This window comes from Marmota flaviventris, chromosome 15 (genome assembly GCF_047511675.1).
Source record: "Marmota flaviventris isolate mMarFla1 chromosome 15, mMarFla1.hap1, whole genome shotgun sequence".
NCBI lineage: Eukaryota > Metazoa > Chordata > Mammalia > Rodentia > Sciuridae > Marmota > Marmota flaviventris.
Genome location: NC_092512.1, coordinates 45381078 through 45525256, shown reverse-complemented (window position 1 = coordinate 45525256; position 144179 = coordinate 45381078). Strand labels below are relative to the sequence as shown.

At 35.4% G+C, this 144179-nt stretch overlaps 3 protein-coding genes and 2 pseudogenes across 8 annotated transcripts; 4 read left to right on the top strand and 1 right to left on the bottom strand.

Moving 5' to 3' along the window:
• Nucleotides 1-24222: 24222 nt before the first annotated feature.
• On the top strand, nt 24223-47440 carry Osgin2 (oxidative stress induced growth inhibitor family member 2). Its single transcript, XM_027952853.2, has 6 exons — nt 24223-24342; nt 30801-30955; nt 34761-34897; nt 35386-35577; nt 42805-42896; nt 45423-47440. Exons 1-6 carry the CDS (start codon nt 24299-24301, stop codon nt 46453-46455), a joined length of 1653 nt encoding a protein of 550 aa, XP_027808654.1. The 5' UTR covers nt 24223-24298; the 3' UTR covers nt 46456-47440.
• A 12009-nt stretch (nt 47441-59449) lies between these two features.
• Nbn (nibrin) lies at nt 59450-95898 on the bottom strand. Of its 6 annotated transcripts, none has more exons than XM_071602251.1 (16): nt 95821-95885; nt 91302-91435; nt 89290-89438; nt 88702-88861; nt 86321-86424; nt 83837-83954; nt 83092-83285; nt 77240-77337; nt 75173-75302; nt 72995-73270; nt 71352-71802; nt 68246-68314; nt 67138-67293; nt 66228-66341; nt 60813-60862; nt 59450-59629 (listed from the first exon to the last, which is right to left on the bottom strand). In XM_071602251.1, the coding sequence occupies exons 1-16, from the start codon at nt 95879-95881 to the stop codon at nt 59599-59601; spliced, it is 2295 nt and encodes a 764-aa protein (XP_071458352.1). In that variant the 5' UTR covers nt 95882-95885; the 3' UTR covers nt 59450-59598. The 6 variants fall into 6 exon arrangements, with proteins under 6 accessions (XP_071458352.1, XP_071458353.1, XP_027804364.2 ...); XM_071602252.1 differs by having other exon boundaries at nt 68252-68314; nt 95821-95884; XM_027948563.2 differs by lacking the exon at nt 95821-95885 and adding an exon at nt 94438-94607.
• On the top strand, nt 64390-64566 carry LOC114106427 (U2 spliceosomal RNA; annotated as a pseudogene).
• LOC114103030 (large ribosomal subunit protein P1 pseudogene) lies at nt 94831-98206 on the top strand (annotated as a pseudogene).
• A 914-nt stretch (nt 98207-99120) lies between these two features.
• On the top strand, nt 99121-139422 carry Decr1 (2,4-dienoyl-CoA reductase 1). Its single transcript, XM_027948586.2, has 10 exons — nt 99121-99229; nt 112923-113125; nt 114583-114640; nt 114766-114852; nt 115797-115944; nt 131440-131539; nt 136402-136474; nt 138509-138655; nt 139077-139139; nt 139250-139422. The coding sequence occupies exons 1-10, from the start codon at nt 99161-99163 to the stop codon at nt 139307-139309; spliced, it is 1008 nt and encodes a 335-aa protein (XP_027804387.2). The 5' UTR covers nt 99121-99160; the 3' UTR covers nt 139310-139422.
• The last annotated feature ends 4757 nt before the right edge of the window (nt 139423-144179 follow it).

Here is a 144179-nt window from a genome sequence, read left to right as displayed (position 1 = left end):
ATTTTCAATTACGTTACATTAATAGGGTAGGATATAGCTTAAAAATAGTGTTCTTGCCTAGCATGTATAATGCCCTAGATTCAATACCATAAAAAAAGTAACATAAAAGTGTGAAGAGAGAGTAGAACAAAAATGAAAAAGACAGGAATTAGGTAATAGATATTATCCTTAATAGTTTGTTCATTTGTATATAAATATCTTTTTAGTATAGAAATTTAAAAATACATGCAAAAGAGCTGAGGTTGTGGTTCAGTGGTAGAGCACTTGCCTCAAATGTGTGGAGCACTGGATTTGATCCTCAGCACCACATAAATAAATAAAACACAAATATTGTGTCCATCGACAACTAAAGTTTTGTGAAAAAAAATAAATGCAAAAATAAAATGATATGGTAAAACTTCATCACCTGGCTTCAACAATTACTAATATTTTGCTCATCTTATTTAATCTATTTCATCACACTCTTTTCTGGGTGAAGTTTTTAAATCAAGTATTAGATATCTTTTCATAGTAAATGATATATTTGCAAAGTGGGTGAGGGTGAGTATCAATTTACTAATTGTACTTAAAGTTAATTAGAAACATTGCAAGAGAACACTAGGAAAGTTTATTTTTAAATATTAATAATGACTATAGGGCTGGGGCTGTGGCTCAGTGGTAGAGCACTTGTCTAGCATGTGTGAGGTACTGGGTTTGATTCTCAGCACTACATAAAAATAAGTTAATAAAATAAAGGTCCATCAACATCTAAAAAAAAATAATAATAATGACTATATGCCTGCAATCACTATTGATTATAAGATGTACATTTCTCAAAAAAGTAAGTACAACACCTATTCTTTTTTCCTTTTAAAAGGTTTGGTTTTAAAAGAATACTACTTTATAAAATATACATTTTATTTTATGTAAGTATAAATTATAATGAATAAAAATATGATATTTTACCTCTATATGGCTTATGGCATCATTACAGTTAACTTTCGTCAGTTAAAAATGGATGAAATAATTAAATGTAAGACCTAGAATTATGAAATTACTAGTAGGAAATATGAGGAAAATGTTTTAGGTCATTGGAATGGAATTCCAACAGGCAAGGGTTTTTTGGTTAAGATAACAAGAAACACAGGTAACAAAAGCAAAAATGGACAAACAGGATTATATCAAAATATAAAGCTTCTTCACAGCAAAGGAAATAATGAACAGAGTGAAAAGATAGCCTACCAAAAGTTTTTCATAATTTTAGCGTAAACTTATTAGGTAGCAAAATCCAACTAAGATGATGTTATTTATGGTTTTTATTTATTTCACTTCATATAAATATGTATCCATTTTGTTGAAAAAACTTCTTGTTTTAAAAATATTAATATGTTTGATTAGAGGATGCTGCCTCAGATCCTGATGGAATATCACTTGAATGACAAAAAGCAGATGTTTCAAAAAACCTTATGGAATAAATATGACCTCAAGAAAAATCACAGTCTGCATTTTTAATTTAATCTATTTTTCACTGATACATAAAACAAAAAATTATACATATTAATGGGGTACCATGTGATGTTTCAACACATGAATATATTGTGTCATGTTGAAACTCATTTAAATATTTCTAACTCCTCAAACACTTATCATTTCTTTCTGGTGAAAACTTTCAAAATATTTCAAAATATTGTCTCAAATGACAGGATTCTATTTTCAGCTGAATAGTATTCTACTGTGTATATGTATCACATTTTCTTTATCCATTCATCAATTGATGGACACTTAGGTTTTTGGCTATTGTGAATAGTGCTAGAATAAACATGGTAGTGCAGATATCTCTTTGACATACTGACTTAATTTCCTTTGCTTATATACCAGTAGTAGGATGGCTGGATTATATATATTAATCCTATTTTTAACTCTTACGTATCTTTCATATTGTTTTCCATAATGGCTAAACTAATTTCCATTCCTATTATTAACATTTAAGATTTCCCTTTCCTCTACATTCTCACCAGGATTTGTTCACTTTTGTCTTTTTGATAAACAGGCATTCTAATTGCACTGTGGTGATATCTCATCTTGGTTTTGATTTGCATTTTCCTAATGATTAGTGTTGTGAACTCTTTTCATATACCTTGTTGGCCATTTGCATGTCTTTATTTTCATGTCTTTATTTAATAAATGTCTATTTCTTAAATAGTTTTTTACTTTTTTGCTATCAAGTTCTTTGTGTATTCTGGATATTAAACTCTTGCCAGCTGTGTAATTTGGAAACATTACCTCCATTTGTCCATTTTTGCTTTTGTTATCTGTGTTTCTTGTTGTCTTAACCAAAAAATCCTTGCCTGTTGGAATTCCATTCCAATGACCTAAAACATTTTCCTCATATTTCCTACTAGTAATTTCATAATTCTAGGTCTTACATTTAATTATTTCATCCATTTTGAGTTCACTTTTTAACTGGCAAAAGATAGGATTCTAGTTTTATTCTTCTGCATGTGGATATCTAATTTTCCAGACATTCTGTACTTTTTAACCCATATATTACATTACTTACTTTGCAGTTGGTGGTCTACTCTTAATAAGATGGAATGTAATATAAAGCAAATATGCATATTTACATGGCTAACGACCACAGATGCAGCAAAAACTATATTTATACTTAAAAAATACTGGAGTTTTTAAATAGAACGGAGCTAACACTTGACAAGTTCTTTTTTGTAACCCTTTGGAATTAAACTGTTTTCTCCAAAATAGAACCAAATACTAAAAGCTTGCATTTATTATTAGGCACACTTATGTCTGAAAATAACACATGATTGATGAAATAACTAAACAAGATCCACAATGGAAATTTTAATCACCTAGATTACTTCCCCAGCTCTCCCTCACTCGTATCCAATATATCCCCAAGCCTTTAAAGTAATCTTCATTGCAAATAATATAAATGGTATATTTATAGGTAAAACAAACAATAAAAAAATACTTTGTCTTTTAAGAAAAAAATGGATTTTTCTACAGGAATTTTCCAAAACAGAAGCAGTATGTCTTCCTCAGATTTTGGCTCATGCAAACATTCTATTTAGACAATCTAAAAACATCTCAAATGTTCAATGTAACATCTAACAAGCTAAGAGAACCAAAACCATTGTGTATGTCAAAAATACAGAAGTAAACATGTAAATAACAGAGGAATCATTTCAAACTTATTTCACAATCAATATAATGTTAAAAATAGCAAAAATTAAAGAATATTTATGCTTGAAGATTGGATTTATGCTTTTTCTTAGATGTTTAAAAAATCACTTCTAGGTTTTTTTTTTTTTTTTTTTTTTTTTTTTTTTTTTTTTTTAGAGTGAGAAGGTAGAAGCTTTATTAAAGGACAGTAGAAAAGACTTCTCCAGGGAGGAAGAAGGGGACCCAAGAGGTAGAATCCATGGAAGGGGGAAGTCTTCCCTCTTTTATAGCTAAGGTCTACTTTCAGCTTTCCCGCATTCCTGTCACATTCCTGTCCTTTGTTCTGTTATCTTGCTGTGATGGAATGTAGGTGGGAAGGCCCAAAGGGTGGGGAACAGGTGGAGTAATCTGGGCAGGAAGGGCTTTTGGATTAGCATCTCCATGTTTGCTGGGAGCTGCTTCATTAACATTTCCTTGGGATGGGCTCCATTTTCATCTTATTAGATCCAATTTACCTAACTACACTAACTACCTATCTTTAAATCTGACTTCATTCCCCGCTCTAATTTTGGGAACTCCTTACTGCTGTAAGGAAAGGGGGCGATGACCGTTCTGGCTTCTTCGAACTGAATGGGGGTGGTGATGAGCTAGCAGTTTCCCTTTTAAAAATCAGGTCTATCCAGTGGTCCATGACAGAAGTCCAATTGAGAAGTAACAGGCTAGAGGGCCATTTGAGTGATGGGCGGTCTTGGTGTAGATCTCAGTGGAGAACAGCCAATCTGTTACCACTGTTTACCAGTGACTGATGAGTCCTTGCTTCCCCAATGCTGAAGTATAACACCAGAGAAGCATGCTGAGGCAGGTTTAGAGTGAGAAGTTAGAAGCTTTATAAAAGGACAGTAGAAAAGACTTCTCCAGGGAGGAAGAAGGGGACCCAAGAGGTGGAATCACTTCTAGGTCTTAATAAGAATTATATAAATGATTGGGTTATATTCATCAAAATATTTAAAATTTAGAAAATCTCATCATCAGAATGTTAATCAAAAGTCTTAAATTTTATGACTTCTGATTGGCAGGAAGTTTGGTTATTATTTTTATTATAATCGATCTCCTATCCCTGAACTGTGGCAATAACTGAATAGGCATGTGTAATAGTTTTCTGCCACTATGATAAAATACTTGACACAGGATACCTATGATGTTTGTCCTGGCTCATGTTTCTGAAGGTTCAAGTCCAAGTTCAGGCAGCACCATTAGTTTGGGCTACTGGTGAGGGCAGCTCATCATAGTAGGAGCACATGTCAGATCAAGTGATCACACCTCAAGTCAAGAAAAAGAGAGAAGACTGAGTTTTCACAATCCCCTTCAAGGGCATGCCCCCATGACCTAAGGACCTCCCACTAGGCCCAACCTCTTAAAGATACAAAGTATCTCTCAGCACTGTCACCCTGGGGATCAAGCCTTCACATATGGACCTTTGGGGAATACTCAATACCAATCATAGCGGCATGAGAATAGAGGGAGGGAAAATAACATTTTTCTCTTGTTTGTATAGCCTAATTTCTGACTAAATTTCATGGGTTTTTTTCCCTATTATTCGCATGAATACTTTTTATTGGGCTATACTTTCTCTATCCCTACTCCACGGTGGTAACTCTGTGCCTTCCTTACTCTCACCATTTGTACCTTTCTTACTCTCACCACCTATCAACATCTTCCCACTATTTAGTCCTAATCCATGATAAATAAGGGACCATGGCAGTCAAAGGTGTCAGAGCAGATATAGTAGCAGCCACTGACTTAAAAACAACAACAACAACAGCCACGGCAGTATATGCCTATAATCCCATTGATTGGGTAGGCTGAAGCAGGAGGATCACAAGTTCAAGACCAGACTGGCCAACTTAGTGAGACCCTTAGTGAGTCTCAAAAAGGGCTGGAGTTGTAACTCAGTGTAAAACACCCCTGGGTTCAATCACTAGTACCAAAAAACATCAAACAAACAACAACAAAAAAATCAGAGAAGCATACCATAGACCAAATAAGTCAACTGAAGACATAAACAACTTTCTCTGGACTGTTTCAACACCTTCCATCACCTTTCTTTTAGATTTACATGAGTAGGAACCAAGCAGTAAGAGACGCACAGCTCAGTGCTCACCTCTCTAGTCCTGTCCAAAAATATATATTCTAAAGAAGGCTGCAAAGGAAATCCGCATGAGGAGTTCTATTAGTAGCAAGAGGAAGTACTGATATGTCTTCCTTAAACATGCTCTCATAACTGCTAGAACTTTATGCTTAAAACAATGAAAAATCGTATCTTGCAGCGTTATATATGTTTTATCATTTCCGACATTCAACAACATTCTAAGGTTAGTGAATCAAGAGAAGGAAAACAGAGACGGATATCTGTGACTTACCCAACCATATATGACTAGGAAGGACTAGAACTGAGGTTTTCAGAGTACAGAGGTTTAGCATGTGGACTGGAAATGCTGATTCTGAAGATTGAAATCTTGATTTCACCATTTCTGAGCCTCGTGATCTTGGTAAACGATTTACCCTCCCTGCGGCTGTACACTGAGCTACATAATCAGCCCTCAGTTTCCATGGGAGATAAGTTCCTGGACCCCTCCAGACACGAAATTCACAGATGTTCCATTCCCACATATAAAATGACATATATTAGCACATAACCTATTCAATCCTCCTTTATATTTTGAATCATCTCTAGATTATTTATAATACACACATAAATACTATGAAAATAGCTATTATATTGTATGGTGTAGGGAATAATGAGAAGAAAAAAGTTCATACATGTTCAATACAGATGCAACCATCATAGGCCTACCTACATATTTTTTATCTTTATTATCTCAGATTTTCTGAGGTCATACCTTGTGCTATGGTTCAGGTATGATATGTCCCCCAAAGATTTTATACTGGAAGGTTGGTACCCAATTTACATTATTGAGAGATGGTGGAAACTTTAGAGTTTGGGCCTGAGAGGAGGTATGAAATGATGGGAACATCACTCTCAGAAGGGATTAATGCTAAAATCATGGGAGTGGGTTGGGTCTTATGGGTCTATACAGGTGCTTGGAGAGTGGGGTGTTGTAAATTGGGACCATCCTATGTTTGGCCCCTCCTGTATGCCTTGCCTGCTGCTGCTCTCACATGCACTACCACTGTGTGGGGTCATCCACTGTTATTATGACAAACCATGAGAACTGAGACACCTTCCCATTCCCCTTGCATAGCAATGTACTCTCCCTTTTCAAAGCTATATTTTATATTTTCCTCTATTGCCTGGATGAAACTTGAGAATGGGTCCTACTCTGCCTCAATTATGTCCAATGACTGATTACTATAATTAGAAATGAACTTTATAAAAAATTCCTTGGTATTATGAAGCTTACATGAGTTAATTTGTATAATACTCTTAGGAGTATCTGACAAGCATCCTATAAGTGTTATTTATTATTATGTGCCCTCTTCCTTATTCTCACCTACTGGCCCCTTAGAATCTGAATCTTTGCTTACAAATGCTTTCACCAAATTAACATAATATCTAAGGGATGGGATCACTTAGATGTGGTTCCATTGGCCTAACTTCCAAATTATCCCAGGTCTCATGAAAGATTCATTTAAGAGGGGAATCTTTGGAGAGAATCTCAGATTTGCAATTTCTAGGCTAGGCAGTGGGACATTAGAGCTATTTGGAAGTGGCTATGTGTTCTTGGTGCAAACCTAGTCCCTGTCCTGGGGGTAGACCCCTCCTCTAATCTCCATGGGGAATAAAGAGGACTTGCTGAGGTCTTTGAGAAAACAGAGTTGTGAGCCTTCTCTTCACTCCCACTTTCCATCCTACCCAGCCCTTTGTGTTCCCATTACAAACCACATTTCTAAATTTTCATTTGGAGCCTTTCTTTTCTTCTTTTTTTTTGGGGGGGCGGGTGGCTGGGGTACTGGGGATTGAACTCAGGGCCACTCAAATTTCACTGAGCCATATCTTGTTGGGAGCTGCCACATAGGAACGAGCACTCCTTAGCCTTGAGCAACGAGAACGTGGAGATATGGCAAGCCAGCCGTGTGCTGTGTGTGTGAACTATGAGCACTGGGCACACAAAGTGGACCGAACCAACGTTGCCCTCTTTTTGGGTGGGCAACATATGTGTCTTTTCACTGGCTCTGCCTATGATCCCAAACAGCACATGAGATAGGCGTGGCCTTCCCAGATGTCAGTCAACCTGTTGACAGCAAGATATCATGAAGCTAGTCTCAACCCCCTGAAACCTGAGTCCTTGCCTCATTTGAATGACTTCTCCCTAATAAAAGGATTCAGCACGTGTTCCTTGTTCTCTTTTCTTGGCCTGCCTTGCCCCTTTGTGAGAGCTGCAGCTGAGGAGCAGTCACTGAATCCAAAGAAAAGGTACTTTCTGTGTCTGTGTCTTTATTTATTCCCCCAAATTCACTTAGAGTGACCCTGACCAATTTAGTCTTGTGACAACGAGACAACATCCCCAGCCCTATTTTGTATTTTATTTAGAGATAGGGTCTCACTGAGTTGCTTAGCACCTTGCTGTGGCTGTGGCTGGCTTTAAACTCACAATCCTCCTGTCTCATCCTGCTGAGAAGCTGGGATTCCAAGCATGCACCACCGCAACTGGCCTGGAGCCTTTATTTATATAGCCACTAAGCCCTGTCTTATTATGCAATTATGAGGTCTATATTTCCAAAAATAAAAAGAAAATGAAGTTTTAAAATATTTTCCTTGAATTTTTTTTTTTTTCCAGCTGGTGTTTCTATATCTACTTTCAAATCAGATTAGTTTTTTTTTTTTTTTTTAATATATCCTCTGCAGCAAGTAAGACAACATTGCATCCTCTAGTTCTTTAATTCATTTCAATATTGTTTGATTCCAGATAAGGAACTTGCTTTTCTGGTAAGGAAACACTGACCTTATGTGAACTCCCTACTTGCAGCAGTGACCAGCATGATGTCTGGTGGAATCTGTGGAAGGGTGGCACCCGTTAGAACTCAGCATGGTTTGTTTTTCCCTCTTTCTTTTGAAGAACTTTCTGTGAGTCCATGGCCATATTTGGAGAGAAGGAACAGAGCTGTAATAGAGATAGGGCCATGACCTTCCAGCTTTCTCCACAGAAAACTGGATTTGATACAAAAAGACCTCAATGCTGAGCCAACCCAAACTTGCTCTTCACTGAGGATAAAAATGCATGCAAAGGAGTGCAGAAAGGATTTTCTCTGGTTTAAACATTTGAGTTGCTAAATTCTATTTTTTTTTTTTTTTGCCTAAATGTTTAACAGGAAGGAATACAGTTAAATATTCTAAGAAAAATACAGTGTATTATTAGGAAACTATTAAAGTACTTTGAAAGGATATTTAATGAAAGTAGGATTTTAAAAGTGTGTATGTAGGTATTCACATATCTATCTGTATTTATGAAGGTACACATGTTTATTATAGAAAACAATGCATAAAATATTAATTATGGTTATGCATAGTGGTAGGATTCTCATGACTCATTTTCAAGACTTAAAGGAAAAACAGTGGAATGAAGCTGACCTAACTTTCCAAAGTACATATATGAATATACTGCATATATGAATATATCTCTTAAGTATATCTGCAAGACATTAATTTTGCAAAAAAAAAAAAAAAATGTAAATAGATCAGTAGAGTAAAAGAAAGAACAAGAGGAGGGAGGAGGGGATTGGTGAGGGTAAGTACTGGAGACTTAATTGGAGCATGCATTTATAATTATGTCAAAATGAATCCTAGGGGGGCACGGTGGTGCACGCCTGTAATCCCAGCAGCTCTGGAGGCTGAGACAGGAGGATCATGAGTTCAGAGCCAGCCTCAGTCACAGCAAGGTGCTAAGCAATTCAGTGAGACCCTGTCTCTAAATTAAAAAAAAAAAAAAAAATACTCTATCTCTGAATAAAATACAAAATAGGGCTGGGGATGTGGCTGTGTCAAATCTGAGATGCTTGTTAAGAGTCTTTTTGTTGCAGGGAGTACCAGGGATTGAACTCAGGGGCACTTGACAGCTAAGCCTCATCCCCAGCCGTGTTTGTATTTTTTTATTTAGAGACTGGGTCTCACTGAGTTGCTTAATGTCTTGCTTTTTCTGAGTCTGGCTTTGAACTCACGATTCCCCTGCCTCAGCTTCCTGAGCCACTGGGATTCTAGGTATGTGCTACCATGCCTGGCAAGAATCTTTCAAAGTCTTATTTTCATCAAATTGTCCTTATTTTTCTATAAGTTTCTGCCTCTTCTGTTGCTGCTATGTTGTATGGTGCATAAAAGTTTATATATGTTGTATCTTCAACAACAACAAAAAGAGTTAGTATTATGGTTTACAAACTATTATACTCTATTGCACCAGTGAATACTAAGTGGAATTAGTTCAATGGACCCTTATATAATAGAGGATTGCTTTCTGATACAGAATTTGTTCTAGAATCTAAAAGTAAAAAACAAACAAAAAAAAATCAAAAAACTTAAGCAACTTAACAAGAAAATAATAAAATAATACATTTTGTTCACTAAAGAAGATATACAAATTGTAAATGAACAAAAGATGCTCAACAGTGTTAACTGCTCATGAAAAGCTAATAAAGTCACCATAAGAAGACACTACATATATCATCAGAGGTTTAAAACTACAAAGACAGCTGTGGGTTGTGGCACACACCTGTAATACTAGTGGCTCCGTAGGCTTAGGCAGGAGGATTGTGAGTTCAAAGGCAGCTTCAGCAAATTAGCAAGGCCCTAAGCAACTTAGTGAGACCCTATCTTGAAATAAAACATAAAAAAGGGCTGGTAATGTTGCTCAGTGGTTAAGCACCTTTGGGTTCAATCCTAGGTACCAAAACAAACAAACAAACAAAGAAGGAGAAAATTTAAAAAGCTAATAACCACCAAGTGTTGGTGAAGATACTGAGCAACCAAAGCACACATGCATTTCTAGCTGGAATACAAAATGATACAGCCACTTTGTAAAAGAGTTGATAAGTTTCTTATAAAGGTGTTTTAGTCAGTTTTTTCATGGCTGTGACTAAAGGGCTTGATGAGAACCCGAAGAGGAGGAAAAGTTTACTTGGGGGCTCATGGTTTCAAAGTTCTCAATCTATACACAGCAGACTCCATTCCTTGGGGTTCAAGGTGAGGCAGAACAACATGGTGGAAGAATGTGGTAGAGGAAAGTGGTGCACATGACCATCAGGAAGCAGAGAGAGAGATTTTCACTTGCCAGATACAAATATATTCTCCAAAGCTACGCCCCCAGTGCCCTACCTTCTCCAGTCATGCCCCACCTGCCTTCAATTAATACTCAATTAATCCCATAATTCACTGACTAGGTGCTCATAACCTAATCACTTCTCCTCTCAACCTTGCATTGTCTCACACATTAGCTTTTAGGAGACACCTCACATCCAAACCATAATAAAAAGTAAGCTTACGCTTGCCTTTATACTCCTAGGTATTTTCCCAAATGAAATGAAAATATATCTATAGAAAGACCTGCATGAAAATGTCTAGAGCAGTTTTATTTTTTTAATTTATATTCATGATAGTCCCAAACTGGAAACAACTCAATGTCTGCTGACTGGTAAGTAGGTTATGGTAGTTCATATAATTCTACTCAGCCATAAAAGGGAGGACATTACAAAAAAGACAATGACTAGTGCAAAAGTTCAAGACAAGAATTAGCTTGGTGTACTAATGTAAATATTAGAATTTGGGGGTCACTTGGAGGTTTTCTGAAGGGATAATCAGCTATTAAAATAAACTCCATACCTTGTATGCTATGCTGACTTAAGTGTTAGATTCTAGGTGATTCCAACTTCTACAACTGGATTTAGATTGAATAAGACAACAGGCAGGTACTGAGATAAAATAGAGAATACCTGTTCACAAGTGCATGAACTGACATTGTCAAGGTACCCTAACTTGTGCAGGTAGACTAGGGAGTCAGACAGGGATGTGAACAATGGCATCCATTATATTTTCTAGAAGGTGTGATTTAAACATATAGGATTTAAATAAGTATACTTTTTCAACTAACCAAAGACTACTGAGGACAAAAGAACATGATATTTTCTTCTGTCAATAAGATAAATAAAGTTTTAAATCATTTTCTCCAGATTTGGCTCCAAAGATGAAGCCAAGAAATTTAACACATAAAGGAATTACAGACTTTATAGATCAGCTTTCAATTTAAGAAAGTAAAGTTGGATGCAGTGGTATATGCCTATAATCCCAGCAGCTAGGGAGGCTAAGGCAGGAAGACAGGATTCCAAATTTGAGGGCAGCCAGGGCAAGATCCTCAGCAACTTAGTGAGACTCTGTTTCAAATTAAAAAATAAAAGGACTGAGGATATAGTTCTGTGGTAGAGCACCCTGGAGTTCAATCCACAGTAAAAACAAACAAACAACAACAACAACAACAAAAAAAAACATTCAACAACAACAAAACAAAATAAAAAGCTTAGTTGAATAAAGCCAACCAGGATGCATTGACCACAGGAGTAACCCAGATGGAAATATAAAATAGGAAGAAACTGGATCATAGCTAGTAGGGAAAATTTGAAGCCCAGGAAGGAAGGCAGTCACTAGAACTGTTTACAGAAAGTCAGTTACAATAATGGAGGTTTATTGCCAAGTTCTATAATTTCACCAAGTCTCCCCTTGGCAGTCCTGAGTGCCCTGCCTGGGCCCGCAGCATCCAAAGAGATAACCAGAGGACCATGTTGCAAGGAAAGGATCTATATCCAAAAGAAATAAGCACAAATAGGGAACTGAAGAGTAGGTGTTAGGACAAGGAATCAGCCCCAATAGGTTATAACTCCTTGTGTGAAAGCTTATAACCCACTTAGAATCACTGAATTTGTGGCTCTGCCATGTATGTCTAAATTCAGCACATGCATAGACTCTGTCTGATTTGTTCAGCTTGTCCATCTTGTGACCCAATTCTGGTAACTGGGCTTTTATTACAAGCCAAAACTCTAGTGCCCACTTTGACTTAATTCAGATTTAAAAATAGGCCTACTTTGTTCCAAATGTCAATGTCACTTCCAGTTAGTTTTCTGAGTACTTCAGCCTACTGGAAGCCTTCTTAGTTTTTGCTAGTCCCACTTTAATGGGATAGAATCCTGACTTTGAGCAACAAGTAATTAGATGTAAATGCTACTGCCAAGATAGTTTTACTAGCTGTAATATGCCAAATAATAATAAAATATTGAGTAATGTGCATATCAGTAGTGAATTTAAGTGAAAAGGTACTAGTTAGATTCTTTTGAAAAGAAAAAAAAAATGTTATTCTACTTTACCCTAGAAATGATGAACATTCAGAAACCACATATTAGAAAAGGTTTATTCAACTATTTCAAGATGATTAAAAAAAAGAAAAATAATCTCTGTTTACCATCTTTGTATCCATGATACAAGTAAATGTAATTATAAAAAGGAAAGTAATTAATAAGCCCAACTAGAATTCACAATGAAAAAGATTATAAAGATTTTTATATATTAAATTCATAAATTTGGATTTATATATCAGCACAAGCTGGTATTAGAAGGATCCCTTCTTACCAACACAAACACATAAATCAAACATAACAATGTATAATTTGGATACAGTGTCAAGTTAGAAATTGACAGGAAAGTTTCCAGACTGTAGAAATAAAAAAGGAATGGAAAACGTAAGGAATGGAAAAAGTGGGGCTGTGATTAGTGAGCAGAAACAGAAGTTAAAATAGCTTAAGGTGACCATACATGGGCTTGTTTACCCAGGACAGGTTTGCTTTGTGCCTACTATTTCAAAGTAATTAATACTAATGTGCACTTTCAATTTCCAAAGTGCCCTGATTTCAATGATAAATTATAAGTTGAGATGCTTGATAAACACCTGCAAGGAGTATCCTGGCCAAAAGTCCTAACTGTAAGTTCCCTGCATACAAGCAGAAGTCATGGGGGTAACTATTCTATAAAAGGAAATAGTTAAGGATTGGCTCTGCCTAGGAAACTGCCAGAAAGCTCATCCTCTGTCTAGATTCTTAAATGGGGAAAAAAATAAAACACCCACAGGAAGCCAGCCCCTTTACCTGTGGGTTCTTGTGTGGAATCCAAATTCCCCTGTTGGCTGGCACAAATGATCCTGAACTAACATTTCTATTAGAGCTGGTCCAGATAAGGCAAAACCCACTCAGTCTAAGTAAGGCCAATGTGAAATTGCCCTATGGTTAAGATTCTATACAGCCCACACACCAAAGTCAACCTCCCACTGGACATGAATTTATAGCCAGAGATTACAATCTGTTTGAGGATGTGAATCGCTGTGAGAAAGGATGAGCAGAACCAACAAATAGGAGAATTTGTTACCAAAGACAAGAAAAACTGATACAATCTAGTTGTAAAGGTGCTTTGAAATAAATATTTATAAGGAAGAAAAGATTATAAATCATAATGAAAGAACAAAGCAGTATTTTAAATAAGAGCTAACAGATTTATAAAATAGCCAAACAAACCTACTGCAAGCAAAATATATACAATACACATAAGATAATGGGAAAAAAACAGTGGATAGAGCTTAAATTTCTTTTCTTTCATTAGTTTTATTTAAGTCTTTGTTATGTCATATTATTAACTGTGGAAATTAACTCTTGAATACAAAGGATTTTTAAACAGGAAAGAAGGTTAATTCTTCCCCTCTGAAATTGTACATGAAAGGCTAGATGGGTTTTTCATGCTTTTCTGGAAATTCATTTCAAACTAATTTTAAGCTTTGGATGTCACACTAAATTTCTAAAATATTTAACATAAGTTTTCATTGATTTCTACTGTGGTGCATAAATTAGCATAAAAATGCATAAAATAAGCATTCCTTGGCAATCCCACAAAAGGATTCCCTTATTAAACATTCTAGAAACAGAATGTAACAGGCAATTAGATTATCAAACAAAGAATTACTTTAATTATGTCATGACTGGTACATATTCTAAAACAAAATTTAAGAAATAACTATTCACAGTTATGATTAAAGGTATCACTTGTGGGATTTATAAATATCTGTTTTTGGATGGAGAACAAGAAAGAGTATATAGCTATTCTAGTCATTTAAATATTTGGTAATACCACTATTACCTAAATGTAAGTTATCTTATTATAAAATAGTTCTACAATTTGAAATGTCTTAAAATGTCAAGTAAACGATTTTTTTTAAATCATGTAAACATATCAAGAATAAATTGCAGTGCTGGAAATTCAAGACTCTTTCCAAATAACCTTAACTCTGGTGCATTTGATATTGCAGTGCTTTCTTTTGATATAGGAAATAAATGCAGAATAGCAGTGGCTGTTCAAAAAGTCACTTATTTGTTAAGTCACCTCTGAACTCCAAGACTGGAAGCAATTTAACAATTAATATGTATAATTCATGTACAAAAGAATTGCTATGTCATAAAATCCTTTTTGTTGATTTGGGAGATTAGTTAAACTAAAACAGAATAAAGTTAAAAACAAAATAACACAATACAGGAAAAAAAATCAGTGCTCTCATAAAATAATATTCATTAGTGGTATAAATTTAAATTCTGAATTTTCTGCACTGAAATGTTGCAAATGCATCCCTTTCCAAAATTACTTTGCCATACATCTTAACATTTTTTCCTGGTTTAATGGGCAGATACCAGTACAAAGGATGGTTAAGTAGAAAAGATATCTAAAATTGTATTTATTCTAAGTCTTGTTTTACAGATAAATGGATTAAGGGAAGGTAATGTGCTTTGCAAGATGCAGATTGGATATGCTTATAAAGCACCAACCAAGTAGCAATATTTAAATCAAATAAACTTTGCTCCATCAAGACAAAGAACTAAAATCATCCATTTCTCTAGTCAATAATCTCAATAAAGGCACAGTTACTATCATATCATTATTCAAATAGAATCTCATTGTGGCACTAAATTAGCCCTTAATTGGAATAAAATCTAATAGGAATATATCCATATAAATTAATAAATCTAATTGATTAAATATTTCCCACACTAATATTTTTCTGAAATATTAAAAAGGCTAATTATATGAAAGACATTAAAATGTTACTATATTCTTATGAACATAAAAGGCTGAATATGCCAATGGACAATAGCCAGACCATATATAAAATAAGAACTCTGACCAACAACCTACAACAACCCATCAGGAAACCAAACCTCTCCCCTACAATAAGCAGCCTAGAAAGCCAGCCTGATACATGTCAGACTTGCAGAAAGTAAGATTACTATCTCTAGTGACAATCCAGGAATCATAACAATAACTTCTGTAATGAGAAACTAAACAGTAACTTCTGTAACTTATTGTTACAGAAGGACTTGATTAGAAACTGACAGTTCCCCTAATTTTTGTTCCCACTTCCAACTTAGATCCAACTAGAGAAAACCAGTAACCAACTATATAACCCATTAACCAATCCTGCTTCTAATGAGCTTGTCAACAACTTCCCCATACCAATAACCTCCACTTACAGAACACCTGAACCTTTCCCACTCTTTGTTTGCCTTTGAGTATCTGTCAAAACGCAATTTGCAAGAGCTGACTCCCTTGCAAATAGGTCCAAATAAATAGCTTTTGTTTTTCTCAATAAGTCCAATGTCTTTACTTATTTCTACAACCCATGCAACAGAAAGTGATGCTATGATTAGTATTTCATAAAAAGCTGATAGTAGGGCTGGGGATGTGGCTCAAGCAGTAGCGTGCTCGCCTGGCATGCGTGCGGCCCGGGTTCAATCCTCAGCACCACATACAAACAAAGATGTTGTGTCCGCCGAAAACTAAAAAATAAATATTAAACATTTTCTCTCTCTCTCTTTTAAAAAAAAGCTGATAGTAAAAAATTATTAAGCCCTTATCATGGACCATGAACTGTACTAAATGTTTTTACACGGATTATGTAATTCAATTTCACAATAAATATAATAATGCTTACTGAAATTGATGGCATTATTGCATTCATTTTACAGATGAAACATCTGAGGCTAAGAGATGTTGAATAACTTGTTGATACTTTGGTAATAAGTAGCTAAGAATGTCTTAAAATAAATACAATCTGATGCCAAAGAGGTAACTCTTAATCACTATACCTAATTCAACTTGGAATATGAAGATATGTATGTTTAACTTTCCTAAGAAAATATAAAATTAACACTTCATTTTATTTCAAGCTCACAGTTGGTAATAAAATACTGCATAATAGAAGAGGAAAAGAATTTAGAATTCATTTATCCTTTCCTTTATAGATTATATAAATAAGGTTCAGAGTAGTGAAATAACTTACCAAATATTATATATCTAGTTAACAGACAAAATCAAAGCCTCAGTCTTCTGCTGGCTGTTCCAGATGCCCAGCAGCTTCACTAGGAGACAAATTTGCCTGGGGAGATTTAGAACTCCACAAAGATTTTATATAACAATGTAATGCTAGCACGTTCCAAACACATATTATATAACATGGCTAAACACATCTCTTTTATAATGAGCTAAATGTTAATGAAAAGGCCACTGTAGTTCAGCAAATATCTATTTGAGTGTTCAGTAGTTTTAGATACATTAGCTTCCCTAGTGAACAAAATGTAAAAAAAACCCATCTTATTGGTTTGTATTCTAGCGGGCGTGAACAAACTAATAAAAATAAGCAAGTTATATGTTAGAAGGTGCTAAGTGCTTATGATAAAATTGGGCAAAGTAAGTTAGATTGGAAGTAACATTTCAAAACAGAGTGCAGTCAAAACTTTTCAACAGGTGATCAAGGTCAGCCTCATTCTAAAGGTGACCCATTTATATAGTGGGTACTCCAAGTAGGGGAAGCAGGTAGTACATAAACCCCAAGGAAGAGAATTTGCTTGGCACGTTTGGAGAACATGTTGGAAAGGTAGAAAAACTCAAGAATACCAACAGGTGAGATAAGAACACAAATTAGGGTATGGGTGTGCAGGGAGACTTTTGACTATTGAATTAACTTTATTAATGAAATAAAAGCTATATATTTTATGTTTATGCCATTACTATGTATTATAACACTAAAGAAGTGATTGTAGTTTTTTTCTCAGTTTTTAAACAATATTACAATTGTCAGAAGGAAAATGTTTGACAAAGTGTTTTGACACTTCAATTTGTTTTGCTAATTCAATCAATTGTGCAGAAATTGCATGTAGATTGCATATTAATGATTTGAGAGCTTGTTTGGAGGTTCTAGCAGGGGAGCATAGCTATTTGTACACCCATGATCAAAGAACAGTCCTCATCTATCCAGGAAGGTCATCCTCTTTGACCCAGCCCGCAGCTTCAGGAGGGATTTACGTAGAGCAGTGAGCAAGAAAGGAGACACCCGGCTAGCCAGCCAGATCAGCCAAATCAACCCTGGAGATCAATGGGGTGACAAAAGTCACAGCTAGATTGCCTTCACATCCTTATGATTTGAATCATGGGCCTGAGGTCCTTCCCTTAGAGACTTCTTAATCTATTTGGTAGTGGTGGGAGTCGGGAGAGGAGGAGGTTGCTAGACAAGTGCTCCCTACTATTGTGCTACTCCTCAGCCTAGCATTTATGTTTTTTTTTTCATGTTGATTATGTTGACTTTCAAAAAATTTTTAATAGTTGGTCTTTTTAGTTATACATGACAATAGAATCTATTTTGCTATGTATTTATGTAAACTTGAGATATATCTTATTCTAATTAGGATCCCAGTCTTGTGGATGTACATGATGGTGAAATTCACTGTGGTGTATTCTTACATGCACACAGGAAAGTTGTCAGATTCATTCTACTGTCTTTCCCATTCCCATCTCTCCTCCTTTCCCTTCACTCCCCTTTATCTAATCCACTGAACTATTTTCCCCTCCGCCCTCATTGTGTGTTAGCATCCACATATCAGAGAGAACATTCAACCTTTGGTTTTTGGGATTGGCTTATTTCACTTAGCATGATAATTTTTAGATGTATCCATTTACCAGTGAATGTCATAATTTCATTCTTTTTTTTTAGCCTAGCAATATTCCATTGTATATGTACATCACAATTTCTTTACCTATTCATCTGTTGATGGGCATCTAGGTTGGTTGCATAGCTTAGTTCTTGTGAAATGTGCTCCTATAAAAACATTGATGTGGCTGCATCATTGCAATATGGTGATTTTAACTCCTTTGGGTATATACCAAGGAGTGGGATAACTTGGTCAAATGGTGGTTCCATTCCTAGTTTTTTGAAGAATCTCCATACTGCTTTCCAGAGTGGCTGCATTAATTTGCCATCCCAATAATATATGAGTGCACCTCATGCACTCATGCATTGATGCTTTTTTAAAAAGCTTCCTGGTGATTCTAATATTCAGTCCTGGTTGAAAACCACTATGTGAAAAAGAGATTTTTGTTTTATTATTCCTGCTTTCAAGTAATCTGCTTAATGTGCTCCTCATTGTTGCTCCTGTACTGTCATTATCTGGAACGCCAAAACCAGAAATTCCCTCTGCAAAATTCTGGGACCTCTGCCACCCATTCCTGGGTACAAAAAAGATAGGACAGGCCACATTTCTCCTTTACTGCACCTTTGTGAGTTCCCCACACCAATAAACAAGACTTTGTTTTTGTGTGTTTGCATCCACATATCAGAGGACTGCAAACTTTGTGTTAGAGAATAAAAATGGAAGAGGAATAATGAGAACAAAGGATAGCAACCAGTTGGCATCAATTGCCTAATAAACAATTTTAAAAATAAAGTTATCTAATATTCAACTTGAAATTTGGCATTGTTATGATAGAAATATCCTGTATCTCCAAATATTCAGCAAAGTCCATTTGAAATATTTATATGTGCCTGATATACACATTTTTATATGAATGAACAAATTCAAGTGAGCTCAATGCAAAAAGCAGCAGGTCCCCAACCAATCTTATTTATACCCTTGGAATTGTTTTCAAGAAACAATCACATCTCACTGGTTTTAGTTCCCTCCTATCTTTCAAAATATGCTTATAATACTATTTCTCAATTAGTCAATGTTAGATCTTGCATACCCAGTTCTTGTCATTATAAGGTTTTAATTACATTAGATCACCCCAAAATTTCCCTACCTACATGCAATACCTAATAAATTATGTCACTATTTTTCTCACTGATTATATTTGTGATTTTGAACAAATTTTGATTATATTTGATACTTAAACACATATTTCTGATTTCAACTATAAGCAGTATCTCTTCACTGTGTCAGTTAAGATTTTTTTTATTCCATAACCTTTCTTTCTTTTGTTCTCTTTTATGTTAACATACTTAACATTTACAACCTGTTCTGTAACCATAGTTAAGTGATTCTTTGTCTACAGGTGGACTGTAAATTTGAAAATCAGTAAACAATGTTTATATTTCGTCTATGTAAACATTATTCACTGCCCAGGCAAATGGTATTCTACGATTATATTTTATTTGGTTGTTTTTGTCACACAACCAACCCCACTAGATTTCAAATTGCCATTTTTAAAATCTTTTTAATATAACTTTATTTTATTTATTTATTTATTTTTATGTGGTGCTGAGGATCAAATATAGTGCCTCACACATGCTAGGCAAATGCTTCAGTGAGCTACAACTTCAGTCCTCAAATCGCCTTTTTACTTTTGTCTCAAGTCTCTTTCCACACCATTGTTAGAATAGGTTCTTCCAATATTTCCAGGATATTATCAAGTCTAAAAGTTCCTTTGTTTTTTCCCTTGTGCATAAATATGTATATATGTGTGTGTGTGTGTGTATGCATACACATGTTTATTTTTCTTTTTCCTGCTCAGTACTCAGTAGGTTTTCTACATCTGCAGACTCATGTCTCCTTTTAGTTCTAAAACTTTTTTCTTGTTAATAACTTTCATCCAACCACTTTCTCTAATCTCACTTTCTGGAACTTCTGACACTAAAAATCTAAATTCTTATGACTTATCTCTTATCATATGTACTCTTTCTCTACTTCTCCTTACCTTGTAGGATGCAAACAGTGCCTACCAATTGACCTTATAAACAATGAGATAGAAAAATCTCATAACTAATATTTTTTCCTTCCATTTAGTTCAAGGCTTACCCAACTTTGGCCCTACTGGTTTTATTGGGTGAGTGTTATCTGATTTGTGTGTTGCTCCTATCAATATCAAGATCTGTTCTCAGTGTTGAGTATACAACATTGAACAAAGAAAAAAATTTCCTGACCTCCTGAACTCACTTTGTAGGACAGGGAGGCAGTGAAGGGAGAGCGAGGAACAAGAGACAAGTGAACAAGAAATGAAAGATGGAAACCATGCAGAGATACATACAAGAGTTTATTTGTTGGAGCTGACAAACAAAGGCTATCTCTCTATAGGAGAGAGAGGCAAAACAGGCTTGAATTCTGGGATTTTTATAGGGTAGACTCAGGAATCAGAGTAGGTGGGTCCTAATTAAAGCAGTTAAGGGTTGGGTTGGTATGAGGGTGGTGAGCTTTTCTCAGGCCCTTGGGTGGGAAAGTGAAACTTTTTCCTTAAAATGATGGCTGTCACTTAAGATGGCTATCCAGATGCTAAGCAAGGACCTTATAGGCAGATTTTTTTTTAAAAAAGATTAAAATATTACACATCAGGTATATTTCTGGAATCAGAGGCTGTAGCAAAATTTTCTGATTTGGCAGGCAGCTTTTTATTCACAGACAACAGCTCCCTTGGTGACTGCTCTTGCTTGTGACAGGGAATTTTTCCGAGTTCTACCTGTTTCTAGTCTTCCTCTAAGTCTGCAAAATATTTAATACCTGTATTCTTAAATTAGCCAGAGTGAATTTTATGAATTGTTTTCTGCAACTCAACATGACTGCTACAATATTCACAAAAATAAAATTTTTTTTTAGTAGGATGCCACCTTGGTATTTTTCTCTCTGTCCCCTGAGATCAAACTCTAGGAGCAAACATCATCTTAAAGTCCCAAACATAGCTCCTGTCCCCAACTTTGTACTTACTCAGGGAAGCACTCTTATTATTTGCCATCTATATGGAACATTGAATTGATGAGAATTCCAAGCCAGCAGCTGAACAGAGGTAGTTAGTGTAAAAACAATTATATCAACAGGCCTGAGGATAAAAAATCTGAAAGGCATCCGAGGTTCTCAGAATTTCAAGTTTAATAAAGGAGTAACTGTTTCTCTACAATGTTTTCTAGAACCACCCGAATCTTACACTATCAATTTACCTTTTCTGGCATGGCCCACTGACTGATTTGCAGAGATTATGAACTGCAACCAGTTTATTTTGAATAGTTTACATTAAAAGTTTTGGTTTGCTTCTAGAAAATACAAATACCTACTGTCTTAGTCATCTTGGGCTTCCATAATAAAATACCAAAGACTAGGTGGCTTAAACAATAGAAATTTGTTTTCTTACAGCTGTGAAGACTAGGAAGTCCAAGATTAGGTGGCCAGGGAATTCAATTCCTGGTGAAGGCGCTCTGCTCAGCTTGCCCCTTTATCCTCTTTTTGAAGGAGAAGCTCTATCTTCTTATAAGGCACCAGTCATAACCCATTAGGGCTCCACCTGTATAGCTTCATTTAACTTTTATTATCCCCTTTTAGGCCCTGGCTCCAAATACAGTAACATTAGTGGTTGGGCTTCAATTAAAAAATTTGGGGGACACAATTCAGTCCACAGCATATACTTTTCAGAATTTTTCTTTTAGGAAATGTAAAAATACTTTGCAATATTACAAATAATACTGAAAAATAACATTTATTTGGCAACCAATAGGAGCCAGGCACTGTGATTCTCATAAATGTTCTATCATTACAACTGATGATGTAAGTTCCATTATCTTCATTTTACAAATGAGGATATGCTCTGAGATGCTAACATCACTTGCCCAAATCACACAGCTAAGATAGTGAAGATTCCAGTATAGGATCTTCTTGGTCACTACACTATAATTTAATGTATATATCAGCAAGATTGTTTGGTAAGGAGTTTACAACCAAGTGACACTGTGGACCCAGAACTACCATTCAATCAATCTAATTGATTGTGGTCATAGAGTACATTGAGTTCCTCAAATGCAAGTGATAGAGTTTTGGATTACCTACTGATTTGTACTCTCACCAACAGTATCTGATTCTATTTCCCCACTACTTCACCAAGCATGGGTTTTATGCTTAAATAACATTTCACCCACAATTTCAATTCAAAAATATGAAAATTTGGATATGCCTCATTTGCCCTAATAAAAATCCTCTACACAGTCATTGTGGCCTGGTTTCACCACAAGCTGTTATCAAGTGTAAACCATCACAGCAAGTTCACAAGGTTAAATATAAACCAGATTAAGCCCCAAAACTGACATACCTACTTTTTATTTATTGTGAAAATACTGCAAGAAAACTAAAAATGAAAACAAAGCCATGAAGGAAAAATGTATATAATAAAACAGTGTACGATCTGATTGGCATAGCTGTCAAGAATTTAGGGACTTTTAAAAGGATAATGGTGTAAATATTAAACTTCATGCTTCACTCTTAGAACCAACATTAAACTGAACATGTCACATTTGTCAGTAGTTGAAAGAAGAGAAAAAGAGAACTTTTAATATTGGCAAACCTACTCTTTGATTGTATAAACCTGTTGGCAAGTTGAATCCTACAGTTCTCTTTAAGCACCACAAAACCTAAAATAACTGCAAACTGCAAGTCTGGTCAAGGATAATATCCAGGAAAATCCGAAAACTTGTTTTAAAAACTATATTTAAAAACACAAACACGCTGGGCTCTTGGGCACTTGCCTCTAATCCCAGCAACTAGGAAGCCTGAGCCAGGAGGAGTCCAAACTGGAGGCCAACCTCGGCAATTTAACAAGACCCTGTGTCAAAATGTAAAATACAAAGGAATGCAGCTTAGTGGCAAAGCTAGTGAGTTTTGCATTTCAGCGGCTCAAACCCCGGGGGTTAGAGGGAGTGGGTACGAAACACAAATATTGATATTTTAATTCCCCCAAATAATCGGGGCTTTTCTGGAGGCGGGATAGAATGCATTTCTGTTCAGTACAGTATGCAATCAATTCCTTCCAGTTGTCCACTGCCAGCCTCTCACCCCGCGCCTTTTAATTTTGACAAACACCAAATAGGGACACTCACTATTACGAATTACCTTTACCTCCAAATCGCATCACAGTCACCTAGAGGGACTCCAACACGCACCCGGTCCGTCCCATTTCCCCACACTGACTCGGTAGGTCTGTACTGCTCACACTTGCGCGTGTCTGAGAGCCACTTACTGAAAGAAGGGAGGCTGACCCCTTCCAGGAAGGTGGACTTTAAAAATTGCAACCTTTGGGGATGTGGCCCGGCACCAGTGGTGTGAGTACGCCCCAGGTGACTGTGATGCTGTGTCGGACGGCAGTACCCAGGAGCTCCGGGAGTCTGCATTACGGCCAGCGCGAGCAAATGCGCTAAGGTTGCGCCGGGGCGGGGAGCTCGGGCTTTCCCCCACCTCGGCAGGGTGGCGAAGGCCGCGCGGGACGCGGGGACCTCCTCAGGGCCGGGTTAGCAGCGCCTCCTTTTCCGCTCCGGCCTCAGACCCCTGGGAGCCCCCAGGCTGCGTACCGGGCGCAGGCCGAGGTTCAAGAAGGGCCTCGCCGCCGCCGCGCGGTGGGCCCGCCGAGTTCGGCAGGCGCCAGCACAGCCTCCGCTCCATCAGGCCCGGCCCCTCCGTCGCCGCGGCTCCACCAATCGCGGGCCTCGCCCGCCGCCGCCGCACCTGTGAGGAGGAGCCCGCGCGCCTCGGCGCTGTCGTCGCAGCGTCCCCGCCTCGCTCCGCCCCCACCGCGGCGCCCGAGATCACCCGCCGCCGGCGCTCGCCTCCCCGCTGGCAAGGAGCGGAAACCGCCACCGGAGGCGGACTCGGCGAGACTGAGCCCGGGCAGCCGCGGCAACGGCGAGGCGCGGGGCGGGGGCGCCCGGCGGACACCGCGACCCCGAGCAAGCGGGCGCCCCGAGCGGGCAGCCCCGCCGGGGGTGGCGGCGGCAGCGGCCGTGGTGGCCGCGCTTGGGCGCCCCTCGCGCAGCGCTCCATGCCGGTGTGGTGCTGCCGCTGCTCCCTGGCCGGTCATTTCAGGTGACTTCTCCGGGGACGGGAAGGGAGCCGGCTTGGGTGGAGCGCGGCGGGGGCCTAGGTGGGCCGAGCCGAGCGAGCGGGGAGGACCGGCAGCGCTGCGTTCGGCCGCCGCTGGGGTCCCGCCGCGTCGCGATCCCGCCTCGTCCGTCCTGCCGACGGGCTCTCTGCTCGCCCTCCTTCCCTCGCCCAGGACCGCGGGGGTCACGGGATGGACTGCGAGACCGGCTAGGCCCGGGATGGGTCGGTTACGGCGGGCTGAGACTTCCAAGTCGTGCCAAGTTGTAGCGACGGATTCCCGCGAAGGGCCTCCTTAAAAAAAAAAAAAAAAAAAAAAAAAAATGTTACTTCTTATTATTTTTTTTTTCTGATAACATAAGTTACTGGGTTGACCGAAGGTAGGAAACTAGGTTTAGCGTCGTGATCTGGTTACGAATAGGTTCTGACTTAAGATGTTGCTTATGATAAGTCAGTTTCTAGATATAGAGTAGAAATTTGAAAAAGTGTCACAGTTTTATACTCAGTGATGGGGAAAGTTTTTAAGGGGTGAGAAAGATAATACATTTAAAAAATAAAAGTGGGTGTGTTTTCTATGTCTAGCACAGTTAATCAGAACTTCAATTGCAAGGGAGAAGACCAAAGACACTAGAAATGGTTTTAACCCAGGGGTGAAATTTACACGTTTGAATGCTCCAGAATGATGATGCGTAACACTTATTTTTTGGGGGGTAAGCTATGAAACTCTAATCAAGAGTTATAATTGGGGTTCATAGGATATAGGTGGTCTATGAACTTGGACCGAAAATATATTATTTTCACAAAATTAGCATTTCCTTCAGTTAGGAGTATAAGTAACAAACCAAAGTAGTAATTATGATTGACATCAATGTAAATCACAAATATTTCCCTATCACATTAGTTGCAGATATCTAGAAATACTGTTTATGCTTAATGTTTCTTCAGAATTACAGTAATTACTGTACATCAATGAATTGTTCTTTAATGCACATTTACTTGTATGTCACGAGTTTTTTTTTTTTTTAATACATTTTTTAGTTGTAGATGTACACAATACCTTTATTTTATTTTTTTATGTGGGGCTTAGGTTCGAACCCAGTGCCTTACACATGCTAGACAAGTGCTCTACCACTGGGCCACAGCCCCAACCGCATGAGTTTTTTTTTTTTTTTTTAAATAACTATTTTAATGTTTTCCTTGTAAGTCCTATTAATGCTATTATTCCGAGAAGAGGTCCTGAGGCTTTACCAAATTACGAAAGGGATGTAAGGCACAGAGAAAGTTCAGGACTCCTGTTGTACTAGCAATAAGCTAGGCTTGCACAGTGAGTTTTATGTGAGTCTTCAAATTCTGGATATTAAAAAATCAATAAAAAAATAAAAAAGTATGTAATAGATTGCTTTTGTAACTTCAAGACAAATTGTCGTCTACTTAACAAACAGGGTTTTGAGAGTATCAGACACATTTTGGAGAGTTGGAGAGTTTTAGAGAACTGGTTCCCTAATGAAAACTTGTTAAATTTAAACCCCTGAGAAACTAACATCATTTTGAGAAAATACTATCCCAAAGCCTTTTGACAACCTTTTGTATACAGCTGAATTCTTCAGGTGCCTGGTTGGGATTTATATCCTTTCCTCAAATACTAGGCAGTAAATACCATCTGCTTATCTTTGTGCACTGAAATTTTGAATAGGGGCTAAAAACAAAAAGCATGGGGCTACATTTTGGTCTTTAAGAGAAAGGACAACAAGCCTGCAAGCTTTCTGCCTCTAAAAAAGAAAAAAGGTCACCTAAAAAATTTTTTAGGAATGTTTCTCATTTACTAATGCTATCTTTGTGCAGATTCATTAGAAACACATTTTATACAGATTGTGACAAACTACGTTTGGGGATTTGTCTAATATTTGAATTGATATGTTTAGTGAGAACTGTCTATTAACCTAGTACTTCCTATTCTGGCAGATGACAATTGTGACTGCCTTTGTGACTTTAAAACTTCTTTTCATGTGTTAGTATTGATTTGGTAAAATTTAGAATTGTGCTTCCAAAGATTATAAAAATTGAGGTATTAAAGCATTTCATTTTAATTACTTAAAGAGATATTGCTACAATGTGGGAAAAGTCTTTTTGTTATCTAGATATTTTGCTTACACTATCCTTTTAAATTTGTTTTGAAACTTGGGAAAGTAATGTTTCAAAAACCAAAAAATGGGAAGCTTCTAAAGTCCTCTTAGTTATCTTCTTTGATACTGAATGTTTTGGTAACTGTTGTTGTTTACTGTTGTTCTTTACTGTTTTCTAAATTCGATTACATATTTTTCAGTTTAACTGATGCCCCAAATAGAGGAAAAGTAGATTTTTATTACTCAAAGTAAATTCTGGTCTTTTTTTTTTTTTTTGTACTTGGGATTGAACCTAGGGGCACTTAACCAGTAAGCTGCATCCCCAGCCCTTGTTTATATTTTATTTAGAGACAGGGTCTCGCTAGTTGTTTACAGCCTTGCTGGGTTGCTGTGACTGGCTTTGAACTTGTGATCCTCCTTCCGCAGACTTTGTGTGCCTGGCCCACGAATTCTGGTCTTAAATAAAGTTTTCATAAAGTTGGAAAATCTAAGTAGAAATTAACATTGTTCATAGTATATGCATATACTGTAAAACATGTACAGCAATACTAAATTTATAATGTAGTGTTTGATTATTTTTAGAAAGAATGCTACTAATTGGCTTTTGTTTCATTGTTGCTGTATGTAAACTCATTTAACCATAGTTTAATTTTATTTTCCTGTTGACTCAGGATTTTTCATGTCTCTATGAAACCACTATTTTGAAAGCTATCTTTTATTTTTGAGCTTTTGAAAGCTATCTTTTTTTCTTGATTAACACTATTGAGTTATCAAATACCATGCAAGTTTATTACAAATAGTTGCCACACAGATAGATTACACCAGTGATAATAAGAAATCAAAACAAATTATTTATACTGTGTAAATTTAGGCAAGCTAATATATAGAAAACTTAAATAACATGAAACTTTGGCTCTTGTTAAGGGACCTGAGACAATGGGAAAAGAATATTATCTTCAATGAATTTCAGGGCAGCTGGATATCTACACACAAAAAAGGATGAAGTTAGGGGCTGGGGCTGGGGCTCAGTGGTAGAGCGCTTGCCTAGCACGTGCGAGGCGATGGGTTCGATCCCTAGCACCACATAAAAATAAATAAATAAAATAAAGGTATTGTGTCAATTACAACTAAAAACATATTTTAAAAAAGATAGTTATATGTGTCTTACCCTATGAACAAAAATTAAAGTGGACAAAAGGCCTATTAGTAAGAACTACAATTATAAAATTCTTAAAATGTAGGAATAAATATTTGTAACTAGATCAGGCGGCGGTTTCTTAGATATGCCACCAAAAGCATGGCAACCAAAAAATAAATTTGATTTGGTCAAAAATTTAAATTTATTCATTCAGAGGACATCATCAAGAAAGTAAAAGGGCAGGTCACAGAATCGGAGAAAATGTTTCCAAACTATCTGAAAAGGGACATTTGTCCAGAATATATAAAAAACATTTTTTTAACAAAAAAACAGTTAAAAACAGGCAAAGGCTGGGTGCCGTGGTGCATACCTGTAATCCTAGCGGCATAGGAGCCTGAGGCAGGAGTATAGCAAGTTCAGAGCCAGCCTCAGCAAAAGTGAGGCACTAAGCAACTCAGTGAAACCCTCTCCAAATAAAATACAAATAGGGCGAGGGATATGGCTCAGTGGCTGAGTGCCCCTGAGTTCAATCCCTAATCCCCCCAAAACAAAAACAAAAAATGGGCAAAGGGTTTGAATAGATACTTTAATGAAAATATTCAAATGGAAAATAAGCACCTGAAAATATGCTTAACTTTAGTCACTAAGGAATATAAATCCTAAAGGCAGCTGCTCTGGAGGCTGAGGGAGTGTTTTAAGTTTAAGGCCTATCTGGATAAAATAGCAAGACCCAATATTAAAAAATAAACAAAATTTGCAGTTGAGATGCCACTTCATACACACTAGGATAGTTAACTAAAAGACTTAATAGTGCTGGCAAGGATGAGGCAGTTCCTCCAGATGTTAATATAGATAGAGTAAATGGCCAAATTATTGCTGTATATTCTCTGGGAATATTCCTTAGAGAAATGAAAACTTGTCAATACAAAACCTTCAGTGAGTGTTCATCGCAGCATTATTTATAATAGCAGAAAAGTGGAAAAAACCTGTGTGTTCAACAAATGATAACAAACAAAATGTAACATATCCATGTATAACATATCCATTGAATATTATTCAGTCTTCAAAAGAAATTTAAGTACTCATACATGCTCTAACATGAGTGAATCTTGGAAATGTGGTAAGTGAAAGAAGCTAGACACAAAAGGCAACATGTTTTGTGAGTGGTCACATTCATATGAGATGTCCAGAATGGGCAAATTTAGTAATTCAGAAAATAGTTTAGTGCTTGCTAGTGGCTGGACAAAGGGGAAAATGAGGATTATTGCTAATGAATGTACTATGTTAGGGGGATGATGGTTGCAAAACCTTGTCAATATATTGGAAACCATCAAATTGTATACCCTAAGGGTGAATTTTATGTATGAATTATAATTCATTGAAAGTCTTTTAAAATTTCTTTCTAGAGTTTCTTCTGTTTGCCTTAATGTAAGGCTTGATCAAGTAACCTATTGTCTTATGTTTTTGAGCTTTTGAAAGCTATCTTTTTTTTTCTTGATTAACAGAAGCCCACCAGAGGGCATTTTATTTCTGATTGTCTTAAGCTCTTGATTTACTTTTCTAAATAAACTGATTGAGAGGACAAGTTCAGTGAAATGAAATATAGTTGCTTATAATAGTCTATATATAGAATTTATAGATGAATAAAATTCTAAGGCTTGCCAGAAAAATAATTGCTTAAGACAGCTCGACTTAGAATATTAAATGCCCCCTAAAAATGAGTCCTGTAGAAACTGAGTTCTACTGTACCTTTAGGTGAAAGTAATTTGTAGTTTTTCATGAGTTATGGTTTATCCTGTTAGCATTTGAATATTACTTATTAATTTCACAACATTTATTTGTAGACTTAAAGTTATTATTTTCCAGGTTATATATAGAGAGAGAAGCATCAGTGTTTGGGGTAGGGATGTCTGGGAGATTAAGGGAGAAGTCTGCATTTCCTTAGAATTGTGATCATTACAACAATAATGTTTATTCGGCCTGGGTAGCCAAAATGACTTTGGTCAGAAGCCTCCAACAGGAGCTGGACTTGTCCTTTGCACACACTTTGGAGAAGTATCAGGAACAGACCAAAGTAGAAAATACTCAGGTTTAGTGTAAACTCTAAGAAGCAGAAGCAAGCAAGACAGCAGATACATCTGGATCTGATCAGAGGCAGTAGTTAGAATGCTCTTGAAAGGGATGGATTGATCATAAAAGATACTTCCTTCCAGGGATAGTGTCCTTGCAGTGTGAGGAGGGGCTTTCTTTAGTTGCCAGTCCAGAAGGTTATCTATTTTGGCAATGTAAGATGAGTCCAGATATTTAGGGGTAGACATTACTTTCTTTGGTTTAAGAAAGCTCTCATAGTATTTTGAGAACTCTGCCCCATCTGAAGGTAGATTGGGACCTCTGAGGGATACACAGAAGCAGACTTTGCTGCCTCCATCTAATTCTTTTCATTTGCCAACATCTTCTGGGATCAGTGAGTTGACCCTTAGTCTTGTGAAATAGCTGATCCATCTGTCATTTGTCATTCGGGGAATACTAAGAAACATATCTACTCATGGGTCTCAATACTTCCAGACATGATGACTATTGCTGACTGTATGAATATGGAAAATAATTTAGGAATTCTATTTCAAAGTAATCCACAAAATAGTATAGCATTAACCATGTTCAGGGAATACTCCATTTATTGTGTGAACATGCCACAGTGCTAAAACTAGTTTCTAGAGAGGCAATTGGGAAATAAAGATTAGAGATCAACATTAAAATCATTCCTTATTTTTATATTGATAATAAAAGTGTATAAACCTCTTTTACCGAATACCCAATTTGTAATATTTAACTACAGTAACTTTTCCTTAAAACATTTATGACTGTATATTTTAATGCATTTGCCTTTTAGTTAATGAGAAAAAGTAGAGAAACTAGTCATCATAGAAGATCTCAGAATTATAAAATCTCTAATATTGTATCTTTGATCATTAAAGACAGCTTCTTGAAAAAGCTTGCCTACAAGATACACAGCTACTTAGAACTTCTGGCCTTCAAAGTAGGATAGGTTGACATACAGCTAAACTACTAATTTCAAAGCATTGTGAAACTATTTAAGTATTTTATGGCTTAAAATATGAGTAAAAAGTGACTTTTATGTCAAAGCTATATTGACTGACACTCTCTCTCTCTCTCTTTTAAAGAAATTATAGTGACACTGAAACTGAAGGAGAGATTTTTAATTCCTTAGTGCAATATTTTGGTGATAATCTGGGGCAAAAAGTTAAAGCGATGCCATTAGTTGAAGAAACTTCTTTACTCGAAGATTCGTCAGTGACTTTGCCTGTGGTAATAATAGGTATGTTGTTTCATTTTGTTGTTAAAAATTTTTACTGCCCTTACTACTTTAATAAATCTGCAGTAAGGCAGTGCAAGTTCTTAGGATTATATTAAAAAGTAGTCTTATTTCAAAATGGCTAGTACAGAGAAGTTTTAGTGTCCTCAACACAAAGAAATGATATATGTGTATGGTGATAGATAATGTCAGTTACCCTGAGTTGATCAGTAGACATTTTATACGTGTGTTGAAATGCCGGAGTACCTCCATTAATATGTACAGTTAAACTATGTGTGAATTAGAAATAATTTTTAAAAATAGTTTTTAAGGAGAATCTGTGGAAAAGATAATAAAGGAATTAGTTCTAATTTAAAAAGTATTCTGAAGTTGTTTTATGTGTTAAAAAAACTAATAATCAAATCTTTGGAGGAAGTAATCTGATGTTAGTGGCTATGTTAGAATTTAATACATTTCACTGGAGACCTGATAATAAGAATTCTATTAACTGTATAGTAGTGTCATGGTAGTGATAATAACCAATATTAGAGGTCTGAAGTGAGCATTCAGTGTATATTATTAGATTATACCTTATAACCTTATTGCCCTCTAATGTTGGCAGGGGACACACATATAGGGAGAGACTCAAACAGTGATTTATACAAGTTAGTAACCCAATTTGTAATATTAATCCTTAATTGGCAACATTGTAGTACGCTGTTATGATATTTATAATTCCCTTAACCATGACATTACTGTTGTATATCCTTTGTACCTTAATTGAGAGTTAGTAGGAAGGGAATTAAAGCTGTGTTCTCTGATTAACATGTGGAGATACTGGGAAGTTAGGGAGGGAGATGGGCAGGAGAGCAAGATTGTTCTTCTATACTAGATTCTCCTCTAGGAAATAGATGACAGTATTTCCTATCCAAGATAGATCTCAGGGGCCATATCCTGTGTCTGACTTTTTCCCCTTTTATATCCAATCTCGATTTTTCATCCAGGATGACAAGGAACCGTATCTTTCAGAAAACTACCTTTATCTGCATCTGTCTACCCTATTCCTCCCAAAACAATCTATTCCTATTTGTCTTATCTAACCTATGAGTTGCTTACCCTAATGTACATAGTTCCATTACTATTTGGAGTAGCAATACCTGAGCATAGGTAAAGAGCTGATTTCCTTAATATATGTAAGGTTTTTATGTTCCTATTATAACAACTTACCACAAACATGGGGCTTTAAACAATATAAATATATTATCTTATTGTTTACTAGGTCAGAAGTTCAGAGCTGATCTTACTTGGCTAAAATTAAGGTGTCAGCAGGGCTATGTTAACTTTTTGAAGGCTGCAAGGAAGAATCGTCTCCTTGCCTTTTCCAGTTTCTAAAGGCTGGTCATATTACTTGCTTTTAAGCTCCCTCCTGCCTCTTCAAAGCCAGTAATGTTTGCTTCAATGCTGGGCAGCCTGATTCTCTGTTTTTAAGGACTCAGGATGATTGTATTGGGCCTACCTATATGATCCAGGCTACTCTCCATCACAAGGTCCTTAATTAAAAATAGTTTTGTTTTTTTGTTTTGTTTTTTTGGTGGTGGTGATGGGGATTGAACCCAGGGCTTTGTGCATGACAGGCAAGCACTATACCAACTGGGCTATATCCCCAGCCCCCAAAATGTATTCTTTTGCTAAGATAACATTAGAAAGTTTTGGGAGTTAGTACTGAGACATCTTTGGGATGAGGTTGCATTCTCCCTATTACACTGTATTTCTCTGAATTGCCTTTTTGTATTCTTTGCCTATTTACTTTTGAGTGTTGTACCTCTTTCTTTCAAGGAATTTAGTAACTTCTGCTGGTTGGCTATTTTAATTAATAGACTTTTTTATTAGGGCATTTTTCAGTTATAAAAAAATTGAGCAGAAAATAAAGGGAATTCTCATATTCTCCTCTCTCTGCCTCATTTTCTCCTGTTATTAAAATTAGCATCTTGTATTGGTGTGATATGATCGCTATAATTGAGGAATCAATTTTGGTACATTATTATTAACTAAAATGTTTAATCTACATGAGAGTTCACTCTGATAAGTAGTTCCATGGGTTTAGCAGAATGTATAATGTTATGTATCTACCATTACAGTATTTATAGAATAGTTTCACTGCCCTAAAAATCTATACTCCACTTATTTATACCTTTCCTTCAACCCCCAATTACTAGAAAACATTGATCTTTCCATAGTCTTCCAGTTTTACCTTCTCTAAAATGTATATAGTTAGAATTGTAGAGTTTTTAGCCTTTTCAGACTGGATTCTTTCACTTAACAATATATATTTATGGTTCCTTGTCTTCTGATCTTAGAGGGGAAGTATCTAGTTTCTTACTATGATGTCAGCTAAGGTTTTTTTGTTTGTTTATTTTGTTTGTGGTACTGAGGATTGAAACCAGGGCCTCATGCATGTTAGGCAAGTGCTGTACAACAACAGCTATATCCCTTTTTATTTTTTATTTTAAGATGGAGTCTCACTAAGTTAATCAGACTGTCTACAAATTTATGATCCTCCTGCCTTGTGGCCTTTGTGTATTAGGACTGCAGACATGTGCCACCACACCCAGTTTGTAGCTTTATTATAGATGATGTTTATCATGTTGAGAAAATTCTCTTTCTGTTTTTTTTTTAATTATGAACAAATGTTTGATTTTTTCAAATGCTACTCTTGCTTGTGTCGATTAGCATGTGATTTTTATTTTTATTTTGTCTCTGATTCAAGGAAATTAGCTTTTTGACTTCTGTTTGTCACTTATTTTTAATTTTTATCAAGTCAAATGGTTTATTTTTCTGTCTTTTGGGTTTTCTGTCATGCTTAAAGCTTTTCCATGCTAGCATTGTATGTAGAAATATTACCTTTTTCTAGTATTTTTATGGTTTTACTCTTTTTGCTTATGTCTTTAAGCATATTTTATTTGAATAAATGGACAAAAAATGATTTTTTTTTGTGATGGCTAGCAATTTTCTCTGTTGGATTAAAGTTTTGATAGAGATTCAAAATAGAAGTGGCAACCTAGGCTAACAGAGCTACATGAATGGAAGTAGTTCAGTGGGGTTCATCAAGAAAACCAATTTGGCTTTAATTAAAATATACATACCTATAGGAAGGCATTATTAATTGCTGATAATGGAAAGATGGTTGTGACCAGAATGTGGAAACACTGAATAGTCAGGAATAAGCAATATTGGTTTTAGAATAGAGGGATAACATAATGAGGACTATGTGTTACCAAACTTATGTGGATGCAATATGTCAAATGGAGTAGGTAAATCTCAAGAAGGAGAAACAGAAGACAGAAGTGATAATAGCAAAGACAACTGATGGAATATAGATGGAAAATAGGTTTAGAATCAGAATTTGATTAATTCAGGATTTTGCTAGTACCATATTGGAGATGGGTGATGGAATTTAAAGCAAAGAGCATCTACATGAAGGGACTCCTGTTTGCTTTTGAATACATCATGTTTGTTACTAGTAGGTCAGTCAGGTGGAGTGAGGAAGTAGCATATGGAAATGTGGGATGTATCTGGGGGGAAGAAGTTCATCTAGAGAACTAATTTTGAGAATTAGTAGCATAAAGAACTGAAACTTTCAGTAGATGAGATTCCCAAAAGAAAATAGAGAGAAGCAAAGATCAGAATCTTTGAGACATCTTGTTTTGTGAGACAACTTTAAGAGATTAGAGAAGAAAGAATAAGTGAGGGAGAAGAGCCATCTTTGAAGTAGGAGGAAAGCCAAGTGACAAGAGTATTAATACACCTCTTTCTACCTTTTTCAAAATAGGAAATGGACCCTCAGGAATATGCCTTTCTTATATGTTATCAGGCTATAGACCATATTTATCATCAGAAACAATACACCCAAATACAATTTTACATAGTAAATTAGAAGAAGCAAGACATCTTTCCATTGTTGATCAGGTATTGTTTATTATGTCAATTTTTAAATTTTTTATGCTGATACAAAATTAGTTTTATTTATATAAGCATTGTTTCTCAGTTAAAAATTCTTCATTCTAAATAAAACTTTGTTATTTTGTTTTAAATTCATAAGTGTATTCTGTGAAGTTATATCTATTTATGTCTATCTATTTTATGGAATTTATTAAAGCATAATTTCCCAAATTGTGTTCTAGTGGAATTTTAATAGTTGCTGTATGCTCACATAAGTTTGAAAATGCTGCTTTTTACATACAAAAGCCATCTTCAACTTTTCCAGTGTAAGGATCTGGTTAGCTTTGTGGAAACCTAAATTTTACCTGTATTATTTGACCAAAGAATCCATTAAGATCTCAAGGAACATCAGTATTCTATAACTCACTATCTGGGAAATGCTTAAGAGTAATGGCTTTTACTATAATTATCATGGTCATGACTTTTTTCAGACTCTGCCCTTTTTTTCCATTCAGGACTTAGAATACTTGTCTGAAGGCCTTGAGGGCCGATCATCCAATCCAGTTGCAGTACTTTTTGACACACTTCTTCATCCAGATGCTGACTTTGGGTATGATTATCCATCCATTTTGCATTGGAAATTAGAGCAACATCATTATATCCCTCACTTAGTTCTTGGTAAAGGTCCACCTGGTGGGGCTTGGCATGTGAGTATATTGTTTTTAGCCTTTTCATGTACACGCATTATTATTTGTTGTCCTGATGAAATCAATTTGATTCAAGCATTATGATGATAATACTGTTGTATATGTTTACTGCATTTTTATCTGAGAAGAATTTTAATGCTCCTCAGTTTGGTTAAATATCAGTTAATTGCCTATAGCAGTTAAGGCCAAATTTTTATTATTAATACAATCTTAGAACTAGCATTTTTCTATAGTATCTTACAAGAATTATAAAGAAAACATTTCAGAAATGTTTTACATAGCAAAACTTATTCATTCGTTTATTTTCAAGTTAACAACATCTCAACATCTTATTTCAAAACCAATATTTATTATTTCCAGACATTTTCAAGATAAAAATGAAAAAATGTATTAAGAGAAACAAGTTGTATTAGTTTGTTCAGCTGCTATAACAAAAACTGGGTGGCTTGAACAACAGGTATTTATAGCTCACATTTTTGGAAGCTGCATAGTCCAAATTTAAGGTGCTGGTTAATTTGGATCCTGGTAAGGGTTGTCTTCTTGGCTTTCAGGCACTTTCAGGCAGCCACCTACATTTTCACTGTGTCCTCACATGTACAGAGAGCAGTTGTTTCTTATAAAGCCATTAATTCTATTTAGAGGGACCTACCTTCATGACCTCAACTAAATATCATTAATCCCCAAAGGCCCCCTCTCTATATGACATCACATGGAAGATTAGGACTTCACCATAAGAATTTGTGGTAGGGGAACAATTTAGTCCATAGCAGAGGTTAAACAAGAGAACCAATAAATTGAAGATTCATCCAGTATATTTCATTAGGTAGGGGGCCAATTATTCTTCATTCTTATATCCCTAGTTAACACTATGTCTAGAATTGTCAAAATGTAATGAATGGTCATATGTTATACAAATAAATGTTAAATAATTTAGTTTGGCTGGGCGTGGTGGTGCACACCTGTAATCCCGGTGGCTTGGAGGCTGAGACAGGAGAATCGTGAGTTCAAAGCCAGCCTCAGCAAAAGCAAGGTGCTAAGCAACTCAGTAAGACCCTGTTTCTAAATAAAATACAAAATAGGGCTGGGGATGTGGCTATTACAGCAGCTGCCCTTGAGTTTAATCCCTGGTTTTTACCAAAAAAATTAAAATAAAAAATAATTTAGTTTGTTGTTATGAAATACAGATTTAAGAGAACTTCAGCATGTTAAATAATCAAATATTTAACACAGATTTCAATTGGCTATTCCTATTAGTACAATGTTACACATCTAAAAAGTGGTTTACATTTGTTAAGTGACTATGTCAGGGTATTGATATATTCCTATATAATATACATGACTAATAACTTTTAAAATCTTAATTCTTTTTTATAGTATTATGTAGAAACTGCCAAACTATCTGTACCTTTTCGTTTAAGATTTTTGTTTATTTTTAACATTAACTTTATTTAAGAATAGTTGATTTACAATGAGCTGCATTTATTTAGTGTATAATTTGATGATCTGTAACAAATGTCTATAACTGTGAAGCCGCCAATACAAGATATGAAAAAATTCTGTTACTTGCAAAGCTGTGTTTATATTTGCTCTATGAATAGTACTGTCTTCCTTTTTTATGTAATTGGTATTAGGGATTGAACCCAGCCTTTAGACAAGCTAAGCATATACTCTACCACTGAGCTCTACCCTGACCTGCTGAGAAGAATGCTTAATGAAACTTTATTTCTTGAAAAAGCCATAATGTTTTATGTGGGGAAGGGTATTTAGATTGCCTTCTCTAAATTCCTGAGGTTTTATTGTATACTTAACTTTTTCTGCTTAAAAAAACTGTGCAGGGAATAATTGATCTCTTTTTACTTCATTTCTTTTACTTTCATGTAGAAAAGTTAAAGTCTGGATAAACCATCATTTCTAAAAGCGTATTTGAGTCAGAGGTAAAGTTTGAAACATACCTAAAAATTCCTTATCTTTTCTTCAGGAATATGTTAACTAGAATATCGATATAAATAACTGGGATTCAAGCTGGATACATTTGTCAAGGATACTTCTAATGAGGATTTCTGACTTTCCCAGGCATAATTATTTTTTCCCATCTGTCCATTCCATACCTTAATCTTAATCTTTCAGGGCTTACCTATTGTACTGTTGATGTGTTTGTGCTACTTTCCCTCTGCAGTGTGTTCCACACATCCTCGCTAGCCTTAGACATCTACCCTCTCTCATTCTTATCTCCATTTTGTGATCTGGTTTCTTACCACTCTCTTCTCTTCCAAGCTTTATAAACTGTGTCCTCTAGAACCTCAGTGATAAACCCTATATTCTTAACTATTTGAGTTATATGGTCCTCCTCCTCCCTTTCTTGAAAACTTGCTTTTTCCTATAGATACCTTTCCTATTGCAGCCCTCTGAAGTGAAGCCTGTTCATTCTCCCACTGCCTCATGTTTTATCATTTTTCTGGTGAGGTTGGAGTTCTCTTTACTTCTCATTGCTTTCTTGTAAATTCCCACGTTCCTTTGAACAGGTCATCTTCTAGCTCCTTTACCTTTCCAAACTATATCCATTAATTACTCAGTTTGTGACATCTGGCTCATGGTCTTTAATTATTATTTCTGAAATTTTATCATCACATTGAATGACTTTACTCTACATACAGGATGCAGAACCAGCACCTTAACCTCATAGTCCCTTCACTCCTCATTGCCAACAGTTTTTTCTATATTAGTTCCAGCAGCTCCACTATGGATCTTATCTCTTTCATAATCACTCAATTTGTGAAACCAGTCCTCAAACATCTTATTTTCTGAACACAATTTCTGTTCTTACAGCCACATCACTCAGTTACTTGCTCTGAACCTCAGAAACAGAGTGGTCCAGCCCTGATCTTCACCTTCTTACCCAGCTTAGGTTCTACAGTCTACTGATTTAACTATTTTCCTTAGTTAACTTCCTTGGCCCATTGTGCTTCAGTTAGATGGGTTTAGCAAAAAGGCAGTTCATCTAACTGTATTTAATCTAAGCTGTTAAACCCCCTGGGGAAAAAAAAATCCTACAACTCTGAAAAGTATTGTCTAGCCTCATTTGGGCCCTAAACACCTTTTGGTAGCATTTGGTGTTTCCCTGCAAAAGTTACTAAGTTCTTTTCAAACCCCTGTCTTTTGAGTTCTCTTTTATGCTTAGATGTGCTCTTGGTTCTTGTTTTACAGAGAAAATAGAATCAGTGTCGAACCTCCACAGTTTCATAGTTTACCCTACATACTTACTTGTATTCATGCTTACTCTTTGTTTTTTTGTCCCTGTTATAAGGGAAGATGTATCACTTCTCCTGTCTAAGGGGCACCTATAGCTATATCTGGACCCTTGTCGCCTTAAGGACAGTTTTTGATCTCCTCTATCTTCTTATACCATTAGTTCTATGCCAGCTTTTATTGGACAGTATATAAATGTACTAAAATTATTTCTGTCTTAAAAAAAAATTAGGTGTTAGCTTGTCTTATCCTTTCCTTTAACACATCTTGAAATGATTACCTGCACATACCATCTTCCATGCCTTTGCCTCCTGCTCCTTAGCTCCCTGACTGTAGCTTCTGTTTCTGGTTTTCCATTGGAACTATTCTTTCTGAAGGTCAATAATTTCCTTTTTTGCTTAACTTGATCTTCTCAAAATTTCCTGACATCTTGTTTTAGCCAGCCTTTTCACTACAATGACCAAAAGACCTGACAAGAACAATTAAAGGAGGATAGCTTATTTGAGGGCTCATGGTTTCAGTGGTCTCAATCCATAGACAGCTGGCTCTATTCCTCAAGACATGAGATGAGGCAGAACATCATGGTGGAGGGGGCTGGGGATGTGGCTCAAGCGGTAGCGCGCTCACCTGGCATGCGTGTGGCCCGGGTTCGATCCTCAGCACCACATACAAACAAAGATGTTGTGTCCGCCAAAAACTAAAAAATAAATATTAAAAAATTCTCTCTCTCTCTCAAAAAAAAAAAAAAAAAAACACTACTAAAAAAAAAATCATGGTGGAGGAGTGTAGCGGGAAACAGAAGCTGGAAGCATGGCACCAGGAAGCAGAGAGAGTACATTTCCCTCATGGACAAAATATGTCTTTCCCTCAAAGACATGCTCCCATCGACCCAATCTTCTTCAGCCACACATTACCTGCCTTCAGTCATCACTCAGTTAATCCCTATTGGGAATAATGCTCAGGTTAATGCTTTCATAACCCAATCATTTTGCCTCTAAACTTTCTTGCATTGTCTCACACATGAGCTTTTGGGGAATACTTCCCATCCAGACCATAACAGATCTATTGCATTTGACAGTTAAATCTAATATCTTTCTTAAATTTTCTGAACCTTTAGTCTCCTTGATGTTCTTTCTCTTTGGTACTCCTTTTCAGTTACTTTTGTGGACTCTTGTTCTTTAAAACTGTGCTTCTGTGACCTCTATCCCAACCAAGCCAAGGTCTTCTTATCATACTCTCTAGGTTATTTCATCTAGTCTAACGACTTGCATATGGATGCTGCTTGATTCTTAAATAAAAATCTCTAACCTATATTATTCTTTCTCCTACATCTAAGTTCTAACCCCCTTTTTTTAATTCCAGAGGTGTCCTGAAACTCAGCATTCCTAAAATTAATTATCTTAATCATCTAATTTCTTTAATTTACTTATGATTAAATGACATAGTCCTGTAGTTACTGAAGCCAGAAACCTGGGAGTCTTCCTTAATGTCTCTTCAACTGCCACTTCAAATTTATCACAAAATCTTTTCCATTCTTTCTTTTCTTTTTGGGTGCTGGGCATTCAACCCATCATCTCTTGTATGTTAAGTATATACTATACACTTAGCTGCACCCCCAGCCCTAACATTCTTTATCTCAGAGACATATTTTGAGTCTGCCTATCATAATTGTAATTTTGCAAATACTGGCTATCATTATCTTTTGCCCAAGTTATTGCAAAATTCTTTCTAAATGCCTTTTCTACTCAGCTTGTCTTTTTCAATTTTTTTCTTAATACCAAAGACAGAGTTGTCTTACTAAAACACAATCTGAGATGTTATGCCATGGATAAAGCCATTAATTTCTCCCCCTTTGTCAAATGTATAGTATACAAACTTCCTGATATATTTTACCATATTCCATGTGATTTAACTCCTATTTAGCTTTTTTGTCTTATTCCCCACACTCTCATTCCATGCTTTGACATTTTCATGTTGCAGAATCCAATGTTCAGTCTCTGTGATGCAGTAGTGTTCACAGGACTCAGAAAATGATTTACTCATGCTTACAGTTTATTGCATGAGTGGATATAGATTAGCATAGCAATGGGAAAAAGCTCATGGGGCGAAGTCAAGGAGAAACTAAGAGTATGCTTCTAGTAGAAACACATAGGGATGTGCTAAATCTCCCAACAGAACAGTGTGTGGCAACACATGTAGAGTTGCCAACAAGGGAAACTCACTCATGCTTGATGTCTAGGGATTTTTTATGGACCAGCAGTCATATAGGCCAGCAGTGCCTGTGTGTCTGACCTCAGCCATCAGACCTCTGCCTCCAGCGCAAACACTGGTATTGACTGTAAATCGTATCGTTAGGATAATTTTACATGGCCACACTGGTAGAACATGGCCAAGGCCTCAGGCATGAAAAAAACAAAAACAATACTTGAGGGGCTCAGAGTAATCTCTTAGGAGGGAGTAGACAAGGCCCTGTCCAGAAGACAAGCCTTTCTTAATATATTAAGGGTTGGAATAACCCAAGCCTGCTAAATTTTATTTTTAGAAAGCTACTTAAGTTCTTTCTCATTAAGCTGTTACATTAATTTTTATTTTGCCTGGAATATTCTCCTTCTAATTGTGCACTCCTAGAAGCCCATTTGTATGTATCCTTAAAGAAATAAAATACTTTACATATGTTCCTATATTGTACTTGTATCTGGTTTGCTCCCATATTACACTACAGTCTCTGTGAGAACAGACATTCATGCCTTATAGGTTGCATAGAACAAACAAACAAACAAACACTGATTGGTAGAAAAGTGAGATCAGAGAACTAGGTCTCTCAACAATGCTACCTCTTAACCTCTTGAAGGTTGAGTTCTGCACGAGGCAATTATGGCTCCAGAAAATCTCTGATTCAGTAAAATTTTAACAGTTCCTTTTAATGATGATTCATTTTCTTGATTCTGAACCTATTATCAAAGCCAGTTTGCCTCAAATCATGTGCATCTTGCTGCATTCTCTACCCGTAGTGGTGATCTGTATGCTGTCTCAGATAATGCACCATAGGCTTTGCACATGGTAAGTTAAAAAAATATAATATAGGCCCCACTCCCAGTTCTCGGCCTTATAAAAACAGGGTAAGAAGAATAATGATGTCTAAAACAGTGGGATGAAAGAGATTATTGGTTATTGGGATAAATGTTTTGACCCTTGGACATTTATTCCTTTGTATCAAGGAGAGCAGAAGTAAGTAGGTCCAGGAGCTTGAAGTGCTTACCTCTTTGATGACAGCATTAACTCCAGCAGTGAGTTTGTTTCTCAGGAAACCACTGCTTATTTTTCTATTTGTAGTAAAAGATGTTGCTATATCCAAACCAATCTAGACTTCAGAATTAAAATTGATGGAGGGTAGAAAAGTAGTTTTCTAATTTTTAAAAGGCTGTAAATGAGGTCTGGGCTCAGTGTAGAATGTTTGTCTGGCATATGGAGGCCCTAGGTTTGATCTATAGTACTGCCAAAACAAAAAAACTGTAAATAATGTTAAAATGGAAAAATATCTTAAGTTTTAGAAATTATTGAATATTTTTCTTTTTGTTAAAAACAGTGGAAATAGTGACTTGTAACAGGTACATCTAAATTAACGTATCCATCATATGCCAAAGCTATCAACGTTAATAAGTACACATGATTATCATATCAATTATAAGCTAAAGCTATCAATGTTGTGTAGACATTGAAGAATCCTCTAAATATGTTTATGATTGTATAACTGTATAAAAGAAGATATATAAATGGATAATACCAAATGATGAAAATATGTAAAAGCTTATTGGAATAAAATTTTGGAGGCAATTTATACAAACATTTATGAGTACATTGAGGACAACATGTCTAGAGTCTTAATTATTATAAATGGAATTTTTAGCTTTTATAAAAATCCATGATATGTTTAATTGTGTTTTTTTTTTTTTTTTAACTACTACTTTTTAATTTTAACAGAATATGGAAGGCTCCATGTTGACAATCAGCTTTGGGAACTGGATGGAGCTTCCTGGACTTAAATTTAAAGATTGGATATCTAGCAAACGAAGGTAATGATCAAACTATTTTAAAATTCTTTGTTGTAAAATGAAAAAGACTGGAAAAATTTCACAATATTTGTGATCCTGTCCTGGATGAAGAATATAAATATACATGTTTTTCAGATGAAAATATATCCTGAAGCAGTAATTATGAGCTAGTTTCCTTTTAGAGATGTTATAAAACTAAGCAATAAGAAAGTGTTTATAGATTTTTTTTAAAGTTTGTTAATCATGAATTTCTTTCCTGTTAAATCACTGTTTGGTTACTTTCTCAGCTACCCACATATCATTTTCTATACTTTCTACCACTCATTTTTATGAGTGGATATATAACTTCATTTATTTATATCTTGTGTATATACCCAAAGTGTTTGATTTTCAGGGTAAAGAGTGTATATTGTATGATTGACTATGTAGAATGATGGAATAATTCAGAATTTGGGATATGGTTGGCTACTTGGGCATGAAAGTAAGTCTTTAATTAAGAAAATATGAAAGTAGGAATAACAGAAAAAATATCATTTTGGAAGAATATAAATTTGTTTTATTTTGAGGGAAAGAATCCAAAAGTGAAAAAGGAAAAATATGGAAACACTATTGTTTTCACAGATGATAGGTATTAAATTAGAGAGGAATTACCAATAAAGAGAATCTATTCCACTTTGACTATTAATGGAAATAAGTTAAAGCAGGAAGTTATTTAACCTTTGTTAGAATAGGGATGTGACATTTGAGTATCTCCCTGATAGATAAGAATCATTTAATCCATATGTTTTCTTTCATTTGAAATTTAAGATGATCAGATTTAGAGCATGAGTAATTGAGATTAAACCTTTAAATTTAAAAAAATTTAAATGAAAACCTTAAAGTTTCATTTTTAGGCTTTTTAAGATGGAATTATATATGGGTTTCAAACAAAGTTACAAAATCAGGCAGGTTATACCAAGTTCCCTATTTTTTAAAGTAAACAAGCCAAATTGCTCAGTACATTCTTCCTTTGTAAAACAAGTAAGAGAAGGAGCTTTATGATTTTTTTTAACAGAAGCATTTATCTTTTTATATTGTGCATATTGTATCTTGAATATTATGTGAAAATTAGTCTTGTGATAAATATTAGCTTTAGCTCTGCTCTTAGTTTCATGTCTCTTAAAAGATTGGCAGGGCTTGAGTCCTTCCCTTTTTTCTTTTTGGGTACTGGAGATTGAACTTAGGGGCATTCAATTGAGCCACATCTCCAGCCCAAATTTGTATTTTTATTTAGAGACAGGATCTCACTGAGTTGCTTAGTGCCTCATCTTTGCTGAGGCTAGCTTTAAACTCGATATCCTCCTGCCTCAGCCTCCCAAACTGCTGGGATTATGGGTGTGTGACACTGCACCCTACTTGACTTTAACTTCTAATGTAGTGGTCTCAGGCAAATAACTTCAAGTAGTTGTGAATTTCCTATTCTGCAAAGAATAGAAATAATAGGAGATAATAATAGTAACCATTTCATGGGTTTTCTGTAAATGTTAAGATTTAATGTATTCTAAATAAATTATAGTATACTTTAAAAAATTTTTATGAACTTCCGCTTACAAGTAATAGTGCATTATGTTTAATAATTTGGTTTGTTTTTACTGCTACCTATCTCTAATTTGGGCATGGTTGTTGGGAATATTACTGACCATATGTTTTACAAGCCAAGTGAAAAATGAAAGATGTACTAGTGTACATCTTTCATGAAGAACAGTTTATACTTTGAGTTCTCTTTCCGAGGAGGAAAACACATTGAGCAAAATATAATATCTTACTTGCTTAGATGTAAAATTATTTTGTACAGCAGAAGACAGATGAATTATTTTTGGTCTTTTAGAAAACTGTAACTTAGAAAAAAAAAAAGTCAGATTGGACCTGGTGCCACGTGCCTGTAATCTCAGCATTGCAGGAGACAGAGGCAGGAAGATCACCAGTCAAAGCTAGCCGGAGCAGTTTAGCAAGGCCCTGTCTCAGAATAAAAAATAAATAGGCTGGGATGTGGCTCAATGGCTAAGCACCCCTGAGTTTAATACCTGGTACCTTAAAAAAAATAAAAAATCATGGCAGGATGGTATTATATAAATCTTTCAAGAAGCATAGATGTTATAGTTAGAACTGTAATTTCTTAGTGATTATAATCTATGTAATTCAGTTAACAGTTACACATTATAATTGAGATATAAAATAGTCTAATTTTCAGATATCCACATTTTAATTCCTTCATTTACTTAATAAAAGTTTATCAAACAACTTAATTTGAGCTGACACTATGAATGGCGCTGGAGGAACAAAGATGAATTAATGTCCCTGCCCTTGTGTCTTCTTTTGTTGATAAAACTTATTCATTAAAAGTTTTTAATTAAAAACAAAAACAGGCTTTCCTTATAAAGCTTTAGGATAAGTTTTAGCTAAGACAGTCCAGAATAACTAAAAAGATATAAATACTTACTAGAGAAATAATAAATGTGGCAACTTAAGAACTCTCTTCATAGGATATTTTTTCTTTTCTTTTTTTAGGAATCTAAAAGGGGATCGAGTTATGCCAGAGGAAATAGCTCGCTACTATAAACATTATGTAAAAGTCATGGGTCTTCAGAAGAATTTCAGAGAGAATACTTATATAACCTCTGTATCAAGACTCTACAGAGATCAGGATGAAAATGATAGTCAAGACTCAGATATTTCAACAAAGCATTTACAGACAGAGAAGTCAAAATTTATCAAGAGAAACTGGGAAATCAGAGGTTATCAGCGAATAGCAGATGGTTCTCATGTTCCCTTTTGCCTCTTTGCTGAGAATGTAGCTCTAGCAACTGGAACTTTGGATTCTCCAGCTCATCTCGAAATTGAAGGGGAAGATTTTCCTTTCGTGTTTCATTCAATGCCTGAATTTGGAGCTGCTATAAGTAAAGGAAAGTTACATGGCAAAGTGGATCCAGTGTTAATTGTAGGTTCTGGGCTTACTGCAGCTGACGCAGTACTGTGTGCTTACAACAATAATATCCCCGTGATCCATGTTTTCCGCAGACGAGTAACTGATCCAAGCTTAATTTTCAAGCAGCTTCCCAAAAAGCTTTATCCTGAATATCATAAAGTCTATCATATGATGTGTACTCAGATATATTCTGCTGACTCAAATCTTTTGTCTGATTATACCAGTTTTCCTGAGCACCATGTGCTTTCCTTTAAGTCGGACATGAAATGCATTCTTCAAAGCATCTCTGGATTGAAGAAAATATTTAAGCTGTCTGCAGCAGTGGTATTGATAGGGTCTCATCCTAATCTTTCTTTCCTAAAGGAACAAGGATGTTACCTAGGCCATAATTCAAGCCAGCCAATCACATGTAAGGGTAATCCTGTGGAAATAGATGCATATACCTATGAATGTGTTAAAGAAGCCAACCTTTTTGCATTAGGCCCTTTGGTCGGAGACAATTTTGTTCGATTTTTAAAGGGAGGGGCATTGGGTGTTACACGCTGTTTAGCTACAAGACAGAAGAAAAAACAGCATTTGATTGTTGAAAGAGGAGGAGAAGATGGGGTAGCTTAAAACAAGTTTACAAAGAATTTAAATGGACAGTTTACTATTAAAGATTTTTAATAGTGGTTTTTCAGTGTACTGGCCTGAATTTTCTGGACTTGAATTAACTGGAGGAGAGCCTCAAGCTATAGTAACTTCATTTTTTATAACTACCACAACTTGGCTTACTGATTTATATTGTAATGTATCGGAGATGTCAGACAAATAGAAACACTGCCAACTTCGTAAACTTCAAGGTTAACTAAAACATTCTTTTCTTCCAAGACTTATTTTTTTGTGATCATTTTGGGTTATTTATTTGATTGCAAAATATTACAGCCTGGAGTCCATAAAACCACACACTAGTTAGGCCAGACATTGTCCTAGTGAGGGCATATTTGGGCACCTTGCTGCTCCAAGGGTGGTCCAAGGATCAGCAGCATCAGCTTTATCTGTTGCTTGTTAGAAATGTACTGTTGGGCCCCACAGTATACTTGCTTAATCAGAAATCAAGACATTGGTATGCTTATTAAAGGTTGAGAACACTGGCCTAAGTGAAAATGGGGATATAAAATATGTATAGTAGGGCAGGGTAGGGGGAGGAGGCATTTTCAACTCAGGTTTTATTTATTTTGAAATTGTCAGTTTTATAAATAATTTATTACCAAATATGATGGTCTTTTAAAAATATTTTTATTATTGAATCCTTGATAGGTACTTCATTTTCTTAACTTCTCATAATTTAAACATTCCAATAATATTAGTAAGCACCTTGACATACAAGAACCCGCTGTGACATTTTTCAGGTTTATTCTCTACTTATAATCATCGTAACATCTAATTAACCTGATTTATAATTCAATAAATTGTGGATGGAACTACTTATCTTTGTGTGAACATTGAGTAACTAATTTCTGTCACTGAAACTAAGATATTTGGATATGGTAAGAACTTCCTAAAATTGTAATACCATTTGGTTATTGTCAGGATCATTAAAGGTTAATTTAGAAAATGATTATTTTTTATTCCTAAGATGATTATTACTTTGACATCTCTTATAGTGTTTGTTCATTGGGTTTATCTGCTGTAGTAATCCTGATCTATATTTTTTGTGCACATGTCTGCATTTCCATACATTGCCAGAATTTCTAATGTTAGTTTTTTGAAGTTCTTCTTGAAAAATTAAATTTTTTAGCCTTTTTTTTTTTGGTACAATTATTTCATCTGGAATGTGATCATTGAATTTCAGTTTCTTAGAATTAAAAATAATGCACTAATGTGTTCATATTTTTCTTTAATTTTTTTTAGTTGTTGATGGACTTGTATTTTATTCATTTATTTATATGTGGTGCTGAGAATCGAACCCAGTGCCTCACAAATGTGAGGCAAGTGCTCTCCCACTGAGCCACAACCCCAGTCCCCTTTTTCTGTTCATTTTATTGCAGTGCTATGTGCTTAGTTTACAGGATCATAATTTACCTTAAATGATTCAGAATATATTCACTTCTTCCAATTGATTGCTTCAGATGAATTCTTAGACTCTTGGTAATTGTCAAGTTTAACTTTATTTTTATAACTGTAATCCAGTTTTAGTTCAGTATTTTGATGGTAACTTTTTTCAAACTAATTTCACTCTTTATTGAAATAGTGTAACATCTTATGACAGCACGTGATTGAAAGTACTGTTGTGTTTGCTTGTTTTTGTTCTCTGAATGAGTTGGACTGGATAAATTTAAATGACTGTTATAAAGATGGTTTCTAGGGAAGGATGAGACCTGTAGACATCTCCTTACATCTCAGAAGGCTGCTTTAACTGAACCAATGGCATTTTTGTAACGAGAGTATTCCTTTTCTAAAAAAGGATTCAGGGAAAGTAAAGCTTCAGTGAAGCCCTAAGTAAACCTGTTGGGTAACTTCATCTCTGACAATCTCCAATTTCCCACCTCTCCCTCAATCCTAGCTGTCCTGTGCAACATATAACGTGTAAATCTTTTTTCTGATGTATTATACTGCTCTATTTTTAAACTTCATTGAATCTTTTAAATATTCACTTTTTTTTTTTTTTAATTAGAGGTGGACACAATATCTTTATTTTATTTCTATGTGTGTTGAGGATCAAAGCCAGTGTCTCACATGGGGTAGGTGAGCACTCTACCTCTGAGCCACAACCATAGCCCCTAAACTTCATTAAATTCTTTTCCATAATTCCAGATCTCCTTACATTTCAACATCAGCCAGGTATTAAAGGAAAAGAAAATTACTAAATACTCGAATAGACTTGGAATGATGTGAAGATGTTGTCTTTCCAAGTGCATCTTGGTATATGGCAAACAGTCCATAGTTGTTGAAAGAATGTAATGCACAATCTATTGAGGATTTTTAAAAAATGTATAAAATGATAAAAGTCAGATTTAGTTACAGCTTTCAGTGTCTTGGGTATGTGAACTCATCCAACTGTACTTTTTTTCAGAATCCAAGTTTTATCATGTAATATGTTTCCATGGCATCAAATTTTAATTAGCAGATTTTTTAAAAACAAAGGTATTTTAAAGTATGTAAACAATAGGAAGTGGTGAAAAATTCAAAATAAACCCTATTATTAAATAAAAGCAAGTTCTGTTAAGTTTCACTTTCAGAAACTGGAACCCAGAATGAAATGAAATAAGACTGAATTTAAATGTCATTTTTATCATCTAATGTTTTTACAGGACTGCTTATTGCATAAAGCTGTTTTGACCACATCAGATCAAATAGTCTTTAAAAAACTCCATTCTGTACATTCTTGGTGGGGGTAATGATCCTGGTCCTGAAGGTGAGCCTGAAGAGAGGATGTGGAAGAAGGATAAAACATCCTACTGATCCTGAATTAGCTCTCCACCCAGGTTATTCAAGAACAATGGTGTCTTTGAGGAAAAAAGCAGGGCAAATAGACACAGAATAAACCAAAAAAGAGAAGGAAAAATAACCTTCAATTTTAAAATTAGAACTAACAAAAGTACTTCCTGATTCCATTTATGGAATAATGATAGTCAACTATGAAAGTCTAATACATATAAAGCAGTATTTACAACATAGCGATTCAGGACCGATTCTTATGAGAAATGAGATTTTTTTTCCCCTTTAATTATCATGACCCTCTGCCTGTGGGCACTTTGCAAACTAAAACACAAAGTAAAATGTGTGCAATTTGCTGAGCAGAGTACTGACTGGAGAGGAGAAAGCTACACAGAGAAGCTCCAGAAATTAACAGTGATTTCCTTACGTCTGGTTCAGTACTACATAAACTGAGTGCAGAGTGGGAAACATGGAGACTGGGAGCACTCTTAAGCCAGGAAGGACCACATGGAGATTCTGGAGGTATGTGGTTCTGGAAGACAGGAGTGCTGACCAGCCAAGGGAGACAGACTTTGCTGGACTCCCCCTGCCCCACAAGGCATTCAACTGAAAATGCTAAAAAGCCATGTTTTGAGGATAGGGTTACTGTAACCTCGCCTAAAACTTAAGCCTCAACAAGATTTAGCAGATCTGACAATACATTAGCTACCTGCCAGCACAAAACATTCTTTAAAGGAAGATAAAATCCAGACTCTGAACATAGGGTCCACAATATCCAACATACAGTAAAATTATTAGGTGTGCAAACAAAAATAGGACAATCAACCAGGAGAAAAATTAAGCAATCAAAACAAACCTAGAGTTGATAGAGATGTTGGAAATAGCAGATAGGTCCTTTAAAAGTTGATATAAATATTAGAAAAGATTGATAGTTACTGGAATCTCAAATTTTTTAAAATGAAATTTTACAACTGAAAAAATTCTGAGCATAATGTAAAGGACAATGCAAGAGATGATGTACATTAATGGCAGAGGTTAAAATCAATACTGAAGTACAGAGGTAAAAGGATTGAAAAACAATTAGCAGACAATGACTTAAGGGATAATCTCAGTGATCTAATGTTGAAATTCAGAGAGAAGATGAGAGATGAGTATCAAGAAACACTCTATCTATAATGTTTTAAAGTGCAGAGGTAAGAGCAGCACAAAACTAACATTGTATATCCAGTGAAAATGTCCTTCCAAAGATGAAATAAAGACATACTTAAAACTGAGAAAATGTGATACCAAGATGCCTGCTAACAACCTAGATGCCCTTCAATAGATGAATGGATAAAAAAAAAAAAAATGTGGCATTTATACACAATGGAGTATTACTCTGCACTAAAAAATGACAATGATGGAATTTGCAGGGAAATGGATGGCATTAGAGCAGATTATGCTAAGTGAAGCTAGCTAATCCCTAAAAAACAAATGCTAAATGTCTTCTTTTGATATAAGGAGAACAACTAAGAACAGAGCAGGGAGGAAGAGTATGAGAAGAAGATTAACATTAAACAGGACGAGAGGTGGGAGGGAAAGGGAGAGAGAAGGGAAATTGCATGGCAATGGAAGGAGACCCTCATTGTTATACAAAATTACATATAAGAGGAAGTGAGGGGAAAGGGAAAAAAAACAAGGGGGAGAAAAGAATTACAGTAGATGGGGTAGAGAGAGAAGAGGGGAGGGGAGAGGGGACAGTAGAGGATAGGAAAGGCAGCAGAATACAACAGACACTAGTATGGCAATATGTAAAACAGTGGATGTGTAACTGATGTGATTCTGCAATCTGTATACGGGGTAAAAATGGGAGTTCATAACCCACTTGAATCAAATGTATGAAATATGATATATCAAGAACTATGTAATGTTTGTACAACCAATAATAAAAATAAAAAAATTTAAAAAAAAGAAATGTTAAAGGAAGTACTTCACATTGAAGGTTCCTTATACCTAGTGAAACATTTATGTGAAAGGAAAGAGGAGTGCCAGAAATGGTAAATAGAAGTTTTTTGAATTATTTAAAATCTAATTGTTAAAAAGGAAAATGTTTAAACAGTTTAATAGATTTAAGAATTGAAGATTTAGGATATATAGAAGTAAGATATCTGACAATGACAGAAAAAATTATAGGAAGTATACTTTATAAGGTATATACAGTATACATGAAGTGGTAGTTGATGATAAACTGTAATAAGAATGCATATCCTTATAGCAACTACTGAAAAAAGACAACTAAAAGGTCAACAGAGAAGATAAAATGGAATACTAAAAAGAAAGCAGAAAGGAAAAAAGAAAAACAGTCTAACAGTACAAAGAGAGAACAAGTGTGATAACAGACTCCAGCCGTACCATAACAATAATTACAATGGATATACGTGGGTTAAGCTTCATCAATTTAAAGGCAAAGATCAGACTGAATAAAAAGGTCTCACTTAATTGCTTAGGGCCTTGCTAATTTGCTGACATTGGTTTTGAACTTGGCAATCCTCCTGCCTTAGCCTCCCCTGTCACTGGGGATTACAGGCCTGTGCCTCTAATCTGAATATAAACTTTCAACAATATGGAAGTAACAAGAGACTCATGTTAAAGAAACCAATCCTTCACAGGTAAAAGGATGGGGAAAGACACCATGCAAACAGTAATAAAGACTTCAAGAGAAGTGTTACTAGAGATAGGTGTTTCATAACAAAAGGTTTATCTGACTTGTATATGTAGCTTATTACTGATTTTTAAGATATATACGCAAAACAAAACAATAAACTAAGAAGAAAAACTGATAAAATCCACAATCACGGAAGATGTTATTATTCCTAAGTAATAATAATAAAATCAGAAAAGATATAAGATTTCCAAAGCATTATCAACCACTGACCTGACATTTTTAGAACACCTACTTCCTAAGTTGTAGAATACACATAGAATATTCACTAACACAGAAAAATTTTATGCTTCTCACAAACAAATTTCAAAAGATTAAAAACTTACTGAATATAATCTTTGACTACAGTGGAATTTAATTTAGGAATAATAACATAAAATACCAATTAACTTACATTTTTTGATGGATGCGAAAATGTGTAAGCTACATGTGTGAATGAGAAAATCAGGGAAATTAGGACATTGTAAACTGAATATCAACAACAAAAAGTACAAATTTGTCACATTCAGCTAGAACAGTGATAAGTGAAATTCATAGTTCTAATACAGATGATTAGAAGATAAGTTTAAAATCGATGATCTCCAGGAGCTAGAAAAATCAGTACTTGAGGGCTGAGGCTGTGTGGCAGAGCACTTGCCTAGCATGAGTGAGGCACTGGGTTTGATCCTTAGCACTGCATACAAAAAATAAATAAAATAAAGGCATGCTGTCCATCTACCACTACAAAAATAAATAAATAAACAAACAAATAAATAAATAAATAAAATCAGCACATGAAACCCAAAGTAGAAGAAAGGAAATAATATGAATGAAATAAAACAAAACAACAATGAAATATTTTTTTGAAAAACCCTAGCTAGACTGGGAAAAAAAAACCCACAAAGCTCTGATAACAAAAAAGAAAAAGGAGATAAAATTAGATATTAAACAGACATGAAAATTTCAACAGGAATATTATGAATAACTATGCCCATAAATTTGATAACTTAAAGAATGAATAAGGCCCTTGAAAGACACAAATTGCCAAAAGAAATGGAAAATCTGAGGAACTAAGATTAGAATAACATGTTTAACATTGTTCTGATGGTTGTAACCAATGCAATAAGGTGAGAAAATGAAAAGGCAAAATAATTGTAAAGGAAGATGTGAAGCTTTCTTTACTGATTACATAATTGTGTGTGTAAAAATCTTGAGGAATATGAAAAAAAAAACTAAAATAAAGGTAAATTAGCAACTTCACAAACTACAAATTCAATATGCAAACTGGCATGGTATAGGCATCAAAATAGATATGTAGACTAATGGTACAGAAAACACTGAGACAAACCCATATCAATACAGTTATGTCATACTAGACAAAGGTGCTAAAAACATACATTGGAGAAAAGGTAGCCTCTTCAACAAATGGTGCTGGGAAAACTGGAAATCCATATACAGCAAAATGAAATTAAACCCCTATCTCTCACCATGTACAAAACTCTATTCAAAGTGGATCAAAGACCAGGAATTTGACCAGAGACCCTATGCCTAATAGAAGAAAAAGCAGGCCCAAATCTTCATCATGTCAGATTAGGCCTTGACTTTATTAACAAGATCTTAAAGCGCAAGAAATAAAATAAAGAATCAATGAATGGGATGGATTCAAACTAAAATCTTCTTAGCAAAAGAAACAATCAATGAGGCAAACAGAGAACCATATTGGGAGCAAATTTTTACCACCTTCATATCAGAGCACTAATCTCTAGGATGTATAAAGAATTTTAAAAACATAACACCAAAAACAAAACAAAACAAAACAAAAACTCCAAACCACCCAATCAATAAATGGGCTATGGAACTGAACAGACACTTCTCAGAAGATGATATACAATCAATTAACAAATATATGAAAAAATGTTCAGCATCTCTAGCAATTAGAGAAATGCAAATCAAAACTACTCTTAAGATTTCATCTCCAATCAGAATGGCAGTTATTAAGAATATAAACAATAAGTGTTGGCAAGGATGTGGGGAAAAAGGCACACTCATACATTGCTGGTGGGACTATAAATTGGTACAACCAGTCTGGAAAGCTGTATGAAGAGTCCTTGGAAAATGTGGAATGGAACCATTGTTTAACCCAGCTATCCCATTCCTTAGTTTCTGCCCAAAGGACGTAAAAACAGCATACTACAGTGATGCAGCCACATCAATGTTTATAGCAGCTCAGTGCACAATAGCTAAACTACGGAAATAATCTACATGCCCTTCAGTAGATGAATGGATAAAGAAACTGGTATGTATACACAATGGAACATTACTCAGCATTAAAAGAGAATAAAATCATGGCAGTTGTAGGTAAATGGATAGAGTTGGAAAATATCATGTTAAGTGAAGTAAGCCAATCCCCAAAAACCAAAGGCTGAATGTTTTCTCTGATATGTGGATGCTGGTCCATAACAGGGCTGGGGGTGGTGCATGGGAGGAATAGAGGAACTTTAGATGGGGCAAGGGAGAGGAAGGGGAAGGGAGGAGGGATGGAGGTAGGAAAGATGGTAAAATGAGAAGGACATTATTACCTTAAGTACATGTATGAAGACACAAATGGTGTGACTCTACTTTGTATACAATCAGAGACATGAAAAATTGTGCTGTATATGTGTACTATGAATTGAAATGCATTCTGCTGTCATATATAACAAATTAGAATAAATTTAAAATAAAAATAAAGAAAATTGAGAAGTTAAAAACAAACAACAACAAAAAAAACCTTAACACCTCCCAAAAAAACCAAACAACCCAATCAATAAATGGACTAAGGAACTGATCAGACACTTCTCAGAAGAAGATATTCAATCAATCAACAAATTTATGGAAAAATGTTCAACTTCTCTAGTAACTAGAGAAATGCAAATCAAAACTACATTGAGATTTCATCTCACTCCAGTCAGAATGACAATTATCAGGAATACAAATAACAGTAAATATTGGTGAGGATGTGGGGGGAAAGGCACCCCCATATAATGCTTGGTGGGACTGCAAATTGGTGCAACTACTATGGAAAGAAGTATGAAGATTTCCCAGAAAACTTGGAATGGAACCATTCTTGACCCAGTCATCCCACTCCTAGATTTATACACAAAGTATTTAAAATCAGCACCCTACAGTGACACAGCCACATCAAGGTTTACAGCAGCTGAACCCACATAGCCAAACTATGGAACCAACCTAGGAGTCCTTCAACAGATGAATGAATAAAGAAAATGTGGTATATATACACAATGGAATATTAGCCTTAAAGAAGAATGAAATTATGGCATTTGCTAGTATATGAATGGAACTGGAGACTATTATGCTAATTGAAATAAGCCAATCCCCCAAATCCTAAATCTTGGCCACAGCCTGCTTGGGGAGGGAGTAGGTAATTGTCACAGGTGAGGGCTGGTTGAAAATAAAAGCTTGAAATAAACAGGGCTGGGGGTGTGGATCAGTGGTAGAGCATTCGCCTAGCACGTGTGAGGCACTGGGTTCGATCCTCAGCACCACATAAAGATAAATAAAGTCCATCAACAACTAAAATAATATTTAAAAAAGAATAAATAAAGGGCTGGGGTTGTAGCTCAGTGGTAGAGCATTTGCCTAGCATGTGTGAGGTATTGGGTTCAATCCTCAGTACCACATAAAAATAAATAAACCAATAAATAAAGTTATTGTGTCCATTTACAACTAAAAATAAATAAACAAACAAAAAACCAAAAGACAAATGTTTTCTCTGATATGAGAATGCTATTTTACAAAGAGGAAGGGACTAGGGAGAATAGTTACTTTATTTACTTTTTAAAAATTTATTTATTCATTCTAGTTAGGTATATATGACAGCAGAATGTATTTTGATTCATTGTACACAATTGTAGCACAACTTTTTATTTCTCTGTACAGGATGTAGCATCCCACCGTATGTGCAGTCATACATGTACCTAGGGTAACAATGCCCATCTCATTCCACCATCTTTCCTCCCTCCCCTTTACCCAAAGTTCCTCCATTCCCGACCCACACCACTGCATTATGGATCAGCATCCACTTATCAGAGAAAATATTCAGCCTATGGTTTTTTGGGATTGGCTCACTTCACTTGGCATAATATTCTCCAACTCCATCCATCTACCTTCGAATGCAATAATTTTATTCTCTTTTAATGCTAAGTAATATTCCACTGTGTATATGTAACACAGTTTCTTTATCCATTCATCTAAGAATAGTTACTTTAGGTAGAGGGGTGTGAAGGGAGGGGTGGGGGTAGGAGGGTAAGGTTAGTAGAATGACTCAGATATTAATTACCCTATGTACATATAAAACCATATGACTTGTGGGATTTTATATTATGTATACCAGGAGAATGAGAAGTTATATTCCATTATATATGATGTATCAAAGTGCATTCTACTGTCATGTATAACTAATTAAAACAAATATAAAAAATAAAAAAAAAACACCAAAAACTAATAACCCAATCAATAAATGGGCTAAGGAACTGAACAGACACTTCACAGATGAAGAAATTCAATCGATCAACAAATATATGAAAGAATGTTCAACATGTTGTGTTAAGAATGCTTTATTTATAGTGAAACACCAAAGGGATTCAGTGAGAAGCTTCTTTAGGAAAACAGGGTGAAATGGGGAAAACAAGTTGTTTGGGGCTTGGCAGGTTATGCCCATCTCTTGGCGACTTCATTTGAACCTAGGGCTATGAGCTAAGGCAGGGCGCCAGCATGATCTGGGCTTTCTCAAACTGGGGAATTTCACCCAGGAGTTCCCAGAAAAGCAAACTCCCTGCCTTATGATGGCTCAAACAAACCCATAATTCATATACAGCTTCCAATGTGAATGCTAACTCATAATAGGCAGGCGGGAGGGAGGAGTGGAGATTCACCAGATTGGACGGTGGGAGGGGGGTGGGAGGGGGGAGAGAAGGGGAGAAGGGAAGAGGAATGGGAATGGGAAAGACAGTAGACTGAATCATACATGACTTTCCTATGTTCGTATATGATGAATACACGACCAGTTTAACTCCATATCATGTACAACCAGAAAAATGGAAAGTTAATACTCCATGTAATGATATGTCAAAATACATTCTACTGTCATGTATAACAAAAAAGAATAAAAAATTAAACAAAAAATCCAATTAAAGTGTTCACAATATCCTAGTCTATTTCAACAATTTTTTAATTGATCATTATGCCTATAGTAGAAATTGTAGGTTGGCTCACCCCATTCCATTCTCTAGGAAGGCCAAGAAAGCTTATAAACTATGTGACTGACTCCCTTGCAGCTACAAGAGTTCTACCTGCAAATAGTCTGAACTTGCAAAAATAGGTTAATTAGGTTCTGGCAAATAGAGGGAAGGTGAAACCAGTTTCTTGTCCCTTTTGCTATTTCTAATTATAAGGGAAGTCATGGCAGTAGCATTGTTCCATTCCTCTTTCTCCAGAAAACTGATTAGTAGTATTGATTCTTAACTGGAGTTTCCTTCTCTCTAAATCATAGGTACATGGAGGTATTGTTGAACTTGGAACTCCATTGAGGCCTCAGAGGTAACAATTACTTACATAGGTCTGTTCAAAAATTTTCTGGGAATTTTAAATGAAGACCCTGACTAGAACCTGCTCCAAGTCTAACCATTTTAAACTTCTAACTCCTTATAATCTTTTCCTGACTAAGATAGTGATTAGTTTCTTCAGTTAGTATTCAGTGTAGAAATGTCTGTGTCTTCCATTTCCTCATACAGCTTATGTAAAATTAGCACACCTATTTTGAAATTCCTGTTTGGAAAGTGTCAACAACTCCCCCACTTTCTATGGAATAAAATCCACACCTCTTATCCTGATGTTTAAATTCTCTCAACTTGCTAAGAAAGCTGATGCTTCCTTTTAAAGAAGTGCTGTTCCACTAGTTTGGGAGGCTAGCCTGGATAGTGCCAGATCAAGAAGCAATTCAATTCTACAGTTCAAAGCAGTAAAATACCTCCAACACATTTACATACCAGCTATCATCATCTTTAAAGGGAAGTGGTCTGATTCAATACTTTTATTCTTATAAATTTTGAGTCATCTGTTTGACAAAAAAGGCAAAAGCATTCAAAAAGGAAGTTATACAGAGCCTTGAGAAGACATTATCCAGGTCCCAATTTGCTTCAGTCTCTTAAGGAATTTGGGTCATGATCCTAATTCAGATAATCAGATGTAGATTTCCAGCGTGACCAACTACAAAGCCTCAGCTAAAGAATCAGGAAGAAGTCTGGGGGGGAAATATAATCCTGAATAGTAAGTAAGCTGTGCCCTGAGAAGAGGGTGTGCCACTGGCATGAAGCCTGCTGGGGAATGGTAATTGTCAGATTGTGGCCAAAGACAGGTCACTTCCTCCCTGCCATTGGGAAGCTAACCTGATCCTTAGCACCTAAATCCTTAGGGTAGAATTGGGGCTGGTCACAGTTCCCATTCATCTAACGAAGAAAAGTGGTGCATTATCCCTCTCCTTCTTTCTCCTAAAACACATAAAAGAGTTAGAAAAAAGGAGTTCCCAACAAAGCCAGGGGGAAAATTACATACCCCAGTTAAGCAAGTCTGTGACTCAAGTTGTTCAGGGCAGAACCATATTATAAAGATGGAACAGTGCAAAACAGTGGGAAACACGTCCATCCACTTAAAAAACTTAAAAGAGTTTTAACAACAGACCATCAGTTCCAAATACAGACCCTTAATTATTAATCTTTGAGTTCTTTCAGTGTTGTGGAGGGCAGTGCTTTGCATGTTTAATAATGCTTCCTAAAACAAAGAATTTGAAAGTACAATGAAAGGTGAGAATAAAACAAAGACCTATGATGTTTATAAACTATCTCCATTAAAAAAGAGTATATTCTCAGAGCAGGTCAAAGGGTATCATGGACAAACACTTAAATGTGGTGACTTCTTTTGACTGCATATGAACACTGAATCTTTCATAAGATCTCGCTACTATATGTACTAACTTATGCTATAGTTTCACATCTTATACTCTTAACCTAAAAAAAGGTAATATTAATAGGGTGACAAAACTTGCATGAACCAGGAGGCCTTCAGTCAGTATAAAAGAAAAAATTATAAAATTACATTGATATGCTTAAGATCTTCAAATACATTAGGTGAAGAGCAAGGTGCAACACTGTGTAATGCTATCATCTGTATAGGAATGAACAAAAATGATAATCATAGGAATTTGAACAGAAATTAAAAATCTGGAAAGACTCACAAGAAATGAGTATCATGGATTTTTTCTGTAATAGCTAGATGGGTAGTAAAAGGGACACTGTCCTTTACCCTTATGTACTTTTAAGATTTTGGACTATGTTTATATTAACCATTGAATAAAAAGTAAACATTTTAAAAATAGAAAAAAATTTATCATGAGAATGAAATGACAAAAGCATGAAAACAGAACAAACTATATTCATTACCACACACAGCAAATGGAGTTTTGGGCACTTTATTTAATAAATTTAGGACATGGAGTACTTGGGACTTAAATCTCTGCTATACACCATTGAGGCATCCCTGTTAGCATGAAGTAAATGCTTGTTAGGAAATCTGTTTCCACAGCTTCCCTTTAAAGTTTTCAATTATCTTCTCCTTTTTACATTAGGATTATATCTGCAAAACAAGAAATGGTGTTCATTTAGATAAGTGATCCCATTTTCTTTTGCCTTTAAAGTTAAAGGGATTTCCAACTACAGCCACACTTTTGACAAATTAGATGAAAAGGGTAATTTTTGTCCTCCGAATCAGAAAACAAACACATTTTCATTTGTTTTTTTCTCTTGATATTGCTTTGATGAATATTTAGTAAAAGACAAGTATCACCAATAACAAAAAATTGTGTAAAGCATTACAATAATTAAGGAAATATTAAAAATCTAGTATAGCATCAAAATAGGTCCCACATCTGCCTTTCCTCAAATTAAAGTGCATCATTCACACAAAAGAGCATAATTAACCTAAATATAATTACTTTTTTTTTTTTTAACAAAGTTTTCTCCTATAGCCATTAAGTAAATACACCTGGGAAACCAGATAGTCTCATTTGATTACTTATGAAAAATCAGTATTGTTTGTCAACATTTTTATCAGCCATTTATAATGTCAAATGTGAAATTAGAGAATCATAAAATTGGCTGCAAAATACTTAAAAATATAGTATTTAAGTAAGTTTGGGAAAATGTTACTCTCTGTTAGCCAGCAGGTACCATCTATATAGTATTTTATTAGTTATTGAGAGGCAATTATTATAAGGTTTGTTGGGCCTCCACAAATGGTGAAAATGTGTTAAATCAGATTATATTATAATCACCCATTTTACCTCTCCTAAAGCCTCTCACAAAAACTTGCTTTGAAATCTTAATCCAGCCTATGGCCATATCACCCTGAACTCAAATGATCTCCTCTGAAATCCTAATCCAGTCTTTGTTTTTATTTATGTGCCAATTAAAACTAAACATGTGGTTTGGCATTTACTTCTAAATTCAAACCCATTCATTCATAATTCCTCTCAGAGCTTAAGCAAGTCACAATTCACCCAGTAGAAACTTCATTTTGCCTAAATGCCCCATACAATTTTTTTCTGTATCTTATTATATAACTTAATCAACCCCAAACCTTGATGGTATATCCAGTAAACATAATTAAGAGGTGAAAATAATAAAAAGAAATATATATGTAAAATAATATTCTTTAGGTGAGGGACTAAGAAGAAACAGATTTTTAACCTCTGTGAGCAAAACTAATTTTTTATACACATCTCTCAAAGGTATATAAGAAAGGTGAATCAATAATTTACCTAAAGAGATCATCAGCCAGAGAGTCTTCTTTTGCTTGTTGTTTTTGTACCTGTCAAAGTTAACAGAATTTCAAACATTTGCTTAGTAGTGAACTTAATGAATTATTATATTTACAGGTTTTTAAATTTTTTTTTTAGTTATACATGGACACAATATCTTTATTTTGTTTATTTATTTTTATGTGGTACTGAGGATCAATCCCAGTGCCTCACATGTGCCAGGCAAGAGCTATGCCACTAAGCCACAACCCTAGCTCTGTTAACAGGTTTTGGTAAGCTGTCTTTATGATTTCCACATCTGAGATATTATAAATCTTGCCTCTTCAACATCTCTCCCATTCAACAGTTCCTATTTTCACTTCATGCTAAGATTATTATTGCAAAATTGCTAATTAAACAACTTTCTCCAGCCAACTGCTCTGAAAGGCAACCAACATAGATTGCTAGCTTGCTGAACTTTTAAATGTTCATTCCAGCAGAATTCTTTTACTTAATGAAAATTCAGTGCTCTGGGATGGAAGTGGAGAATATTTTGCTAAGTGAAATGAGCCAATCCCAAAGAACCAAAGGCTGAATGTTTTCTCTGATATGCAGATGGTAATTCACAATAAGGGGCGGTGGAATTTTGGACTAGACAGAGAGGAGTGAAGGGAGGGGAGGGGGCATGGGGATAGGGAATGACAATAGAATGAATCAGATATTATTATCCTATGGGCCTATATGGTTATATGACCTGTATAACATTATGTACAACCAGACAAATGAGAAGTTATACTCCACTTATGTATGAAGTGTTAAAAGACATTCTACTGTCATGTATAACTAATTATAACAAATTTAAAAAATATTTTTAAAAAGGGTGGTGGTGGCTGGTGATGTGGCTCAGTGGTATTCCTGTGTTCAATCCCTACCTAATCCTGTGAGAAGGGAAAAAAGTAGTAGTGGGGCAAACTTAGGGAAGTAAGATACAATATGATATTTATGTATATATGAAGTAGACACACAGCAGAAGAAAACTTGCTTTACAGAGTAAATCCTCCCCAGGTGCTTTCGCTCTAGCAAAAAAAGAAAATCAATGGTATAAATGCTAGAACACAGAAGCACCTCTAATTCCTAATGAAATTCTCCCAATTCCTCCCCCATGCCCAAACCAACCAACCAAACAAAACCCAACTGCAGTAATGAATTGAGTACAATCCTACACCACGTACTAAAAAATACAGCTATGTAAAGAACCAAAAGATTTTCATGCACCTCATTACCAGTGCTGTCCCAACCTATTAAAAAGGGCTATAGAACTGGCCATACCTGAAAATTCTTGCCAAGGTACCAAATTTGGGGAAAAGGTAGCCTGAGAAGGGAAAACACTGCTGGCAGTCTGTTAGAAAGGGTCTACTGTCACAGGAGGTGAAGAAGTAGAACAGATAATGATCAAAGGCATAAGTTCCAGGATTCTTGATAAGTGAGATGACCAACCTAAAACGCTTGGTTATTCTCTTTTGGGATAGAATGCACTCCCAATACAGGCTATTTAATTCAAATCTCAGAAGAGAGCTAGCCTAGCTTTTCAATAAAAGCAGCACACAACTCGGGTTGAGTCCTTCCTTTTTCTGACTCAGTGTTTCCAGGTAACAGAAACTATGTGGGACATGCAATGTGCTTTTGATTATTTCACTGATAGGCACCAGGGCAATTCTGTTGGGTAAGGGTATGCTAGGAGGGTTATGAATAATTTTGATTACACTCAATTTTTGCCTTACCCACTGGCTTTAGAATGTAATACCCAAATAAAACCGTACAAGATGCTTTGCTTAGCAAAGAGAATGTCTGTTTAAAACATTTCATTTTGAACAACTAAAGATGAAAGAAAATAATAAAGCTACTTCACATAATAAAGAGAACCAAAAAAAAAAAAAAAAAAAAGAGAGAGAGAGATATGGGAACAGAAAATGCAAAAGATAGGTTAAAAACCCAGTCTGTAAGAAATAATAATCCAAAACAATAATAATAAAATTAATAATATTAAAAGCAATAAAATACGAACAAAAAATTAGATGACCAAAAAGAAACAATGAAAAGGGAAATGTGAAGTAAACAAACTGAGGACCATAATAACATCCTTTAATAAATGAAGCAAAAATAGTTAATACTATTTCCACAGTTACAAATACTTTATATAGTTCAAGTTTCCCTGATGGAAAATTATTAGAATCAGAAGTGTTTCAGATTGGGGATTTTTTTTTAAATTTCAGGATATCTGTATATACAAAATGAGATTTTCATGGGGCTAGAATGCATGTCTAAACATGAAATTCATTTGTTTTAATATTTCATATAAATCTGACACATAGACTGAAGGTAATTTTATAAAATATTTGAAATAATTTTGAGCATGAAACAAAATTTCATGGTACAGAATCTTCCATGCGTAGTACCATGACAGCCCTCAAAAAGTTTCAGATTTTGGAGTATTCTAGAATTTGGGTTAGGGATGGTCCACTCATCATATCTTTAACATTTAATCCTTACAAGCCTATGAAATAGAGGTACTATTATTATTTTCATTCTATACAGGAGAAAAAAAGTATAAAGTTAAGTAATCTGTTCAATGTCACACAGATGATAAAGAACAGAATAGATACAACTGAAAACTGAAATCTGAATTTTGTGGAGGGGTACCAGGAATTGAACTCAGGGGTGCTTAACTACTGAGCCACATCCCTAGTTTTTTTTTTTTTTTGTATTTTATTTTGAGGCAAGATCTCATTGAGTTGCTTAGGGCCTCGCTAAGTTGCTGAGGCTGGCTTTGAATTCATGATTCTTCTGCCTCAGCCTCCTGACCTGTTGGGATTACAGGCACGTGCTAATGGGCCTGGCTTGAAATCTGAATTTTTGACACGTCAAGGAGGTTAAGAACCACTATGAATATGTGTGAAGAAACAGATGTGGTGGGCAAAGATGATTCAATAAAAGGATTGCTATTCCTTAAATGCAGCCAGCTCAGCAAATAATAGGACTGCCATAAAGTGAGGGAGAGGAGGTGTGGTAAGTTCAAATAATGTCCTTACTCTTCACAGTAGGGAGACAACCAATAGTATGTAAAATTAAAATATATATTTAAAACCCAAACTCATTCTAGTCTCACAGTGTTTTTCAAATATTCCCCTTTAGTTTCAGAGGTATCTCAGGAAATAAAATGTCTTGGAGGAAAGAAACATTTACACCAACTCAGCAATACTTTGAATTTAACTTGCTTCTATGGATCTCTCCTTCCTGTTACCAGTATGTCTCTGTCTTCCACTCTTCCTCAATAAAGAGATACTTGGAATGTTATTCACTTAAAGCTTAAAGAGTTAATTCCTGAGCTTTAGGTTTTAATTTCTTCACTCTTTTGTATACTGCTATAATTCTTAAGAATGCACAGCTATAAAATAATAAAGCTAATTATTATTTCAAAAGAGAAGAGTGGATATGACTTCCATTCTTTAATTTTTGACAATAAATCTTGTGAGTGACCTTCCTAATATCTTTACTTTTATGAGAAACCTTCCTAACCCTTATATAAAATAACTTCAGTATTTCTTGGCCTTTGTCTAAAATGAATGTAATATCTGTTCTGGTTAGTCGAATATGTGATATGTCTTCTAGAGGACATCATATTAAATGGATTTTTGAAAACAGGAGATGGAAAAGGAGATATCTCTGTCACATAGTGACCTGGTACTGCAATACTTCCAGGGATGGTATAGCCCTCTTCCACCAAAAAAAAAAAAAAAAAATCCCTGATTTAAAAAATGTGTTTTTAAAAATGAATCACTAAAGGTACACTATGCCCACAATAAAGCAAGAAAAGGAACCCTGACAGTTAACAAGTACTAGAGTCAGCTTTTGCCCTCATCTGTAAACCATGAAAAATTTGATCTCATTTGATATCTGCATGGGGTGTGAGTGACATGAAAGATAACCTAAGGGACTTTACAGATCCCAGTACTATAGGGAGAAAGAGAAATCATAGGAGATGGTAAAAAACTTGCCTATTTTGACTTTGGCACTTGGTGAAAGAAAGAATGAAAATCTCACTTAAAGTATTTTTTTTAATAACACGTTTATTTTATTTATTTATTTTTAACCCACGGCCTCATGCATGCTAGATGCGCACTCTACCGCTGAGCCACAACCCTAACCCTCACTTGAAGTTTATAATGACAAGTCGGCTGTCACTTGTTCTACTGTAAATATATACAAACACTTGAGTGACCTAAAACAATCACAAGAAGAGATTTTAACTTAAAAGTTAGGACTAGGGATGTAGCTTAGCATAGAGTGCTTGCCTAGCACGCAGGATATCCTGAGTTTGATCCCCAGCACTCCAAAAAAAAAAAAAAAAAAAGTGTGTGTGTTGGGGGGGGGGGGGCGGGTCTGGAAGACATAAGCATTATCTTAGTCCTAAATCTGAATTTAGGATTCAGAAAATCCTACAGATTACATTTTGAGGAAAATGATCTGTTCATATACAAAGATCACAAAGGATATACTCAGAAATAAAATACCCTATGAGCAAAAAAACAGATCAACAAACACTTTGGTATCATTAGGCAAACACATCAGCAGGGAATAAGATTTAGAAAAGAAAGAAACATAGTTCTAATAATGAAAAAAATGAAATAGACTGAATTTAAAACTCAATGAATGGGTGCAATACTAACCAGAGCTAAAGACAAAAATAGTAAACAGGAAGAAAATCTGAATAAATTATCAAAATATTATCCAGAGAAACAAACAGAGAAAGACAGTGAGAAAATTTAACTTATTTCAAATTAAAGTTCTAGAAAGAGATATGGATAAAGGAAAGGGTAATGTTCAAGAAAATAATGAGAAAATTGCAGAACTGTTGAAACACAATTTCTAGATATAAAAAGGACATTTCATTTATATATTACATCATTGATATATATAATTTTCCATATGAATATATGGCCAACCTTTTAATTATTATTCTTTAGTTTCCTTTAAGATTTTTGTGACTTAAGTCTTTTATCCCCCTTTACATTATATTTTCATCTGTTTAAGTCCTACTTTTTTTAAGCAATAAAAATAAATCTAGGGGCTGGAGTTGTAGCTCTGTGGTAGAGGGCTTGCATAGCACATGTGAGGCACTGGGTTCAATCCTTAGCACCACATAAAAATAAATAAAGGCACTGTTTCCATATACAACTAAAAAAATTATATAAAAATAAATACAGAATTCCCTTAAGGAAATGTCACAGATTAATATTAATACCCTGTATTCTAGAAATACATTTTTGAATGACCTTAGGTCACTTAAGTTTGGTTTTAAGAAGAATCTGCTCTAAGAAAACCGCAAAGGACTTGAAATGCAAGTCAAAAAGTTTTGAGGCCTTATTTTGTACAAACCTCCATTTCCTGCTTAAGCCACTCTTCTAATTCTGTATTCTTTCGAGCATGGTGAGCTATCAGATCTGATCCTCCAATGATGTGTGGAAGCTTTCCTGCTCCAGGAAATATGACCTGTTAATAATAGCAGTGAGGTTAAACATGTTAGTAAATTAAGATGACTATAAAAAAAAGATTAAAAAGCAAAAATTACACAATTTTCAAAGATGTTAAGCTCCTACAAATGAGACAAAGGAAACTGTTATTGGACTCATCTGCTTTTACCTGTTTTTTTTCTCTAGTTATTTCTCTACCATATCAAGATTTAGACATATCACTGGAATTTATGTATTTAAAAGTTTTAGTTTGTAGTTTTTATTTACAAATGGCCTTAGGTTATCATCTAGCAATTGAAGCAACCAAAGTGAACACACACTATAATTTAAAGCACTGTATTTTGTTTCAAAGATTTCAAGGTTTACACCCTTTCTAACACTGATTAAAATTTTAAGTCTTTTCAAAACTTTTCAGTTTATAGTTCCTTATCAGGGCATTTTGGAGATGGAAACAATTTATACTTTCAGTTGACATTTTAGTTGTTGAAAAACAAAGGGGTAAAAAAAAAAATCCTATGTAAACTTCATATCAAGTACACTGATATTATTGTACTTTAGGAAATAAGTAATAAATCCTTAGTATTTATGGGACATGCCAGGTAAATAGCAACCTATAAAGAATTCAGTCTTGATAAAATCTTTGTCATTTTAGGTGTTCTATATATTATTAGTTTAGTCCTTCTTATTTTTTTTTAAAGTGGGAGAAACCAGCATCATTTTTCAACATACTGTTTTTATTACTATTTAATGCCACTGGTATTTCTAAAAACATTTCAAACATTGCCCTCTTGTGACACAGTTAAAGAAACACCTACCTTCTTGAATTTCTTGAAATTCTTTATTTGACCATAATCATAATTTACCACACATGGATCTCTGCAAGTGGAATTATTAACCACCAATGATCTAAATTCAGTCAGTAACACCTTTCTTGGAAGCATCTCACTATTGTCCTGAAGGTCATCACTGTTCTTAAATGGGGTTAAAATGGATAAATTAGAAGAAATCAGAAGGAAAAAGAAAATTATTTGTTATTTGGGTATATACAGAAAAAAGTTAAAATACTTGAAAAACAAAACAGTAAGAAGGGTTTATTTCTTGTACCTGAATTTTGTATTTGAAATCAAAACACCTATTTCAAAACCAGAAAATGATTCTATAACTTTGAAAATATTCTATATGTTCTCATCTATAAACTGTTGAAGTCTCAATAGTTTGTTATTTTTTTATATCTCAAAAAAATTAATCATTAATTCTGAATATAATACCTTATTAAATGAGGTGTTTTTTTTTATTCTAGGTCAATAGTTACTAAATCTGAAGATTTTTCCTGTTATCATTCAATTGTTCAGTGGTCAGCATTGTTAGAGCTGCTGAAGGCTAACCATCTTAATTCTTTTAATTGCTGAACTATATAATTCATATGAAAGTTGCCACCATGTCTAAGATAGTCACAAACAGGAAGAAAAGAAAAACGGGAAAAGCCAGAAGAAAAGGATCATCTGATAGTGATAGAATATAAGAAGGACCTCAATTAAATAAAAATGCCCTAATTTTTTTGGAATTTATAAATATTATATTTATAAATCTGTTATTGAACTTGATATAACAACAACCCCTCTAGAAAAGCATTAACCTCATCTTACAAACAAAGGACCTGAGGTTCATAAATGTGAAAATGGCTTGTGCAAGGTCACTTATCTCTGCAGTAGAGAAGAGAATTACACCCAGGCTTTTCTTTGCACTACACTATATCATGATTATAGTATGATTTATCCATTTCCAGAGGAGGCACAATCATGAAATAGTCCAGAATTTAAAATTCAAAGCAATTTAATCCTAAGAATATAACTAATAAGATTGATGATCCTTGTAAGTCAAATTTTCATGAAAATTACATCAAATATAAAACAATTTCCTTACAGATACCTCTTCTTTAGTTGACCATAGTGATTCTTTGAGCTCACATTTCTTCCCCATTTTGTTTTCTTGCTAAAAATTAAAATAAAAAATAGTGTTCACAGAAGTTATTAATAAAATTTCTAAAAACTTTGAGATATTCATACTGACCCAGCCATATGACCTTCAAGTATATTTCCTAAATTATGAGATAAAAATAAAAATAAATGTAAGGATATTTTAGTATGAATATTGAAGCAAAGAACTGGAAGGTATCAAAATTCATATAAATTATGTACATTGAGAATAGTCAACAATAGGAACATAATATAAATTAATAAAACTGCATTAACAGTTGATTCAAACTATACAAAATACCAACATATTTTATGGTTGTCTGTGGATGGTAGGATAACCAACAAATCATTTCCTTTTATTGATGAGCTTTCATAAATTCAAATTAATTCTTAAAATGATAAAAAAGAAAAAATTAAAAATAACTTCCCATTGAGTAAGGTTGGTTAACGGCATTAATGTTAATTTCCTGGTGTGATACTATACTGTAGTTGGTTAAGCTGTCCAAATAATTAGGGAAAATGGGATGAGGTTATATGGGATCTCTTTATATCATTACTTAAAACTGCAAATGAATTAGCAATTAAATAAAGAGTTTTTAAAAATAACTTACACCAAAAGCAAAAACAGTTTTGTACCTAGATTTTTATTAAAATAAATTTAGTGCTGGAATGTGATGATTTAACTTTTAATATGTCCTAAAGTGTGTTATCATCAAATATCTATTTGTTCTCCAAAGTTCTTGTACTATATTTTTCATTTAGAATGTCATGAATTTTGAAACAGTAAAATAAGATAAAAGAAATTATGTTGTAGGATCATAAGCAAAATAGAATAATCATGTTGCCTGATATTATATATCATATAAACCTTACATAGTAAATGAAAGTTCTTTTCTGGTCCAGAAAAGACTGTTTAGTGGTACCCATGTCAAGAGTGCATAGTGCTTTGTTCTTTTCTTTCTCTGTCTGTGCTCTAATGACTAATGCCTGGGGTGGGTAACAATAGCTCTGGGACAATGTGCAGTCAATAGTGAAACATCCATTAGTGGTCAGACAGGATGGAGCAAAGAATTCTGTGATTAACTAAAACCACAACCATTTCCACACAGATCTGTGTGCAGTGTGATCCGGGGACCAATTTGGCACAAAATTTAAGGAAAAGGAAATTTAAGGAAAAGGAAAACAAGTCCCCCTCCCCCTCCCCCCGTCCCCCCCCCCAAAAAAAAAAAGACTAAAAAAAGAAAATATCAAAGAAAATCAGAAATAAACACAGGAGGAAAGGTTCTGTAAGGAAAAGTAGTTTACAAAGATGTGGTCAAAATAATATAAATAGGATCTTTCTTAAGACTAAATGTTTATAATATTAAGCAACCTCATTAAGTAGATGAGTTCCAGGATTGTAAAAGGTTGTGACCCTTGTCTTCTTTGCCCATTATATATTTTTAACAGTGACCAGGATGTTTGCAGTGTGATTAAGAGGGAAGGGGAAGAACGTTGCTCTTGTGGGACAGGACTGGTAATTTCAACAGTGGATTGTTATAAAGCAAGGCTGAGCCTCAATTCTTGTCTCTCCCACATCAACCTATCTACATTTCTACTTTTCTACCATGTTATGACACGGGACTAAGCTCTTACCAGATGTAGTTATTCAACCTTGGACATCTAACCTCTGAAACCATAAGCTAAATAAGCTTCTTTCATTTATAAATTACTCACTCAAGAATTCTACTATAGTCAGGGAAAATGAACTAAAACACCCAGAAGGTAAACTTGATGTCTGGAAAGTAGAATGTCAGAGCCAAAAGACAAACAGCTAGGAAAGGAGTTTGATTATCTACTTCTGGGCTTCTTATATAAGTAAAACAAACACAAACAACCTCCCCCTCCCCCAAAATAACCCTATCTTATTTAAGCCACTAATTTTAGAATTTTAAAAAATATCAAAAGAAATCTCAATTAGTGGGGCTGGTGTTGTGGCTCAGTGGTAGAGTGCTTGCCTAGTTCACATGAGGACCTGGGTTCCATCCTCAGCATTACATAAAGATAGATAAAATAAAGGTATTGTGTCCATCTACAACTTGAAAAAAAAAGAATAAAAAAAAATAATTCTCAGGATTTTAGCTCAGTGGTAGAGTGATTGCTTAGCATGTGTGAAGCACTGGATTTGATTCTCAGCACTGCATATAAATAAATAAATAAATAAATGTCCATCAACAACAACAATATATATATATATATATATATATATATATATATATATATATATATATATATTTTTTTTTTTTTTTTTTTTAAAGAATTCTCAATTAACACAAGAAGGAAATTTTTTTTTCTGGGCCGGAAGTCAGATGTACTGAATCAGGATCTGTAAGATTTTTGGTCTGGGAATCATATTTTTAAAAAGCTTACCAGGTGACTCTAATGCACTTAGTCCGCAAAAGGACATTTAGAATTCACATTTTGGTTTCATCAGTTCTGTGTTCTGATCTAATGAGTTAATCAGTACAGATAGTTGGTCAACTTACTGATACACGAAATAGAAAATAATATGAAGAGCTTTCTTAGCTAAAGTAAGATAAATTACCAACATTCATGAAAACTAGAAAAGCACATTAAAGAACAAAATTTATAACAAACATCCTAGTGATGTCATACATGTTTTAATCTAAAAATTTACTTAGTAGATAAAGTGCTCTGTTCTACTAACTTTCTTCTACTTTCTGTGCTGCTTATTCTTTTAAAACATCCACTAACTTACCAGCATGGCTGAAAATCTTTTATAACAGTATAGCCTAATTTGGAAGTCTACCAAAACAATCATGTATAATAGTTTTATTTGTTTTTATTTATTTTATCCTGCTGCATAGCCACTGTATTTTTACACTTATCTTACTGAACAGCAAATTCTTACACTTCATACTGGGTGTTCAAAACATTAATTTCTTTTTCAAGTAGACACAATAGCTGCTCATACTGTTAATACAAAATCTAGAGTTGTTTTTAATATTCTAAGTTACTATTGGCAATAGCTTTCATTTAAAAATGTTACTTACAGATATTTTGCTGCTTTCTGGTATTGTTTCATTATTAAAATTATTATTTGTTTCTATATCCATCCTTAACTTCTTTCTTATATTGAACTCTTCCTCTTGTTTTTCAACTTTTACTTCACTTTCTAACTCTGGTTTCATGCTCTTGAATAACTGTTTTGATATTTCATCTTCTATGGCCAAATCATCAATTTCTTTTCTTTTTTTAATTGATCTAAGGTTTTCTGTAGAAAGAGATTTATCAGAAGAATTTTTCACACTGGATTCTAAATCTTCATCATCTGTAAATAAGTTATTTGATTTTTTGTCCACAAGCTCATTCTGAGATAGATTCTCCGCCTCATTTTTCCATAGTGAGAGTGTAGCAGGTTGTGTTTGTTCTAAAAGAGAACAAGACATTTCTATTCTTGCTGATTTGGATGAAGACATTTCTTGATTTTCTTCATCTCTTTCCCTTAGATTTAAAAAAAAAAAAAAAGAGAACAAAACCAAAAGATTAACACAGCTACATAATTTTTCAAATTTGGCACTATTCACCACTCACTCCATTTAATTCACAATGTAATCCTGATTTTATTAACAATATCACTAGAAATCAACAAATAAGCATTTGAAAATAGTACCAAATTCACATACATTCTGTTTTGATAGGAATTACAGGCCCTATAAATTATCCACCCTAAAGCAATGGAGAATTCTATCTTCTTTGCTGAAGAAGAGTCAGATGTTATATCAAAGTGAAAGAAAAGGGAGATAAATGCACAAAGGACCTACTGCCAGGAGATCACAGCTTAATTTTATAATGTAGGGAACTTGTGGGCAGGGAAAAATTAAATTGGGTATATATTCCTATGAGTTAATGGGAGGTGTATTCAAAATAATAAACAAGAGTGGCTAAATCTAGAACATGGCATAAACTGTATACTGCATATACTATGTGAATCTATCACTGAGAGTATTCTATACAATACTATATTACTCACTCAATAAATACTGAAAACTTTGTGCATGCAAACTGTATTGAAGTCCACAGAAGACACAGACTTGAGTATCTACTATCTAGAAGCTTAATGAATTTATAGTGTATTAAAGAGTTAAAGGTGATGTACTATTAACAGTAATGTCAGGATACTGGGCACACAGATTATTCAAGAGGTTTTTGTAGTAACTTAGGTGATCAGAGTTTGAAGGAGGGAGCTGACAACACAAACAGATGGCAAGGGAAGGACTGATAAGCCACTGAAAATAAGGATCAACAATATTCATTTGGGAAGACAGAGGAGAAATACCAAAGATTATATAATAAGGTAAAATTTTATTTACCTTGTGAGAGAGATTATCAAGGGAAAAAAAGCAAAAAAGGTGATTTTGGAATGCAGGTGTGGGTAAACTCTTCTTCAAAAGAAGTGCAGCAAACAAAACAGCAGATAAGCTAAGGTACAGAAGAAGAAAGATGAAGAAGAATCTGTTTAATGGTCTTAATAAAGGAAGAAATTAGGGCACTTCTCAGAGCGAAGGAGCTAGGGGGCCAGAGCTTTCCAAAGGAGCACACTAGAGCATAACAGACTCAAATACTCTACTACAGTAATATAAAAAATGCTAATTTTTTTCAGAGGCACAAGAAAAAAATGTTATTAAAAATATACCTTTTTTTGGCACATGGTTGAAAGTAGTTTTTGATGGAGTTTGTCTGCTGCTGTTGAGAAGACCAATCTCTACTTTTATTTACACCTAGGAATTTGGTTGGTGAAAGCTGATAGTTTGGGACTTTTGTCCTAACCAAAGTATTTAATACTATATTGTTATTATTGGAGCTTGTTTTGGAAGGTTCCTGTACAGTGAATGTTTCTTGTGAAAGCATTCTGACTTCTTGTTCCATCTTGGAGATACTTATTTCTTTTGGCCTTTCATTCAAAAACATACTGTGGAAAAACAAAAGAACAGAAGGTAAAGTTCATAGCAACTTTTATGTAGAAACAAAGATCTTTAAATAGTTCTACTGTAATATAACTTTATAAGATTATATTTAGATAATAATTTGGGCAATATATTATCCCAAGAAAACAGCTCCTCTGTCATCTAAGTGCCTTGAAAAAGATTGGTATCTTACTCTTCTTCATCCCCTATAACACATATATAGAGGCATATTCTACCAAAACGACTGTCAAGTAAACAAGGAATATCAACCTAGTATCCTATTATAAATGAAACTAGGTGATAATACCAGGTGATTTTTATTTTGTTGACAAATTTTTTTTAGTATTTTTATGTAAAAGTACCTTCATAAAAACTGGAAAATTATAATAAACTCCTATTATTCCTATTATTATAGTGTCACATATAATAGGGTATTTAGATCACTTTAGATGAACTGATATGATTCTATCCAACCTTTAAAAAGTTAAATCTGGACAGAATATAAAACATGAGGGTAGTAAAAACTAAAATAAATATGATCTAATATAGTGATATCATTAAGTACATTAATATAAATACTTCAATATGGAATATTTGAAATACACCATTGTAAATGAAAAATAGTATAGAATACAAAATAGCTAATCCCATCCATTAAAAAACAAAACCAAACCTACAATCCCTCTTCAAATAACCACTGACATGGACAAATATTAATAACTTCATGGACAAATATTAACTATTCAGATAGTTAGCAGACCCTATCAAGTATCTAAAAAATTAAAAGTAATATTTAACTATACAAAATCATAATACAAGACAGATATACACATGGTACCATCTCCATCTTTTTAGGGGATACATTCCAAGACATTTCTATAAATGCATGAAACCAATGGTAGTACCAAACTATATAAACATTTTTCCTATACATATACAACTAAGATAATTTACTTTATAAATTAGATAAAGAGACTAAAAACTAGTAATATAATTTATGACAGCAGACTCTGATAAAAGTTACACAAATAGAGTGTCTCTCAAAATACTGTACTCAGCTTTCTTGTGATGTGAGATGAATAATGTTTATGTGATGAGATGAAGTAAAAGATGAATAATGTAGGCATTGTGATGAAGAGTGAGGATACTATGTAAGGATTACTTAGACAGAAGTACTGCAATACCAAGACAGTCAGTTTGATAACCATTATGATTACCAGTGACCAACAAACAGATGGGTAGCATATTGAGTGTGAATTTCCTAAACAAAGGGATGATTCACATCCTGGGTAGAATGGTAAAAGATTTCATCATGCTATTCAGATACAAATATAATTTAAAACTTGCGAATTATTTATTTCAGGAGTTTTCCATTTAATATATTTGGACCACAGTTTACCACAAGTAACTAAAACTGCAGCAAGTGAAACTGCAGATAGGTGGAGACTACCAAGTTTCAAACTTACTTCACCAGTTATAAATGAAGTACTATAATTCTTTTAGTTTTCCATGCATGTTTGTAAGGTATGAAACAAATTATCCTATGACAGGAATTAACAAATTACAGCCCATAGGCCAAATCAGGTCTGTTATTTCTTTTTGTAAATGAAGTTTTATTGGAACACAGTCACATTCAATTATATGCTGGCTGTCTCTGACTACTTTCATGCTACAATGGCAGAGTTAAATAGTTATAATAGAAGCCAGTGGCCCACACTGCCATATTACTGCTGGTCCTTTACAGAAAATTTGTTGATTCCTGTCCTACGGTATGATTTTTCCTGGCATCTCATACTCCCAGACTTTAACTCCTAAGAGATGACTTGCTAAAGATATTGACTTGACTTCTTGAATATTCTATTAACTTATTCATAAAATAGCAATAATTTTTAACAAAGAAGCTTTACCATGTATCTGCTTGCTCTGATTCTGTGTCAGCTACATATGCTGTAGTATTCACTGAAGCCACTGGCATTAGTTTTTTATTGACTGACAAACCTTGTGAAAGGCTGGGTCCCGGAGTCGTCGTCTTTAATCCTATAAATCATAAAAGTGGAAAGAAAAATATCACAACTACTAGACACGAGATGGACATTTGATCATTTAAAATTGTTAAAACTGTGCCATGCTGAGAGGATTAATTAGGTAATATTGCACCTGGTTGTCTCTAGTCAGTGCTCCCAATCATCTCACACTATCATTTCTCCAAACTTCAAACATGAAAACACAAGCGCTTTGTACTGCAGTGTAATAATGTCTTAACAGGTTTGACCTAAGAGTCAATTTGAATTAATTACTTGCTATATGACCACTGGCTAATTTCTTAAACTCTCTGTACATTAGTTCCCTCATCTATAAAATACATATGATATCCTCTTTCTTCACAGGATTATTTTGCAAATTAAACTGTAGCAATGTATATAAAATGCTAACTTTGGTATCTGCACCTCAAAAGACAGCAGTTATTATTACTACTAATAATTATTAATGACCTACACACCTAATTAATTCCTGGTCATTAGGCCCTAAATGGTTCACTTCTTCCAAAATGTAGCTTAACACATTCCTTATCCATTTAAATTAAGATTGTCGAACACTCAGAAGGTACATGGCCCAACTGCATAGGTGCCATTGGATGGACTACAGTGTAAATGATACTCCTGCCCCCAGGTAGCAAATAATGATATGATACTGTTCTCTAACTTGTCTATTAGCCAAAGTCCAATAACTCTTCATGAAATAAATATAGAAAGAAACCAGAAAGCAAATAAATGTGCACAAGAATCAGACTGAATGCTTTGGTAGCTAGGCAAAGAAGAGGCAGTGATTAGAGAGAAAAAATGAAAATATTTCTAAGGTAAAAAAGCAAGAAAACAATAGAGGAATGATCTTTATAATGGCAGTATCAATTTATTTATAAAAAAGAGATAAAAGGCAGAGGAATATACACTCATCCTTAATTATCCACAGATGATTGGCTCTAGCACTTACTCTCGACTCACCCCCACCCATGTATACTAAAATCCAAAATACTCAAGTCTTATATAAAATGGTATAGTACTGCATAAAACCTATACACAACTTCCTGTATACTATAAATTAACTTCTGAGGGCTGTGGCTGTGGCTCAGTGGTAGAGCGCTCGCTTAGCACGTGTGAAGTACTGGGTTCAATCCTCAGTACCACATAAAAATAAATCAATAAAATATTGATTTTAAAGTATTGTGTCCAACTACAACTAAAAAAATATTTTAAAAAGTATGTACATGTTCAGTATAGATAAAATATTTTTGTTTCCCAAATATTTTTGACTGAAGAATTTTTGTTAGAATTCTCAAATGTACAACCTGGGTAAACAGAGGGCTGAATATAATAAAGGAATAACAATGATCATCTCTGAGTAACTCCACAATAGCCACAATAGCTTTCTACTGATAACCTTACTTCTATTTTGGACCCCTGTAATCCATTCTCCACACCAGAGTGATCTGTTCCTTCTGTGTGGGATTCTATGCCAGATTCACACATAATTGCCTTTTCTCATCAATCAGGCTGCATGAAGCTCAAATGTCACATCTTCAGTGAGATCTTCTCTGACTACCTCTCTAAAACCTGTTTCCAGTCACTATCACATCACCTTGTTTTGCCTTCCTCTTTATACATGGCCCTATCTGGAATCATGTGTATGTGTTTTTCTGCTTGTTCACTATTTGAATCTTGACCTTTAGAGTAAAAAGTTCACAGGAATAGTGCTGTTCTTTACTTTATTCACAACTAGAATCTTCAACATCTTAGAACAGTGATTAATACACAGCAGAAATACTTATTGAATGAAAACAAATGAATACACTGTTGAGTTTTAAAGGAAAGTGAATACAGTCATACCTGGCAGGTATAACTCTAAAGTACATATAATCTATCATCAATGTACATAATAATGTTGCTAAGAAACCAATAAGATAATGCTTTACTTACCTGTATTGGGTTGGCCCCGAGGATCACAGTAATTTTCTGTAGTCATGAAAATAACTGCCAATCCAATTTCTGCTTCAGGAATAGGTCTAAGACCTTGCCTATTAGAAAAAAAAAATAGTTTAAGCATAACAATATATTAAAACAACTTTTATTGAAATGGTGTCAAACTGAATCAAATTTTTTATCCTCCCAAAGTCATATCAGAATTTTATGGTATGAACAGACTCTGAAAATACATAGGGCACTAGCTTAATCACTGGGAAACATTATCAGGGCAGGTCCATCACCTGTTAGTAACTCAGTTAATTTCGCTTGTAAACTAAGGAGCTAGGGGAAAGAATACATATCTTAATAGTTCTAAAATTCAATAATTTTCAGAATAAAAAGAGTAATACACAGATGAAATAACATGAACATTTTTTTAAAGAGAGAGAGAGAGAGAATTTTTTTTAATATTTTAATATTTATTTTTTAGTTTTCAGCAGACACAACATCTTTGTTTGTATGTGGTGCTGAGGATCAAACCTGGGCCGCACGCATGCCAGGCGAGTGCGCTACTGTTTGAGCCACATCCCCAGCCCACAACATGAACTTTTAAAAACAAATTTATGATTACTATGATTCTAAGATAAAACTTAATAGAGAAGAAGAAGAGGAGGAGGGAGAGAAGCACAAATAACTATGTGTAAGTTACATCTATACATGTGTATAAGTTTAATAAGTTAAGTCATTTTACCAAATTTATATATATTAAGATATCTTAATAAAGGAATCTTCTGACGAATTTATTTTCTTTTGTTCTGTAATATGAATGACTGATTTTATAAAACAAGGAATATTCAATCAAATTTTTAAAAAATATTTCTTTTTAGTTGTAGGTGGACACAATACCTTTATTTTATTTCTTTATATGTGGAGCTAAGGATCGAACCCAGAACCTTACACATGCTAGGCGAGCACTCTAACGGCTGAGCCATAACCCAGCCCTATTCAATAAAATTTTAAAATAATTTTTAAAATTTAAAAATTTTTAAAACTGTACCTAAAATTTTAACAAAAAGCTACATAATGTCTTTTAATACTCATTGTAAAGACATTTTATATGGTTGTATTAGTCTAAAATACTTAACATGTTTTTTGTGTGTACCGATTCAATTATATGTGCAATCATAACAATACTACACTAAAAAAACCAAGATTTTTAAAAAGCATCATAGCCTGGCTGGGCATGGTGGTGCACTCCTGTAATCCCAGTGGCTTCGAAGGCTGAGGCAGAAGGATTCAAGCCAGCTTCAGCAACAACAAGGTGCTAAGCAACTCAGTGAGACCTTGTCTCTAGATAAAATACAAAATAGAGCTGGGGATATGGCTCAGAAGTTGAATGCCCCTGAGTTCAATCCCCAGCAACCCTTCCCCACAAAAAAGCACCATAGCCTGGAGCAGTGGCACACACCTATAGTCTTAGCAACATGGGAGGCTAAGGCAGGAGGATACCAAGTTGAAGGCTACCCAAAGCAACTTAGCAAGAGTCTGTTTCAAAACAAAAATAAAAAGGACTAGGGATGTAGCTCAGTGGTAAAGGTTCCCTAGGTTCAATCCTCTGTACCAAAAATAAATAAATGAATAAATTAAAAAATTTCAAATCAAAATACTAGTAAAAACATATAGATATATTTTTGATCTATGAATAGATGTTATGAACAAAACAAAAAGAGTGCTGACAATAAAAGGATATTAATTTTTACTATATTAAAATTAGATGTCTTTTCTTTTTATCCCACTGCAAAAGGTAAGTTATAAAGTGGTAACAGATTTTGCAATGCACATAAGTGAAAAAAAGAAATATAACATCAAGAAAATAGAAAAACTTGCTATAAATCAAAAAGCACACACACATGGAAACCTGTATATGTTAACTGAAGCTTTATTGTAACAATAACTATGCACAAGGCAAACTTCCTTCAATGGTGAATGATTCAAACTATGGTATTCACACCATGGAATATTACTCAGCAATAAACAAGTATGAACTATTGATACAACCTATTAATCTGAGGATTTTTGCTGAGTGAAAAAAAGCCAATCCCAAAAGATTACATGCTCTTGGTTTTCATTTAAATACATTTTATTTAAAAGACATTTTATTTATTTAAAAGTGTTATACAAGGCCCTGGGTTGGATCCTCAGCACCACATAAAAATAAATAAATATAATAAAGATATTGTGTCCAACTACAATTAAAAAAGTAAATATTAAAAAAAAAAAAAAAAAAAAAAGACAAAGTGTTAGAAACAAGCCAGGCACTGTGGTGCATGCCTATAATTCCAGAGCCTCGGGAGGCTAAGGAAGGAGGATTGCAAGTTCAAAGCCAGTCTCAGTAAAAGTGAAGCACTAAGCAATTCAGACTCTGTTTCTAAATAATATATAAAAAATAGGACTGGGGATGTGGCTCAGCAGTCGAGTGCCCGAGTTAATCCCTGGTAAACCCCTGCCCTGCCGTCGAAAAAAAAATGTTAGAAACAAAATAAATAAGTGGTGGGCATGGTTTCAGGATGAGGAATGAATAGTGGGAAAGGAGATTTGGAGGTGGATATAGTCATAAAAAGACAATATGAGGGATCTTGTGGTGATGGAACTATTTTGTATGCTGACCCTGGTGATGAATATAGACATACATATGATAAAATTATATAACTAAATATACACACACCAATGACTAAAACTGAGGAAAATAAAAATAGGAAAATATAAACTTAGTATAAAGAATATTGGGTAAATTTGTAGTAAAAAGAAGAACACAGGGCTGGGAGTATAGGTCAATGGTAGAGTGCTTGCCTAGCATTTTCAAAGCCCTAAACTTCACCTTCTGCACAAGAAGAAAAGGGAAGGAAAAAAACATGATTGACAGAAAACTGGACAAGAGACATAAACAGGTATTTCACAAAGCAAGAAAAACAAATGTTCTATAAATGTGTGAAGAATTAAGTATCACTGGTGATCAGAAAAACACAAATCAAAACCACAGTAAGCAATGATTATAAATCCATTCACCTGGTAAAAATGAAAACATGACATTACCAAGTATTGAGGTACTGGGGTGTGAATTAGAACAAGATATATTCCATGCTAATATAATTATGTGAAAATGAATTGAACTGTCCTGCATAACTAAAAAAAAACTATTTAAAAAAGCCACAATAAAACTATACATTAAAAAAAAATGATATGCATCTAGAAGGATCTCTTCTATTGTGGGTAGGAATGTAAAATGAAAAACAAAGTTCAGCATTCATATAATCCTGCAATTCTAGTCCTAGAAATGTGCATGGGCACATTGTATGTACACATAACACAGACATTTTTTTGGTATTAAGGACTGAACTCAGGGATGCTTAACCACTGAGTCACATCCTCAGCTCTTTTTTATTTTGAGACAGGGTCTTGCAAAGTTGCTCAGTGCCCTGCTAGGTTGCTGAGACTGATCTCAAACTTGTGATCCTTCTACCTCTGCCTCTAGAGTCACTAGGATTACAGACAGGAATGGGCCACCATATCTGTTGGCTAGAAATATTTTTTAAAATTTTATTCATTTGTTCTAATCAGTTATACATGAAAGTAGAATGCTATTCAATTCATTATAAACAAATGTAGCACAATTTTTCATTTCTCTGGTTGTGCACAAAGTAGGGTCATATCATTCGTGAAGTAATACATGAACCTAGGGTATTTAAAGATGCCCATCTCATTCCACCATCTTTCCTATTCCCATATCCCGTTCCCTTTGCCCAATCAAAAGTTCCTTCACTTATCCCATGCCCCCCCCCGCCCCGCCGCATTATAAGATTAGCATCCAACTAACAGAGAAAACTAGAAATATTTCTAAAAGGAAATCTTGGGTCTATGGTAATGGCTAAGTGGCAGAGTGCTTGTCTAGCATGTAATGTAAAATTCCTGGGTTTGACCCTCAGTTCCATGTAAAAAAATAAGCTAATAAAACAAAATTAAAAAAAAAAAGAATCTGTACCAGTACCAATAGGGAAGGTACAAAAAATGATAACAGTGTTTAAAATTTTAAAAATCTGGAAACAAGGTTTCAAAACCAGATAACAAATCTGGGGGCTGAATAAATGAACTAATATATGCACAAAGTGAAACATATTCTACAATAGAAACAAATAATTTACAACATGTATCACAATACTTACAACATAACATTGAAATGAGAGAAAAAAAAAACAAAGATTACATGTAGCACAATAACCATTTTATAAAGTTAAATATAAGAGACATATACAAATCCATATTAGGAATACATTAAAAAAAACTATAAAACTACACAAAAGCAAGCAGGTAAATTGAGTGTGGTGGTATATGCCTGTAATCCTAGTAATTTAGGAGGCTAAGGCAGGAGGATTGTAAGTCTGAAGGCAGCTTAACAATTTAGCAAGACTTTCTCAAAATAAAAAAAAACTAAAAAGTGCCCCTAGGCCAGAACCCTAATAACATGCACACATACACCCACTCCCAAAAAGTACAAGCAGATAAATGAAGATCCCAGGATTCAGAATGATCAACTATCTAGCATGTATTATAAGTGGCAGATTTTAAAATACTTATTGCAGTATTAAAAGTAACTAATTATATAATTATTAAATCAAAAGATTTTATACTGTGTATGATTTGATGATGACAATGTATCATTTATAAATTCATCCAATTTTGTGCAAGCCTAGGAAACAGATGAGGGAAGGAGATGATAAAAAAAAAAAAAAAATAACTAGTAACAGGCAGAGTTCCCAAATTTAATCTAAGGTTCTCAAAAAATACAGTACATTTTTGTTGTAGTAGTAGATTGGTGTAACTTTGTTACAAAATCTACTTTTACAGTAGTTAATACATCTTCAATAAGTAAAATACTTACAGGACAGATGACTAAATTTTAACTTTTTATTTAGAAAAAAGCCAATTCCCATAATCAGAAGGACTTCTGGGAAAGGAAACATGTGTCTTTTGGAGAAAGCTGGCTGTGGACTTTCCATTTTGGGACTCAACTACTTTTTGCTGGTGAAAAGAAATTTAATCAACAGACTGCCAAGTCTGGTATTTCTATTAGTTTTTGGCTTCAACAATGCTAATATTATGATTAATAAAGAGTTTAAGGAAGTCAAGTGTGGTAGTGCACACTTGTAATTCCACTTCATTGGGAGGCTGAGGTCAGCGTATCAAAAGTCTAAGGCTAGCCTGGGCAACTTGGTGAGATCCTGTCTCAAAATAAAAAATAAACAGGGTTGGAGATGTGGCCGAATAGTGGAGTTAGGTTCAGTTCTCAATACCACAAAAGAAAAAAAAGTGTATGGAAACAAACACTTGATTGTAGCTCTTTTATATTCTCCTTCCCCACTATAAACACCATTCTAAGGTATGTGACATTTTCCACCTACTTACCCATAAGAACTCATATAAGATGGATAGAAATTTTATATGCATTTTAATTGGTAATAAACATCAAGGGGCAAATACATTTCAGCTCCAATTTCAGAAAAAAAATCACTTTCTGAATGTTCACTTTGCAACATATTCTACAGAAAAACTTAATATTACTTTATTAATTTAAAGAGAAGTTTCTACAAATTGTATAGTAAAAAAAGGCAAACAATCTTGAGATCAAGTTGTTATGTACACAGATATTCTATTTCTAGCATATCAAGTCACAATCAGTTCTTATGTATATTACAGGTTACATCCTTTATAATAATTCTTCTATCTGTTAAAATGAAGCACAATAAGGAAAATTACATATAAAATCTCCTCCCTGCATTTTTTCTCTTAACTAATGAAGAATAATTCTGTACCTTTGGAGCACATCCATAATTGAATGGACCCATTTTTTCTGAGAATCAGGAATTAAGATCTGTGTATTCGTTATTCCTATATCAACAACACAAATTTCAGGAGCTGAAAAGAAACTATCTTCTTCTTCATTTTCTTCTGTTATCAACCTAGCTTCTCCACCTCCAAAAATGACTGCTGAACTTAATTTCTTATGCTAAAAATGAAAAGAAACATTTAAAAAAGTGATGTAACATTCGTAGTTCCTTTTTTTTTAGTACATTCTTAATATGTAAGAATTTGATTGGAGATGTGAAGTAGAATTTGTTCTACTTGCTGAATAGGCAACTTGAGGTTCCACTTTGGGAAAATTCTTGGTTCAGCAGGTGTCTCTGCAGCCCTCTTAATAATTCCCTTGCCTGTACTTCATCACATTTACCACACAGTCTAACTTACCTGCATAATTCTCTACAACATAAACTCTTGGAATCTCCATTTTGGTACACAGAAGACATTCCATGGATGTTTACCAACTGAACAAGTTAAGATATAAGTTTTCTGTCCTCTCCAGTTTATTTATATAAGCTTAACTGGTAATAAGAAATACTGTAATCATACACAGGATTACCTGGTAGGTTCTGGTGCCTGGGCAGTTTTTTATTGTACTTCACAAAGCTACACTAAGCTCCCAAATGAAATGCTATTAATAACTATCATGAAAAGTATTAACGAGCCCTACTCTGTAATGTTTTCTTTGGGAAACGTTACCTGTTTGGCATTTAGAAATATAAATGTTTTCCCTTTGAAGATTTGTTTTCTCTCCTGTCGTTCTGATAGATCAATATTTTTACTTCCAATAGTTGGTTCATCAATAGGTGGGTAAAAACTGTAAAAATAATTAAAGAATACTTTATATACCACTCTGTATGTTTACTATTAAATTAGTAAATGATGTGACTATTTGATAGTAGAAAGACTCAATTTCATTAATACTATCTTAGTATTTAATAAAACAATTAAGAGTTCTATCTGGCACAAAATGACAAAACTCATCTAAATCCCTTTTTAAAAAATATGGTGAAAGGTGCCACATATTACAGCAGAATTGTCTTTATTTTCTCAAAATAAAAATAATCCAAGGTAGATAATCATAACAAGATATAAATTAAATATATATGATTCAAACAGATTACATGAATTACAAAAGGTTGAAAGTTTTGTGGCAGATCTCCTCCTATCCAAGTTCTACAAGGAAAACAAAGAAGGCACATAACAGTAGTTCGTTGCAAAAGTGAGGAACAATGACCTTGAGAAATTATGCTTTTTATAACTAGTTATAAGCAAGCCTGCTCTTTGCCCCAAGAGGGAGACATTATTTCATTTCTCAAGGTTTCTCACTATAAACATAACTGAGAAGTGGACTGTGTAAAGGGATGTCAGGGATTTATATTCTTGGCATATCTAAGAAGTTGGGGATGAATGCAAGAGACCCATGGAAAATGGGTCCACAGTGTTAACCCATTGATGTCCTAATAGTATCTTCCAAAAACAATACTTTTTTGAAATAAGGTAATATATTAAGCACTCCGTAAAAAATTAAAAGCAAGTCCTTTTCTAAGGAGTAATGTCCATATGTTCAGACATATAGAATATTTTAATAAATGTCCCTTGTTAGAATACAGATGATTAAAGTTAAATACTCCTTTTAAACAGAATCTTTTAAAAATGACTTCATCTACACTAGCATCGCGAGGATGGTTTATGAAATGAATTATCACAAATCATGTTAGGCACATGAAACTGCAACTGCTTTTTGATGATAGTGCAAAGATACAGATATAGCTGAACTAAACAGGACTGCACTTTTTCTTGGGTAAAAATATATTTTGCCTCCTAACTTAAATATAGGATTAGTAATCATGCTTTTGCAAAACTAAAGAAGCATTATTCATGTAATCAAAAGAGTCACTCAGGGGCTGGGGTTGTGGCTCAGTGGTAGAGCACTTGCCTAGCATGTGTGAGGCATTGGGTTCAATCCTTAGCACCACACAGAAATAGATAAATAAATATAATAAAATAAAATAAAGGTATTAAGTCCATTTACAACTAAAAATATAAAAAAAAAGTCATGTAAGTTTATTTCCTATAAACTTTGTATCATTTTTATCACTAGTTTCCTATCGTTTCTATAACTAATTAATGCTTTTAAATAAAATATTTTTTTTCTACCAGTAACTGAGTACCAAGAAATTTTCAACAAATATATCAAAATAGATCCAGAGAGGTGTAGAAATCTATTAAGGCAAATGATAGGCATTTTAAAATATTAAGAACCTGATCATCAATGCTCATCATCAAATATGGGCTAATATAATAGACTTTCCTGGTTAACAGTGAATTAGGCATTATTCAATCTTATAGTACCTAAAAACTCTGCCATATAGACTGTAATCTACTGACATGCATTTTTAAGTAAAGAAGTTCTTGTGCTATTAAATTGACTAACTACAATCTGAAAAATAAAAAGCCTAATATCTTCCTTCTCAAGGACAATATATATTACTTCTATGCATCACTAACATAATATAGAGGGAACAAATCTTCTAGACTGATGGTTCACAAACTTGACACAGCATCAAACTAATAATAAAATAAAGCTTTTATGAATCTTCCCATATATTGTTTCAATTAGCAACATGAACCATTTTTTTAAACAAGGTGACATTCTCAGACTTTAAATACTGTATACTCTTACTAATACTTTTAAGAACTCAGCTGGACAATTATAAGTCTCATTTTTGAAATGAGATAACTGAAGCTCAGAAGAAACAAGCTCTATGCTCAAGGCCATAGCTCTGCTACTATTTTTGTTCTGTGCTACATGGCTCCCGAAGACGGTTGCTGCATCATGCATTTTCAGGGGTTCCTCTTGCATGATGGAACATATGCTCTTCTGACCAAATCTCAAGGCCATTTACTCTCCTTCCATTTTTTTCTTTAAGTAATTAGTATTTATTTAATGTTTGTTTTATGAACATAAGAAACAACCAACAAGGAATTTGGGGAATCCTTTCTTTATAAGCTAACAACAACAACAACAACAACAAAAACTGCCATTAGCAATACTGAATTATAACAGCAACTATTACATACTAAAATAGTCATTAAACAGGGTATTAGTCTAAATAAAATCAGTGCCATCTATTTTATATGTCCTATCTTGTTATATTATATTTGAAATACATAATGTACCTTTCAATTTGTGGAGGCTGTTTCTTGGACTGAACTGCTTTCAGAAATTCAGTAAAATATTCTGGCTTTACAATTGGACGTCCACAGATGAGTGCACATATTGTCTAAAATGAAGAAAATATACATAAATATATATGATCATACATCAACTTTTTTAAAAAAATAAAATGTTTTAAGTTATAAACTAGAAAGAGACAGTTCTATATTGTTTTTCCTTTAGAGTCCTAAATTTATAAAGGAAGCACAATTTATAAAATGTATTTGGTTATTGCTTAGTTTTAGAATACAAGTTACTATAAAATCAACCATTCACAAATTTAATTTAATAATTGCTTTTGAGGGGGTGGTGGTGGGACATGTAACAAAATATCAATCAATTTAAAACATATTCCAATTTTAAAAACATTAAAATGTGAAAAGCATATTGTAGACCTAAAAAAATGCATCTGCTGCAGAGGAGACTATTAAGAAATAAATAAGCCTCAAATCAGATACAGTCACAAACTCTGAAAAGATCTGAAACTATTACTATGAGCAATGGAAATGAAAATGCAGAAGACTGGGCATAAATCTATGAAATAATACAGCAAGAGTTTATAAGGATGTTATTAATAACAAAGGGTCTGGCCTAAACAGGGACAAGCAGATATAGGGCACATCTCAAGAACAGAATCTGAGATACTAACCTCTAATATGAATGAAATAAATAACTTATAGCATGAAGTAGTAATGTGCAATTCAATACTGGATTGAGTAAACCATAACTCATGTGACTCCTGGAAAATTATTTAATTGTTCCATATCTCAATTTGTACTTCTAGGTTCTCTTTTGGTTTTAACATTCTATAATTTTAACAATATAAGTTAATTTGCATTTTGGAAAATTTTTCAAAAAACAATACAATGACCATGTTTTCTTTTTTGGCATATGATTAATCAGAAATATGGAAAAAGATAAAAAATATTGAAAAAAGTCTGCAAACCATGTTAATGTCTAATAGAGAAAGATTCACTATTCAGTTCTGTCATGGAGTCAGTATAGTTTCTCAAGATAATCTAACTGCCTTTGATCTTGCTTTACACCTACCACACAAGTGTATGATTGTTTACTCCATTTCCTTAAGTACCTTTATTATCTTAATGGGGATTTCCTGGAGCCCATACTCAAATATTCCAATCACAGTAACAGTATATTCCTACTATAAATTAATAGACATTCTGATTTATGAATCTACCATCTGTGGGTTTATTTGTATAAATTAGTACTACGGAGGCTATTCATGTGCTGAATATATGAATCAATTTCATAAACTTGCAACAATGAAAAATTCTTGATGAGAGGTATCCCCAATCAAGGTACAAGTTTAACTTGAGGTTTGATCTAAGCTGCAAGCCTATGACACTTCTTTAGAGTAATGCTTATATTTAATTGTATTAATTATATTGAACATTAAAATATTTTTGAATCATCTCTATATAGATATTAACCTAAAACAATCCCACATATCTATAGTTAACCTGTTTAAAAGGAGACGAATCACCTCCCAATGTCATTCTTCAATTAGATTTGGACATAAACAAATCTGAGGAAGATGCAAAATCTGAAAACATACCAAAATATATTACTGTTTAACATATAATCAGCATCTTCTAAAGGTACACATCTACATATCTTTAGGTTGTGAAGATTTATTAATGTAAAACTACATAAAAACTTAAAAAGTCTTTGTGATTAGGGCCTTAAATCAAATAAATACTAAAATACTAAGAGAGCTTCAAATCACAAAATGATATCAGAAACTGGAGGAAGACAACTTCACAGAAGAGACATGGCATGCTAATTTTGAAAACGAGCCTCTTTGCTTTTAGACAGCACAAATTATGAACTCCATTAAACTTCATGGTGAAAGGATAACACAAATCCTTTTGAAAATGCTAAATCAAAATCTGAAACCTAATTTTATGTGCTTCTGCTTGTCTCAGATAATAAACAGGTTATCCAAAAAGCCATGCGAACCTAAATAAAGCCAGGGAGTGGAAATATACAAATCTATGACTAAGAGATATGATAGTTTCAAAGCAAATCTTTTTCAAAGTCTGTGTATAGGTACAGGCTAGATGTGGTGGCGCAAGCCTATAATCCCAGCAGTTTGGGAGGTTAAGGCAGGAGGATCACAAGTTCAAAGCCAACCTTAGCAACTTAAGCAAGGCTCTAAGCAACTTAGCAAGACCCCGTCTGAAAAAAAAAAAAAAAAGGGTGGGTAATGTGGCTCAGGGATAAAGTGATTCTGGGTTCAATCCCTGGTACTGAGAAAAAAACCAAAAAGCTTAGTAGGTGAGTAAGCTTAGGTTTATAGAACTTAGAAAATTTTAACACCTACTTTAATGGTAACTTTAACTGACATCATAACAAGGTGAGTACATTCTTCTGTCCAGTTGTTTACAGTAAGTCCTCCAAGTTGCAATATAGCTTGATTTAAAGCAGTTTTCCCAGAGACATCTAAACAAGAAGAGCATGCAACCAAAGGCTCATATTCTACTCTGTAAGTGAAAATAAGTTATAAAAGTTCTATTATTATAGTTATAGACATGGCAATTTTTAGAAATTTAAACCTTTAAGCTCACATCACATTTTTATGTATCATTAAACTTTATAACCTATGAAATTATCATTTCCTAAGTCTTGAGTTCCAGTAAAGATAAAATGATCAAAGTTAACATTATACTTTCACCTATGTCAAGCAACTGAACTCCCATTATGGTTCTCAGAGCCTGCACAAACTGCCATTCACTTTTATCACTACCTATGATTGACAAATGTATAACCACAAGGGTTCACTACTGTGCTAGGAACTTAATTATATTGATACCCTGTTTTCAATTCATTATCCATAAATAGTCTTATCTTTTAGAACTATTTGATATAAAATAAAACTGTTCATTTTAATGTCAAATTTAAAACTTCTCACCTGAATTTACTTTCAAATACTCCAAAGGTAACCCTATCTCCTGTCTTCAAAGTTTGAGAAAGGCCATTCTGCATTTTTTCCTCATTAACAAAGGTACCATACTTAGAATTATCTTTTATCGTTAATGTAGGGATTTCATTTATTTGACTCTGAAAAAAAAAATCAACAAATAATTTATAGTCTTTTACCACTCAGAAATTCAATTTTCAAGGAAAGGATTTCAAAAGATGAATAACTTTTTGAACAAGCAAAAGCTAAGTAGACAATATAATTTAAGGTTGCCTTCAGGAATAATCACTGAAGTGGCAATTAATAATTTCTTAAGAAAATTTCTTAAACCCAGATTACTGCTTTTATAACATATATTGGCTTTTTTTAAAATCAGTGCAATTATATTAATAATCCTATGTTACAGGATTTTCCTGACTCTGATTTCACACATTTTAGAAGTTTTTGTTTTGGGACAGTTTGTTTCACATATAATATGTCAGTTTCATTTCCAAAAAATTCTTTTTTCCTTTTTAAATGATCAAAATCACATTGTAAAAACTGGTCCAATAAGAATAAAGAGTTAAAAGCTAGAGTTTCTTACTTATAGTAATAATTTACTTTTTCTGTAGGAATTTCAATAATGTTTCTCTATACCTAAAAGAACAGACACAAAACCAAAATATCACAAAATGAAACCAGTTTTTGCTATATGTGGTCACTGCTCAAAATAATGGATTGCCTTTTTTTAGTACCACAAACATTATTGTGAGCACAGGTATTTATATACATTTCTCTTTTCATACATTTGTATCCATGGTTGTGATTAAATAAATCACAAGCGATTTGTGTTATTAAAATAAATCATCAAGGGGCTGGGGTTGTGGCTCAGTGGTACAGGCTTACCTAGCATGTATGAAACATTGGGTTCGATCCTCAGCACCATATAAAAATAAATAAAATAAAGGTATTGTGTCCATCTACAACTAAAAATATTTAAAATAATTAAATAAATAAATCACCAAAGCTATTCAAAGGAGCTGTGTGGCATACTTGAGAATTATCTTTCCTTGTACAATAAAATGATTTTTACTGTGAAATTTTGTTTTATAAGGGAAATGCTTGTGTCCATAGGGAGAGTCATGAAGGTCCAATCATTCACTGTTCTATTCCTAGACTTGGTATGATGACTGATACACATTACCCACTCAATAAATGTGCTGTAATTTGGATCTGGAGTGCCTCCCAAAGGTCTATGTGTTCAAGGCTCAGTTGTCAGCCTATGGTTCCACTGGGAGGTGGTGGGATCTTTAAAGATGAGCCTAATGAAAGGAAGTATGTCCCTGAAGAGGACGTTGGAACCTTGGCTCTTGCTCTTTGTGCTTCCAGGCTGCCATGGAAGTGAGTAGTTACCTCCACCAAGAACTCCTACCATAATGTACTATGAGGTAATGGGTCCATGGCAATATGGCAAAGCAACCATGGACTCAAACTATGAGCCAAAATAAAACTTCTTCTCTTTAGATTTCATCACAGTGATAAAAAGCTAACACAAAATGTTAAGAAAATAAATACAAACATGCTCTACTTCCTCTGAGTTTCTAAATCACTAAGAGTAAGTTACTAACACAGAAACTTCAAACACAAATATCACTGGTACCACTGCCAACTATAAGGATTTTTTTTTTTTTTTGTAGTATTGCTAATTAAATGCAATGTTAGCCAAGTGGTCTGCCACAGGGCAATACCCCCATCCCAAATTATAAGTACTTAATTTTGTTAACATTAAGATAAAAATCCAGGGGCTGGGGTGTGGCTCAGTGGTAAAGCGCTTGCCTAGTACACGTGAGGCACTGGGTTCAGTTCTCAGCACTTCATATAAATAAATAAAAGTCCATCAACAACTTAAAAAAATCCAGTTCTATGAAAACAAAAGGTCCAATGAACTTTCATATGCACCAAGATAATCTGTAATGATTTCAGTTGCCTTACTTCAAACTAGTGAAATAAAATTAGTAACATACCAGATTGGTTAGAGAAAAGTTAGCTGTTAACACAGCATGATTTCGACTGATTGACTGATCCTCTTCAATTAAAATGGCACAGTTTTTCCTTCCAACAATGTACTCAATACCAGTCAAAAGTCTGTATGGTTCTCCTAAGCAAAAAAAAAAAAAAGAAAAAAAAAAAGTAAATTGAAGACACATGTGTAAATACACATACATACATATACGTGTGTACAGAAAATGTGATGTCAAATATTTAAATAAAACTTTTGATGTTTAAATGTTAATCAACTTTGTTTATATCAAACTTGTGTTTTCTAATAAAGCCCCATAAAGGACAAAAAATAATTCCTAAACAGATGAAAGGCTATATCATTTTTCTAAAGGGAAAACAATATTGAAAGAAGTAAATGTTCCCCCTAATTAACTTATACATTTAATGTATTACCAAGAAATCATAATATTGTGTTTGGAACTCAATTACATAGATTCAAAAATTTATTAGGAAAGTATGTTTAAAAGTAGCCAAGAAAAATTTGAATAGTATTACAGGAACTTGCCCTATCAGACGGCAATGTATGCCATAAAGCCATAGTAATTAAAAGGTATGAAAGTTACAATACAGCTATACAACTCCTGGTAAAGTCAGCATGCCCTGCATACCCATGTTCACTGTGGCACTGTTCACAATAGCCAAAATAGGGAATCAGCCTAGGTGCCCATCAAGAAATGGATAAAAAGAAAATACAGTATATATACAAAATGAAATTCATTCAGCCGTAAAAGAATGAAATGTTATTTGCAGGAAAATGGATAGAAATGGAGGTTATCAGCCAGACACAGAAAGATTAAGTACTACATGTTTTCTCTGATATGTAGAAACTGGGCGGGGCTGGGAGAGAAAGAAGGAAAGAAAGAAAAGACCTGAAAATAGTAAATGGACTGTCAAGAAAGGAGAAGAAAATAGGAGGGTATTAAAGAAGGTTGACAAAGCATCACATGTGTAGCCAGGTGTGGTGTACACCTGTAATCCCAGCAACTCAGGATGTTGAGGCAGAAGGATCACAAGTTTGAGGCCCATCTGGGCAACTTAGTGAATTAAAAAAAAAGAAGAAGAAAATAAAAAGGGTTGGGAATGTAGCTCAGTGGTAAAGTGAGTTCTCTTCCTAGTACAATTAAAAAAAAAAAAAAGATAATGCACATATGGAAATGCCACAGTGAAACCCATTAATTTGTACAATTAATAAAACTAAATGATTAGAAAAAGCCTTCAAACACAAACAGGTACATAAAATGTCTGAAATGGATTAGGAGTAAATAATATAGATCAAGGCAATAAATTCTGGATGGGATTCAAGTGCAGATTTGGGGGAATTCTGTTTTTATGTTAAACATAGCATCAATAGGAAATGATTATTAGTTTTAAAAACACATTGTAAATCACACATTGTTGGAGTAACAGTATGTTGGGGATTTGTGAAATTTAGCCTGGGAGCAGGGGATTCCATTACCACAACTGTAGGATGATTAGAGCAGTTATATTAGACAAGTTGGAAAGGAGCCCAGGAAAGCCCTGAACTCCATTCTGGAAAGCAGTTTGGACTACATGGCCTGTTAATCAGATTCTTAACCTGGATAGTTTCAAGGAAAAACCTTTGTTGTTTACCACACAACACAAACTGGATTAGGGAACTGATCTATAGCTTGCATCAGATTATGATAATAGTTCATGACACTCCACTACAACCTAACCTGAGTATCAGTCAATCAGACTGCCTGTCAACTGATCAGACCATGGTTACGTATCAGGCAAATGCTGAGGTGGAACCAATCAAGCTGTTTTGTATGGCTTCCTTTCCTGTCCATAAACGTTGCCTGGCCAAGAGGCTGAACGAAACGCTCTGAACATCTACTCATTTAAGGTTATGCTTGATCCACAAATCCTTATTTCTTCAAACTCTGCTCAACTTAATTTGTTCCAAGTTTATTTCTTTCAGCAATGCTAGGGTCTGGCATAGGCTAGGAAAGCATCCTATCACTTTGTGACAAGGTCTCCCTGCACTGCCCAGACTGAATTCAAACTTGGCAATCTTCCTTGCCTTGGCCTCCAAGTAGGTGGGAGGGATTACATGGATGCACTATAGGCCCTGGCGGTCTCTTAAGTTTTTCTTATAACACACCTACAGGAGACCTGAGAACCAGTCAGATTTTTTTTTTGTTTTTTAAAATATTTATTTTTTTAGGTGTAGTTGGACACAACGTCTTTTATTTATTTTTATGTGGTGCTGAGGATCGAACCCAGGGCCGCCTCCTACGTGCTGGGCAAGTGTTCTACTGCTGAGCTACAACCCCAGTCCCCCAGTCAGGTTTCTTTAAATGAACGTAATCCTAACTTGTCCACAAACACAAAATTTGTGGACAAATCGCAGTACTCCAAGCCACAGGGATGCCCTCTTCTATGTATTTTTGTTCTAGTTATCTTCACATTCCCAGACATTATCAATTTAGCCTCTTCATTGATTTTTTTTTCCAATCACAATGTAAACTTTCTGAAGACAAGACCCAATTATAGGTACTTGCTTAACTTTCTATCAACGAATAACAACACACAGGAGGCAACCAGTAACTTATAAGGAAAAATCTCTACTGCTGGAAGTTCAGGAAACGGGTTGGGGAATCAACTTTTCCCACTGTACAGCTATTTTGGGGGAAAGGTCTGAAACAAATCAGAAAGCATGTTTTCCTGTGTGCCACGTGGTTCTTCAAAAAACAAAAAAAAGAAACGCTTTGCCCCAGACAGATCGCTTCCTTGTCATCCTGTGGTCTGGCTTTGTTAACTTCCTGGTGATCTCTTCCTAAAAGCCTACGACCAGGTGTCCCAAAAGGAAGGCGTCCGGGGCTCGCTCCATCAGGGCGCGTGAGCAGGTGCTGGTTCCCGTCTGGTGTGGACTGAATCGCCGCACCGTCCCGGAAGAAAATGCGGCGTCCTCACGCAAACTTCCGACTTTCGCATCCCGCTTTCACAGAATCCCAGGGCTGGCACAGAGGCCGCGCCGGAAGGCAGTGAGAGCGGACCGGAAGCGTCGCTCCGCACACTCCACCCAGCAGCTGCTCCCGGGAAAGCCGGGTCTCTATCTTTCCCTTCCACCCTTACCTCGGGCCGGGCCCGCAGCGGGAAGGAGCTTCCACATGGGTCCGGCTCCGCAGGACTGGAGTTGACCACCGGCTGCCTCGCAGCGGATAGCCGATGTGCACGCGATCACAGCACGGGCAATGCGCGGGAACCCTAGGACGTGCGCGCTCCCAGCAGCCGCGCAAGCCCTGTTGGAAACCGAGGGATGAGGCGGGAATGCTATTGAGCGCTAGGGCGCCACCTGGTGGTAAGGAGCAACGCAGTATGAACTGAAAGGTGTTGCATTAAGAGAATGAAAGCCGGGTTTTATTTTAAGGTGTTCATAAAATATAAGATTTTTTTTTTCTGATTGTGAAAGGAAATAATTTTTAAAATTAGCCCTAAAGCAATGTGATGAAGTCTTCTGATCAAATACGCTAACTGATCGTTTAGTTCCTTGCATTTGCAATGTCTTAAATTTCGGTTGTTACTTAGATCAATAATGATGAAGGTAAGGATTTTACCTGAAAGGCAACTCATTACATTAAATATTTTTTAAAGTTTAAATCAATTCTCCATTTTATCAGGTTCCACTTTCATCTAATCCCATTCTAAGTACTGAGCAGACTACATTTCCAACTGTTCTTTTACTGGCCCAGCATTCCCTAAGAGGATACCATTCACCTCTTGCACATTGCCAAATAAACATCTGAGATCACATTTTTGATCATGTAATTTCTGGTTGACAAAAGCGGACTGTAACAGAAAATAAAAACATGCCACTTTAAAAGCTTAGCTTACCAGTCTCTGTTACCAACATAGATGCAAAAATCCTAATACAAGATTAGTAAATTGAATCAAGTGGTATTATAAAAAGAATAACCACACCCAGGTGGTCTATATTCCAGAAACAGAAGGGTGGATTAACACTGGAGGAAAAAAAAATCAGCATAATTCACCAGAATAAATTCTTTAAAAAGGAGAAAATTTTCTGCATCATTTTAGTAGATGCAGAAAAAGCATTTGATAAAATTCAATACTCATTCATGACAAAAGCTCACTGAAAAATAGGAATAGAAGGATCATTCTTGACCTGATAAAAGACATCTACAAAAAAATTACAGCTTACATTATACTTAAGATAAATTATTGATCATTTTCCCTTGACATCAGGAATGAAATAAGAATCTATCTGTTCTATTCTTATTTCCTTTTTCTTGCTACTCGGAATTGAACTCAGGATTTTTTTGAAAAGTGTGCAGTAACACTTGTTGTGTAGTTCAGCCTAAATTCACTTGGTAATTGGGATAACTGTCTGTGGTAGCTAATTGATTTGATCCAAAGAAAAAATAAACTTCTCCTAGCTTAATGATAGGAGATAGGTTTGCTGTTTGGAGTCAGAACAGTCAAATATTAGGTTCCTACCTTCAAGGTCTTCCTTGAGAATTCTTCCATGTGGATTATATTTCAAAGGGATGGCTTTCATGTCCTTGAGAAAGACATTGCTGGGTTGTAAAGGTAGCAAGAGGTTGTGGTAGAACTTTTAGGAGGTGGGGACTAGTGAGAGGAAGTTAGGTCATTGGGAGCATGCCTTGAAAGGGATATTGGGACTCTGGAATTTTCCTTTCTCTCTCTTTTACTTCCTGGATGCTATGAGGTAAATAGGCCTCCTCAACCATGTGCTTCCTCTGTGATATACCATGCCACTACAGGCCCAAAGGAACAGGGCCAAGTGACCATGATCTGAAACCAAACCAAGCCTTTGCTCCTTATAAATTGTTTATCTCAGGTATTTCGTCACAGTGATGGAAAGCTGAATAATACAACCTGTCATTGTAAATTCTTTATCTTTGAAATGTATATAAAATCTTTCTTTAAAAAGGCTAAGTAAGCCTCTTGCTAGCTTTTGGTCAATGCCTTGGTAAAAGCATTATTGCCTCTTAATTACTCTTAATTACAAACCTGATATACAGTACCCAAAATCAGTTTACAAAAATGTATTTGAGCAAAGTCACAACTTTTCTGGCCCACTCTTCCCCTGGGAAGGTTCCCTTCCTTATTTTTTTCCCCATGAGATAGTATATTTTCTTGGTAATGATCTTGTTAAATTTGCTTAATAGTTACAGCCTGTTATTCCATAAAAAAGAAACATTACTATAATAATGATGTCAGAGTTTCTCCTGTAGTTTTTGATTAACAATGGTCCACTCTTTATGTGCATAATAGTGTTTACTGGTTGTTGATGTGCTGGGCTCTGTTCTAAGTGTTTTAAGTACATTATCTCATCTATACCCAGCTACAACTTTGTGAATTCTTAATATCTACATTTCACAGATAAGGAACTCAGGTTTATAACCTGTTAAAACATTACACATCTAGCAAGACATATAGCTCACTTTGAACCTCAGTAGTTGATCAAGTCTACACTCCACCTGAGAGCAAGGGTGCTAGAGCCAGACAGAGTTGGGCTCAGATTCCATCTGATTCCATAAGTTGAAAAATTTACCTAACTGCTCTCTACCTCAGTTTCCCAAATGTTGATAATAGTAGTGTACACTTCATGAATGCTTATGAGGATTAGTGAAATACATTTATAGGATGTTGAACAGTCTGACATCCAAAACAATGTTGAGAAATATTAGCTTCTATGAGTAATAAAACCTTTCCTCAGCGGCTGCCAAGGTGCCTGGTTCTTCTGATGAAGCTAAGGCCGCATTGGGGGGAGGCCTTCATTTCATTTGGCAATTGACACCATGCCTCACAGCACCATGGCCTGGGTCTCTGAGCTGGCCTGCATCTACTCTGTTCTCTTCCTGCACAACAACAAGGTGACTGTCATGGAGGATAAAACAATGTCCTCATTAAAGCAGCTGGTGTAAATGTTGGACATTTTTGGCCTGGTTTGTTTGCAAAGGCCCAGGCCAATGTCAACATTAGCAACTTAGGGGCTGGTGGGCCTACTCCAGCAGCTGATGCAGCACCAGCAGGACGTCCTACTCCCTCCACCAGGGCTGCTCCAGCTGAGAAGAAAGTGGCAGCAAAGAAAGAAGAATCTGAAGAATCTGCTGAAGACAGATAGTCAAGACATTTTTGACTTAATTCTTGTAACATGTTCAATAAAAAACTGAACTTTGCTGATAAAAAAATAAAACAAAAACAAAAAACCCCAAACCCAAGCACTGACATTAGTTAGATCCCATGGCTCCTAAAGGACAAAATTTGTTGCTTCTGGAATGGCATTTCTCTTTCATGTCTCTAGTCTATTCCTTACTAGCTCCTATGGCTGCTACAAGTTTTTCTCTAAGTTATTTTTATGGTCCATGTTTAGGAAATGGCAATAGTATCAGTACTTAGTCATTGGATAAATGTTTGTTGAAGGGTCACTATTGTGCTGAATCTGGGAGATAAAAGAATGGTAAATTAAAGCTCCCCCCTTCTGAAAATCCCCCAAATTTAATTAGTAATACCCTGCTGTCTACTGGAAGCCTTACCAATAACATAAACAGTCAATTAGCACATACTTTGTATGATTATGTTATAGTCAACAAAAAACATGAGAAGAGATCACTTTTTACTGCAATGTGAACTGCAGATCAACTAAAAGATGGTGACACCCAAGCTCACAGAAATAGCAAAAGGAAGTGGCTATAAAATTTTCAAAGTAATGTAATATGTACTACAGTTAATTTTATGCAGCTGTGATTTCAAACTGAATCTTTACTGGTTTTTCATTTCTATTGACTACAAATGGCACCATGTATGGTTCATGTTTGCACGCCTATTTTAACAAATTTTAACTTTAAAAATAGAATTGTGAGAGGGGTGGGAGGGGAAGGGAGTGGGCAGGGGGGGATGGTTGAATGTGATGATCATTATTATCCAAAGTACATGTATGAGGACACGAATTTGTTTGAGTATACTATGTATACAACCAGAGAAATAAAAAATTGAACTCTATATATGTAATAAAGAGTTGTAATACATTCTACTGTTTTATATAAATAAAAAATATATAAATAAAAATAGATTCGTGCATATTTTATTATAGTACATGATAAAAAGGACTTAGCTACGTGTATTTTATGCATTCATGATATATGTAACTTTACATTTTTTCAGTATTTCTATGCTCCATAGTTTGTGAAGCCCCCCCCCCCCCATATGTTCCAAGTCTCAAAAATAGGGAAAAAAATTTGCGGGGGGGCGAGTAAACGGATTTGGTCAGTTCAAACCCCTGTTCTTCCAGGGTTGATCTTTGCATTTTTAGTTGTGTACCAGTTCCTTTGGTCCGGGAGGTACAAGTAAGGCTGCATTTCGGCGATAGGCGGCGGTGTGTCCTGCAAGGTTGCAGCCGCTTCTCCCTAGGAAAAGGAAGCCTTGTTTTAAATCTGAGTTACTATTCTGCTGCTACTATGTGAGTTAGCGCGACCTCGACAACGAACTTAAACGTGCACTTAAGGAATAGACTTAAATTACCCAGAAGGGTGTTGGCACTGGGTGGGCAACGGGGGTGTGTCGCGCGTTTGTGCAATTTTGCAAACCCTCGTACGGCGCCGGGGTCCGTCCACCCACAACAGGGGCGCCGAAACCGCTATTCCCGCTCGACAAAACGCTCTGGGTCCGGGCGGCGGGGAGAAAGTGTCCCGGAGGCCCCGAGATCGTGTCCTCAGGGACCGCGGGCCTCCGCCCCGGCCCAGCCCCCGGAACTTAGTTTGCGGCCCGCCCCGGAGCCCCGCAGTCTTCCGGCCGGAGTTCTGCAGGTGACATGGCTTTTCCGGGCCGTGTGTTCTTTGCTCGGGCGTCCCAGCTGCCCTGTGGCCTCGGCCCCCGGCGGGTAAGGCGGCGCCGGAGGGGCTGAGGGTCCGGCTCTCCCTGCGAGGGTCGGGCTGCTCCCTGCTGGAGGCTGCCTCGGAGGAGGCGGCCGGGACGCGCGGAGCCAGGACAAGGGCGCAGGGAGGCGCGCGGAAAGAGGACGTGTAGGTGCCAGGGCTGGAGCTGCGTGCCCAGTGAGGGACCGGGCGGTGGTCACAGTCCCCTTTCAGATAAGAAGGCTGTGAGCATAGGTGGATAGGGAGGCACGTGGTTTTCAAAATTCCTGCAAGTTTCAAAGTTGTGTGTAAATAGGTAGAAAGAGGCAGGGAAGGGCACATCCCACCTTGAGTGAGAGAGGGTCGTGATAGGGAATGGTTCCCAGAGGGAGCATTGATGCTGTCATCATCAGAACTCTTCACTACCCCCTCCCCTCGGTCCGAAAATGAACCCAGGCCCTGGCTCATGCGAGGGAGAAACTCTACTGAGATCCGTTTATGTGTTAATTTAAGTGAGTTAGTCATCAATACAGACAATCAAAAAATACAGAGACGAATCTGCAATCAAGGGACTTTTGTTTGGATTGTAATCCACTTGCACAGACGGGGTGACTGATATGTCCATAGAACCAAGGAGTGTTTTTTTTTTTTAATTTAAATTTAAATTTTTTTTAAATTTGTTTTTTTAAATTTATTTTATTAAGAATCTAATCCAGTGCCTCACACATGCTAGGCAAGTGCTCTACCACTGAGCCACAACCCCAGCCCCAAGAAGTTTTATTAGAACAGAGAAATCTCATACGAGAGTTATTTTGGAAGAAAGTTCATTGGCACCTTCCCTACTTTCAGTAGTTGGCTGGCTCCGATTTGCAGTGGTTAAATGGGGTCTTAAGGTCATAGCTGGCATTTCTGTAGTTAGTTTTTAAGAAAATAATAATAACCTTAAAGATTATTTTGTTTTAAAGCTTGTTTTCTTGGATTGGTTCTGTGATACAGTTCCTGGAGCAGGTATTTTTGAGCAGAGGGTGTCCTTTTCTTAACTGCCTGCCCCTCAATCTATTTTAGTGGAATGTGACAGAAATGGCTCCACATTGTCTAGTGAATTTTCACAAAGCAAATTCACATAAAGATGAAACAAACTAAACCTAAACTATATATAGACCCCTTCTTGGAGTTAAATCTGGGAGAGGGGCACCTCATAATGTAGAAAAGTTAACCTGTCAACTGTTAAGAGCCCCGCCCCCCCTCGCTTTAAATCAATTTGACAGAGTGGACAACTATAGTGTTTTCTTTAGAAAAATATGGGCAACATTGGTACCAGATATGAACACAGGAATGGGTATGGTGATTCTCTCAAGTTAGAGAACTTTTTAAAAAGAGATTTGCGCATGTCTAGGGGTTTGCTGATACTATATCCTCTTTCTGTAAAGAGGAAGTTATAGACAATTGTAGGAAAGAAAAAGAAAAAACCATTTTCTTACTCTTCTAAGAACTGTTCATTTGAAATCTACAACAGTTCTGATATAAAAAGTTTTAGTTTTTGTTTTGTTTTGAACACAAGCCACTAATCTTAATAATAAGGTCAGTTAGGCCATACCCCAGTTCCTCTGAAACAAGTAGCACAGTTTGAGAAGAAGAAAATGGACTCATTTAAAAATTAATTATAACCTGACTATTTACTAAATTCCTTTGCTTAAGAGAAGTGGAAGTTTTGAGGTTTGGGGTTTGAGGCCAGAGAGCCCCCTGTTAATATGGTTTTCCCCTTTTTGGCACATGGAAGTTGTAGTTTGAATTTCAAGTAGAAGAAAAGTCTTAACATCTGTGAAGTGGGAGTTTGTTCCAGGGAACATCATGTTTTTGAGGGCAAATACAAGTTGTTAGAATTAAAACCCCTATTTGAATACTTTTGTTACCATAACCAACAGAAATGTTTCATGTGTCATAAAACCTATTTGTGAAATGCTATCTTAGATTGTGCCTTTAGCTAGTAGGCCGAAATTAAAAAACATTTATTGAGAACAGGCTCTGTTGCTGACCTTGAGCTATGTCTTGGGGATGAAGTAATTAAAAAAATATGAACCCTGTTCTCAATTTCTTTTGGTTGCCCTGAAGAAGATAGACACGTATTTAAAACATGAAAAACAGATATGGTGACACACATCTGTAATCCCAGTGACTTGGGAGGCTGTCAGGAGTATCACTAGTTCCAGGTTCAACAATTTAGTGAGACCCAGTCTCAAAGGGCTAGGGGTATAGCTCAGTGGTAGAGCACTTGTTTAGCATTTGCAAGGCCCTTGGTTCAGTCCCCAGTGCTACAACAAAACAAAACACATCAACAACAACAACAACAAAAAAAAAAAAAAAAAAAAAAAAGGAGAAGAGAAAGGGAAACATCTGATCTTGGAAGAAGCATTTCCTATCCTTCCCTCACCCCACATTGGAGAGTATCTAGTTTCATGGGAGCATTGTTTTGGGTGTATTTTTAATCTGACTCATGAAGAAAGAGGAGGAGTTAGCCAGTGAGAGAGGTGTGAGAAAGTTCTAGGTCAGTGAGTAGCCTGTGTGAAGGCCCCAAATAGAGGTTATCAGTAGAGTAAGGAGGGAGGGGTTAGAGACATGTTAGTGAGCAGCCTGCTGGCCACATGGATGTGTCAGAGTTTTGTTCCGAAGCTATGGAATTGAGAATTAGAGTGGAGTTAGATAGTCAAACCTGGGTGATTGTCCATGCATCAACTGAGGAATGATAATCGCTGTGGGTAGACTTGATGTAGAAGGATGTTTAGAAGGTATGTTGAGAGAACTTCATTGAAAGCAGGAGCTGGGAATAAAGGTGGGGCTGAGGAAGTGGTATGATCCCATCACAGTTGTAAGCAGGAAGGTGATTTCATTAGGGAGACCAGAAGTCAAACAAAAGTGATGAGGACCTGAACCAAGGGCAGTGTTAAAGCTACTAAGGACTAAAATGATCTGGAATGATGGTTTGAATGTGTGGTATGTGGTAAAGCCCAGATTTCTGTCGTTGACCCTTGAGCTAAGGACCGACTGTGCCACGATCCAAGAGGGCATTCAAGGGGGAGTTGGGTGGAGGAGAGAGTAAGTGATGTCAGTCTCAAAATGTTAGCAGATGCTGGGATGCCTAAACCATCCTATACATTATGTCTGGGAGTGTCAGAGGGTGACAGAACTCTGAGCTGGGTTTGAATGATGAACGTGGTAGTGATGGTGGGGAGTGATTCATGAAAGATAGGGAGGTAGGAAACTGGTGGAACCCTGAGCACTTTTTGCCCTGAGAATAAATTTCAAATAGGATGAGGCAGGAGAGAAGGGCAAGAGCCAGGTCCTGACCACTTGGAATACTTGTGAAGCTGAGGAATCTGCACTTTATACAGCTCTGGGAGCCATGGGAGAATACTAAGGAGAAAAGTAACATGGTTACATTTTGAGTTCCCTGGAGATCAGCATTGTGGGTGGGCTGGGGTAAGCAGAGACCACAGGCAGGAGGCTAGTTAAAAGAAGACACTGAATAGGCCCTTGCTATTTATGAATGGTGTGAGATATAGGCTTTGAAATCAGGCAGTGGATAGAGAGGAAAGATGCTGTGTCCTAAAAGCAGTGACAGAACTGAGTTTCACAAGTGCTGGAATGAGGAAAACCCTGATTTTTTCTGTGTTACAAAACTGGCTTAGTGCCTGCCTGCCTGCCTGCCTTCTTTCTTTCCTTACGGTAGTGGTCTTTTACTGAGTCATTAAAATATCACAAGTTGGTTTCATAACCCAGGACCTTATACAGAAACAGGGTGACTGTTAGATCTTATTTGTCATTCTGCTGAACTGTTCAGGAACGTACATATTGATGAAAATTTCCTGATATCCTTGTTTTTAACTGTTGGGGTTTGCTGAATCAAAGCAGCTGAATTTGAAACAAGTTCAGTATCATTTCCTTCAAGGAATCACTCTTCATTCTGGGCTTGTCCTTATCTAAATCCTATGTATATATTTTTACCCAATGTTTTTCGGATTCCAACAAGAGACCCATTCTCCTGAATGATGGAGAACTGAGCATACACAGGCCTCATCTTGTCATGGAAGCTCAGTTGCCCCCTGGATCATGTTCAGTATGTGGCTACAGACAGTGTGAACAGTAGTCAGTTCTTTTCTGTTTCTCCATCATTTGTCATCAAGGAGCTTCTTTTTTTTCCAAGAAGATTGAGTTCTGTATTGATGTCCCTCTGGACTGTTCTTCTAGGATTCATCACAGTTAATGTGCATCTCTTCTGAGTGATGTCTGCAGGCTGATTGCTGAGAATGGTCTTCATTCTTGTGGTAGATATGGCAAAGAGCCCAGATGCAGCATTTCTAGTCCAGAACTCTATCCTCAATCCTCCAATGTGGGTCTTCTCATATCAATCCAGTTATTTTACTTACAGTGCCATCCTGAGCTCTTCTCTTATTACTTCTAATATTTGGTGCAAGCTAATTTTCAGGTTCAATGTGTGGCTGTCTTGTCTATTTCTAATGCTTTCAGTATCTCTTATCTAACTAATGCCTCCTATCTAATAGGACTCCGTTCCTCTTCCTACTTCAGTTAAGTCTTAATCATTCTAGAACACAGAGGCAATGCAGAAGTAGCAGAGGTGGGCTGACACAGGCAGAAAAAGCTTTCACAGTTGAATGGCCTTGACCTTTTCAGTGAACAAATAAACTGACCCATTTATCTGTTTTCAGTCAAATTAGGTCAAAGGATAGTGAGGTTGGGCTTTTAAAGTAAGAAGAAAGATTTGAACCAGGCAATGTTAGGTCTAGTGGTAATTCATTACATCCTCATTTTCCTGAGCCTTCTCATTTGCAAGTAATTTTATTTGCCACTTCTAATGATAGCATCCTGGTTAAGGCCATCATCATCTCTTGCCTGGCCTGTTACACAAATGGTTTAGTCTCCCTGATTCTAACCTTTCCCCCTTGTCCCCATTCTCAACACAACATCCAGAAAAATTCTCTAAATAAAAGCTTAAGGCAGATTATATTAATACTCTGCTCAAAATTTTGTAGACTTTATTGTCAGCTCAGAGCAAAAGTGAAAGTCTGTTTAGGGGCTGACTCAGCCTTGGTGATCCAGTCCCCTTTGCCTCACTGTCCTCTTCTCTTCCCACTGACTCTCCTACTTGAGCCATGCTGGCCTCCTGCCATTCCTCCAAATACTAAACTTCCTCCTAAGGGCCTTTGCTACATACTCTTCCCTTTGCCTGAAATTGAGTGACTCATCCCCCTCCACCTTCGGGTCTTTGCTCAAATGTCACATTAGTGAGGCCTTTGCTGACCACCTTTTTAAAACTAGCAATGCTCTGCCTCTATTCCATACTTTATTTTTCTCTGCAGTACCAATCAACGTTTAATATACTATATGTTTCACGTAATTTGTTCATCCCTTGTCCTCCAAAATATAAACTCACTAAAGAGTGACTGTTGTATCTGTTTCATTCACTGCTGTATTGTCATTGCCTAGAACGGGGTCTGGGGCATTGTAAATGCTGTAAAACTTGCTCAGAATAAATAATTGAATGAACTGTATACCCAATCATAATGTCACACTTATCTCTAATGCTTTTTCATATAAACAAACTCCCAAATCAAAACAAACCCTTTGCAAAAGCAGGGTTTCTGATTTTTGGTTCAAAAAAAGAGTCATATTAGTTTTAGCTATGGAATAGGAGATCAAATGAAAGGCAGAGGAGTGAAGATCCCAGTTGAATATTTCAAATTGCCTCCTAATTTACTGATTTCATCTCTCTCATTGTGTAGTGTTAGGAAACATCTATTTGGTCTGTATCTAACTGCAGATAAATAAGAACTGTAATAAAAATGGGAAGTATACCCTGTAGCAACAGAGTATCCACTTTTTCAAGGACTCATGTTCCCTGTTATAAGATGTATCATTACTCAAAAATGTAATTTCTATCTTGCTACCAGCAATTGCATGATTCAGCCTAGCCATGGAGTCCAGTGAGGCATTTTCTTTTATATTTGTTCAGCCTTACCTTCAAATTGCTGTGGTAACGAGGTCTGTAGACAGAAGCTCAGACACCAGTGGCCTCTGTGCAGTGTGCTGCATTAAGTTAAGGAATGGGTAGACATGCTCAAGCAATCTACACAGACACAGATCTCCAGCTTAATGTGGCCTCTGGTGAGCTGTGGGTTTGGTAGAGTTTGGGTACTTCAGTTCTTCAACCTTTGCTACTGGCATTTGGGGTGAGACAATTCTATGGGAGTATCCTTTTCTGCAGTGAAACATCCAGTCCTACCTAGTTGCCTCTTGTATTTCTGGATACCTCTTGCCAAGAACTACATGCACCATTTTGAAGGAACAGTGGTCTTGGCATTAAAAAAATAATTTTATGGCACAGACAAGTAGCTTTCTAGCAATTGGACAAAATAAGCTGGGTTAGTTTTAGAAGGCTTAGTATGTGCAGGAAATACATGAGGTGCTTTGGCAGGACAAAGATGTAAGTTTTTCAAATTCATCCTTTGAAAACGATGGTTATCCAGTATTTACTAGCCTGACATTTTTATATTACAGCTAAGGACCAGCTTGTAAAGCTCTTGGGATAGGAATTTGAGTCAATAAATTCGACTTAAAAATATTTGATCTAAACCAACAGATACCTTGAATCCTCTCCCCCAAAAGAAATGGAATTATTTCATTGTCTATTATAAAGCTCACATTCAAGTATGAATATAGAGTACTTACACTTGAAGTAAGGCATATGTCCTTATGAAACTTATTCTATACCACTTTTCTTCTTCTTATAACTTTCTCTGTATCCTTCATGTATTGTGTGCTTGTTTATATGATTCAGTTTTGTGTTAATTGTTTTTAATGGCATTAATTAATGAATATATGGAACATTAAAGCTCTATCAAAGGATATATAGTTGTCAATATAGTAAGTACTTCTAAGAAGATACTACAATGAATAGTTTCTTATGGGTTCTTCCAACAAATTTTGTGTATTTATCAACATATGTACAAAAATATTCTCATTTTTTAAAAAGCCACACAAATGGGAGCATGTGATATATATTTCTCTATCTTGAATTTTTCACTTAACACATAATGTTTCACATTATTGGTATTCAACAAATGTTTGTTGAGTGAGTGAATCAACATAACAATGTTTACATTTGGCATATAAGTTCTCTCTCCTTTTAGTAGGTAATAGATCCATACTTTAATGAACATCTTTGGTTATTTTGATTTTGTTGCATTCCATATCAATTTTAGGTATTTAGTCAATCTTTGCAGAAGCCCATTTGGAATTTTGATAGAGATATCATTGAATCTTCTGGGGAAGAATTTCCCTTTACACAAAATGAAGTTTTCCAGTACATAAACACAGGCTATCTTTTCATTTATTTAATTTTTATTTCTTTAATTTTTTAAAATGATGTTTTATAGTTTTCAGCTAACAAGTATTGCATTTCTTTTATTAGATTTGTTAGATTTTATTGTAAATAGAATTTCTTTATTTCATTTTCCTTCCTTCCTCCCTCCGTCCCTTCCTTCCTTCCTTTGTTCCTTCTTCCTTCCTTCCTTCCTTCCTCCTTCCTTCCTTCCTCCTTCCTTCCTTCCTCCCTCCCTCCCTCCCTCCCCCTCCCTCCCCCCCTCCCTCCCTTCCTTCCTTCCTTCCTTCCTTCCATCAAACCCAGAGTCTCCTGTGTTAGGTAAGTGCTCTACCTCCCTCACCCCCATCCAGCCACTTAATGTATCTTCAAACAGAGCTTCTTCTCCCACCTCTCCCAAATGAGTCCATCTGTGAGTAAATTCCTGAATGTGGAGCTACTGAGTAAAAGTGTATTTATATTTAATATAATTTTATATATTCAATATTTTGATAAATGTTGCCAAATTGGCCTTGAAAGAACTTACCACAATTCATATCAAAGAGTGTAAGAGTGGCATTTCTAAGCTGTTTCTTGTGTTATGTATTATGAAATTTTGAACTTTAATCAGTTTGGTAAGAGAAAACTGATATCTGTCTTTGTTTATACAAGCTTATTCACTTATAAATATGATTGTATGTATATTCTTTGTGTGGGCTACCTTTTTTAAGCCCATTTTTCTATTTGCTGTTGACTTAATAATATGCATACAAATAGATTCTGTTTTTCTTTTCTTGGGTATAAGCTCACAGTTAAGATTCCATAATTAATGGTCATTGGAAGTGACTTCTAATTTTTAAAAACAAGTGGCAAAGAACTGGATTGTATTGTATATTTGTGTAAGACTACATGTCTGCACCCAATAACTTTTGAATGGAATTGGAGCATGGTCAACCAGTGTTACATCCAATAAAATAAGCATTTATTGAATGCCTAATTGGAGCCAGATCCCCTGCTATAGTGCTGAATAAAGTACTGTTCCGTCTTCCTGAGTCCTCACAGTCTAGTGTGGAAGTCTGGCGCCTGGTGGAGGGAGGGGATCATTTACCTCCTTTTTTTTTTTGTACTGGGGATTGAACACAGGGATACTAGACCACTGAGCTACATCCCCAGCTCTATTTTATATTTCATTTAGAGACAGGGTCTCACTGAGTTGCTTAGCACCTCACTTTTGCTGAGACTGGCTTTGAACTTGTGGTCCTTCTGCCTCAGCCTCCTGAGCTGCTGGGATTACAGGCATAGGCCACCATGCCTAGCTCATTTACTAATTTTAATTGAGGAGGCACCTGTTTAAAAGTGTCAAGGAAGATGTTGACATTCTTGCCTGGTTTGGAAGCTGATTCTTCTAGGTTGAAGAGAAAGCAGGAGCAAAGGCCAGAAGGTGAAAGTACTTGATAAGTTTTGGGAGTGCTGAGGAGTTAGTAAGTCTATGAGGTAGAACAAGTAGGAAGCTAGGCTGAGGCCATATTGTACAAGGTTTGAATGCTAGGGTCAATAATTTGACTTTTTCTTTTTGATTCTGGAGGACATCAGTGTGTTTGAGGGATTGGATTTTAATATGGAGGCTTCATCAGAAGATGATGATGGTGGTGGTGGTAATAGTGGTGGTGGTAAAATAGCTAAGCTAATGCTTATTTAAATATGAACTTAGTCTCACAACTTACATGTAAGAGTCTGTTACTATATAACTTTTTACAGATTTGAAACTGGATTTTCTAAAATATAGATCTTAATATTTTTATAGAAATCTGTTTTATATGAAATTTCAGAAACTTACATATAGTGCCAAAACAAAATAACCCCCTCCAACACACAAATAAAAATCCTTCTTTTGTACAGCTTCTTGAGTTTTATTTAGACTAAGGGTTCTATACTCAAAATATCTCAGGTTTGTAAAGTTTCTGTAAATGAAAGCCACCCAGTAAAAAGGGCTTACTGTCCCTATGTGAGTCAGGGCCAAAAAGAACCTAGGTCTGTCCCAAGGGGCAGGCAGGTTGGGCTGAATCATGTAGGAAGTTGGACCCAAGTGTTAGTAGAGCTTCTGGTTTTTGTGAATTCACCCAATATCTAAATGTTGACTTAAAATTCCAGATTAGGTCTTATAAAACACATTTGGCCTAGGATCACCAATATACCTTTAGATTTTGACTCTAGACATTTTAGACTAGTCCAAATCCTTAAATAATTTAGGTGTGACTCTCATTGACAACAGTTTTTATCCTCCAGGGAAGAGATAAGGTCAAGACTGTTAGAACTGCCATTTTGAGGATTAGAAGCTGGTTGTGACTCATTAGTTTAGGTGTAATTTAGCAATATATGAAGGAGGAAGATATTGTTTATGTAAAGTGGGAAGCTGATGAGTTTGGAGGTGGGGTGCACCGGGGGTAGTTAACCTTCTTGAGGCAGATTATAGCTTCTAACACTAAAAAATAAATCTGTATTGTCAAAATTGGAGGACTTCAGAGAGTTTTAAGAATTTTAGATCACCAAAGATCTCCAGAGAGATCAATCTTGATAGGAAAGGTGTTATTTCCATTTTCAGAAACAATTTATTTCTAAACAGCTTGTGTTTAGAAAAACTACAAAGCAAGACATGAAAAATCTTTCAAAGCCTGTTTTGTATCCACTTTTTAAAATAATTCAAAGGAAATGACCAAGTAAGATTACTGTTATTCAGAATATTTCTTTGTAGAAATATGAGTGTATACAATGTGATCTTGTGAGACCTGATCATCTCTATGTATTTCAGTGCTGACATGGAGCAACTAACCTTGAACAGGCCAAGGGATGGCTGAATTTATATTCACACATATACTATGAATGGTCAGAGGGTAATGTGAATTAAAATAGTATATCAGGGTGTTTTTTTTCACTTTTGGATAGGTAAAGTGATGAAGTCATAAGATCAGTATTGATCAGATCAAAAAAGATAGGTAAGATCTTGTTATACAATAATCTGTTATAGATATTTATTGGGAATTGTTATTATCAAATGTGATATTTTACTTTTTAAGCTTTCCCCTAGCAGTTAGGAGGTTGAGAAAAATGTTTATAGTATATAAATATCTTCTTTAGTTATTTTTAATAAAGCCTCCCATCTAATTTCCTCCACAAACTAAGTAAAAAATATTCATGGTAGAGCCTTTGGAAAATTAGAATACATTTTTTTTCATTATTATTAGGTAGTGACAAATTTACCAGCCTACTCATGCAAACTTCCTGATTCATCATCTTAATGCAGTAATTCTGGAGGTGGGTGGCAGCCTTAGGTAAAACTGCCATTTAGGTAGAAAAAGATTATTACAGGTTGCTTGGGATTCAAACATTGGCAAAAGGATTCCAAAAAAAAGCTTTGTCAATATGAAGTTAAAAGAAATATGACTAGCATGGAACATAACCAGATTTATCAATTTATCTTCAATTTTTTTACATAAATTCTCACATTTTATCTCTCAATAACATTTTTCATGATTATGAAATCAGATAATACTTGATAGATTTTTGTAAGTATTTAGAACCAACCAAACTGAAATAAAAATTAAATAATAATCCATAATTCCATCACTTAGAGATAATAACTATAAAGATAGACTCTGAAGTCAGATCTTAGATTTGGATCACGTAAATTACTTTTTTTCTTTAATTTGTTCTTATTATACATGACAGTAGAATGCATTTTGACACATCATTTATAAATGGAGTATAACCTCTTATTCTTTTGGTTGTATATGATGTAAAGTTACACCAGTTGTGTAATCATATGTGCACATAGGATAATAACATCCAATTCATTCTGCTATCGTTCCTACCACCATACTCCCTCCCTTTCCTTTACTCCCCTTTGTCTAGTCCAAAACACCCCTATTCTTCCCTAGCCCCCTGACCCCTTTTGTGAATTAGCATCCGCATATTGGAGAAAACATTAAGTCTTTGGTTCTTTGGGATTGACTAATTTTGCTAAGTATAATATTCTCCAGTTTTATTAATTTACCAGCTAATGCCATAATTTCATTCTTCTTTAAGGGTGAGTAATATTCCATTGTTTATATATATCACAATTTCTGTATCCATTCATCTGTTGAAGGGCACGTAGGTTGGTTCTGTAGTTTAGCTATTGTGCATTGAAATGCTATAAACATTGATGTGGGTGTCTCACTATAGTATACTGATTTTAAGTCCTTTGGTTATAAACTGAGTAGTGAAATAACTGGGTCAAATGATGGTTTCATTCCAAATTTTCTAAGAACTCTCTATACTGCTTTCTATAGTGGTTGCACCAGTTTGCAGTCCCACCAGCAATGTATGAGCACACCTTTTTCCCCACATCCTTGCCAACATTTATTATTGCTTGTATTCTTGATGATTGCCATTCTGACTGGAGTGAGCTGGAATCTCAGTGTATTTGTATTTCTCTAATTGCTAGAGATGTTGAACATTTTTTCATATATTTATTGATCAATCGTATTTCTTCTGTGAAGTGTCTGTTCATTTCCTTAGCTCATTTATTTATTGGGTATTTGTTTTTGGTGTTAATTTTTTTTGGGTTCTTTATATGTCCTGGAGATAAATGCTCTATCTGAGGGGCATGTGATAAAGATTTTCTCCCATTCTGTAGGCTCTCTCTTCACATTATTGGTAGATCATGTAAAGTATTTAGTGTGTAAGTACTTTATAAATAAATAGAACTATATAAATGAGTAGTGAAGTACTTATTATTAAGTACTTATTATTATTTGTCTATAAAAATACAGTACATGATCTTTCTGTGCTTCAGTTTTCCCATCTATAAAATGAGAATGGCAACAGAATTTACTATATGAAGTAAAGGAAGGGGGGAGGGAAGTAAAGGGGTGGGGGAAGTCTAATAGACCTTGGTAGATGGTAAATATTCAATCTACTGCTTACTGCTGTTATTTCCTTCTAGTCTTTTTTTTTTCCTGAGCATTTGGTTTTATTTAAGAAAATACAATATATTTTTCTTTTTTTACTCAATATTACATCATAAACATTTTATGTAATTTCCAGTTGACAAACAACCTTACTCTAAATCATTGATCATATTTCTGATTATTTCTTTAGGGTAAGTTTCTGGATATCCTGGATCAATTGATGGCAGCTTATTTAGCTAGGAATACTCTAGCAGGAAAAGATGAGATTCTGGAGTTTTGACCTTGCGATTGTTTTCCTGGTGGGGGAATATTACATACCTCCTATAGTGATTATTAAGTAGGAGCTCGAGACTAGATAGAAGCAACATACAAGGTGGTTATCAGAGGAGGGCTCCAGAGTCTGTCAGCCCATGTTTGAATCTTAGTCCTGCACTTGCTCAATATTATTAATCTGTCTGAACCCTTCCTCTAAATGGGATTAAAAAAATAACTAATTCATGTGATAGTTGTGGTGATTAGGTAGTTTAATATCTGACCCTGGCATATGGTAACCACTTAATGAATGGTAGCTCCTGTTGTTTGTTATGTTAAACTCTTACAGTGTGTTTTATAATTAACTATGAGAGAATATCAGTGGTTTTCAAATGTAATGTGATTATAAATTTCTGTTCTAAATTTATTGGTTAGAAAAAAATAAAATAGAGGCATTTGATGTAATTAGCATTAAAGAATTTTAAAATAATTTTCTTCAGTAATTCAAAAATGAAGTGTGGTATTTATCCAAATTATTCTTTTTTTTTTTTTTTTTTTTTTTTGTTAGTGGGGATTGAACTAGGGCCTTATGCATGTGAGGCAATCACTCTACCAACAAAACTATAGCCCCAGTCCCCAAATTATTCTTTTAAAAAAATAAAAATGTTTTATATCAGTTTTTTAAAGTAAAATTTAAGCAAAACACCTGCAAATAATAATGTTAGTATGTATAGAACATATAGTGCATACTAATGTATTATATATAAATATGCTATATACTATAGTTATAGTTATTTCAAGTAATCCTATGAAGAGAGTTATTTTATTCCCATCTTATAGATGAAGAAAATTAAGCACAGAAAGGTTAAATAACTTTCTGTTGACTATATGACTAGGGAGAAAATTCTACACTATTTTAGTCTATAGTTCTAGAACTCATGTTTTTTAACCCCTTCATATGTTACTTAATCCTCAGAAAGAAAAAGAATAATAATTGATTAAATGTAATAATTATGTTTGCAGTACATTTGAATTAATCCAAGAACTCAGTTAATATTAAATTCAAGAATAAATTTAAAATATCTCTTGTGCAAATATATGTCTGCAGTTCAATTTGTTTCATTTTGTTTTTTTCCCTTTTAGTTTTTCAGTTATGGAACAAAAATATTATATCAAAGCATGGAAGCTTCACAGTCTAAATTCTTTCCTCCCCTTCAAAAAGTGATGCTGCCACCTAATAGCTTTCAAGGAAAAGTGGCGTTCATTACTGGAGGAGGTACTGGCCTTGGCAAAGCCATGACAACTTTTCTGTCCAGCCTGGGTGCTCAATGTGTGATAGCCAGCAGGTAAGTGAGTCTCAGCCCTTCACTTCAAAGTCTGGTGAAGAACCTGTCTGTGTCATAATATTGAAAACACTGCTTGCTGGATTGTTTGATTTGCATCCTAATCTTATATAAAGTATTCTGCAGATTACTAAATAAATTTCCTTGGAAAAAGTCATTATGATTTGAGATGATAGAAACAAAGACAATCAAGGAACTGATAATATTTACTTTTCCCAAATCCAGCCCATAGATTTTTTTTTGTTTGTTTTTTTTCTGTGTATGAAGTTAAAAAGTACTATGTTGGGCTGTGGTTGTAGTTCAGTGGTCAAGTGCTTGTCTAGCTTATGTGAGGCCCTGGGTTCCATCCTCAGTATGATATAAAGATAAATAAATAAAAATAAATAAAGGTTGTGTGTTCATCTACAACTTAAAAAAAGTATATTTTAAAAAAATACTATGTTGAGGCTGCTTTTTTTTCCAGTGGGAGTGATTGTGATTACTGCTTCAATTGATAATTAACCTTGTAGCAGGATATTAGAAGTTTTCCTTCCACTTTCTTTTAGATGCACAGATATTTCATCACATCTGTTGTGATGAATCTGGGAAGGGTAAAACCAAGTGGAATGTGTATCTTCTTACTTAGGCATATCTGGTACCCTATATCTAAAAGTCTGGAGCGCTGGAGACTAGCACAAGATCCTCCCCTTCTTCCAGTTTTGAGTGGTATAAAATTTTAGGTATCTGAATGACAGTTACTGTGTCACTCACAAATGCTCATTGGCCAGAACATTTTTGTTTTTTTGTTGCAATGTTTTTAAGAGTTTTATTTTCATTTTACTACTATATAGTTTTATATTCATGATTTATTTTATATATTTCAAGGACATAAGATTTGGAAGGCATATAGGTTATTTGAACAACTTACTAACACTATAGCATAAATGTATTTATTTTTAATTTTTGTAAAGCTGGATCAGGTGGAAAAAACAGGTACAATGATTATAATTAAGGAAATAATTTAAATATTTGTCAAAGTAACTGGTATAAAAGTGCTCAATTTGGTAGTATATGCCAGTAATTCCAGTGGCTTGGGAGGCTGAGGCAGGAGGATTGTGAGTTCAAAGCCAGCCTCAGCAAAAGTGAGGTGCTAAGCAACTCAGTGAGTCCCTTTCTCTAAATAAAATACCAAATAGAACTGGGGATGTTGCTCAATGGCTGAGTGCCCCTGAGTTCAATCCCTGGTACCTCAGCCTCCCCCAAAAAAGTGTCCAGTTCAGTGAATTACTATCAAATATATAAAAATAGTTCGAATTTAACTTTTAAAATAAATTCATTCAAATTGATTTGTATGTAGATATAACTCATATTTTCTCAAAAATGCATTACTTTAAGCTGTAGATTCTAATTTATGGAATTAAAAAGAAAAATATGTGAAGTCATTTCAGAACTCATGCATCATACCATGTGTTTATTTCTAGGAAGATTGATGTTTTGAAAGCTACTGCAGAACAAATTTCTTCTCAAACTGGAAATAAGGTACATTCAAAAGCAGTCATTTAAATTAAATTTGTGAATTATAACATGTTTAAACAATTTACTCCTGTTTTGGTTTAGGAAGTCTGGGGAGAGTAGAAGTATTTTTTTCTCTTTGTTTTATGCAGGTTCATGCACTTCAGTGTGATGTGAGGGATCCTGATATGGTTCACAAGACTGTGTTGGAACTGATCAAAGTCACAGGACTTCCTGATGTAAGCTAATGATGATGAAGACAAAGTGAGAGTCATTTGAAGTTGATAACACCCATCAGGATGCAAAAATGAAATAAACTCTTGATGTGAGCAAGGGCTGTACAGAGAAGCACATGTTTTCTATCCCTAGGAAAATGCTAACTCGGCTCAAAGCAGGGAAAAGATTAAGTGGACTGCTGCCCTTCTTTCTTTCAGGAATACTTTAAAAATGCATTTATAATCATGGAACAAACTTGATTTCACTTTATGTAATAAGATTATAAAATAACAAGAGCAGTTAGTCCAAGAACACAATATCTAGTTTATATGATTCATGGCCTTTGCTTTTCTTAATAACTTTTGATTATCTCTTGGTGGAGGAGAACAATACAAGTAAGAAAAACTGCAAGAAGTTCCAAATTTCTCCTTCTAAAACCTGAGATATAAATGGACATTTTATTTGGCCCATTTATTAGAGATAAGCCATTTCTTCAATAATCTCAGAGTGAGTACTTTTCTACATTAAAGATATTTTCAAACCATCTAATAATATTGAATCTGTCATACAACTAAGCAGTTGATCCTGAAGAAACAGGTCAATGACCAAGAGTTTCATTAAGTTAAAAAGTAAATAACAGAAATCCAGAGGCATTTCTTGAGGTTCCCTGAAATAGTGTAGTTACATGATAAACATGCTTACTCTGTCTTTTTTTTTTTTTTCTTAATAATAGAACTACCCTAATTTAAAGACGTGTTAGGATTCTGAACTTGGGAAATAATAGGAGATTTTCAGACTCCAAGAACATGAAACTGAACTCAATCTCATAGTATTGTTTTAAAAGCTGACTATGAACTTAAGCCGTATTATATTATTTGGATTAATAAGCTTCAAAAATAAAAGCCCTAGTGGGAAAATATTCTACCTTATCTGAAAGTTTCTATAACTTGCCTTATCCACTTATTAGATCGTGATAAACAACGCAGCAGGAAATTTTATTTCACCCACTGAAAGACTCTCTCCCAATGCTTGGAAGACCATAACAGACATAGTTCTAAATGGCACAGCCTATGTGACGCTTGAAATTGGAAAACAGCTTATTAAAGCACAGAAAGGTATGTTTGTTATTCTTCCCGTATTTATTAGGTCTCTCCTCTCTACAGATTCTGTACTAAACCCTAGGACACTTAAAAAAGAAAATGAGACAATCTTTACTTACACAACTTACTTTGTAATGGAAAAGATGCTTAAATAACTACCATATGTTATGATGTAAGCCATAATATATACATGTTTCAAGGGCATTGGAAATCCAGATACAGAAATGACTTCCTCTCCCTAGCGTCAGTCAGAAGATTGAGGAATAAAATGCAATTTGAGTTGAATGTTAAAAAAAAAAAAGTAGATGTGGAAAAGGGGAGGGCAAAGAAATGTGTTGTCCCTGGATAGAGAAGTCTGGTGGAGGGGAAAAAAAGAAGTGTTTTTTAGGGAATGATGTGGATAGAGAAGGACAGAGAAGGCTAGGGGAGGTAGGTGAGGTATAGCCAGGGAAGTTCCCAATACTAAAATAGGGAGTTTGATGTTAATTCTTTCCATTGAAGGTATTTCATTAAGAACGTGACTTAATTCAAAAGGTTACTGGCAACAATGTGGGGCATGGAAAAGTTTAAAGAGAATCATTCAGGAGATCTTGTTGTTTTTTTTTTAAATTTTGGCATGTGGATACATGGCATGGGAGATAAAGTAGGAGACGCATAGAAAATACGAACTAGAGGCTTTACTAATTAGATAAAGGGATTTTTAGCTGGGATGAACAGTTTGGATGGTGATGACATCAATGAGATTGAGAATACCAGAGGGGGAGTAGATGTAGATGGAAATTACTACAATATTTTGGTTAGTAATATGAACAACTTTATTCAAGTTCTGTTGACATACATAGTAAACATGTATAACATGTAGGGCCAACTTAATATATTCATTGACAAAAACTGCTGGCTTGCGTGTACCAGGCCCTATGCTGCATGCCTGAGGCAGAGGTGGACAAGACTCTGTCCCTGAATAAGTTGGGCTTGTACCTTGAATGAGGGGGTGCTTTTCAGAGAGGGTAGAAAGCATTCTGGACAAGGACAAGGAGGAAGAATTCTCCTGATCATCAGGATAGCCTTTGAGAAGGGAGGGGAGAAAGGCAGGCTTGGAGCTGGCCAGGTTCCTCTTCCTGAGTCAGAAGGCTTTATCTTCTGAGGTTCAATGTCTTCTTCTGTACAACATGGATAATCCTCAATCAAGCTTGAGAAAGGGTAGAAGGATGATGATGCAGAGGCACAGCTTCTTCTTCTTTTTTTTGTTCTTGTTTTTGGATACTAATAACTTCCATCCTTTCCCTGTAATGCTTGTTGAAATTTAATTATCCGGTCACTTCACAGCAGCAAAGTGGATATGATTTAGATTTAAAGTTTATATACATTTCTTTATTTATTTTCAGAAGGGATAGATAAATTTGGGGAGTGGGACAGGAAGAATGGGCTTACTTCTCTCTCCACTTCTCTGTTCTGGACTTTGTATCTTTCTTTTGTTTCTCTGTTCTTTCTGATTTTTTTCTCTCTTCTACCTCTTGCTTGTGTCTTTGTTTCTCTCTCTGCCTTTGTGAACTTTTCATTTTGGGGTATCTGTTTCTCTCTTTATCTTCATCTCTTTCATCATTTTGTCTTTCTCTGCCTCATTATCTCTTTCATTTCTTCTCTTGCCCATCTCTGTGACCCTTAGATTTCTGTCTGACTTTTTCTCATTATTGTCTTTCATTTTAACATAGACTTTGATCTATTTTTATTCATCACATTGGATTAAAATTCTATGGGCTTCATTAAAAATATATTAGGTAAGACTTTTAAAAGATGGAAGCCAGTTTTTATTCTTCCAAGATTCCTGTCAGTTATTGATGTAACCTGACAGAGTTTGGAGAACTTGGACCCTTGGGCCAAGGAAAGTACAGCGCAGAAGGGTCTATTCTAGCAATGAATCAACAGTGAAAGACTTCAAGTGTTAAGATGACCTCTCAATTGTCTCAATGTGGATGAACCTGGAAGTCAGTTCAGGATCAGAAATGCATGGTAATATGTGATCAAAAGTATGTTAAGTGGCTCAGCATGTAAGAAATCAATCAAGGAAAGATATTGGGGCAGTCACCAGAAAGACACATTAATGGGTTTGAAGGTTTAGTCACAAGGGATATGGATAGCATAAAGACTGAATTTTTCTGTTAAATACTAGAATCAACAGGTAGCTTTGAAATTCACAAGAGGTGATGTTTTTGATCTATAATAAGAGTTATTTTGTTGAATTAGTATTAATAAACATTTTAAGCAGTTAAGGCTACTATAATAAGTTACTCTTCCCTCATCTTCCATAATCCAGTGCCCTCAACCTGTCCAATCTGTGTCCGTCCAGAACAGCTCTAGTTTGCCCCCTTATGCATGCTCTGACTAGAGTCATTCTTTCACTAAGCCATTCAGAATCATTTAGCCCAGCTTCAGTCCCACTGTTCAATGAAGGACTCCCTCATTAGAGGCTATAATGTAGACTTCAGCATTTAAAACCAGGCTGCATGTTGTTCTTGTTTCATGGTAGAAGACTTCTTTTCCTACCCATCAAGATCAACAAGGCCCGTTCCTTCTTTCTTACCTGTAAAACCCTTTCTATCCCTTTATATTCTTTCTCCATTTTTTCCTTATCATTGTGTCTTTTTTGGTAGCAGCGATTGAACCCAGGGAGCTTAACCATGGAGCCACATTCCCAGCCTGCTCTTTTTAGAGACAGGGTCTCACTAAGTTGGTCCTTGCTAAGTTGTGAGGCTGGCTTTGAACTTGTGATCCTCCTGCCTCAGCCTCCTAAGCATCTCGGATTTTAGGCTTGTGTCACTGTGCCTGGCTGTTTACTGTTCTTATTGTGAAACATAAAGATGGTCCTTTGTTCATTCAGTGAAACCTTGTAAAAATACACAAAGGTAGTTGAGGATGTATTTAACCCTTCTTTCAATTGTGTCCTTCAGCTTTACCCTTAGATGGAAAAGAAGATGACCAGATAGCTCACAATAGAATGAAGGCAAATGGCTTGTGTCAGAACAGGAGGAGGAGAACAGAATAGGGTTTGCATATTTGTCAGCAGTGTGAATGTGAGGTGTGTGTTGTAGAGATTTTAAGTATATAAGAACCATATGGGTACATTGTTTGGATCTTGTCCAAGGCTTTCTTTAAGTGCATTTAGAGACTATTTGAAAGCATACTTTTAGTAATCAATTGAACTTTTTATGGCAACATTAGTATCCTTTTAAAATCCCTTTTTGCTAGAGTTCCTTGCTAGTTGGGTGGAAGATTTCACTTCCATTTGTTAAACAATCATGGAGTAACCATGTGTCTTTGTTGTTTTGTGAAGATAATGTAAAGATTAGGTGATTTGTGAATTTTGAAAAGAAATCTTTTTTTTTCTTTTTAACTATGTAGTAGGAAATTTTGTGGGGAGACTGTTTTTATATAGTAGTAAAGAATGATGGCTCTAGAACCAAATGGCTTAGCCTGATTACACTACTTATTAGTAGTGTAACTGGGGCAAGTTACTTCTCTGTGTCTCTTCCTCTTCTATTAACAATAATGTCTGGCCCAAGCTAATTCAGATTAGCTATTAAATAAAATTGTTAATTTCCTCTGTAAGTGTATTTTTAGGCTTCTTTTAGGGGACTGTTAAGTACCTGAACTTTAGCTTATGAGTCATAATTAAAGGGATTAGAAAAACCAGAACCCTAGTTACCACTTATTGTAATTAAACTTGCAGGTTGCAACCTATATGAGAATGTGGTATATTAAAGATTTGAACAAGAAGAGTTGTTATTTAATAGATAATATTCCTTTATAAAGTGTTGCTCAATTTTCTTAAAAAATTATGTGGGCATTTGGCTAACTTTAAGAGCATTGATGCTTTTTAGCTATTAGTCTGTGCTTTATTGAAAAATGGCTGAGAAACAGATTTCCTTGAGTTCCTCATCAAAGAAAAGTTTCTCTGCTTATGATTGTGGTAAGGTTATTTGCCAGATATAATAATAGAAGAGGTAAAGCTGCAAACAATCACTTACTTGTGTGTTTAAAAGGTACAAGGGGTACCATACAATGCCTGGAGAGGCAGGAGATGAGGCTAAGAGAGATGGACTTTATCCTCTGGAGATGGGTAATGTTTAACTGGAGGGTCTTAGGAAGAGATAGGTTCAGAGTGGAGATAAGACCTTGACTAATGGCTCAGAGGAGGGCCCAAAGAAAAGAGGTGTTAAAGATGAAGGAGAAAGAGACACAACCAATAAAAACATGATCTAGTTTTAGGAGTTCTGAATCCTAAACACCGGTGGAGGAGCTTATTATGTATATTGAGAATTGATGAGTTGAGAGCCCAGATGAAATGTGTAGACACATCTTTCCAGTGACATCCACCCACATTTGTAACAGTATCAAACTCCTAGGTAAGCATGGAGAGGCAGTTGTGGGTGAATGCTTTAAGAGATGACGGCAAGGAATTGAGTGATTAATTCATGGAATAGTCCAGCATGAGCATCAGAAAATTAGAGTAGGAGGAAATTATAAGCCTAAAGAAGGAGAAGAAACACCAAGAATTTATAACAAAGTTTTAAGAAGTACATGTAGTATAAAAGTGTGAGAGGATTGGAAGGACTGAATCCTAAGAGTGAGGCACTGTATTCATTATTTTGTAATGATAACATAGATCAGGTGATGGCCTAATTGAAGAAGCACTGGAGATCAGTGGGGGTGGGATGTCAGAGAGCTATAGGATTTATGATTTTATCCACGTGGGTGTTGCCACCAGGGTGATGGCAGAATCTGGGTTTGAGATGTGGGTATATATGTATTTGTAACTGTGAGGCCAGGAGTCAGATTATAATGAAAGTAGCAGAGTAGCTTCGAAGTCAAATGTAGAATCAGCTCAAGTTACAGATTATTAAAATTTTTTTTAATGATATCAAAAAAATGATATTATTAGTTTCAAAATGGGGCATTTTCTGTGAGGTAGATGAGTAGTGGGTAGCCCAGGTATCTTTGTACTATACTGTGCTGTGGTAGTAGGAGCAAGTGTGACTCCATTTTGTTTTATGACTTCATCCTGTAAAACAACCCTGCCAAGTAGAAGAGTCATGACTGGGGCAAGATGTTCTTTTCCTTTTGCTATAGAAACCTTTAAGAACATGGAACTACCTAATGGGGTATTGTTTCTGTAACTAGGGTAACGGGGCTCTGTTTCTGTAACTGGGGTGACTGGGCTAACTGTGATTGGTTAGGCTTCCCTCTGCTTGACTGCACTGTCCCGCTTCTGTAACCTGGCTTGCTTGCATTGGCTAGGCCCCCTGAACATCCCTTTTGCGGTTTTCAGGTTTATAAGGAGTGCCCTTGCAATTGTTCGGGGCTGATCAGGGGAACAGCTTTATGTTCTGGTCAGCCACCACCGGTGCGCTTCAATAAAGGCTTAATTCGATTATACGTGAGTGGTCTGGAAGTCAGTTTATGAAACCCTGGGATGAAGCTTTAACTATAACAGTGCCATCTCTGTTGGCCGTTGGAACCAAAACTATTCATTGACTGGTATACTTTTCGTTCTTTGTATTGAAACAAGATTTTAGAGCTTTTGAATCTTATTCTGAAATTGGACCCAATCTTATGTACATTTTATTATTTTAATATGCAGTGTTATTTTTAATATTTCTGTATTACACAAATTTTTTCCATTTTAGAATAATGAGGACAGGCTAGCATAATTTTAAATTTCATTTATATTTTTTAATTATTACTCATGGGTATGGTTCTTTACAGTGAAAGAATACAAAGCAGAGACAATAAAGGGAAAAGGTATACCTGGCCAAGTCTGGGGAGAACAGCTTTTAGAATCCTCTCCTACTGGAATTATACAGGGCAATTTTAGTTCTCCTTTCTTTACATCCTTGCCAGCATTTGTAGTTTTTTGTCTTTTTGATAATAGCCATTCTAACTGGGGTGAAATGGTATCTCATTTTAGTTTCGATTTGCATGTCCGTCATAATTAATGATATTACGCATTTTTTTCATATACTCATTTGTATATTATCTTTCGGGAAATGTCTGTTCAGATCATTTGCCTATTTAAAATTGGATGTGTTTTTGCTGTTGAGCTTTTGAGTTCCTTATATATTCTGGACATTAATCTCTGCTTGGCTAAATAGTTTGCAAACATTTTCTCTCATTCTGTTGGTTGTATCTTCACTCTGTTGTTTCTTTTGTTATGCAAAAGCTTTTTAGTTTGGTGTAATATTATTCATCTATTTTTGTTTTTGTTGCTTGTGCTTTTGGGGGCTTATGCAAGAAATTTTTGCTCATTCCAATATCCTGAATTTTTACCTCTATGTTTTATAGTTTCAGGTCTTAGATTTGGGTCTTTGATCCATTATGAGTTAAGTTTTGAAACTGATCAAAGGTAGAGATTTAGTTCCATTCTTCTGCATGTGAATATTCAGTTGTTTCTCCAGCACCACTTATTGACAAGAGTGTCCTTCTCCACATATGTTCTTTTTTTTTGGTACCAGGGATTGAACTCAGGGGTACTTGACCACGAGCCACATCCTCAGCCCTATTTTGCATTCTATTTAGAGACAAGGTCTCACTGAGTTGCTTATTGCTTTGCAGTTGCTGAGGCTGGCTTTGAACTCGTAATTCTCCTATCTCAGCCTCCCAAGGTGATGGGATTATAGGCATGCACCACTGTGCCTGGCCATCCTATGTTCTTAATGTTCTTGACACTTTTGTCAAAAATTAGTTGACTATTATGCAAGTACATGGATTTATTTCTGGGTTCTGTATTCTGTTCTATGGTCTCTCTGTTGGGGTTTTTTGTTTGTTTGTTTGTTTTTGTTTTGATATTGGGGATTGAACCCAGGGGCAAGTAACCACTGAGCCATATCCCCAGCCCTTTTCATATTTTATATAGAGACAGAGTCTCACTAAGTTGCTTAGGGTCTCGCTAAGTTACTGAGACTGGCTTTGAACTTACAATCCTCCTGCCTCAGCCTCCTAAACCAATGGGATTACAGGCATGTGCCTCTGGGCCTAGCTCTGGGTTCCATTTTGTAGCCTAATATTGTTCCCTTTCTCCATTTTCTTGGCCTCAGTAAATAACGTAAATTCATTTTTGTTGTCTGTATTGGGCTGTTAGAAACTTGCTACATACAAACACTTTCTATGGCAATTATTTTCATTGAAATGACTGGCTTTCCTACAAAAAGAAAATGTATCTGTGACTAGCCCTGAAAATCTGGCAATTTCTTACTTTGAACTTCTGGTCCCACTGTTTGTTTTTGAAGTCTAGCTGCTAATTGTTTCACCGTGCAGCATTCATTCCTATTGGAACAGTGCAGTTTCAAAGTTTTCTTCCTGTTTATGCTCAGGGAAAATAAAAAATGAGCAGTATTTAATTCTAAGTAGTAATAAAACCTAGAGGGAGAAAGAGAAATATGCAATAACTTTTCTTTTTTGGCCTCTAAATGACATATAAAGGCTTAACTTCTTTTCTCCCACACTTGGAAAAAACATCCATTTAATCTTAGTTGAGAGATAGTGCACTTTCTGTTGGAGCATTTGTTTTGTGTAAGTAACTGGCACTCTTGAGGTGGTTTTTAGATTTCAGTATAAGAATGATGCAGTTAGCATCTGGTGTCTGGGCACTGTGATGAAGCACACTAGTGTTCTGCATCCTTCCGCTCTAAGAGAGTAAGATTTTGGAAGCAAAGGAGTTTTCAGAGATCTGAAAAGCTGAGGTTGATATATAAAAGGAGTCACCAGAATGACTAACATCACTGATCTTATTTTTCATATCCTCAAAATGGTACGCCTGCCCCCTCCTCCACCTCCATGTTCTCTAGCATGTGCTGAGAAAAAGAAAATGCTGAGGGAAAGAGAAACTAAATATGTGGAAGAGAAAAAAGAAATTATCTAAATGTTTTTCAAAATACTTCCCTTATGGTCTTTTAAACTTCTTAAAGCATGTTTTATAAAATATATAAATGTATTTTGATCCTTTTGCAAATATTAGAATATTTTCTTTCCCCAGTGCTGAAACTAAAGACATAGAAAATCACTGATTTCCGTGGAGCTAAAGATTACTCTTTTAATCTTTCATTAATATATTTTATTTATGGAGAACCTGCAATATTGTGGATACTATGGAAATCAATATGTAGTATTATTTGTAGTGTACCTTTTTTTTAAAATTTTTTATTGTTGGTTGTTCAAAACATTACAAATTTCTTGACATATCATATTCCACACTTTGATTCAAGTGGGTTATGAACTCCCACCTTCACCCCATACACAGATTGCAGAATCACATCAGTTACACATCCATTGATTTACATATTGCCATACTAGTGTCTGTTGTGCTCCGCTGCCTTTCCCATCCTCCACCATCCCCCCTCCCCACCTCTCCCCTCCCCTCCCCTCCTCTCGCTCTACCCCCTCCACTGTAAAACCCTGAGGGTCTCCTTCCATTTCCATGCAATTTCCCTTCTCTCTCCCTTTCCCTCCCACCTCTCATCCCTGTTAAATGTTAATCTTCTTCTCCTGCTCTTCGTCCCTACTCTGATCTTAGTTACTCTCCTTATATCAAAGAAGACATTTGGCATTTGTTTTTTAGGGATTGGCTAGCTTCACTTAGCATAATCTGCTCTAATGCCATCCATTTCCCTGTAAATTCTATGATTTTGTCATTTTTTAATGCAGAGTAATACTCCATTGTGTATAAATGCCACATTTTTTTTATCCATTCATCTATTGAAGGGCATCTAGGTTGGTTCCACAGCCTTGCTATTGTGAATTGTGCTGTTATGAACATCGATGTAGCAGTGTCCCTGTAGCATGCTCTTTTTAGGTCTTTAGGGAATAGACCAAGAAGGGGAATAGCTGGGTCAAATGGTGGCTCCATCCCCAGCTTTCCAAGAAATCTCCATACTGCTTTCCAAATTGGCTGCACCAATCTGCAGTCCCACCAGCAATGTACAAGTGTACCCTTTTCCCCACATCCTCGCCAGCACTTGTTGTTTGACTTCATAATGGCTGCCAATCTTACTGGAGTGAGATGGTATCTTAGGGTGGTTTTGATTTGCATTTCTCTGACTGCTAGAGATGGTGAGCATTTTTTCATGTACTTGTTGATTGACTGTATGTCCTCCTCTGAGAAGTGTCTGTTCAGGTCCTTGGCCCATTTATTGATTGGGTTGTTTGTTCTCTTATTGTCTAATTTTTTGAGTTCTTTGTATACTTTGGATATTAGGGCTCTATCTGAAGTGTGAGGAGTAAAGATTTGTTCCCAGGGTGTAGGCTCCCTATTTACCTCTCTTATTGTTTCTTTTGCTGAGAAAAAACTTTTTAGTTTGAGTAAGTCCCATTTGTTGATTCTAGTTATTAACTTTTGTGCTATGGGTGTCCTATTGAGGAATTTGGAGCCCGACCCCACCGAATGTAGATCGTAGCCAACTTTTTCTTCTATCAGACGGCGTGTCTCTGATTTGATATCAAGCTCCTTGATCCATTTTGAATTAACTTTTGTGCATGGCGAGAGAAAGGGATTCAGTTTCATTTTGTTGCATATGGATTTCCAGTTTTCCCAGCACCATTTGTTGAAGATGCTATCCTTCCTCCATTGCATGCTTTTAGCCCCTTTATCAAATATAAGATAGTTGTAGTTTTGTGGATTGGTTTCTGTGTCCTCTATTCTGTACCATTGGTCCACCTGCCTGTTTTGGTACCAGTACCATGCTGTTTTTGTTACTATTGCTCTGTAGTATAGTTTGAAGTCTGGTATCGCTATACCGCCTGATTCACACTTCCTGCTTAGCATTGTTTTTGCTATTCTGGGTCTTTTATTTTTCCATATGAATTTCATGATTGCTTTCTCTATTTCTACAAGAAATGCCGTTGGGATTTTGATTGGCATTGCATTAAACCTATAGAGAACTTTTGGTAATATCACCATTTTGATGATGTTAGTTCTGCCTATCCATGAACAGGGTATATTTTTCCATCTTCTAAGATCTTCTTCTATTTCTCTCTTTAGGGTTCTGTAGTTTTCATTGTATAAGTCTTTCACCTCTTTTGTTAGGTTGATTCCCAAGTATTTTATTTTTTTTTTGAGGATATTGTGAATGGAGTGGTTGTCCTCATTTCCATTTCAGAGGATTTGTCGCTGATATACAGGAATGCCTTTGATTTATGCGTGTTGATTTTATATCCTGCCACTTTGCTGAATTCATTTATTAGCTCTAATAGTTTCTTTGTAGAGCCTTTTGGGTCTGCTAGGTATAGAATCATATCATCTGCAAATAGTGATAATTTAAGTTCTTCTTTTCCTATTTTTATGCCTTTAATTTCTTTCGTCTGTCTAATTGCTCTGGCCAGTGTTTCGAGAACTATGTTGAACAGAAGTGGAGAGAGAGGGCATCCCTGTCTTGTTCCAGATTTTAGAGGGAATGCCTTCAGTTTTTCTCCATTCAGAATGATGCTAGCCTGAGGCTTAGCATAGATTGCTTTTACAATATTGAGGTATGTTCCTGTTATCCCTAGTTTTTCTAGAGTTTTGAACATAAAGGGATGCTGTACTTTGTCGAATGCTTTTTCCGCATCTATCGAGATGATCATATGGTTCTTATTTTTAAGTCTATTGATGTGGTGAATAACATTTATTGATTTCCGTATATTGAACCAGCCTTGCATCCCAGGGATGAATCCTACTTGATCATGGTGCACAATTTTTTTGATATGTTTTTGTATCCGATTCGCCAGAATTTTATTGAGGATTTTTGCATCTAGGTTCATTAGAGATATTGGTCTGTAGTTTTCTTTCTTTGAAGTGTCTTTGTCTGGTTTAGGTATCAGGGTGATGTTGGCCTCGTAGAATGAATTTGGAAGTTCTCCCTCTTTTTCTATTTCCTGAAGTAGCTTGAAAAGTATTGGTATTAGTTCTTCTTTAAAGGTTTTGTAAAATTCTGCTGTATACCCATCCGGTCCTGGGCTTTTCTTAGTTGGTAGTCTTTTTATGGTTTCTTCTATTTCCTCAATTGATATTGGTCTGTTTAGGTTGTCTATATCCTCCTGACTCAATCTGGGCAGATCATATGACTTAAGAAATTTATCTATGCCTTCACTATCTTCTAATTCATTGGAGTATAAGGATTCAAAATAGTTTTTTATTATCTTCTGTATTTTTGAAGTGTCTGTTGTGATATTGCCTTTTTCATGCCGTATGCTAGTAATTTGAGTTCTCTCTCTTCTTCTCTTCGCTAGCATGGCTAAGGGTCTCTCGATTTTGTTTATTTTTTCAAAGAACCAACTTTTAGTTTTGTCAATTTTTTCAATTGTTTCTTTTGTTTCAATTTCATTAATTTCAGCTCTGATTTTAATTATTTCTTGCCTTCTACTTCTTTTGCTGTTGTTTTGCTCTTCTTTTTCTAGGATTTTGAGATGAAGTATGAGATCATTTATTTGTTGGTTTTTTTCTTTTTTTAAGGAATGAACTCCAAGCAATGAATTTTCCTCTTAGAACTGCTTTCAATGTGTCCCATAGATTCCGATATGTTGTGTCTGTGTTTTCATTTATCTCTAAGAATTTTTTAATTTCCTCCTTGATGTCTTCTATAACCCATTGATTATTCAGTAACCTATTGTTCATTCTCCAAGTGATGTATGCTTTTTCCTTCCTTCTTTTATCGTTGATTTTCAGTTTCATTCCATTATGATCAGATAAGCTGCATGGTATTATCTCTACTCCTTTATATTGTCTAAGAGTTGCCCTGTGACATAATATATGATCTATTTTTGAGAAGGATCCATGTGCTGCTGAGAAAAAAGTGTAACTGCTTGATGTTGGGTGGTATATTCTATATATGTCAATTAAGTCTAGGTTATTAATTGTGTTATTGAGTTCTATAGTTTCCTTATTCAACTTTTGTTTGGAAGATCGGTCCAGTGGCGAGAGAGGTGTGTTGAAGTCTCCCATGATTATTGTATGGTGGTCTATTAGACTCTTGAACTTGAGAAGAGTTTGTTTGACGAACATAGCTGCACCATTGTTTGGGGCATAAATATTTATGATTGTTATGTCTTGTTGGTGTATGGTTCCCTTAAGCAGTATGTAGTGTCCCTCTTTATCCCTTTTGATTAACTTTGGCTTGAAATCTATTTTATTTGATATGAGTATGGACACTCCTGCTTGTTTCCGAAGTCCATATGAGTGATATGATTTTTCCCAACCTTTCACCTTCAGCCTATGTATGTCTTTTCCTATCAAATGCGTCTCCTCCAGGGCAGTTCCAGGAGCCGGAACTCGGCCTCTCCGTGCTCGGTGTATGCTCCGATAAGAGTAGGCTCCACAAAGCAGCCCCCGCAGGCTCAGTTCCGGGAGCCGGAACTCGGCCGCTTAGTGCTTGGTGTATGCTCTGATAGGAGCAGGGTCCAAGAAGCAGCCTCCGCAGGCTCCCCAGCCCTGGGCCAGGGCGGTTCCGGGAGCCAGAACTCGGCCACCCCGCGCTCGATGTTCGCTCCGATAAGAGCAGGTTCTAAGAAGCACCCAGGCACTGAGCCCGAGCAATCTGTCTGCAAGCTGCAGGCGAATGGCAGCCTGAAATTACCTGTTCTATGGCTGAATGAGCTGCGGTCATTCGAACACAGGGATGGTGACGTCAGCTTTCCAACATGGTGGCTGCTGGCCTCCTCTGTGGTCTGACCGGTGTGGAGAACCGAGATGGACCGCTTCCTTCCCCCGTCTCGAACCCAGAATTCAGCCCTGAGTACGATGCTTACACGGCTGGCAGAAACTGCAGCGCTGTATTCCTGCGTTGCTATCTCCTCGTTTCCCAGCGCGCGCTGCAAACTCTAGCCGCGGGGCGATTTGCTGAATAAGCAGTGTTACCCTCCGTGCGACAAACCTCTCGCGTTTGAGTCCCCGTAGCCGATCCTCGTGCGATGGAAATCCTTCCTCCAGGTTCCGGAGCACCCCACTATTGCTGGAAATTCCTAACAAGATAGCCTTTAGCCGTCCTGACTTGTCATACTCCCACACAGTGAAGCAGCACACGGGGGCAATGCACTCCCCTCGCCGCCATCTGCCTAATCTGTAGTGTACCTTTATACCATCTGTTTTTCCCCCTTTTTACTTATTTTTTCTTGTGTTTTAGTTTTTTTATAAAGTCAATTATTTTTAAAAGAAATTTAAAAAACAAAAGAAAATGTCTTCTATTTACATACTGTGTGTTTTAGTCAGCTTTTTCACTGCTATAATTAAAGGATCTGACTAGAACAACTGTAGAGGAAGAAAAGTTTATTTGAGGACTCATGGTGTCAGAGGTCTCAGTTCATTGAATGATGGCTCCATTCCTCAGGGCTCATAATGAGGCTGAACATCATGGCAGGAGAGGGTGGTAGAGGGAAACAGCTCACATCACAGTGATTAGGAAACAGGGAGATTCCACTCTCCAGATACAAATATATACCCAAAGCTACACTCTAATTCCCACCTCCTTCAGCCACACCCTACCACTTTATTTAGTCCTTATAAGGAGATTAAATCATCAGTTGGGTTAAGACTCACAACCCAATCATTTCTCTTCTGAACCTTTCACTGTCTTACATGTGAGCTTTTGGGGGACACCTCACATCCAAGCCATAACATTGAGTTTGTTAGTTTTTCATCACTGTGACAAAATACCTGAGAAAATCAACTTAAATAAGGAAAGATCTCTTTGTCAAGCCATCCCACCTTACCTCTCAGCTGCTATTGAGCCTTTCTCTTTATCCCTGCTTCTAAGTGGTTGATTGTAATATGCCTTAGTGGGTTTTTTCCCTCTTCTGTTTATTGTGCTTGGGATTTGTTCAGCTCTCTGGATAGTTGCAGTTTTTACCAAATTTGGAAATTTTTTCTCAAGTATTTTTTTTATTCCTTTGTAGACTCCAATTCAATATTGTTCCATAGGTCACTGAGGCTCTGGCCTTTTAAAAATTTTTTGGTCACCTATTTCCCCTTTTTGTCCTTTGTTTTGAATACTTTTATTGTTCGGTCTTTAAGTTCATAGATATTTTCTTCTGCAGCTAAACTCATTCATTTAATTTTTTTCCAAGTATTTTTTTTTCTGTTATAGAAATTCTATTTATTTCTATTTTTTTTCTATTTTTTCATTATATTTTTTCTTTGAAATCTTTTAGCATGTTAATAATTCCACCCTCCCCTCTCTCCTGCCCCTACTGGGACTTGAACTCAGGGGCACATCTCCAATGCTTTTATTTTATTTTGAGGTAAGGTGTCCCCACATTTCCAAGGCTAGTCTCAAACTTGAAATCTTCTTACCTTAGCCTCCCATGTCACTAGGGTTATAGATGTGCACTGTTGTGTCTGGTTTATAGTAGCCTTTTAAAGGTCTTTGCTCATTCTGTATTCTCTGGTATTTCTGAGATTCTTTCTGTTAATTGATTTTTGTCCTGGTTATATTTCTAAGTCTTTCTATGTGTAGTAATTCTTGATTGCATGCTGTGAAATATGTTGTTGTTGTATATGTGTTCCTTATTTTAAGTTTCCTTTGAGGTATGTTGAATTTTATTTTAGCAAGCAGATAAATTATTTGTGGATTGGCTCAATCATTTTAAGGTGTAGAGTAGCCTTTACTTTCAGGCTAATTGAGCCCTCCTACTAAGCTCTCTTTCTTGAGCTCTCTATAGAAAGCGCTGAATGTTCAACGAAGCTCTTTAGAGCTCCTGTGTCTCCTGTCCTATGTGAGCTCTGGAGTTGTTCAGCTTAGAGCTCCCTGAAAATTGTTTTTTGCCTGTCCTTATGGAATTTCACTCTTATGTGCATACCTCAGCATTTGGCCAGACTCAAGCCGACTGTGAAAAATTATGGTGCTCCATCCCTGCTTATTTTCCTCAGTCTCCCCAAACTCTGATTGCTATCTTAGCTGAATGCCATTTTCTGCTTGGATTCTTTTTCCTTATGGCACAGTCTATGTGGTACCTTTAGGCAAAAACCCAAGATGATCTTAGGGCCCCAGGATGATCTTAGGGCTCATTTCATTCATTTTCCTTCTCTCAAGTATCACTGTCCTTCTCTGCCCCTTGTACAGAATCTGAAAATAGTTGTATCATGTTTTTTGTTTAGTTTTTCTGATGTTTACAAGAAAAGGATAAGTCTTTCATGGCTAAAGGCATAAGTTCATGACAATTTTTTTTAAGTATTACTTATTTTTATTTAAGTGGTACTTAGTTAATGGGAATCCCAACTAGCTGATTATAGAAGATGTTATAGGGACATTTCTTTGAGGTTAGAGCCTTTGTTTTGACTTACTAGGTGTATAATTCTAAGTATGTACAGACTGGGCCATCTAAAGACGGCAAGATTGGTAGCAAGATATAACAATTTTCTTAGAAAAAATAAAAAATACTTTAGTTTTTGTGATACTCCCTTGAATCAGATTCTGTTCATGTAAATATTGCCTTCCTGATGGAAATGGATGTGGCTGTATTATTAATTGACTGTATCCTTTAACATTTTAGGAGCAGCATTTCTTGCCATTACAACCATTTATGCTGAGACTGGATCTGGTTTTGTAGTACCAAGTGCTTCTTCCAAAGCAGGTGTGGACGCCATGAACAAGTGAGAACTACCTTACTACCTCTTGCTGAAGATAGCTCATGGTACTAAAATTCCTGTTTTCTAGTCTTCACCCAAAGAAAAGTAAAACAAGACAAATTGAATTCACTAAGAGACACACATTCTCCTGGATTAGTCCTATTTTTCTGTAGCAGCACTATAAATAGAACTTTTTATAGTGATGGAAATGTCCTATAATTCCAATATACAACAGCCACATGTAGCCACTGAATCCTTGAAATGTAGCTACTGTGACTGAGAAACTAATTTTTGAAAAAAATTTTTAATAGTCACTTGGGGCCAGTATCTACTAATTAGGTACCACAGGACTACAGCCTTTTCCACTCTACCATGTGTCTTTACTAATGCCATTTCTAAACTTGTGAACACATCTTCATCCTTTTATTTTTCCTACTGTGCAAGATTAATGGGGCTAACACAGTCCATGAGCACTTGCCAAGATTAGTGGCTTTTCCTTGGCAGATTACGATGTCTTTTTGAGTTTGTTTTCCCCATCGTATTTGTTGTTATGGGGGTTTTCATTGCTTGTCTGGTTTAATAATCCTGTAATATATTTCTTTCCTTTCAGCCTCTTCCCCTTTTATTTTTTGTTCACATTCTCACCAGAAGTATTGTTCTTTATATATATGTGTATATATGATATTCCCTAGATAAAAACCTTCGCTCATATTCCATTAGTGTTTGGAATAAAAGCTGTAACTAAGTATGGCATTCTAAACAGACTTGTCCCTGGCCTTTGTGTTTTTAATCAATTTACTCACTAAGTGTTTTTTGTGTGCATGCCTTTGTGCAGAAACCAAGGATGTGGTTGTTATGGAAATAGAACAGCCTTGGTCCTCACCTATTTATATTTTTACACCATTTCATCCATTATTCCTGTGTTTTAATTTCCATTGAATTGTTTCACTTTTCCTTAAACATGCCAGTAGACAATTTCTTTGGTGTTGAGGATTGAATCCAGGAGTGCTTTACCACTGAGCCACAGCCCCAGCCTTTTTATTTTTTATTTTGAGACAGCGTCTCACTAAGTTATAGAGGCTATCCTCAAACTTGTGGTCCTCCTGCCTCAGCTTCCCTTCTTGCTGGGCTTACAGATGTGCACCACACTATACCTAGCTTATGCTAGACATTTTTATGTCTCTAACTGGGCTGTTGGATTTGCTACGATGTATTGTCTACTTAAAGATTCTTGTCATATTACCTCTATGGCCATGTTTCCTCATTACACAGAATTAATTATCACTCTCTGTGCCTTAAGTCTTTGTTTAATCCAGTCTAGTGAGAAGACATACACACTGAAAAATAGATTCTAGATGAACTTAAAATATGTTGATGTAGCAGGGACACAGAGAAAGGAAAGATAGACTTTTAAACATAACATTAAAGCTGACTTCCCCCACTGGGGTGTGAGATCTATGAGAGGAGGGACCGTATTCTTGTGTCCTCATTACCCAGTAGGATTCTGGCACATTGCTGATGTTCAATGCTTGTTGAACTGCATTTCTATTCTCTTCTTCCTCAAGTTCCAAAATACTCTTAACATTTAGATCTGCAGTAACACATTTGTTGAGACAGAAAGAGAATTATTTTGTATCTTAGTCCATTTTGTGCTGCTATAAAAGAATACTTGAGCTGGATGCGGTGGTGCACACCTGTAATCCCAGCAAGTAGGGAAACCGAGGATCACAAGTTCAAAGCCAGCCTTGGAGATTTAGTGGGACTCTGTCTCAAATAAAAGGAGGGGGCTGGGACTGTAGCTCAGTGGCAGAGCACTTGCCTAGCATGTGTGAGGCATTGAGTTTTATCTTAGCACTACATAAAAATAAACAAGATGAAGGCATGCTGTCCATCTACAACTACAAAAACAGTAAATAAATAAAGAATAAAAAATAAAATAAAATAAAAGAAGGGCCGGGAACACAGGTTCAATCTCTGGCACCCAAAAAACAAAAAACAAAACAAACCCTGAAACTGGGTAATTTATAACAGGTCATTTATAAAGAAGTGATTTATTTATTCATAATTTTGGAGGCTGGGAAATCCAATATCAAGTTGCCAGAATCTGGCAACGGCCTTTTTGCTATATCCTTCCATGGCACAAAATGAAGAGAAAGCAAGAGGGGGGTCAACTTTGATTTATGAGAAGCCATTCTCGCCACAACTAACACGTTTCTGATTTAACATTAATTTAGTCTGCCCTCATGGCTTAATCACCTCTTATTAGGTCTCACCTCCCCAAACTATTGTTTGAGTATAAAATTTCTAATGCATGACCTTTGGGGACACAGTCAAACCATAGAAACTTTATTCAGAAGTTAAATCTTGTTCTGAATAATTACCTTTTTTTAATGTCAGAAAGAATTGGAAATAAAGGATGAAAACATGATAGCATTTGTGTAATGTCAGCATTTGTTTCATTGGCACCTTTGACTCTTTGTTAGAGGTTTCAATTTCATATCCTTTCAGGACTTGGATTCCATATGGCTTTTCTTTGTGTTCCTACATAGTGTATTGAGCTTAATAAATGCTCGATAAATATGTGCTTTTTTTTTTTTATAGCCTGAACTAACTAACCCTTTTTTCTACTTTATAGTACACAGTCAATTGGATAAAGGCCTGTAGATTCCCAAATATTGCATGTTGTCTGCACCTTTGCCCTTTACTCGTACTGACGCATATGCCTGAGCTGTATTTCTTTCTCCATATGCCTGGATCCCCGCATCCCTGCCATCATCCCCACATCCCTGCTGTCACCTCCTGCAGCAAACTCAATCTTTTTTAAGTGCCAGCTTCCATACCACCTCTTCAGGGGAGCCTTCGCTGACCTCTCAGTTTGAGTAGATATCTTGTCCTTCAAGCAGCCATGACACACTTTACATTATTCCAGGTACAACAAGTATACAACCAAATTGGCATCTCTTCAGATAGACTACTCTTTTGAGAACAGACACTGACTTCCTTACTGGGTACTACACAGTACTTATAGAGTGTTGGTGTTTATGATCAACATTTGTTGCATGAATAATAATGGCTAACATGTGTTGAGTATATTGTACCTCAACTTAACATGCAGATCTAACCAAATGAGATAGATTCCTTATCCTGTTCTTCAGTATATAACTTAGCTTAATGAGAGCAGATAGACTGTGCTAGCATTAAACAGATTTATCTGGTATACTTCTTAGAAGAGATAGGATGGCTTTTCTCCTAAGCGGATTTCCTTATTAAGTTGCTCAGTATTTTACCGGATAACAGATTCTGCTTGGCTGAGTAATTCTGTTAAAACATAAAGTTACTACTTCTCCAGCACTTTGGAGTAGGTGTTCTGTAAATACATGCCTATGGTAGGCATGGTCATGAATATTATTAAAAGGACCACTCACAGAAGCAATTTTTATTTTATATATGATTTGCCTGAAAGAGATGCTACCCACCCATTTTTATAAAATGCATCTAAGGTAAAAAGTGTATCACAGTGAAGACTACTATTATGTATGGTTGTTATTCACCTAAAATTAAAAAATAAATAAATAAAATGCATCTATGGACTAAGTCAGAGTAACAGACTGAACTGTTTCACATGTGCCGTATCACACAGAACTGGTTTTACTGAATTGACCTTTGAAGTACTGTCTGACTATAATAAGGGTATCTTATAGTCTCATAAAACTTATCCTTTTTTTATCCACTGCAAAGATACAATGTCTTAAGGACATTTTTATGTTATACAATTTTCCTTTTATAAATCTTCTCGGAAGAAATATTCTAATTTTTGTATCAGAAACAATTGTGTTTTTCTGAAGCATTAGTTTGCTCCTTTTTGGGGGGCACAGTGAACCATGTAACTGATTAGGCTTACCTTTTTTATATAGGGTTATAGAAAGAGTGGATAGAAATTTGTGACCTGCCTATTACAATCCATATGAAACATCATAATATATTTAGAGGTTTATTTCATTCTTTGCACCTTTGTATTTCTTATCCTTTTCTTTTTCCTTGCCTTTCTTGTCTTCTCATTTGCATTATCTATATTTTTAAGCTACCCTAACTCATTAATTGAAACTAAATTAAGTTTCTTTATACAAACAAATATACATACAGTATAAATTCATAAAATGAGTTTATATTTTTTAAAAAAGAATGATCTGTCAAGTATGTTTGTCAGTTTGTTTCAAGTTTCCATGTTTGCTATTAATGTTATATTTTGCTTCAAGACATTTAGTAAGGCTGCATTAGATTTTTATTACCTTTAAAGCTCAATTCAACAATTATATTAAAGACTAGATAAACATGGATGTGGTTGATATTTTAAGTCTGTGTAATTCACTTCTTATTCAATTAAAGAACTTGTGATGCTGCAGACATTGGAATCCAGTGCCCAGGGTTACAAGTAAAATTATAATGAACTTTGTAAATGTAGTATTGAACTCCAGAAAATGGGAGGGAAGGGCTTGAAGCTTTCACGTTTTTATGTGCTTAGTGTATACCTACTCTAAAATTTGTATTGATACTGGATTTCTTATTCTGTAGTGTAAATGATAAGTGGCATAGCGAGTAAAGACATTAAAACAAATGGTAGTGGTACAGCAGAGTGACTCAGGGCACAAACTCTGGGGCTAGACCACTTGAGGTTGATAGATTAGTCATATAACCTAGGGAAAATGATTTCACCTGTCTTTACCTTCACTTTACCTTATCTATAACATAGGAAATAATACTATTATGTACCTAGAGGGGTATTATAATCTTTGGTGTGGATTAAGAATGCAGTGAATCTTGGTTATTTGTGGTTCTCAGAATATGGTGTAATCTTTTTAATGTGTTTTGTCTTTTTAAATTTTTAGGTCCCTTGCAGCTGAATGGGGTAAATATGGAATGCGATTCAATGTAATTCAGCCGGGGCCTATAAAAACTAAAGTAAGTTATGGTTGCCTTATTTTAACAGTGTAAATGATTAAAGAATGAAGCAGTGATGAATGCACTCTGGGTGGCATAGGAAGGACTGTCCAGTATGGAAGAGAGCTTTTGGCATTGTTCAACATGAGAAATAATGGGATGGGAAGGGATATAGCAGCTGTGGAACATCATGATGAGGTCTGTTTCATTGTCTTCTAGGACCTTTTAAACCATCAGTACTGACTTGTTTTTCCAATTTGCTTCTGTTATTGTAATCTGTTATTGTCTGGTATTTTTTTCATTTTTGCCAAATTTTAAGGACTCTTGTTACTTTGACTTCTTTTCTTTTTTTAATCATGGAAATGTAACTATATTTTTAGTTTAAGAAGTGCCCTAAAATTTGATCATGAAGCGAAGCTCGGTCTTGCTATAGGTAGCATTTTCTTTGACTCATTCCTGTGCCTTTTCACTTTCCATCAATTATGGATGTCATCCAACTCCTACGTTTCTCTGATTAAAAATCCTCCCGAAGGCATGCATTTCACCTATAAATAATAATCCTTACAGATACTCATTGCAACTCATAATTATCACTAATGCTGCTACAGATGTTGCTCAGAATGTCCACAGGTTCTCTGTTCTCTAACATTACCCCCAGATAATTTGACTTTCACACCTTTTGTTGGCATGTGAAACAGGATTTTATAATCTCAACTGGGTTATGGCTGGAAAACCTAATCAAAATGCATAAGAATATAATAAATAAGACTAAAGAACATTTGGGTGGCAAGGTAGCTCTGGGATATTAAATTTTAACATGGAAATGGCAAGAACAATTTATTTAGCTGTTTAATGTGTGGAATGAAAAAATTACCAGAGTGAAGCTTGATTGAATATCTTCTTATCTGACACTTCAATAATAAAGAATCTAATAAAAGCAGGGAAAAAATAACTCAAAAACATTTATTAAAACACATGGCTTAGGGTGGCCTGTGCTCAGAATTATCTGAAAAGAATTCTGCAGTTACAGAAACTTATTCCTTGGACTCCAATATCTAGGAAAGATCACTTTCATGTTACTATTTATTTAACATACATTTAATGAGTGGCCACTGTGCACAAAAGTACTGGGAATGATACAACAACATTTGTGACAAAGTTCTTGCTATCAAGGAACTTATAGTCTAGCAGTGGAAATATGACTTCTACCCAAAGATTAGGTACATAGTTTTAAAGAGATTAAAGAAAGCTGAAGAGTAGAAGCTCTCTAGCAAGTGCAGATAGAACCAGGGTTGGGACCAGTGTCTATGCCCTATCTGTCTAGGGAGAACTAGAGGACCTATAAAGAGTCTCAGGTGTGTGTTCTGTCTCAGAACTGTGTTGAGAAAAACCATTATCTACAATTCAAGGCTCTAGGACAGAAAGCTCCAGTCATTTTTATTGATCAGTGCATATCTATACCTCATCTTGCTCTGTTCCTTCACATCATTAACATAAAAACAAATTGACTAAGTTAGTTATGGTTTTTCTTTAAGATCTACGTGATTTTAATATCATAACATGCTTGTTTTATTCCTTTCTTATTATTCTGGGAAGAAGAAAAGAAAGTACCTCCTACTTGAGTCACCTTTCTCTGTTCACTAAATGAAATGACCAGTAATTCCAACTGCCTCCACCACACTGAGCTTGTACATTTTTCAGAGGACTTTTGTATACATTTGCTCATTTGATGTTTACAACTTGGTGAGGTAGCTAAGGTACATGTCCTCATTTTACAGAGAAGAAACTAAGGTTAATAGTTATGTTTTCTATTGATTTTTTTTTTTAAATTTCAAATTTAGGTAAAATGACCTGTTTTGGCTTAGAGTGAATATTAAAGAATTTAGTGAAATTCTGTCACTCCCAAAGCCTAAGGTATGAACAGGCTGCCATAGTAGCATTTCATTTTTTGCAAATTTAAGTAGGAAAATGGTTGGATTAAACACACACACACACACACAAAACAAACAAACAAACAAACAAAAAAAAACCCTAATGATTTTCTTAATTTTAAAGGGTGCCTTTAGCCGTTTGGACCCAGCTGGGACATTTGAGAAAGAAATGATTGACAGAATTCCCTGTGGACGCCTGGGGACCATGGAAGAACTTGCAAATCTTGCTGTTTTTCTTTGTAGTGATTATGCTTCTTGGATTAATGGAGCAGTAAGCATTTCATCTCTTTGACTTTTGGGGAGTTTGGGAAGCCTTAATTTGGAAGCAGTTCTGACAATGTTGCATATAAATATGATTTAAAATATTTATTTAGCTGTAAATAATATAAAAATATTACATTTTAGCTCATAAAAATTATTCAATAAATTATTTTATTAATTGCAAGTTACCTTGGTAGGCAAAGCTTTAAGATGATCTTTTAAGATTGGGTTGAATTTGAAATTGTAGAGATGTTGGAAAGAGTATTCTGAATAGAATATATCAGTTTAACTTTAATCATCAGTTTTATTCTTTAAAATTTGGTTTTGAAAGTACTAAGGAGATATTTCAACCAATTAGGGTATGAAAATGGGAATGGTTCGGAAGCTTTTAAAAAGAAGCTAGTTTCAGAGTTTTTAATTTTTTTTTTCAGACTATTAGATTTGATGGTGGAGAGGAAGTATTTATATCAGGTGAATTCAACAGCCTAAGGAAGGTAATGCCATTTTGTGTATATAATCAATATTAGTAGCTAGCAATATTATATGCTAAACTTTGTAAACATGCAAGAAACCCTTTAAATTGACATTTTTTTTCTTCTATCAGGTCACCAAGGAGGAGTGGGACACAATAGAGGGACTCATCCGAAAGACAAAGGGCTCTTAAGATCACTCTGGCCTTAATCTTGGGTGCTGTAAAATTTAGAGACTAAAAATGATATAAATTGACTGTAATCTTTCAAGTATTTTCAAGTCTAATAAATTGTCAATTAACAAGCATTTGCTGAGAGTATACTGTGTACCTGGCCAGTGGAAGTTATTACATATTTAAAGATGAATAAGATAGGATATCACCTGTTCAATTTTTTTGTTTTGTTAAGTAGGTGGGAGAATGGAGAAAGGCCTAGAGGTGAAAAGTGCTTAGAAGTACAGAGTGAGGCACTGGTAGTTGTGATCTGGAAAGTCAAGGGAAACCTGATGGTGAGAGTAGCATGTAAGTTGCATATTACACTATGCTTATTGTGCTGGGGCATAAAGGAAAGAAATCTACACTAAATTCAATGGATTCCACCTTTCTAATAATTTCTTTTTCATTAAACTTGTGAATTATCTTCTTTTTTTAAATTTGAAGTTACTCATTTTGTTTAGTTATACCGTCAGTGGTATATATTTTAACATATTATGCATACATAGAGTGTAACTTCCCATTCTTGTGGTTTTGTATAATGTGGAGTCATGTATTCATACATGAAAATAGGAAAGTTATGCCCAATTCATTCTACTGTCTTTCCTATTTCCATCCCTTGCCCTCTTGAAACTTCATTATCTATCAGGATAGGTAGACAGGTAAACAATTAGGCATGACACATTTATTCTAGCAGTATTAAAGTGTGGAGGAAGAAGTTACTCATTTTGTTTCTTAAGTTCAGAGAAGGTGGCTCCCATGAGACAGCATTCATCTCAGCCTTAAAGAAACTAGATTTCTCTGGGTAGAGAAGATAAATAAAGCATATAAAATATTTTTGTGTGTATAATTTCATATTTTGTTGACTAATTTATAATCGTGAGAATAGAATAAGAAAACCAAAGGCTTGAGTCTACAGTTATAATTTTGAACCTAGAAGGCCATTTGCTTTCATAGAAGTCACTGATAACATGTTCACTAGACTGAGTATCCCTGTTGCCCAAATTGTTCAGATAGGGGACCAGCTTCTATCTTACTTCATCTGAAGAGGTCCATGGAGGAATTCAGTTTTCCTATTTGAATTATATGCTATAAACCTTTTAAGGCAATCTTTTTACTTTGATAATTGTGAATATCAATTACATTTATTATATTTTATAGTGTACACTCAGGATAATGTTATAGGCTTGGAATAAATGCCCTTGGTTTTCACTAGCTTTTTAGGATGTTAACACTTTCTGTATACTCTTCAGTACAAATACCCCATCTCCATTTACCTTAAACAGTAATCCTTGTTTTCTTCTCACTCATCTTTTTTTAATTGTTAGTATTTCCCATAGTGTTAAGAAAGAAAAGTGCTGGTAGTTTTAAGACCTTGTGTCTTACTTTTTATTTTCTTCATCTATTATAATATCTGCTTCATGGATTGTTAAGTGAGATGAAACAAACAAATAAAAACACTATAAAGTAGCAAATAAACAAATGAAAGATGGCCTTTCTAGTTTTTGTACCTTTTATTTTTAAGACCTGGTTGTTATAGAAAAAGTGAGAATGCAAAAGAATAGAAAAGGACAAGCTCACTAATTTCATAAGGAAAACTTATGTTCATACTTTGGAATAAGTTTTCACCCTTTTGCTCTTTCACTTAATTATTTTTATGAAAGTCATCTCTGTATAATTTACACAGAGGCTACTGCAGTCCTCCCTCAACTGCTCATTTTCCGACTATTTTCAGCTCTTTTGACTATTTTTTCTTTATAGAATACACTTCTTGTTTTTAAAGCAACACACTAATTTGCAATTTCTTAAATTTTTCCAGTTTTAGAAGTTTGTTTCTTCCATGAATGATGGTTTAACATTCTTATTCCATTTCTATACCCACCTTCCACCCACCACCTGTCACCAAAAATACACGGACATAGACACACTCTCTTCACTACTTTCACCAATATATCCATATATTGGGTAAATGAATATTATATTTATATTTTTATAATTTTAAAAATATTTTCTCTAGTGTTTTCTCAACCACCTTCTTTTCTTTTCATAGTTCAGATTATATGACCAATCAGATCCTACTTTTTTTTAATAAAAGTATGATTTTTAGTGTTCTCTGGTTTACAAATATCACAATTTAATTCTTTGTTCTTAGAATTCTTATTTTTAATTACATTTTTTCCTTCAAAGATGCTTATTGGTTTGCCTTTTGGCAGTGCATTTTAAAATTATTATTTTTGATTCACACATCATAACTGGATACATTTATGGAGGACAGTCTGTTTTGATGAATGTATAAAATGTGGAATGATTAATTAAGTTAATTAACAGATCCATCACGTGGCTGATCTATGTCATTTTAATGGTGAAATATTTGAAATTTATTTTGTCATTTTGAAATTTAAAATACATTACTATTAACTGTAGTTCCCATGCTGTGCAATAGATCTCAAAACCTGTTCCTTCTGTTTAAAATTCCTTTGATCAACACTCCCTATCACCACCACTTTTGGAAACAATTCTTCTATTTTCTACTTCTGAGTTCAATATTCTTAGATTCCACATGTAAATGATATCATAGGTTATTTTGTTAGTCATATAAATAAAACTATGTGAACATATTTGTGTGCTTAAAACATTTTTATAATTTGGATTTTTTTTCCTCATGACAGATTGTTTCTTGAGTACCAGGGATTGAACTCAGGGCACTGAACCATTGAGCCACATCCCCAGCCCTATTTTGTATTTTATTGAGAGACAGGGTCTCACTGAGTTGCTTAGTGCCTTGCTGTTGCTGAGGCTGTCTTTGATCTCATGATCTTCTTCCCTCAGCCTCCCGAGCCACTGGAATTACAGGCATGTAATGCCACTGCACTCCTGGCTTCCTCATGACAGATTCTTAGAAGTAGTAGTATCAATCAAAGGTTCTGAAGCTTTTAAATGCCTTGGATACTCATTTCCAAATTTTTATCCAAAAATTTGTATGGGCTTAACCCTCCCTGAGCAATGTCTGATGATTCCAATTTCAACATATAGCTGCCAACAATGAAAACTATTTACCAATTTTATAAGAAACAAAGGATAGCTCTTTTACAAATGTGTCCAATTACTAGTGAGTTTTAACACTTTTCTATACTTGAGAATTTTGTGTTTGTCATTTTACTTGTTGGAACCTTAATGGTATATTTAAATTTTTTATTTGTTATGAGTTTGTATGCATTTTCCCTTCTATTAGTTATCTCTTAAAGTTTGTCTTATCATATTACAAGAGGTGGATGAGGGAGATAAGTTTATGAGCATGACGGAGAGGACCAAACATGGAGATTTCCCCTACCAGACATTCTTCCTGAGTCTGAAAGAGAAACAGATGTTACTTATGGATAATCAGTGTCCTGATTACGACTGCCTTTGGGCCATAACCACATCAGTGTCTCATCTCAAGAATTATTACTGTCACTCAGATACTTATAGTCCTGTTCCTGTTGCACTAATGGAAGAATTAATATGCAGCCATTTAAAGTAAGGGCTGTTGTTAACATCTTAAAACTGACTTGGGGAAACCACCAGGAAATATTTCTATTATAGAGGGACAATCATTTCTTCCTTTTTATTCTTGTGGAAACTAAAGCAGCAAGAATGTGACTGCACCATATTTTTTTTGGTGTCAGGGTGTGTGTGTGTGTGTGTGTGTGTGTGTGTGTACACCAGGGATTAAACTCAGGGGCACTCAGCCACTGAGGCCACATCCCGAGCCCTGTTTTGTATTTTATTTAGAGACAGGGTCTTACTGGGTTGCTTAGTGCCTCGCTTTTGCTGAGGCTCGCTTTGAATTCTTGATCCTTCTGCCTCAGCCTCCTGAGCCACTGGGATTCCAGGAGTGTACCACTGCTCCCACATGAATAGTAGAATCTTATAGTTGGAGAAGCCTTAATTTAAAAAGTGTACCAATCATGAATTATCACAAAATTAGCATACACATGTAACCTAAATACAGGTCAAGAAACAATATTACCAGAAATCTAGAAACCTTTCTATCCTCCATCAAGACTCCCCACCTCCTTTTAAGAACACTTTTTTTTTTTTTTGTGGTACTGGGGATTGAACTTAGGGCCTTGTGCATGTAAGGCAAGAACTCTACCATCTGAGCTATATCCCCAGCCCCAAAACCATGATCTTGACATTTAACACCACCATAGTTAGTGTGCTTTAGAAATTATATAAATAGAATCATGCAACATATATTCTGTTTCTGGCTTTTTTATGTGTGGTAACTGATTGCACATCCTCATTGTCTTAGATCATTCCTTTGAATATATACTGTATATGAATATACATAATTTATTAGTTCTGTTAGTGGATATTTGGGTTGTTTCCAGTTTGAGGCCTTGACAAATATAGTGCTGCTGTGAACATGCTTGTCATTTGGGTGGGGGAGTGTGTGTATATATATACACACACACATATGTACATATCTTTCACCATTATTTTGATAATACATAGAAGTGAAATTTGCTGGGTTATAATGTATGCATATTTCAAATTTAGTAGATACTGCTAAATGGCTTTGTCAAGTATTTGCAGTTTGACCTCCCATCATGTAGTATGTGAGAATCTCCACTGTACCACATCCTTATCAATATTTAGCAAAGTCATTTTACTTTTGGCATTTTTGATGAGCGTATGGTTTTTGTTTGATGAGCGTATGGATCTTGTTTTTTAAAATTACCATTTCTCCTGATCAGTGATACAGTTGATTACTTTTTATATGCTTATTAGAAATTTACATATTCTTTTATTTGTGAAATGCCTATTAAGCTTTCTTACATATTTCTCAATTGGGTTATATTTTTAAAAA

Bases quoted from the DNA above. Each gene is read 5' to 3' on its own strand.
- Osgin2 (XM_027952853.2), top strand. From the start codon at position 24,299: ATGCCGGTGTGGTGCTGCCGCTGCTCCCTGGCCGGTCATTTCAG. The intron at 35,578-42,804 runs GTGAGTATATTG...TAATTTTAACAG, and splicing joins CACCTGGTGGGGCTTGGCAT to AATATGGAAGGCTCCATGTT. The intron at 42,897-45,422 runs GTAATGATCAAA...TTCTTTTTTTAG, and splicing joins TGGATATCTAGCAAACGAAG to GAATCTAAAAGGGGATCGAG.
- Nbn (XM_071602251.1), bottom strand. From the start codon at position 95,881: ATGAAAGCCATCCCTTTGAAATATAATCCACATGGAAGAATTCTCAAG. The intron at 83,286-83,836 runs GTAACGTTTCCC...TTTCATTTTTAG, and splicing joins TATTTCTAAATGCCAAACAG to CATAAGAAATTAAGTTCAGC. The intron at 71,803-72,994 runs GTATATTTTTAA...TTTAAATCTAAG, and splicing joins CAACCATGTGCCAAAAAAAG to GGAAAGAGATGAAGAAAATC.
- Decr1 (XM_027948586.2), top strand. From the start codon at position 99,161: ATGGCTTTTCCGGGCCGTGTGTTCTTTGCTCGGGCGTCCCAGCTGCCC. The intron at 113,126-114,582 runs GTAAGTGAGTCT...GTTTATTTCTAG, and splicing joins CAATGTGTGATAGCCAGCAG to GAAGATTGATGTTTTGAAAG. The intron at 131,540-136,401 runs GTGAGAACTACC...TTAAATTTTTAG, and splicing joins GGTGTGGACGCCATGAACAA to GTCCCTTGCAGCTGAATGGG.